The 144,179-nt window shown below is 37.7% G+C and overlaps 1 protein-coding gene and 2 long non-coding RNA genes across 4 annotated transcripts; all 3 read right to left on the bottom strand.

The window, feature by feature from the left end:
• Positions 1-26,083: 26,083 nt before the first annotated feature.
• Positions 26,084-89,897, bottom strand: AHR (aryl hydrocarbon receptor). Of its 2 annotated transcripts, XM_080581493.1 has the most exons (11): positions 89,436-89,897; positions 81,755-81,942; positions 49,191-49,306; positions 45,369-45,458; positions 43,035-43,158; positions 38,057-38,187; positions 36,932-37,134; positions 36,429-36,538; positions 34,866-35,007; positions 32,824-34,093; positions 26,084-29,204 (listed from the first exon to the last, which is right to left on the bottom strand). In XM_080581493.1, exons 1-11 carry the CDS (start codon positions 89,489-89,491, stop codon positions 29,049-29,051), a joined length of 2,586 nt encoding a protein of 861 aa, XP_080437619.1. In that variant the 5' UTR covers positions 89,492-89,897; the 3' UTR covers positions 26,084-29,048. The 2 variants fall into 2 exon arrangements, with proteins under 2 accessions (XP_080437619.1, XP_080437620.1); XM_080581494.1 differs by lacking the exons at positions 81,755-81,942; positions 89,436-89,897 and adding an exon at positions 59,517-59,823.
• A 10,179-nt stretch (positions 89,898-100,076) lies between these two features.
• Positions 100,077-112,730, bottom strand: LOC308189538. The gene is made up of 2 exons (XR_013946428.1): positions 112,593-112,730; positions 100,077-102,263 (listed from the first exon to the last, which is right to left on the bottom strand). It is a non-coding gene; the product is annotated as an uncharacterized lncRNA (long non-coding RNA).
• Positions 112,731-117,295: 4,565 nt separating this feature from the next.
• On the bottom strand, positions 117,296-139,830 carry LOC308189876. The gene is made up of 3 exons (XR_013946694.1): positions 120,520-139,830; positions 119,713-119,780; positions 117,296-118,784 (listed from the first exon to the last, which is right to left on the bottom strand). It is a non-coding gene; the product is annotated as an uncharacterized lncRNA (long non-coding RNA).
• Positions 139,831-144,179: the final 4,349 nt, after the last annotated feature.

The following is a 144,179-nucleotide window of genomic DNA, read 5'->3' as shown; positions in this document are numbered from 1 at the left end:
CCTTGCACAAGAATGTTCATCTGCAATGTGTTTCCTTGAGCTGGGGTTGGTTCATCTGTACATCCTCCAGTTGCTCCTCTTCAGCAACACCAGTCATTATTAGCTGGTCACAGAGCCTTCATGACATATCTGCCATGTGGAAAATAATTAAGAGATTTTTTCAGAAAGTATTATGTTGCCCAGAAGTTTCCATAAGGCAAATATTTAATCTCCTTGAAAGCATGGAAAAAACTCTTCTCTAGTAACCTTCAGTCAACAACTGCCTCTAGGAAATAATAGTTTGTAGGAATATGTAAAACTGGCACATGGTACTTCCCACACAGTATAAAGACCTGTTCCAAAAGCACATTATCTGTTAGAAATGATGTTTCATTTCAGTCTGCATGGAGTTTTACCATTTGTTATGTTTATGCTTGATTAAGGGGGGGTTCTAGTAGATGAACTTTAAGGTCCCTTCAAACCCAAATCATTCTATGATTCTGTTGTATTATCTTTGATGACTCTGAAAGTAAATCTCAAATGAGAAGCATTCAAGAATACCCATGCTCTCTGTATTTAAAGTATACTTCTTCCTATACTAGCCTTTCTACAGGCAGAACCAATAACGGTTGCAAAATATTCACAGCACTTCACAGAATGCGTACACCAAGGCATACGCTTAAATCCTATTGATCCAAGGGGGGCTTAAGCACTCTAAGTTAAACACACACTTAAATTCTTTGCAAAACAGTGCCTTAAATACTTGCTTAAAGCCTACCTCTTTCATACCAGAGGATCAAAATAGTTTGGCGTTAGTGATGCCACTTCTGAGTACTTTGATCTGTGCAGCAAACTCTTCCTTGCTGTCTGCTGCACATCTGTTTATCTCCTCACCTCAGTTGCACTCCATGAGAGTGTGCAGGCTCTCTGAAGTCCTACTGATTTGGGTATGGTGCAGCAGAAATGCAGTGCTGACCCATCAGAAAGGCTAAAAGCATTGACGCTCTTGAGTCGGGATTTGGAAAGTGTACCAAATACGAAACTGCTTACCAGCTAGTCATAGAAAACTCATTGCAGCAGTAGAAAATCCCACAAACCTCAGGAACAGAAAAAAATCTCCTAACCCATGGTATCTTTACAATCTTTCTCCAAACCAAACCTCTAGTGCTTTTAATGCCAAGCTAGAATGCTTCTTTTGTGTGTATCAGTCTTTGCAATTTTGTTTCCACAATCCCAAACCTCTAAAATATATAAGTAAATAAATAAGCAGTGACTGTGACCTCTCCCTGACTTTGTTCTGTTTTCAATAGAAATGTGGTACACGTTGATGCTTGGGCAGAATTCATAGTAATTTTAATCCTCTTGAAACAAATGTTTCACTGTCTTTGAACACTGTCTTTTATCCTGGAGCCTGAGGATAATTCTAGCAATAGAAATATGTTGTCTATATTTGTTTGCATTGTTTTCAAGATCTTTATGCCTCTGTTCTTATTTGCAGATGGTATATTTTCCTCTACCAAAAAGAGAAGATTGGAGTACCTGGGAAGTCATAGTTATCTGTGGTATATCATTAATTTGTGCTTCAGAAATTTTATTATTATTATTTTCTTTTTGTTTGTTTGTTTTCATGGAGTCGAAATCCGTCAGCAGATCACCTTCAGCATCTTCCTGAACAGAAAAGGCAACACTATTCACTAGTGTTCGATAGCGTCACTATTTCTCAATCACTGTTTTTTCCTTTGTCTTTGAAGTGTCATCATATGGAAGCACATACAAACAATAGATATTTTCTTAACTTCCTGATCCTTTTATGTCAGCAATTCTCCATCCTTTCTGTTCATATCAATTCTCTTACATCAGCAGTTCCAGGATAAGAAAATCTGCCTAGTCTGCTGAAGATATGTGAAACTGCCACATCCAGAGAAGAGTACCTTTTTCACATCAGTGAAGCCTTTGTCACATAGACACTGTGTAGACGATGTGAAAGAAGGTTGGCATTTATACCCAGAGCCCACCAAAACTGCAACCAAGCACAGGACTATGAATATTTTTCTTCCACAGCATTCGAAACTCTATTCTAAATGCAGTAGGTAACTAGCTTTGGACACTTTGCCAGGTGTTTTCCCAAGGAACTTACAGATCTGCCTGGACGAAGAGAGCTGGATTGCCAGAATACATCAATTAGTGCACACTGAAAAGCAATGTTTGGCTACATTGTGAGCGTGTGCTTGCTGGTTCCATTGTAAGGTAATGGAAGGCCAGGTCTCAGCTTGTCCAGCTGGCAAATGTCAACATTTACACTTCCTTGTCTGTGCTAGGAATTCATACCACATTAATTTAGAGCACATTAATATAGGTGCCTAATGCTTACAAATTCTTTGGGCCTACTAGCAATTTTTTGTTGTCTTTTTTTTTTTTTTTTAAATCAGAAGAAATGATTAAAGAAATAAGAAAGAATTAATAGACTTGGAATTTTCCCATACTTTAAAGTTGAAGAAAGAGTTTTAAATGTGTAGTTGTTTTTAGGACTTGTAATACCAAGTCTGAGATCAAGCAATTTGAAGGAACAAAAAATTTATTGGAACCATGTTTAGCTTGTTCTTAAAAAACAACATTTTGACTTATAAACTCAGATAATTTTCATGGGAAATTAAAGTCTACTGCTAATAACTGGATTCAATGTCTGAGAAATTACACTAAAAACAATCTTCTGACAAACGGTTAAAGATCACTTGTGAGTTTATCACATGGTCCAGATTCAAATTTGATCAGGCTCCCTAGTGTCTTAGCATTAGTGAGAGCTAATTCTGGAACTAAGGGTCTTAGCTGTGAAATTTTTGAAGGACATAGATGGTGTTGATTATCACATGAACAAAGCCTGGGATTTTTGAAGAATTTATGGAAATTAAAGACACAGCTTGTTTTGGAATGTAGACACCTAAAGCTCATAAAACTTATTTATATTATGACTAAGAGATGTTTTGTTACAGAGCTATGTCATTCCAGAAACATCACAATAATTACTAGTTAAGTTTTGGTCAGAAAAAATAAATAAATTGTAGGCAAGAAAAATTAGATGTACATGACCCATATGTAGCACTGTCTTTCTGGGATCTGCAGCCACATTCCATTAAGAAAAATGCCATCTGTGGTGGCATAAAGCTGTAACCCGTGCCAGGGAAAGACTCCTTATTTCACATCATGCTGTCTTAATAGATCGTGAATATGAGCAGAACAGGGACAGCTGAGAAGATGCAAACTCAAGGTGATGGTTAGTGGGTGTACGTGCCAGCTTCTGCCGCCACAGTCATAGTGTAGTGGACTCCAAGTCTGCTGATGGGAGAAGAGAGCATGAGATGAGTTTTCCCACTGCTGTATCATCCAACAATCTTTTTGATGTGTATGAGCTTTGCAATGCATTGTTTATGGCATTATTTTTATGTGTGAGGTTTATTAGGATGTCACGTGTAAAGTAATGGGATTATTCAACAGACATTTTTCCATAAAAGGGAACTTTTTTAGCCATAACAAAAAATTGCAGAATGTTAACTTGGAGTTCCGATCCGGATCTCAAAGAGATGATTAATATAACGTTCACCAGATGAGGGCAAGTGAGCACCCATCTCCACTCAGTTACAGGCAATGGTCAGAAATTCTCAGACACATCAGTGTCATTATGTCCAGGGTGTGAATATAGGACTGGGAATAAATGCCACAGTCAAGTTGACTGGTTATTTTATATGTGTCAGCTCAGGCCAGGTTGCTGTGCCAAACATCAGGGTATATTTTCTCTTGACTCAGGTTGCTAGCAGTAGCATCTTAAGATACTGTTGTGTTCTGTCTTACTGACTGCAAGAAAGAATAGGCAGAACTAATGTTTTAGACATGTTTTAGATCATGCTTTACAAAACCTGAAATGGTTAACATACACAGTCTCACTTCAGGTTATGTTTCAAATTGAACTGATAACTCTCTTTTTTTTTTTTTTCATTTTTCTTTAAACACAAGTAATAAATCATTGAGGTGCCTCAAATGAGCAGCTGGCTAGCTCTATTATTTTTCTTCGGATGAAGAAAAACCACAAAACAAAATTTAATAGCCAAAACAGAACTAGTTTAGTTGCAATACAATAGACTAAATTTTTGGCTATAAACCCCATTTGTGGTGTACTGTAGAGTTAGTAATTCTTGTACCCTGTGGATAAGACAAGAATGAATACGTTTGTTCTAATGCATATACATTAAAAACAAAACAAAACAAAACAAAAAAACTTACTCAGTTTGGATATGTTTGTGCTTATCTAACCATAATGGTTAAAACTATTTTGGCAGTGTAGCAACGTATTATATAGTTTATTGGGGTTTGTTTTGGAAAATGAAAGCTGCTAAGATATTGTGGTTTGGAAGCTGTCTGCAGAGCAAGTACAGTGTTTCTTGCAAGCATACACTTTCACTGGATTTTTGTCTTGTTTACAATGGATTACAGGCATCTCTGTTAGACTTTCATGTACATTTTAAATCCCCTTAAAAATTGTAGGTAGACTCTCAGCTGGTTTAATTTGTCTCACTCCTACAATATCAAGGGAATTATACATTATATGATAATAAAATTAATAATAATGCACTATACCACCCCATGATCTGTTGTTTTTTATGCATTATTATTGCAATTTGGGATTCCTTACTTAATAATTATATCTGTATTCCTCTCGGCTTTCCTTAAATGTTTCCTTTCCATAAAAAGATAACCCTTCCTGAGATTTGCTGAATAAATGGAGGAGGATGAAATAGCAATTTTTTATTATTTTTTTTTCTAAATTGTGTATACTGTCTGATGCCAAGACACATGCAGAAGCAGTGAAGGAAGAGAGGGGTAAATAGATCAAAGGCACTTAATGACCTTTGTGTGGTGGGGGTGATTCTGTTGGGGTTGTTACCGCGACAACAAATCCTAGTTTTATAATGAGGAAGGATTGAAATGCCCATGGCAAATGGCTCAGGTTGTTTTTATAGGACATCGAATATAAAGAGAGATTTGATGAGGGCTATTGTCAAGACAGAGCTGTAAGTTACGACTTATTGGGGGTTAGGAAGGCTATGCACATATGGATGCTGGGGCCATCAGAGTTGTACCAGAATCCTGCTCAGCCTGGAGACCTGGAAGGTGCTAAGGTACCAATGAGGTGCAGGTGGGTCATATATACTTTTCTCACTGGTACTTTCAGCTCTTTCAATCCGTTTCTAATTACTTCCAGAGTCCTTAAATCACTATCTGTCTTACACTCTGCATACTGGGTGCTGGTGCTGAGATTCCTTGTCTCTTTTGCTCAAAATGAATCCAGTTGTGGTGAAATTCCAAGGATCATTGGGGGGAAAAAAAATATAGCCTATTTTTATCTAGCCTATAATAGCCTTTTCCTGCCACAGCTACATCCAGCAGGCAGCTTGTGCCTGGCAGTGTGCTCCTCCCTGGGCACACTGGGGCAGCTGCCCTGAGGTATGGACTTGGGTTGTGCCTGAGGTCGTGGCTGTGGGTGCTCCAAGGGATATTGTGGAGGTGTGAAAGCTGTCAGGTGTCCACAGGCCTGACCCCATCTTTTCCCCATGTCATCCTAGTGGCAATCCCCAATTTGGGATGCATGAATTTAATCTGAGAAATGTTTCACAGATTTCTCTGTTTCCTTTCTACACAAATAAAATGGTAAGCTCTCATTTAAGCCCAGCTCAGTGCCTTTGCCATCCTTTTTTTTCCTCCCACCCATTTAATGCTACCGATGGAACAGTAGCCTGGGCAAGAAACAACTGGCAGCTTTTAAAAGGCACAAAAATGTTCTTTGTTCGCTTTTATCTCAGGACAGAAAGACTGGTGAAAGTACAACAAGGAAATAAATGACTAACTTATTAAAGTGCTTGTCAGAGAGAACGGGCTGCCATCCCACACACTCCCAACACGTGAAAGTCGAAAGGAAGCGGGAAACTATTTTTCCAGTGGAAAAATACTATCTCCAAGACAGTCATCGAAGTGAGCAGCGGCCAGCAGTGCCCAGATGCCAGTCTTTTCCTGCCACGGCCGTGTCCAGCAGGCAGCCCGTGCCTGGCAGCGAGCTCCTCCCTGGGCACACCTGGGGCGGCCGCCCTGCGGTACGGGCTTGGGGTGTGCCTGGGGTTGTGGCTGTGGGCATGCAGGGAGAGAAGGCTGGCCACAGAGAAAGCCTATTTTGAGCCTCATCGGGACACCATCAGAAGTCCAGAGCTTGAGGTGTCACTGTTTTGAGTGAGGACACAGCTTTTCAAGACTGCGACGCATGGGGGTTGCAGACTAAATTTTGTGTGTGGCTAAGTAAAGCATGTATGTAATAAGGTAATCAATTGGCTGTCGCAGTGACTGTACACAGTGATTGTGATAACACTACTTCCTCGTTGTTGCTTTCTGTTGCTGTAGCCATGCATTGACATATGATCAAGATATATGACTGTAATAAATATTAGGGTGTGGTCATCTGCAGTATGCCACCCAAGGGGGCTAAAATCAATAAAGAAGAGATTAAAAAAAGGAAATGAGTCTTAGAAGGTGAAGCTATAAATCAGCATTGTGTAAAGTGCCTGTTGTGTTTATTTGGTACTTTTTCTACAAAAATAAATAGCAATAGTAATTGGCTTGCATGGAACTTAATCATACCTTTCCCTCCACTGCCAGCATCTGTCCCTGTCAAGATAACTGTGCTCTGACACTTAGTAAAGGTCCCTTTTTCTGACACTGCTGTAGCTGCTACTACCCCCACATGGCTCCCTGGCACAGCCAGGCAAGGTGTGCTTTGCAGATGCCTCCCAGCTCATGTCCCACAGGGGATGCAGGCCAAGAAATGCTTCTCCTCAGGACACTGTGTGGCAAAGGGGCGAGCCCAGCACCCAGCTGCATGGCCTTGTCAGAAACAGGCTTGCCACAGGAGCGTGCTGAGATGTGATGCCTGGTGGTGGGGAAATGCTGCAGAGAAGGAGGAAAGCATATCTGATGTCTAGGTGCCTGTGGAGTTACGTGCCAGTTGTGCGGTAGTATTCAGTGTCTTTATTTTGCATTCACCACCCAAATTCTGCTTGGGACCCCTAGCTTGAATGCAGGGTGCGGTTGCTGTGACTTAAAGTACATTAACTGGTCCACAGAACCAACCCTGCCCTCTCTGAAATGGCTTTTCTCCCCTCTGTCAGCTTATATTCCTTTATTTCACCGCTTGTTAACTCCATCCCTTTGCCCCCTAACCTCCTCTTTTGACCTGTTCCCACCCTCGCAGGTCCCAGTCCTCTCCGAGAGGCCCTTGTCCAGACCTGGCCTTTCCTCCCAGTTTCAGGCCATGCACCACACCTGTGGCTGATCTGCCTCAAATTATTACCCAAATATGTCCTAATCTTCTCCAAGGCTTCAGTTAGGACCCCTCCATGACCTCCCAGGCCTGGTGACGTTTTCTGTACTTCCCCAGAGCTGTGGAGGAAGCCTTGGTTCCCAGAGGAAAGGGCTGATTCTACGTGGGAACTGCAGGTTTTGGGGTGGGTTTTTCTGTGAGATGTTTCCTGCCCCAAAGTCTTTCTTTGTGAAGGGATCACAGGTAATGCTTTATGGTGTATTGTGTAACTTCTTGCGATTTTGTGTCTGTGCTGGTAAACAAACGGTGTAGAACCCAGCCAGTTCCCAGATTTCATACTTTTCCCCAAATGTTTTCACAGGAGAGAATTCACATTTCACTTCCTCTGTTGTTGCAAAGGTTCAAAGCATTCATACTTAGCATATGGTTTTGTTTTATTTTAATTTTTATTTATCCATGTATTCCCCAAATATAGAAGCCACCATATCTAAGCTGTACTGTAATTCAAATACATGTTTAACTGCATAGTAAAGCAATGAAAAGCAATTTTAAACAAAAAGTAAATGAACTCAACACTAAACCACAGCATATTTCCAAATGAAACCATTACTGCCCCACAGAATCATTACATTTCCTGCTGGGTGGGATAAAATGAAAATTACCTCCATGAACATTTTTCTGCAAAATGACAATGGATATTATATGTGTACTATATATTCATATGTATATGTACATACATATGGGCTAATGTCACTTGAATTTCTCTGTATAATATCCTTGATTACACAGCTCTTACCTTTCATTTATTTCAATACAAGTGAACGAAGGATCATGCTGTACCACTTACAGGCAGTAATGCCATCAGGTCCTCAAATGTAAGCTCTGTAATGAGTGTGTTTTCCATGACTTTCTATTTCTTCTCATATTGGGATGTGTACTTTTTTTTTTTTTTAGCTCTGTTGTGATTTTTTTCTTCTTAAAAACAAAAAAAGAAAAAAAAAAGATTCCTTTGTAAGAGGGAGGATTGAACTAAGTTGAACAGCAGTTGAAATTTTCAAAAGTAGAAACAGCATTTTTTTTCTTCCATTTTCTAGCATAGGTTCATAATAAACAGATTTTTTTTTTCTTTCTAAAATTTGTATTTTTGAATTGCTTGGAAGCAAACTATATGTTGCACAAAAGACAGACAAGATTTGAATACATAATCCTAACATTTTATTCCACCCAAGATTCTAAAAAATCCTCTTTCTGTGAAGAAGTGAATTTCCTATATTAGGAAGATAATACATTTCTAGCTAAAATAGCTTTTGACATGGGATTTATTAGCACAGGGAGATGTCAGTCACTTGGCCTATTTGTTATTACCCCTTTGAAACAAAGTCAGTGTAGGTTAGTAGAATTCCTGTCAGTCACAATAGAACACTGTTCCATCTGAAGAAGAAAATGTTGGCAAAAACATGGGAGAGTCATAGTTAATCTCACAGAGAACAATGAGTTCTTCAATAAAAAAAGGGAGTTTCTAAAGTGCAGTAATTTTATATCCCCCATTTAAAGTGAAATGATGATCAAACAACTTGGTGTACAGATGCATTCTCATTGCATTAATTGTGGTGGGGTGAACAAGTTCTAACAATACAGTGCTTAAAATGATCATATTTCAATCCAGACTGGAAAGTTTCAATAGGTAAGTATTGTGAGACAGCATCTTTCATCTTTCTATAGCTAGCTTAAAGCAACCTAGGTCAGTGGTAACCAAATGTTTTTATTGTCCTCGATAAAGATCTTCTGAAGTCTGTTTTCTGACTAAGTGCAACGAAGCAGCGGTTTCAGTTCCACAAACCAGTAAATCTCTTACTGTCAGCAGGGGCTTTGTGGACCAGGAGTCTGGCACTTGGGACTGAGTACTTACTTCACACCTCTAGAAATATTCCCCTGGAGAGCAGGTCTGGGGAAGCTCGCTGTGGGAATGTCTGAAGGACAAACAACATTGAAGTCACCCGTGCTAAATTACCTTGTAATACCTTCTAATTACCTTGTATAAATTGTTTCAAGTCTATATAGCTTTTTATGTGACCTTTGCTGAAGACCTGCGACAGACCTGCTGACCATCTGTAGAGACTGCAGGAAATGCACTGCCACTCACATGCTGCATGATCTTCACATGAAACCTGAGGGTGTAGGGAGGCTCTTTGCTTTGTTTTGCCTTCTGCTCTGTTTCTGTTGGCTGTTCTTTTATAACTGGGTTATATTAGCACTCAGTGAGCAACTTACATTGTGTATTTCTGAATTTGAACCAGTCAGCAAGAAGGCAGTATTACATTTAGAGAGAAAGCTTTGCCTTCTTTCTTTATTAGTATAAATGATTTTGTGATGAGTCAATATAAACCTCAGAGCTGCAAGACTTACGGGAAATGATAAGTAGGCCTCCGCTTTGCATGTAGGAGAAATAGGCAGGAGGGAAACCCCCAATGATTTATTTGTATGAATGATTGTATTTTCTCTTTTACCATGTTGTAGAGTGCTTGAGGTAGTCCTGTTGAGGAGCTTATGTTTTGATTGTGAAAATGACATCCTGTACTAAATCTAGTATTTTAGAATCCAAACAGAACTCAAAAAAGTTTTGAAAAACAAATATATTTAAGAAATTAAGCTATATAAGTGCATAAATATTTTTGAAAGTTGATGCATGTGCTACCAAGAAAGCTGAGAAAATCAGAGTCACTTTGCACAGATGAAAGTGTCACTTCCTAGTTTGATATTGTCTGAAGAGTTTTCACTCTGAAGACAGGAGCCAGAAAACACTTTTCTGTGGTGCCTGCAAATCAATTTAAGCTTGGAGAAGAATGAATTTGACTGTAAGAAAGCTGACTAAAAGGCAATCAAGGAAATGAAAAGGACACACACCAGAAGTGTTCATTCTGCAAATGAACCACATTTTGAACTTTAATGGATTCTGTTTTGGCTGTAGTGTGTGCAAGCTTGATTTGTAATGTTTTATGTACATGTAATGGTAGGTTAAAGTTACATGTTTATTAAAAGAAAAGCTACAGGGCTTAGCTAATATATGATCATCCTAGATAAAAGCTGATTCATTTTGGCCCAAAGGCAGAATCACTGAAATAAATCCTGGTAAGCGCTAAAATCAGAGAGAATCAAAGCTACAAGTCTGGCATGCAAGAGCTTTAATCTAGAAGCACTATATACATTGTATTATAGTTCAGATTTTAATGTAGTCATTGCTTGAGGAAAAACCATCTGCTTTATATTATGCCTGCAGTGCAGAGTACATTGATTTCATCACATCTCTGTACAGAATAACAATAAATGGACTGTGAACCACTCTTCAAATAACTTCTTTAAGAATATAACAACTGGTATAATATTTCAAGGTATGAAAACATAAAGAGAATGAAATAGAATAACTGTAAAAATGCACTTGAATACATGTTTCAGAACTGTCTCAGTCATCTTCCATTTATTTTATCCTACATTTTGACAGTTGGCTGTCTACAGGAGTCACTGAAGAAATTGATTCAAAACTTTCACTTTGTTCCTATTTCAGGGATATTGTATTACATCAGGAAGAGCTGTTGATCTTCTGCAACCCGAAAGCTGCAGGACATGTCCTCTAGTGGTTTTGTTATTCTTTGTATTACTTGTTTTTGTTTGCTTGTTTGTTTGTTTTGCAAGAAAGATACTACTTACAACATGAAAGAATAATTTAGCAAAATTTCAGATTTTCAAGAATAGATTAAGGCAAAAAATATTTGCTAAGTTTTAAAAACATCTGTGTTTGGAAAAAGTGGACGTCAGGTTGCTTCTGGAACAGGACTTCCTGAACAAAACAAAAAGCAAAGCACAATACTTGCAGATGCTTTTCAAGATAATTAACATGTTTTGACACAGAAGCAAATCTAATTACCTGGAACTTTCAGGAAAGGCAGAATAGACATGACGATGGGGATAATATTACACAAGTCGTATATCACTGGGCTGTATCATCTACAGTCTGCAGTGACATTCATGGTTATTATGGTCACCAGCCAGCACAAAGAAAGTTCAAACAATGAGGTAAAGCAGTGAAAGAAAACACAGTCACCACCACAATTTTCCACTGCTTAGATGAAGAATGCATGGTTCCTCTATGCAGTGCAAGGCAACGGTATTACAGCAGGAAACTCATCCAGAAAAAAATGTCAGCTCATAGCCTGAAACTTCTGCAGTAGTCAAAACAGTACTGAGCTGGACATAAGTAACTCAAGAGAAGCATGGTGTGAGGGGAAATCACACAGGTCTTGCTGTTCTGTCTCTGCATGGTCTGAGTTCTCCTGTCTTGGAGGATAAATAATCATTGATCAGCCAGGATTAGGCCAGAAATCAGAAAATTCTTCCTAGCTAGAAAAATTCAGTGATGCTTGATAACTTGCTATGACCAGACTCCTTCAATACTGAAGGGTTAGCCTCAGTGACTCAGAAAGCCTCCCCAGGTGGAACTGGAGAGCCCTTCTGTTCACCAGAGCAGACTCCAGCCTGAATCACTCTCCAGGCTTCACTAACTGCAGACCAAGATCTTTCCTGATGGCAATAATTGTGTTACTGACACCAATCTCACATGCAGATTTCTAAAATTAGTTGTCTTTGTCTGGTGCTGACTCCCCACCCTTTCACTTTGCTCTTGTTCATGTTGCCCTTTTTGCATAGTATGAGTCAAGACAGCACTGAGTTATGACCACGCTGACTAGCTGGCACGGCTTATTCTGATTCATCCATGAATCTGTAAATCAAAAGAAGTTTCAAATGCTCAGTAAAATAGTCTCAGATGCTGAGCTCTGCACACAGAGAATATGAAAACAATTTATTTTTTGACTCCACCTTAATTAAAATAAAGGGCCTCATATTTACGTGGGGAGCTGGAGAGTAGTTACATGCTATCACTGGGGTAATCTCCAGTGCTTTAGGTCAGCCCCATTACATGACTTAGTGTTTCACAGGAGAGCAACCAGGACTGCAGGTTCCTCATTTCCATCAACTGAATCGTAATTATGGGGGGAGGTGAACTGCTCACTTTGGAATGAAATTTGCTGGCGTAAACGCAATAGAAGAAAAATACAAGCAACTTTTTCCATGGGAGCCCACTCGTTCTCCCTGCTCAGACCAGAAAGGTACAGCTCTAGCAGTTGTATGGGGTGGCTCAGTGCCTTTGCCATTTCATGTTGGTAGCACTGGCATTTCATCCTGCCTGGTTTCATGAGGTGGCATTAACAATATCTACCTAGGCAGTCCTGAAAAACAGAAAGTTTAGAAATAAGCAAGCAATTTTGACTCCACAAATGATACACTATAGCTGGTCTGTGCTGACTTCTTTGCAGGAGAAAACAGGTGATGGGAATAGGCAAGAATGAGGGAATGACACCTGCACACCTGAGCAAACATAGGGATTTTTCTCCCATTTTCTTCTAGTCCTCTCTTACCGCAACTGCTCAAGACCTAATCTTACTCTGGCACCCCAGCACTGCTTCTCCAGTCCTGCTGTGTATGTCTTTATAACCATCATCTCAGGTGCTTGGAAACTCAAAATTATGCCTCAATTTTGGAAGCTCTGTTGTTGCCCCATGTGTCGCAGCCCCATGCGTGCTGGCCCATGACTGTCTGTCGTTGCTGCCCAGCAGCTTCTCAGGCTGTCTGAGTCCGGCTCTGGCAAAAAAAGGACCAGAGTACTTTTGGGAACACATCAAAATGGGCTGCATTCCTCTGAATCTATTTCAAAATATTTGTGAAGAGAGAAAAAAACAGGAAAAGTCTAGTAAAAAATGAAATATAGGAAATAGGACCCCAAACTAGTCCTGCTTTCCATTTTACTATTAGCTTGGGACTGAAAATGAGGTTGATGCAGGAGATGTTATGCCCTAGTCCCTCATTTTCCCATTTTGTGGACAAAACATACTTCTTCTATTGCAACAGGTGGAGGAAGTGGCCATGCATTTTTAGTTCCTGTTTTGGTACCTAAAAGAAGACTATGGAACTCAATGAAACTATGCTAACACTTTACCTGATGTGCCATTGTATATACTCTTTTCTTCCTCAAGGCATGCCAGTGGTCCTCAGCTGATATCTGAATCCAAATAAATATGATAAAACATGATAAACATGGATTTAAATAGAGAAGGGAATTTTTACAATGGTAATTCAGGGGATGGGGAAAGACTACTAGAGTGAGTCGAGGGGATGAAAACAAAATATTATGCAATCGTTATACTAAATGCAAAGGAGTCTGAAGGCCCAACCCTATCTAGCATTTGTTGGGACCCAACTGTCAGAACATACTGGTGATGTTGACAGTCTGGCACATGTGATCAGTGGCTGCATGACTTCAAAGAACAATCATTCTGTGTGTAGGACCTCAAGGAAAATGTCATAGAAAAACCTAAAATTTCAGGTTTTGTCGTACAAAAACCTAAAATTTACTAAAACATAACATTTCAGGAATACATATCGTTGGTATTTTGGGTAAATCAGACTACGTTGAAAAAAAAAAAAGTGGTAAAGCCTTAATGAATGCCTCTGCATTTGGCACAAAGCCAAGGAAAAATGCTGTACCACTACTTTTGAGAGAAAGTGAAGTTATTATTGATGGGTGTGGGATAATTATTACACACTTCTTTGAAGCACAAATTTTTCAAAGATAATTTAAAGCTTCAGGTAAATTACATATCTTTAAAAAAATAAAATACCTCTTATTGACAATAAAAACATTTGATCAGGAGGAAATCTATAAAAGGTATTGGTATACTGTCAGAAGTGACGGGAATGTTTTCTAAAAATCAGGAGTCTTTAAAACACTGTATGTTTTTTTGTGACTGCATCTATTTCAGCAACCTGATTTCAGTGGGAATTTGGTTCCTGCGTGTGCATGTGTGTTTTGTAAACATGTATAAAAAAAGTGCCTGATTCCCCTGTGAGACCAGACCTGAGAGGGGTAGGTGTTTCCAAGCTCTTTCCCCTAATGGGGGTGATGCAGATTCTCAGTATGCTTCCTGGAACCTCTCTGCACATACTTTTATTTTATTTAGAGTATAATGTTCTCTTGGATAGATAGCCTGCATGATTTAATCACTTACAACAGGTTATACGAGAGGTTACATTGTGCATATGTCCCAGGTGAACCTTTCCACAGAGTCCTCTGAGTTTTTTGAGTCACCGATCAGCCAGAATGTAAAAAGGTGCATAATTGTTCACAGAATTTTTGGCCTGGTCAGCAAGCTTGTCTTTGGCCCATTACATCAGCTGTAAATAGAAAGACTTTTCAGAATGATAAATAGGAGATAAGAGGGGAGCAGTTATGGCAGAGCTTCTATTGGAGAAGTGGATGTATCATCTTATGGAAAACGTCCAGCACTGTTCCAGCTTGCTGATGCTACCCAGATACATGCAGAGCGTATGCTTGAGGGATCACAGCCGGGTTTAAAACACTTCGCTTCGAAAATATGTCTTCAGAAATTGCCTTACTCCCTCACCAGGCCAGAGACCTAAAGGAAGAAGAATTAACATAGAAAACTGAGCTGGGTGCCAGCAGTTCCAGCAGAGCTGAAGTGCTGGGCTTGCTCTATGTGGATTTTGCGTATGCCCAAGGCATCTTGGAACAATTGCTGCAACACCCAGTGGTACTGGCAAATGGTCTGCCCCACGTAACAGCAACAGCTTTCTGGCTGGTGCTCTCATTACCCATCACAGAGAGGGGAATAAGTTCCCAAGACAGGTCTTTTGGTCACAGGACACTTACAAGCAGCATGATACCTAGCTAACTGTGTCAGACAAATATCAAAATGGTTTTATATTGAAGGCTGAGCAATGGAGGTAAGAACTGATGTGCTGTCATGTGGTCACATTTGGACAAAAGTGTCACAACTCTCTTTCGTAAAATGAGATTGGCAGATTAACATTTGCACATAAAAAGGTAAGTTGCTTCCAACTGCTTTGGTTACAAAATTAACTTAGTCACACTAAAACTTTAAAAAATTTTATAAATGCAAGTCCAACATTCACCAGATATAGCAAAAATAAAGGACTATGACCTAGCGATGAATTGGAAAAAAAAAAAAAAAGATATTACTAAATTCAGTTTTGCCCTCCTAATTTCCAGGTCCGTGAGATGGTAGGTAATTCAAACTGCTGGCCTATTTACATGCTAAGCATGTTGATCGTGCCAGAATGTAAAAGGCACGTAATTCTTTATTACTTTTTTCCTCCTAAGTGTTCTTCAACAATGTGAGGATGCCACAATGTGGCAGTGATTCATTTGCCTGGCTTAGGCATCTGTCTGCTCTGGCCTACCAGCTGCTGCTCTAAAAGTCTGTGAAATGCTTATGTAGATATCTTGGCTAGCCTAAAGCTTCTAAAATGGCACTAGACGCCTGTGCTTAGGTCTCTGAATATCTTCCAGTGTGTCATTCATTAATGTGGGTAGGGAGATTGAATTTACAAGTTCAGAATTTCAAGATTTATTTGTGTAACCACTAGCTATGTATACCCTGAGTAATGAAATGGTTGATCTTGATCTTATACCTTAGTCACACTTTTGATATTCTGTAAAATACAGAAGAAAGCTTCATCTAACATTACATATAGTAACAGATCCTTCCCTTTGCAACAATGAATTATTTCAAATAGTCACTCTTCATTCCTCAGAGTAAAGAGTAAAATGGATGACGACATTATCGCTGAGCAAGAAAGGATGCATGCCAGTAAGACTGTGTCAGTAGGCTGCTAATACAGCAAAGTTTTCAGTTTCTCAGCGAAGAGCAGGGACTCTGTTCTTTGAAACTTTACAGATGCTGAGTGGCTGAGAGGGAACAAAAAAAGAGAGTGAAAAGGAAAAACATAAAAGCTGATTTCTCCTTCTGTAGGAAAGATAATCTTCTAAAGGTGTTTAGAGAATGATGTACATAGTTCTTTCTATTGCATCAGCCACTTCAAGTAGTATATAATCATTGATGAGAAATATCCGTGTAATGAGACAAGTGGTGGCAGGACTGAAATGTGGAAAGAACCTTATTTTTGTTCTAATGTAATATTTTCTATCTTCTCTGCTTTGGTGACAAAAAGGTTATAGCATAGAACAGAAAATTGGAGAGGAGAGGAGAGGAGAGGAGAGGAGAGGAGAGGAGAGGAGAGGAGAGGAGAGGAGAGGAGAGGAGAGGAGAGGAGAGGAGAGGAGAGGAGAGGAGAGGAGAGGAGAGGAGAGGAGAGGAGAGGAGAGGAGAGGAGAGGAGAGGAGAGGAGAGGAGAGGAGAGGAGAGGAGAGGAGAGGAGAGGAGAGGAGAGGAGAGGAGAGGAGAGGAAGAAGGGAAGGGGGAAGGGAAGGGGGAAGGGAAGGGGGAAGGGAAGGGGGAAGGGAAGGGGGAAGGGAAGGGGGAAGGGAAGGGGGAAGGGAAGGGGGAAGGGAAGGGAAGGGGGAAGGGAAGGGGGAAGGGAAGGGAAGGGAAGGGAAGGGAAGGGAAGGGAAGGGAAGGGAAGGGAAGGGAAGGGAAGGGAAGGGAAGGGAAGGGAAGGGAAGGGAAGGGAAGGGAAGGGAAGGGAAGGGAAGGGAAGGGAAGGGAAGGGAAGGGAAGGGAAGGGAAGGGAAGGGAAGGGAAGGGAAGGGAAGGGAAGGGAAGGGAAGGGAAGGGAAGGGAAGGGAAGGGAAGGGAAGGGAAGGGAAGGGAAGGGAAGGGAAGGGAAGGGAAGGGAAGGGAAGGGAAGGGAAGGGAAGGGAAGGGAAGGGAAGGGAAGGGAAGGGAAGGGAAGGGAAGGGAAGGGAAGGAAAGGAAAGGAAAGGAAAGGAAAGGAAAGGAAAGGAAAGGAAAGGAAAGGAAAGGAAAGGAAAGGAAAGGAAAGGAAAGGAAAGGAAAGGAAAGGAAAGGAAAGGAAAGGAAAGGAAAGGAAAGGAAAGGAAAGGAAATCAGTATGTTTTCCAAGCTTATTCCATATTTATATATAAAATAGGCATGAGAGCTTTTCTCTGTTTTATAAGCATGACAACTGTCTTCAGCTTCAAAGGCAGCAACCATTACTGTTGGAATGGGAGCAAAATTAGGAGACCCAGAGGTAAAATTCAGAGCCAGGAACAGCCAGAGCTGTTTTAGGTGCATGTGGAGACTGCAGTTATTTTTAAAAAATTGTCTGCATTTTTCTACATGGGTAGGCAGAATTGATCTTTTTCCTGAGGCATATTGTTCCTAAGTAAGGTAGGTTACTTTTAAACTCACCTGTCACCTTTAAACAAGCTAATTTTCTTACTTTGCAGGCTGAACTAAATCCACTGTGACTGGGCCTCTGGCTGAGGAGGAACAGTCGCTAATTTTCTTACTTTGCAGGCTGAACTAAATCCACTGTGACTGGGCCTCTGGCTGAGGAGGAACAGTCAGGGTAAGGACACTGGCAGGAATAGAGGGGAAGACAGAGCCTGTGGGTAATTCTCTTCTGTGTGCTGTGTTTTATTTTTCCCCGTAGACAAAAAGGATTCCACAAAATGTTGCCAGAAATATTTAGAAGCAGCAAATATAGGATTTACACGCAATTTTTGTAAAGATTCTCAGAAAACTTATGCTGCAGTTTGTCAAGTTCTATGAGATTAAACAATATCACGAGTAAAGGGAGATGTGTGTTCAGCTGCTATGAGAGCATCTCGATGATAGCTGTGAACACCCACTGCAGGCTGAGATATGACGCACATGGTCTGTCAGCTACAGGGTGAACACCTCCCCTTTCCAATAGTTCTGGATTGATTTTGAAACATTTTGGTGAGTTGCTTCCAAAGGTTTTGTATGATTTTCATAAATGCACAAAACCAAAAAGAAAAAGCAATTCAGCAGGCAACTAGGAGCCATTTTAAAAAGCAGACAGGCAAGTATCCACTCCTGGGCTGTACACATATGCTTTTCCCATGGAATGAAAGACCCAAGTCATGGACTAAACAGTCATGAATTAAAGATGGGAGAAATCCATTAAGTCCTATAGATTGTTCCCAGAGTACAAGCTAGCTCATTCAAGGTCTGAGTGCCCAACACAACGGTACCTCCAATTGACCCCCAAGGGACCATCCCTGGATCTCCTAGTATTCCCCCAACATCCCTTAATATTTTGGTCTTTCTTCCTCAATTTTATCTGTAAACTCCCTGCTGCATTCTCTTCAGAATGCAGAACAGTTCTCCTTTCTTTTGTGTGTGTGTGTGTGTGTGTGTGTATTGTTTGGGAAACACAGGCTGTCAGCTCTTTTAGCAATCACTTACCTAAGTTTCTCTGAGTGAGCTTTCATACTCGCAAAATATGAAGAAAACAATTCTCAGTGATGGAAGGAGAGACACTGGAGAGTACATTTGACATGAGTTTGCAATGTAATGTTCAGCACAACCAAACCAACACAAATCTGGCACGCAAAAGAAATTTCCTTATATAAAGAAATGAGATTTTCCCATGTATGTATGTCTCTAATATGATGAACAATTAATTCAAGTAATGTCTCTTTGTCCAGCACTGATGTAATGGACTATATTCAGTTTCAGAGAAAAAAGAGAGAAAGAGAGAGAGAAAGAAAAAGGAAGGAAGGAAGGAAGGAAGGAAGGAAGGAAGGAAGGAAGGAAGAAGGAAGGAAGGAAGGAAGGAAGGAAGGAAGGGAGGGAGGGAGGGAGGGAGGGAGGGAGGGAGGGAGGGAAGGAGGAGACAAAAAAACCCTCTTGATAAAATTAAAGTACTTTGGATGCACAATAATAAAAATGGGGTTGTGTTACAAGGGAAAGGATTGAAGACTTTCCTAAGGAAGGTGCTTGCTTTCTTTTCAAGAAAGAAAAAAAAAAAAAAAAAAAAAAAAAAGGCAGATGTTTACTTGCCTCTTCTGCTGTATAGGTAGGTCTATTTCTTTTAACTTGTCTCTTCATACTAGCAGTTTTATTGCATGTACTATGGAAATACCAGTCACTCAGTCACTGAATACATATTGTCCAGCTACAAAATGACTGAGGGTGATAGTCAATAAATATTTTGTTGTGTGCCATGAGGTATGAATGTAAGGAGACTTGTAGGAAAAATGAAGAGCAGAAGAGAGGATGAATGGAAGGAAATCATTTTTTCCATGGAGAGCTTGTATAGGCTGTCTGCTCTAATCAGTGAAGAGGATTTACCAGAGTTGCCGTAGTCGGACAGATGAAGCTTTTGGACAAGAGTGAGGGATCCTGTTCTGTCAGCAAGGGAGAGATGATGTAAGAGGTCTTTGCATCACTCTGTGACTCACTAGTAGTATTTCTGTTTACTGATACAGTTGATTAAATTGAATCAGGTGATATACTCAAGGCCTTACTGTGAAATAGCAATTGTGAAGGTCCACAACTGATAAAGAGAGCTTACGCAGTCTTATCACAAACTATAGAAAGCCAGAGGTCATAGCTTGTTTATGCAGCTCACCAGGAAATACTCTAGCAGAATGGTGACATGGCTACATGATTGGGGTAATGAGCATGCTGTAGTTGCAATTCACAAGGCTTGACTATTTTTAGATTCTAATGTGCCTGAAAAGCAGGCTTTGAGATATTAAGAATCAGTAAAATCAGAACAGGATGCAATTCATCCTGCAAGGCCCAAAATGTTGGCCTTAAGATCTCTTTAATGTGATCTTAATGGCACTGTACTGACATTCATCTGATATGAATGATTTTATTTAGGCAGACTAACAAAAAAATATCTTAAAAGCCACAGAGCCTGCACTGTGGTTACAAATGAGCATGATCCCAGAAACAGATAAGTAGCTGATTTGCTCCCAAATGTGCAGGACCTTGAAATACGCTCATGGTGGGTGAGACTTTTTCAATCTCCAGCCAAGAGTTACTATTTTTTCTCCTTCTGCTACTAGGTAAAATGCGCCTGGACATTTTACAGTGTGTCATAAATTAAAGAACACCAAAGGGACCTTTCCTCTTTATTATAGCAATCTACACCAAAACCACAGTCTGATTTTATACTGTAAATAAAACAACTTCTCTGGTTTCTAATTCCAGCAAGCTGAGCAGCTAGTTGTTAATGTGGCTCTGAAAAAGCATTTCATGCATGATTTCAGAAGCTGAGTGTAGGTAATTGTATCTGAAATTATACTACTAAAAATACAGGATGGTGAAGGAAAGGTCAAAGACTGGCTCTTGAGGGATGGAAGGAGGCCCTCCATCATTTGTTGCATGCTATTTTTAGAGCAGTGTTTCTCAAATTTTGGGTTACAACTATGAAGTTATAAAAGGCTTCAGAGAGGTGATGGGTGGAAGCAGTATGTAGAAGCTCCACTCCTCTGAGGCAGCGGGGAACGTGAGAGGGCTGCAGCAGCCGGCTGGGTATGTTTGTCTCAGCAGGGAACCGCTGCCTACCTCATTGCTGGCTGGGGCTCGGCTCCTCCCAGGCAGAAGAACTGACTGAGGGCTGCATGAAGGCTGCAGCTGAGACAGGCTGCTCTAAGGGAAGATGTGACTCAAAAGCAGCTGCCAAGCAGTGCTGAGCTGTCGCCTTGAGGCTGGCTCTAGGACGAGGTCCCCGTTCCTACCACACAGGCGGCAGAGGAGGAGCAGTGATGGCAGGGGACAGACCCAAGAGAAGCGCCCCACGTGCCAGCTCAGCTACAAGGCTGACAGCCCAGGCCTAAAGAAAAAGCAATCCACTGAACTGAATACAGAACTACTGTGCAGAAATTTCCTATATGCTGCGAAGTAGGAAAAGCTGTTTAAGCTCCCCCACGTCAATCCATACATTAGATGCCTGTTATTTGTGTGCTACCAGAGTTGCAGTAGCAGCAAACACTCGACGAAGTGCTAAAGTGCAGTGGCAGCGAAGTGTGGCAGAGCACGAAAAAGCAGGTAACAAACACAGCAGCTGTGCAAATCGGTCACGTTACCAATGGCTTGATGAATTGGGGCTGCTACTGAAGTGATACTGCTAAGTGGACAAGAGCTGCCCCAACAGTTGCTTCATCGGAGGAAAACAGACTCTAAAATAGATTGGTATTTGCTTTAGGCATTTGGTGTTATAAATCATCCTGTTTACCCAACTTGCTGGAATTTTCCCTGCCCACCCCCCAATAAAACAACTGTTAACTGATCTGTGTTTGCAGGGAGGGAAGTCAGCTCATTTTGAGCATCGAGAAATTTCGTTACCCCGCGTTCCTGGGTGGGAGCTCAACCGGTGTGCCTGCTGCTCGGCATCTGCACTCAGTCCTCGCTGCCAGCCAGGCCCCGGCAGGAAGGCTGTACCACAGCTACAAGGCTGTTGTGTAAAAGGAGTCACCAGCTTCTCCTCAGTTCTCTCAGCCAAGCCTGGTCTCAGAGCCTGTAGCCAGCTCCGGGCTCTGCGGTGAGAGTCGCACTCCGCGATACTGATCTCCCTGCAGTGCCTGTTAAGGGGTTAAAAGCCTTGGCAGCACTTCTGAGCCCTATCTGTCCATCCCATTTCAGCTGGTGTGCAGCATCTCGGCAGGAGTCTGGTTACCTTGTTCCCCAAGGAAACGAGCAACTGCTCCAGCCACGAAGCAGCTCCTCTCGCTGCGCAGACTCCCACAGGCTATCGAAACTCCTTGCCTGCCTCTGCCATGCGGGAGCAACCTGCCAAGGCGATTTGAGCACACTCCTACAATACTTTGGCCCTTCCTGCAGAAGTCACTCAGCTGTTTTAATTAGGAAGCAGCAGAGGCTATGAACAACACTCAGAGCATCTAAATGATATGCTTAAATTGTTCTTATTCTGTTAGCATCTGATAGACCAGGTTCTATGCAAGGGTTACGTGACTCCTGAGAGTAAGCAGACACGAGTGACCATTAATACACGAATACTCTGCATCCTAAAAATAAACAAACAAATAAAAGCCCTGAAAAACATTTCTGGGGTGCATCCACTCAGATCTGGGTCTTTTGCCACGTGATTCAGTTTGGCCCAAATTTTATTATTAGAGAGCAACTGGCACACTGGCTTTAAACCACTTTGAACTTCCAGAGATTTGAAGTCACAGCTGAATCAGAAAATCTGCATCTTTATCACCTTTAGCAAGGAACATTTTAAATGCTGGTTTTAGATGTTCCCAAAACAGGGAGGGAATGGAACCAAGTTGATGAACAAAAAACCCATGACTTTAGAAGCATGTTAATGAAGTTTTTCCACATTTTTTTAACTGATCATTTCCATATTTCTGCTGCTTAACAGTAATATTCTTGGTCTGAAGTCCTTGCCATTGTTATTTTACCTAGTAATACTAAAATTGAAGTATTAAGTTAGCAAAAGTTTTCTTTGCTTGAGATTTTTTAATTTTTTTTTAAAAGAACTATTGAGAGACTGAAAGTAGATGTGAGCCATAAAGCTATGTACATAAAAGTTTATGTACTAATTGTAAGTCCAGGTCTGAAGCCTAACGTGGATACTTTTTTGCATTGAATGAGGTGTCACAGGCTCATATTATCTTTTCAAGGTTTAATTAGAAGCCAGTGTAATTAAAACATTCTCTAGCACAAGATCACGTGCCTTCATGCTTTGTGTATGCGTGTGTGCATATTACACAGCAATGCTACTTCCACCCACTACGGACTGCAATTTGCAGCTTTTGTAGAAACAAGTCTGACGCTGATGATTACAATGTTGATGAGAACTTGGAAAACATGCTTTAAAAAACATATACACAAGCATGGATAGCTAAAATCAAAGGGAATAACCTCTGATAAGATCACCTCTAGCATATTTCAGCTACTGCAGATGTAAAACTAAGTATGAGGTCAGGTCTTTTTTATTATTATTATTTATTTTACATTTAAATCTCCATCAAGAATTGATGACACCTCTCCCCTCAAGAGAAGGAAGATGATGATCCTGGTGAAGAGCAAAATGAGTGCCCTAATTGCTGGTCCACAGACTGTCCCAGGCACTCAGCACCTTCTGAAGAATCCTGTTGTCCCAAGCGACTGTCCTAGCATTAAACTGAAGGATACATCTCTTGCCCTCTTTCTCTCTCTCGGTTATTTGTGAACTATTTGTTTAAAGTGGAACATTTTTCACTTGAGAGTTTGTTTTATTTCAGGATATCCTATGAACCATTTTAGAGATCTTGATTTCATTCATATCCTAACTCCAAACAAGGTAGAGGAGGGAGCTGACTTGTGTGTTTTGCTTGCCAATTAGTTCATTTTGACAGAAGACTTTCTTTCTGGCTGCTTTCTTTTGGATAAATTTGTTCAGTATGTTCTGAAATCACTTACTGCTTTGGGCCCCACAGAGATGCAGGAAACACCTGGTGTGCAACTTCTCAAGGGCTTGATAGCCAAGGAGTTCAGTGCTGCCAGGATCTGAATGGTTATAGAAGAACTGAGGTAGTTGGCAGCTGAGCAGAGACTTTGGAGGTTTAAATTTTGCTCTCAAGAAATGTGTGGCTCTCTCCACATGATTCAGAAACTAGAAAAGAATATAAATACCCTCAGATGTCTTTCAACTACATTACAGGTGGGGCCCTCCTTTTGCTTCCTGCATTTCCCTCTCTCTTTAACCCTCGCTGACTAGTGTCACAAAGTAAATTCAATAGTTTCTTCTAATTCAGCTCTTAATTTTACCAGCAAGGAGCCAAGGTCCTCTGGCTGATGCCACCTACCAGGGAACAGGTGCAAGACCAAGATGGAAGACTTTATGTCCATAGCCAGTGAACAGGGAAAAATGCAAACAAAAATGTTTTTCTTCTGTCTTTCCATAAATACAGGAGGAATTGTTATATTAAATATTATTATTATGCAGGACGAAGGACTCAATTACTCCCAATATCCCTCAGGCTTCCTCTTCTGATTTTTACATGAAAACTCATCTCATGGACTTGTTTGGATGGATCTTAGACATCTAGACAGTCATGAGCACGCAGAACCTTGGTGTAGAAAATCTGTTTAAGTTAGTGATTTCTGAATACTGCTTGTACTTCTGCTTGCAGCTCAGCTGGATTCAAGAGAAATAAGAACCTGTTGGCTTCAGCCTAAGCTATAACCATCACAGCAACTTTAGTGTTGAGGAACTTCTGTCTTCCTCAGAGACCGGCTACTTCAGAAATTAAGTTTTTTATAGCTTTGCCTAATGCCTGCCAGACCTTGATTAGAAAGTTTGTTATAAAAGATGAATCGTTTCATTATACCATAGACTGATCAAATCTTCAATTTCACATCATACGTTGAATCTTTTGATGCCTCACTGTAGCAGTCCTTCTCTACTTATCAGGAAAGTCAACTCTGAGAGAGAAAAGGATTTATTAAATGTAGGTTTACCACTAAATCAATAATGTATCAGAGCATGCTTGAAAGAGAGAATGGGTACTTTTTTATTTTATTTTTTTATTTTTTTAAATTTTTATTTCTGGAGAGTTGGCCCAGATTCCCTGGTAAGCAATCAAAGTGAATAGTGTTCACTGGAGCATCAGAAGTGAAAGGGGAAAAGTGGACACTGGCCCATGCTCAAAATCATTTAATGTTCAGATAAAGAGGATTGTACAATGGGTAGAATTTCATGATTCAAAGGCAACTTGTATTCTGAATGTCTAAAGCTCTTTTGATCTAATGTTACTTATTTAGCACTAGTTTTCAGGAAGGACTCCTAGGACAGCAGGAAGACAGCAGGAATACAAGCTGTCAATTTAATCAGCTGACAGAACAATGTTATTAAAAGTCAAATCAGGTTTTTATTCTAGAAGGTAACTTTAACCTAATTTAATAAGCCAGCCGAGAGACCTTTCATAGGTGAACAAAGGCATCTATGAATAAAATAGCTTTTGCTTTAAATGTGTGAGTGGGAAACACGGTTCCTCACTAGGAAAATCCATCTCCAAAAGAGCTACCTGGGAAAACCTCCCTGTGACAGAGCCTCAGCTAAGGCAATGACTTTCGTCAACAAACTGCTTGGGCTTTGATGCAGGCTACTGCAGGTTATGAACCACTAAGAACTTTCACCTCAAATTAAAAATAGAAGTGGAATTCCGTAAATCAAAAAAAATGGCTTAGTACGGAAGAAAACTCCCTCTTGCAAAGAAAACTGAACAATGCATTTCTGGGAACAGGTTGACATGTGGCTTGAAGATACCCCTTTAACAAACACAACAGACTATAAAAAGGATGGCCTGTGTTGCTCATATTATTACCTGATTACTTCCAGATGTTACTTAATAGATTTGCAGCCTTGTTGAATTACTCTTGTATTTTAGCTTGTATTTTGTGCTGTTCAAGGAGAGCAAGCAAGAGGACTTACATGCAGAGTTTATAGCCTAGTACTCATTCTGAATAAGGCAGCATGTGTACATATACATTATAAGATAATAGCATATTTGAAGCCAATTAACTTCTAGTCCATCATGTCACTAAACCGAAGAACTATTTCAAGTTTGCTAAACTGCATGGGGAATTATGAAGCATCTGATTCATTATGAATTATGAAGCATCTGCTTTAGTACTGTAACTGATTTTAAAAGACTATTATCACACAAAGTCAATATACCCTACAGTAAACAGTAACATCAATAATTAGAAAAAAAATTGTTTTTGTAACTTAAAATCAGTATTAACTAAATAGCAATGAACAGCAAATAGGTCACCAATAGCGAGCCACAGATCTCAAAGCAGAAAATGCTTACCTTATTTTTAGCAGCATCTATGCAGAGATCTATTCCTGCCTCAGTACAGCTGAATTACAAATTTACTGTTCACAAGGCAACAAATACAGAAGCCTTTCAACTGCTAGTTGTGGCTCACTGTTTACAATGTTTATTAACAAACTCATTTTCATGCGATTATCAAAGGAAAATACTAATTCCATGGGCAAATACACACTTGTTCACCACTCTAAACTATACACATTGTATTTGCATCTTATATTCAGAGAAGTGCAAAGTCCACAGTGACATAAATAACAATAGTTTTGTAAACTATCATATGACCAGTTCTCAAAAAATATTAGTAACTGTATAATAACGTATCTTTTTGTATACTGCTGAAATCAAACGTTTTGCAGTAAAAGAACATGCATTTCAGCTACATTCAAGTGATTATTTTATTACCATATATTATGTCTTACAAACTTTATTGAAGATCAGCAACAGCGCTACAAAACCATACCTTAACGCAAAAGATGTACTGCATGGTATGTGCAGGCATAGCAAATGAAAGATAAGAACTGGAAAGTAAAACAAGCTAAGAAAACTTGTACAAAAATGGATAGTAATACTGTCTAACATGGGGTTAATATCTTACTTATAACAGACCTGAAGGGCTAATGGAGATCCAATTTAGAAACATCTGTGCACTGTAGGTACAATTTGGTGCAGATCAAGAGTGCACTAATGCAGTCAATGTTGTACACATAAGATAATGCAAAAAAAATAAGCTGATATGCATATAAACAACTACTTTGTTTACAGTAAATAAGGCAGCACAATTGTAGTACTGCATCCTTGGCACTTAGTGATAGGACATGTATTTGGTTTAACTAAATTCATAAACAGAATGGTTTGTAAGATGTAAAACATACATTATCCCTTTGAACCTTCTGGTTTTACAGCATTATTTTTCTTTCCTAATTTTCAAGTTCAAATTCAAACATACACTAACTACATATGGAAGACGTTTCAGATATTGGCTTAAAACAAGACCTTACATAAAAAAATGACAGGATGACCAATTAATTCAAAAGACATTAACTGAAGCTTAGTGATGTCTTGTGTTGAAAACAAAATCTGAAACGTTTATAAAATAATAATAAAAAAGCAACCTCATATTACAACCCACAATCTCTTTATGAGCTTTTCCTGAATAGTAATTGCTTCCTTAATGTCCCTTTCAAATAATTTCACTTAGAAAAACTGAAGTCAGTCATCTGAATTGTTGTAACTGAATTAAGTTTGGCCTAGCATATTATATCACAGAATCGAAGACATGTTCTTCCTCAAAGCAAACATGTTACATCTAAGAATGAAGAATTCCAATTTGAAGTGATTGTCCTTGTATTAAACAATATTAACAACTAATTGGAGGGAGCCGATTTACTTTTGCCTGCTTTAAACTGGCTACATTGCCATTTTATATTATATATAACAAATATAATAAAATTGTTCTTAACATGTAATGATGTAACACTTTAAAATTAACTGGTTTAAAATATGTTACAAAGACATTTTATTATATATGAACTATACAACACGCAAGAGTACAGAAATATTTTGAACATATACACATTTCTGTATTTTCATGTAGACTATTATTTTGCACCAAACATTGGTGTCTACAGTTCTAACAATCCTCTCAGATAAAAAGAAAAACAAAAACCAGAATGATGTTTTGCCTGTGTTTTTTTTTTTTCTCCTGAAAATAAAGCTTATTACAAGCAGAATTTCTCTAATGACTTTTTGTTTCTTTTTCCAATTTTGTATTTTGCACAAAGCTTTTAAAATGGATTCACGTACATTAAAAGAATAACCTCTCGGTCCTTTGCAGTGCAATTTGCTAGGGATAAAGTTTAAATCAAAACTGACCCCTTCCCACTACGAACATTGAAAACTGCAGTCAAAGTGTCAATACCACTTGCTATTGAGACTCTTTTCCCCCTTATTTAAAATGCAAACCTTTTCAATATCCATTTTAGTGAAAGTATTTGCATAGAGCAGCCTTGTATTATTTCTAAAGAACATTATGAGTGTTTTAACACAAGATAAGGCACATGTTTTTCAGCATTAATAATCTAAAACTAATCCTGAGGAACTGCTCCTCCCCCTCAGCAAAATCTGCTTTTTAATATACCCTGTATTACCTGAAGAAAGCAGAAAAGCAGTATAGAATAAACCAAAACTCTTTAGCTGAACTAAGTTCAGAACATTTAATAGCTCCAGATAATAGTGTAACAAATCCACAGATAAAGAATTAAGACATACTCTAAACAAATTATCTTTAGGGAAGAAAAAAAAAGATACAGCCAGTAGCACTGTAGATGTTAGATAAAAGTTCACATAATAAAGATGACATTTATAGTGAGTTTTGCTAAAATAAGCTCCTGTCAGAAACAAGGTAGCTAACCTGTGAGGCACTTAAGGTTGACGAGAAAAGGAGGAATGCAAGGGATCTGTTTCATAGAAAACCTGAAGTTGCATATCATATCCTTGTATTAAGCCTTCTATTAAAGTGCTAGAAATGGAGACTTAAAACAAAAGGTTTTAAATATAAAATAAGTGATTAAAGAGCATAGTATGCATTAAATTAAGTGCTTTTGATTTTCATGAATTCAGAGCGTTTTAATATATATATATTTTTAAATAAAGTTTGGAAATAATCCAAGTGTGAAATCATCTTCCTTGTGCCATTGATGCTATTTGTAAAGTGCCCAATTAATTTTCTAAACAACAAAACCATTTGCCTTATCTTATGTTGTATAGCATGACATAGTCTTTAATACATATGTAATCCATACTGGAACGACACAGTCAATCTGATGGAAAACAGCACATGCATACTTTTAGTCAAGAGTTTTAATTCCACCTGTCACCCTAAGAAGTAAGGGCCTTGGATTACATAGCCACCAGCATATAGTGCAACCAACCTCAAATTTTCAAAATGTAATTTAGCTGTTGAAGTCCTGTGTTCAAAGATAGATTTATCGAGCTTTTCCTCAGAGCAGCCTGATGCCCAGACAAAGTCACAGATGGAGCTCTAGATCTGAATTACATAAATCCACTAGATGCCAAATCTGAGAAGGATCTGGGTTCTGTTGGATGATGAAGAGGCTGAAGATGTGTGGCAGTTTGTGCATTACTGATCACATCTAACTGAGATGGATATGCTTCATTTACATTTCCTCCATTGAAACCGTTTTGAAACTGGTGGGAAAAAAAGACAATATAAATGGTTAATATGGGAAACTAATTCAGTTGTGTGTGTTTTGTTGTGTTTTTTTTTTTTTTTTTTAAATCTGCCTAAATGCACAGCTTTGATAAGATAATCTTTAAATATAATGAGTATCTTCAATTTATTTATTTATTTATATATATATTTTTTTTGGGGGGGGGGTGGCTGATGAATGACGAAAACTTAATTTGTATTAAAGTAGGGTCTGAATCACCAGTGAAACCAGCCTTGCTGAAGTCAGTGAGAGTCCCACTTCAGGCCAAGGGAAAGAAACCCCACCATTATCTAAAGCATAATACAGTTTCCATTTGTCGAAAGTACAGTCTGAGTACTCTTAAGTTCCACATCCAGCTGTCACATTTTAGAAGCAACCTATTTACATATTTTCATGTCTGCAATGGGATCCAGACTTTACAGCTCTTCCAGGAATGTACATTCAGTCCTATTTGTAAGTGTACTGCATTCAATCCATGAGCTGAGCTATCCTAGGGTGGGCTTTTTTAACAAATGGTCTTCATATTGACAACACCAAATAAGAGCAATGAATGGCTTTCATCAGTCTTGACATAAATTGTTCATAGGATTATTTTAACCATCTGATGTAATGCTTACTGTCATGCTCTGGAAAACTAATTTTATCTACAAAATACTCCATTCATGCAAAGAAAATAAAAACAAAATATTTTAAACATTTCCATCATCTCTTTGGGAGTAGCTTATATTGGAAGTATTCATTCATTCAAGGTTTGTCCTTAAAACATATATTATATATTCACTCATTCATCTATCAAGATATGCTGATTTTGTGGAAACATTTTTTTTTCCTGCTAGGCAAACACTGAAATTTGACAAACCATGCAGTTGTTGTTCTAAAATTCCTAATCACTACGCTACAATCATGTGAATTTGGCTTTAAATCAAAGATGCCATACTAACAACAATGGATACACGAACAAACTAGGATAAATTCTGGAAGAAGATTATTTCATTATTTTTTATAAGATGAGTGAAACGTTTTTAGTGATGGAGACTACAGTGGTTACTATCCTACCACGAATACATGAGTTCAAAGAAAGAGTTAATTTTGGTAAAACAGATTAATTACAAGTTAGGCAGAAGGTCAAGGCAGATGATCACAACAGACCCTTCTGGCTTTCTAATCCTGCTGTCCTTTTGTGTAGAAACCGATGGGAGGTAGGAGGCTGCGGAAAGGACAGAAATCCCTGCTGGCGTAGCAGACGTCCGTCGTCTCTCCAGCCCCTGGCTGATGTCAGCACGCCAAATCCAGCCACGCAGAACGCCCTGCTTTGGTTTGGCTGTGCGACTGCAGCTCCAACAGTAACACCCAGTATCAGCTTACTCGCAGCGTTACTGAAGTTACCAGCAGCCAATAAAGTCAAACCTTAATAACTTTATTACCGTAATAGTGACACCTTCTCTCTACTTACAATAAATAAACACGTTTTATTTGCCATCATGGCTTTGGCACAGATATTTTAAAAGACTACAACTTAAGTGCAGTAGTTATACTTCTGAATTACTAATTTCTACGAGTTCACATATTTTAAAGTTCTCTTAACTACTCTGTATCTCTGCAATACAAGTATACATCATAAACACTGGGTTATCTTCCCTCCAGCAATGACATTTCTAGGCAAAATGAAAAAGTTTCTTTATATCAAAACAGTTCTCAACACAGCATCTTTACTTACATAGATAGAGCCTTACTTTGCCCTCAGTCCCTAAATATGTTAATTGGCAGGTGTGAATAGAGATCAAAAGTGATTACAGTCTGATACAAGAGGCCTTTGGTTGGTTGGTTGTGTTTTGTTCTTGTTTCAATGTGAACAGTATGCAGTAGTACAGGCTGCAAAAAGACACTGCTACTTGGTTTAGGAGCAAGCAGTCTCTTCCTCCCAGCCACCAACACTTGTTGGCAAAGTAAGTTGTGGACCCGCTAGGACTCGGAGATGGCTTTCAGCTATCTCTGATCACTTTTACAAAAAGGGAAGGGGCAATAAGCCTTCCTTATCAAGCAGTGTGTTGCTCTTTTAAGCTAATTTGGATAAATGTTCAGCACTTCTCTTCAGATGTAAACAGGAGCTGACAAGGAGCTAAATGATGTTACAACTGCAGTTCTGCATTACGCTTCTGCTTATGCAATGCCATCCAGATCCATTCAGCATGGGTATACCATAGCAAAAGGGCCTGAACTTGCCTCTGAACAACTTAAGTAAGGTTACATTTTCACACAGTAGCCTTTGTTCATGTTTTTATGACAACCAAGCTAAAAGCAATGTTACTATGGTAGCACAGCATTCTCGTAAATACAGAGCAAAAGAAATTCATTTATTGCATTTAGAGATGCTGTCTTAGTCATTAGTCAAACTTTTTTACAGATATAGAAGATAAAGTAATCAAGAAAAGAACAAAAAGGGGGCATAACAAAAATGATTAAGGCAGCATAACAAAATAATCAACCGAATAAATATATTTTAAACCAACCATTAGAAAGTAGGAAATGGAATTGCTTAGGTGCTGGCTGTTCAAAACCAATGGGCCACACCAGTATAGCTTTTGGGAAAAGGACATTTCTATCCTATTACAGGAATGAACTTTGATGATTTTGGAAATGCTTTGCATTCCTGTTATCAAGCACTATGCAGGATTACTAACACTGACCACAGCCATGCAACGAACAGCCAAGTGCTGTGCAAGCCTGTGCCTGCAGTTTGCCAAAGTAACATCATGCTATTTCAGCCCTTGGACACTTGCTGAACTGTTTTAGCTCAATTTCTGTAATTCTGCAATTATATTTTTCTACTAGCAAAACAGTTTAAAAAGATGTTTTGTACTTGTACTAAGCATACCAAAAAACTGGGTATGTTCTACTCGCATTCCTCACCTCCGGCTTGTGTAGGTTAAAATGCCAATTAATACTTTAATTCTGTGAATGCTTATGCACATGCACAAGCATTTACAGCTGGATCAGTACTTTAGAACACAAACTCACTGAAGTCCAAAAAGAATTGTGGCTCTGTGTTTGAGCATCATTAGCAGAAATAAATGGTACAATTTAAAAGACTTCAACAAAGGTTATTCAAAATCAGGAACTGCCTTAATAACTGATTTATTTTTTATTTTTAAGTTAATTTTACCTATGAAGAACTGTGCTTAAAATTGTAATCTGTGCTAGAGAAAGGCTCCCTTTTTCTACTGATATCATCCTTTTCCCCTAAAAATGTATATAAGCCAATTCCAAGCTTATGACCTAATCTGTTGTGTTTTTTGTTTTGTTTTGTTTTTTTGCTCCCACTGGGAAAATTACTGGTAGGTACAATTGCCTAGTTCACTCACTCCTGCTTTAATACTGCCGAAGAGAACTACCAGGATGTGGATATATGTACACAAAAACTTGACCAAACGCAACCCTGTTCAGTCTAATGAACAAATAAAGCAAAGACATTCACTCACTGCTAACACACCAGTTTCAAACTCAGTGATTCAAGTATGGCAAACACTGCATCCCAGTAGCCATCCAAACCCAATAAAAATGTGATTCAAGCAATATAACAATGCTGTTTACCATACCTTGTTCAACAATGTTTGTTGACTTGCCATCATAGGATCATATTGCATTTGATCCATGCAGCTGGGCTGTGCTTCTTGTGTGCACTGGTACATAGAAACAGCACCTGCATAGCACGTTTGAGGAGTTAGCATAACCGACTCAGAGTTTATCCCACAATCATGATTTTCAGGGACCTGCTGCAAACAACCGAGAAAATCCTCCAAGTTGGAAGAAGCAGGGTACGTTGATCTCTCAAAACCTGCTACAGGGAAATCCATTTGGGAAAAATCAGAAAGCTGCGGCATCATTGCTGTGGGTTGCTTGTAAGGAACAAACTCTTGCCTACATGCATAAGGTGAAGTGTTTACTTCTGATTTGTAAGAAAACTCAGGAGCTGTGGCATGCATGCCAGAGAATACATATTGCTGGGGCTGCTGCTGTGAGCAGCTAAGAGGCATGCTGGTGCCACAGTTCCAATTTGTTAGCATCCCGTTGACTTGCATATGTTTCATCTTCTGACAGAGCTGCTGCTGCTGCTGTTGCTGCTGCTGCTCCATGAGCTGCTTCTGATGCTCATGAATTTGATGCTGATCTAATTCTTGCTGTACCAAGCAATTGGCATTCTGGACCACGGGCTGCTGCTGATTACAGCCTGAATATAAGAAGTCAGACTTATTTAAGGAATCCTGAACATAAGTCAGGATTTCATCAGTTATGTCTATGTCCCCAATATCATCCATACCAGATAATTCAGTTTTAAAAAATTCCTCATCCTGCTGAATGTACTTTAGATCTTCAAAGTCAATACCAAGATTTTTCATGATGCTGTACAAATCACTGTTTTTGTTATCTTGAAAGAGTGCCGCACTGTCTTCAGGAAGCGGCACACTACTGTCCTGGGAACACTCAGTTAGTTCCTGTTTGAGGATGCTGTGATTTCCAGCAGGCAGGAAACTATCCGTCCAGTCACTGCTTACAACACTGCCCAGTTCATCCCTGCTGTCTGTGAAGAAGTTCCTTTCGAAGGAAAGTTTATGTGATGCTGGAGGGCAGAGATACACAGACTCGTCTTGCCTTAACATGGCACCTAGAATGGAGTTTGGATCCACAGAATCACCGTGTAGCGTAGTTTTACCTCCTTTTGCTGTTGTGGCTTTATTCCTCGGTTGAGAGGCATCCATAAGGCTCGACATCGGGAAAGTTACCTCATATAAAACAGCCTCACCCGTGGCAAACATGAAGGGCAGTTTCATGTTACGCTTCCGTAGATGTTCTGCCCCTTCTTCGTCTCTGAAAATAAATCAATATATAGCACAATACTGCAGTACTCAACACAGTTACAGTAATCTTTTTGTCTCCTGGAATTAATAAATAAATATTGAAGGCATTTTTCAAATTCCTAGCTATTTCAGCTCAACTTGGCTGACTTAAACCGAGAGGCAGATTATGAAATAAAGAGCTTATAACTGTAATATGAACTTTACATACTACATCTGTAATTAAATCTAGATAGCATACACCATTTGCTGTGCATTAGGGGCTGAAATGAACATAAATGGGCTTTGTTCCATATGTTATGCTTTTCTTGACATGGCAAGTAATCATTTTACAAACTCTTCGGGAAAATTCATTTAACCTGTAAAATAATGCTAAATTCCATATTATATGGAACTCAGTTAAGCATCATAAATTACAAAATATATAAATTCTTTATGTTTTTGTTGTTTCCTCTATACAACTGCAGCTGGATTTCTTAATTTTTGCTAATCGGGATACTGAATTAAAAATGCATTGGATGGAATAATTTGGTGCTTGTACTCTACTCTTTATATGAAATAAAATGTCTAAAATTTCACACATAAACAAGGACTACACTAAATAAGTACCAAAATGTCAAAATGCTTTCCAATGTTTGTTAGCGAATTGAAAGAGGTTTTCTTCTTGGAGTTCAGGAGTTAAAGGGGGTTTATTTAAAAACAAAGAATTCCTTTCTGAAGGGAAACAAGAGTGATCAAAAATGCTCAATTTCTGGAGAATACTGCTTTATACAATGATGACTCACGTAAGAGGTCTTTGCGTAGCAATGATGTAATCTGGTCTTCCATTTTTGTACACAAGTCGCGCATTTGCCTGTACCCAGGCCCACCGATTTTCTTTGGTTAGAAGCCTGAAGACAGTCATTCCACTTTCACCTGTCTTCATCACTAGAGTTGAAGAGCAAACATACCATTTACTGTCAAGTGAACAAAAATAGGAAAACCTGGCTTGTCATGAGAATAATCCCATCTGTAGAGCAATTTACAATTTCATGTCCTCGTTTACCTATTTCTGTACAGCACTGATGTATTCCTAGTGCAACGGGATGATTGATCACTTTTCAAGGTATCTTTTACCGGTAAAATAAAAGCCAAAATTACAAGTAATTGTAAGATATCCACTACAGACAAGCAACATCCTATATAGAGCCTCATCTACTATTTCTGCAATAATAGAGACTATTAAATGTGTAGATGACAAAAGCCTAAATCTCTTTTACAGCTGAAAAGTGACTACTGTTTTATAAATTAGAAAACTTTGAGTTAGCCCTGTATTAGGGCTATGCTAGCCTCTCTTATATGTTAGCTCTGAATCCAATTCTTTCACATTTTGACTGGTTAATACTTCAAAATCCATTTTTCACTCCTGTTTTCACTTTACTAGCAATGCTTCATAAACATACTATTGTTTTCGTTATACATTGCTGAAACTACTGCCTTTGTAGGCAGAAAAATCAAATAAAAATAGAAAAGTTCACAAATCCTAACCAAAAATATTCTTTGGTAAAAGACTACTCTTTATGTATTTATTTTTAAACTTAGCATCAGATATTGAGAAAAAACATTTCTAAGACAAAGTTTCCAAACTAAGTTTCCAACCAATCTTTGTTTTAAGGAATAAAAAATTTCCAAACAAACAAAACAAGTGAAAGGCAACAGTGACTGAGCTATCCCTGAAATACAAAATCTGCTTAATAGAGGTTAAGAATTAACCTCCTGAGGGGATTTAATTAATTGTATACATGGGGACTAAAGAAATAAAACAGTTTTCCAAGAGAAGACAGTAGAAGAGAAGCACCAAAATCTCTTGAAGATGTTTCTGTAATTTTGAAAGAGAATTATGTTACACCTAATAAAAAAGGAAAGAAAGAAGTCTACCAAATAGTTACTTATCAGTCACCTACTTCTCTCCTCATACTGTTATTTATATCAAATCAAGCTACCAGGGCTCAATAACAGAATATTTTTATCTTTAAAATCTTACATTTCTAATGAAAGTTATCTTTGAAATAGTCCCTTTGCCCAAATGAAGTTGTTGAAATAGCAGAAGTCAGGCTGAGCACAGAAGGAAGTGAGAGAGCAAGATGTGACAGAAACTGGAATACACAACCAAAAAGGCTCTAGATAGGAATATTAAATATTTCCTTATCCAGTATAAATTCTTATAGGAAGGGAAAGATCACATAAGATGAATAGTATTCTTTTTTGTTAATAACCGCAGAAGTTTAAGAGTCTTGCATAATATTTTTCAGTGTAAATATAATCTAAGCATTGATTTTTAACAGCCTTTCTTAGGGAATGGAGCTTACTTCGGACATGATTTTCAGCACAATAAAGCATATCAGCTGCATGAACAAACTGGTACCCCGTTCCTCTCATACACAGCTCTGCTTCAGTGTATCCCAGGACAATCTTTCCTCTGGAAGGTTAAAAAAAAAAAAAATTTGCAACATCGCTGATGAACCATCTCACAGAAGGAATGCCAAGCAAGTTAATTACAGCTAGAACATTTCATATGTAAATGCTAACTACATTATTTTGCAATATCAGTCATTTGTTGAAACATGAGATTTCTAATAAAAAAACACAGTTAACAAATCATAAAACTTATACTAGTCCCCCAAGTTGGCTTCAGTTACTAGAAACCATTTCCCTGAACGTACTAGCAGGGCTGAAGAGAAAAACAATAACGGATCCTAAACAATCATCAGTATTGACTGAAACAGTACCTCGCTTTAGATTTTAAATCCATGTTTGAAATGTTCCTCATCAGCATATGGATAGAGTGCTATGCAGAATAATTTATACTTACTTTGCATCACAGCCCGTAGGTGTGAAATCCAGCTTGTGTTTTGTTCTGAAGATGAAGTTTTTGGTTCGTATCTCAAGGATAGATGGTGGCTGCAGGGGAGTAGCTACTGCAAACAAAGCTAGCTGAGGAGACAAAGTAGTGCCATCCTTCCCTTTCTTGTTTTGTCCATGGAGAAACTTTAACCGTCCTTGAAAATTCATTGCCTTAAGATGATGAAAAAACTAAGTGTTAGTAACTGTTACATGTTGGAGGTATTTAAGAGTCAGATATTTTTGTTATGAAGTAAAATATACCCTTTGTTTTAAAACTGATTAGATTCAAGCTTTGTACCACGCCATACACAAAAGTTAGCTAACAAGTACTGAGTTATAACCAGTTATAACTTGTTAGAACCCTGAACATATAACCTAGAGATCTAATAAGTAGTAAACTCTCTAAAAAAGAACTAATGAGAAAGCTGCTTTGTGAAATAAATATATGTAAAAGCAAATGCCAATTGGATCTTATAATATTCTAATGAACATATCATTATACATATATGCAATTAACATAACTTCTCATGAATTTCTCTCAGTCATTAGCATAAAGCGTGTAATTGTGTACAATTTGCAAAATCTTATGTAAACAATCCTGTTTGTAAGAAGTCACTTAGAGGACCATAAACACATATTATTTCTTTTAAAACCCACAACACTGCAAACAAAAAGTATATATATATATATATATATATATAAAAAAAAAAAAGTCAAGAACAGACTTTCCCAAGTAAGGGAAAACTATAGTTCTGTTAATTACTGTAACTTACTTCAAGAAACCCAACAGAAAATAATCTTTTTAGTGTTTTTTAATCCACAAATCATACAGTACTCCACAAGGGCTTATTCATATTTCACAGAGTAAACTGAGCCATGAGAAATGAGAGAACTTGCCCCTAGTTCTAACAACACGTCAAATGGGAATCCAAGAATACAGTCCCTACTTGTCATTTAGTATCGCTAACTGAAATATGCTGGTTCAAGCACTCAGATATCAATAGAAAGTTAAATAAAGTACGTTGCTGTACATATTGTAAGCATAATGTAGATTACAGCATGTGTGGAAGTTTTTACGTAACTCCATACTCACCAGGAACCCAGATGAATTATCCAGGAGGCATCGTAACCTGCAGATGAAATTCCTTTCCATAAAGGAAGAATTCTCTGGAGGAAGTTGGTCTGGGTTATAATAGGTTGCTGGCTGTGAAAAGCCATTATCTCCTACAGGAAAGGATTATTTATAAGGATTATTTTTAGAAGAACACCTAGTGAAGGCTATCTATAACAAATCATCTTCCGCCTCATAAACAAAGCCTTAGGTCGTGACCTGAGAAAAAACAATGTAAACTGGAAACGTTCTCAGAACTTCTACCAGTTACAATGCTAGGTTAAGCATCAGTTCTTCTAATGAGATTATGTTTTACAGGTTACGGTATTTTAAAACTGCATGAAACTTTTTAAAAAATAATAATAATTATTTTAGTCAATAATCTAGATTCCGAATCAGTTGCAGAAAGCAGAACGACCAGAGAGTACAGTCCCAATGCTGCAATGGCAGGATCTTCAAAAGTGAAAAGTAGGCATTTTCAGCCATAATAACTAAGAATTGAGTATTCAAAAGGTCAGTAAGATGGTATCAAAGATGGTATATGAAACCGTTGTTGTCCAGACACCTAGGTGAAAGCCATCAGTAGCAATAAATAAAGAGAAGCATCTTTAGAGAATCTCTACAATAAATCAATCTGAGAAACTTTTTCAGTAGATGCCAAAAAATACCCCAAAAAAGCTAATATTTTACTACTAAACAGTGAAAATACTTCTTCTGAGCTGTCGATCATGAAAATGATGTAGGCTCTCTAGAGCCTCCACAACCTGGAGTACTTATGTTTAAGAAAAAAAAAAAAAAAAAAGACCCAAACTCACGACTAACAACTAGGATAGCAACCTGACAGTCTTCTACCACTTTAGAATAAGCACGTGCTGCTAAGTGGGATTTCGGAAATAGACTTAAGCATTTAGAATATAAAGTAAAAACAGGAGGTAGATCAATAAACTGCTGATAGAATACATATGTTCTGCATGGGATCACATATACAGAGATACTAAAGCATGTCTACTTAAAGCAAATTTAGCAAAGTAATCTTGTTTACAACACATATTAAAAAACACAAAATGCTCTTTCCTAATTCATACACACAGAAATTAAGAAAAAGCAACAGTGTAAAAACATTGTTTTAGTGTGTTAAAACTCTGTAAATTTTAAAATAGTCTATATACTGTAAGAGAATTACCATGTATGTACAAAAGACCACCACAGAAATAATCCAAATTGACCTTCTTGAGTTGGAGGTAGCATGCCACTTGCTTACCAGCCACATTATGTTCTCTGAAATACAATTCTGTCTTTTGGACAGCTGGAAAAACTTATGGATAGGCTAGCTGCTTTGCACAATGACAGATCAACCCCAAAGGAAAACAAATCATGACTAACTGCCAGTTCAGTTTACTCTGCTATTAATTCAACGGACTGAATTGGAGTCAAATGAGATCACTGATGGCTCATCAAGAGGACATATAAATCCAACAAGAAAGCTGAGTCACCCAGCTCTTCAGACAATGGAATCAGGAGATTCCTTTTTTTCTGCTACACAAGGTCAATTTTTGATGAACAGACCTCCAGCCATGGAGAAAAAAAAAAAAAAAAAAGGCGCCGTAGCTAATAGTGAGTATGAAAAGCGATGTGCTGAAATTACAGCCATCTGCAGAACTGCATGATAGCCAAGGCCACCATTTTGAGCTGATCCAACAGATAAAGAAATTCACATTCAGGCTGGTTGCCACCTATCCTTGATATCAGAAAACAACAAATTCCCTTGTCATATGGGTGGTTCTCAGCAGACAAAAGCAAACTTATTTTTTATTATTTAGTTTTTATTTTTTTTTAATTGATTTGCCTAATTGCTGGAGAGGATTTTCAACACTTCTGTCTCTGAGGTGGTGCTTCTCCAAGAGACGCTGAAATGGGTTAGAAGCTTTCTGAAGAGGCAAGGATTATGAAGAAAGAGCAAAGAAGCAGCTTGCAAATTCCAGTTCCTTTTTCAAAAATGCAAACTCCAACACTGCTGAGAATCCCTGCAAACCCATTAGTGGAGGTCTCCTTGAAATAGTTAACACGCTGTAGATACCAATATTCACTTTCCACAAGTATTAGCACCAAGGAACCCCCTAAAATACCTTTTCTTCCAAGTATTCCCAATATTTGCATCTCTTTGCTATTGCCAGGACTTTACTCCTGCAGGGCCAGCTACAACTGAGAAAGATTCCAGCTAGTGAGGCAGAAAGCCTACAATCCCTGTGAGAAACTACTATTAACAGTTGGCTACTGTCTATGTAAGAGCTGCCTGGAAGATCTAGTGGCCAGGCAGGGGCATGTTGAGAACACTGAGTAGTTTAGGGTGTCTTAAAGGCTTTGTGTTTGTTCAGCAGATTCTTTCATGGAGATTAAGGGCAACTTCTTGAAGGGGATGTAAGGAAAGACTTAAATCATCAACAGCAGGCTCCTCAAAGGGCTCTGGTAAGTCCTCTGGCTCAGAGAAATCTTCTGGCTGAGGATTGCCTACTGAGAGGAACTCTTGAATCCAAAATGCTGTGCAAGGCTTTCCATGGGAAACCTCGGCACTGCATAGGCATTTCTGCTACAGAAGCAACTCAGTGTTACTCGTTTGGTAAGTACATGGCTAGCATTTGAATGCTGATATCTCATGTGAGTTCTCTCGAGTGTCTGTCAACTCCTTCAGTACAACAGGCAGTTCCCAAGAGGGAACAAGACTTTAGTGGAAGAAGCAACTGTAGCTTGGGAGAAGAGGGGGAAGGCACTCAAAGTAGGAGTTTCTGATCCTTGTGGCAGGGAAAAGGCTTTAAGCCCAAGCCTCCTACATTTGTGAATGGAATACTGTTGCACATTTCCAGGCAGACCTGAGGCAGGGATGTCTTAGTGCCAGGATCTTGGAGAACTGATTTGCCGCAAGAAAGCGAAGAGTCTTACAGATCATTGCTTGGCAACTGGACTTTAAAAGCTAATCCAAACTTGATGCCCTGAAGGGGATATTTGGGACTGAAAAATCATAATCTTAGGATTATTATTATTATTATCATAGGAACAGCTGAGGAAACCAGTGGTCTTGAGGCATACCAGAGCACTGAGTGGGAAGCAACCAGTCCAGGCTAAGTGAAGCACAGCCACTTCCCAGACTGAGACTGGAATCTGTGATTAAGCCTGAGTACAATTATAATATATCTATAAATAACTACGTAATGCTTGCTGGATACATTACAAAGGAAATGGATTAAATTAACAAAAACAGGGGGGAGGGGGAACAGGGGAAGTTCCTTGTGATCATAGCGTTATCCTCAGTTACAAATCTGAATTCAGTTTAAAAATCCTCAACAGCCTAACATTTTACACTACTGGAGGCATGAAAATAATTTAGCAGCTTTTAGTAAGCTAGTAACACAAAACAAACATTTGTTTGTAGTGCTGCTCAGCATTTGGAATACTCCCATCACTCAGTAAAAAACGAGGCCTAGTCGGCCTAGTATTGTACTTTTCAAACACAACCTTCTGTAAATTCACATACACTTGCTTAATCTCCGGGAGCCACAGAACACTATTTCACTCCGAGGTAAACAATAAGCCACCACATAAAAACAGGAATCCTAAGTGCCAACAGTTGTTTTCTAGACTGAATTTTAGTATTAATTGTGTAGCGTGTTTTCCCCTGGCTCGTGTAGATTGACCTACAGATAGCTTAAGTGTTGTCCGCTAAATGAGAAACTGAAACGCGCTGAGCTGTGAGCCAAACAAGTAATATTAGCCGGTTTCTATGATTTTTTTCTGTTAAATCACAGTGTTTGTGATTTACTACTATAAAATGTTTAATGGGAAATTGTTACGGTTTTAAATCAAGTTGCTTTATAAATGGTAAATTAAAAAATAATATGGACTTTTTTTTTTCTGGACTATAAAACAACCTACAATCAAGTAACTTACAGTAACACAGACCTTTACCTACATATTTAAAGAGCTGTTGTGTGAAATTAAGCATTACAGTTGTCTCAACAGTTTTGTCATTATTATCAGGCAGATTTACGCTTATGTTATTGCATGTAGCCATCTATAACAAGAGATCTCTCTTCCGATATTTAGGTAACATATTTCTCCTCGATAGTTTCTCAATATAGCAGGTCACATAAGCATCAGTCATGATAACTTGTGACAACGTGAAACTCTAGCCAGCATAATACTTGGTCTTAAAGGCTCATCTGTTTCATCTTTTATTCCCAGGAGAAGTAGGGGTCTGTGCAGCAGCTTACTTAGCATACTAGCAGATGTGGAGGAGTATGTGTCTTCCACAACCAGGAATGCACTATTCCATATTAACATAATACTTTAACTAATATTCTTGGAATATATCTACCAGCCTGAAGAGTTTCATACCCAGTTGTCTGCTGGTCTTCCTAAGCTAATAAATGTGGTGTCGTGATCAGGAACAACAGATTTTAGAAATCTTTCTTTTTTAAAAAAAAAAAAGAAAAAAAAAAAGAAAGCACTTTCTCATTCATACATTAATTAAAGATGAGGTATAACTGAAGATGAACACAGGAAAAACAAAACAAAACACATCTTCCTCCTTTATTATATCACCAAAAGAGACCGTCCACTTCTTACTGCCCTGTTTGCCACACAAACATGCAGGTTGCTATTTACCACAGTACATAGATCAAACATGCATAACTTTCAGTTTTTTATGCCCCAAATTAAAGTCTTCCACTTCAGAGTAAAATTAGTATGTTTATGATGCTGTCCTATGAATAGCAGTGCAACTTAAAGTGCACAAATAGCATTTCCCATTGCTGGCTAAACACATCCATTACATTTAAATAAATTTAAAATATATTATTCATTCCTTTGTTCATATAAAAGGATCTACACATTTTTTTGTTTGTTTATGTAGACTCATTAAAAAAATAATTGGACAGGCAAACATAAAAGTTAGCAGCATTCTCACCTTGTACACTTGGTCCAGAATCTGCAGACTGAGCAGGATTTAACGCCCAATGTAGCTGACGTTGAAACTCAGGTCTGTCTTCTGTGTGAATCAGTTCAAATACACTCTGGTGTATAATATCAGACTACATACATAAAGGAAAAAAGAGGGAAAGAAAGAAGAATATAAAACTTTTCTGAGACTATGATGAGAGTTGTCTGGTTGATAGTATTGCTATTGCCATAGCAATAAAAAACATATATAGCATAAAAACATAATTTGCATGCACATGGGAAGCTTCCTGAAACAATTTTTAGCAGCACAGAGAAAGAATCAGTCACATCCATGACTGCAAACACAAAAAATAATAATAGAAAATATAGATATTACCTTCCAACCTCTCCCCCCTTTTTTAATTTTTAAAACCACTTCTTATCTAAGCAAGCCTAGAACTATTATGCTTATGTTTTGTTTAAATCATTTCATTTTACATACTTGTAAATAAAATACTTTCCAGCTGGTACTTTGACCTGACCTATTCCAGGTGCTGCAGGAATACAAAAGAAGTCAAAGTCCCCGAACAACAGAACTTTCAAAACTAAGCCAGACAGATTTTGAATATTGGTTTTGTTTGCCTAAAAGCCTTATCACTCCTGAAGAACGTATTAAAATCAGTAATTACTAAGCTTTCATATCATCACCACTTCCATGGTTAGGAATGTGATCTGAACGACAAAGTTACAACACCCAGGATTAAAAAAAAAACAACAACAACACACATAATTAAGGGGGAAAAAACACCCACAATATTCAAGAAAAGCATCAGTCAACTGAGAGGAATTAAAATGTTTACTTTCTACATAAATCTAAAACCCAATCAAAAAAATATACACAAAATATTTTTAAATAAAACACAGTTCTAAAGAAATTAAGATGAGCTAGCAAAAGCAGAAGCCTAGCTCAGATTTTGCTTTGATGAAATTCATAAAAGAATCAATGTTTTCCAGAAAAAAAAAATGCAAGAAATGCTAATTTTTGGACCTGTAAGATTTCACTTCTGTATCATGTACTTGATTTACTGGCATTGCTATAGAATTTCTATGCACGTTTCTTTTCCATGCTTTTTTCTTCATTTCCCAACACCAAAAGAATCTGTAACTTAAGGAATAATGTTTTGTTTGGAATATTTTCTTTTACATAAACATTCCCCAACTAACTCTTATCAGTTACCTAAAATTGCAGACCAAGCAGAGTTTCTCCCTATTTTTAGACAGCATCTGAATCTATCATCATGCAGTACCCAACAAACGAAGAAACAGTTATAAATTGATAACTACAGATGTTTCTGTACAGATATTTCACCACAGAAGTGCAGTAAACAAATGTATCTTGTGGAGATGTAGCCCACAGGTGAATGTAGAGGTCATTTGTAATTTGACACTGATGTCATAGCATAAAGTACTCAGTTTATGTATTTATCATTAAACCAAATTTCACTTTGTCATCTATGCAATGCCCAGTAATTCAAGCGCAACTTCCATCTCAGTTCTACACCATACCACCCAGAGAAGGGTTGTACTGGGAAGGAGGCCCTTGGCTAGCAGAATTTCTGCATGCAGGAAGAAAAAAGTGTCAGAGGTTGCCCAAGCCAGCATCACTGGGCCATCCTTGACTCAATCTCTTTAACCAACTTTGCTCTATCTCCCATGCAGAGGTAAGAACCACCACAGTTTGTATCAACTTAACATAAACTAATCCTGGGAGTTGCATCCCCTAGGGAACATGTGTCCTCTGGATCTTGGTCTTTGCTTTTTTGATACATGGTTTGCAAAGCCATATGTGATCTGCACCATAAATTGTAAATAACATACTTGTTTTAAAATAATAAATAAATGAGGGGGACAGGAGAGAGAACACACTAAAAAAAATCTAAAGTTACTAAAAATCTCTGACTACATTCTTAAAAAAACCTCAAGGCATATGGACTTAATTTTGTATGAAAGGTTTCCATTAAAATAATTACCTTCCCATTGAATTACGTCTAATTCAGCACCATAAACTGGGTAACACCACAGTATAAATTTCAAACAGTTGTTCCAGTAAAGACTAATTAAGTGTGAGAATTTCCTATCTTGCCTAACTCAGCTTTGGAAATCATATTCCTGTTGTGCTTGGCTTGAGATCCCATTTTGGCTACGTAAGCTGTTAGAAAAGTAATACAGTTTCAAAGTAATCCAACTCAAAATATCTGACTGCGAATTTTATTACACAATCAGATCCTAATATGAGTACTGATGCCCTCAGAAACTATCCAAAACTTATGTGAAAAAAAAAAAAAGGAAAAAATAAACTTACTTGTTGGAACCCCAGGTAGTCTTGGATAGTAGAAGAGACGTAAAAAACCAGAGCGTCTGCTGTCACAACTAATACAAAACCATTTAATGCCTGGGGAGGAAACACACCAATCTGTCAGCCTCGGAGACAAAATACCAGATAATTATTGTGGCTCTAAGTCTACCTATGCCCTAGTCTCACATAACGTGAAGCACGCAAAAACATATCTTTATCTAACTGTAAACAGAAGGATTCATCATCATCTCTCCCTACAGTATGCATGATACAATAAAGAAAATTGCATCTAAAGAAGAAAAATGTTTGTTTGGAAAATTCCAAGGAAGTAGTCAGGGGAGAAGCCAAAGCCTTTTGATGACTTATTTACTCTTCATCATAGGAGACGAGGGGCAGCGTTACGAAGATCTATAGATTTACCTAGTATCAACCACAATTCACAATGCTTGCGTAGCTAAAGCCTTCAGGATGTTCAAACATCTGCGGTATTAAAGGGAACAGCATCACAAACTGATTCCCAAAATCTCTTCTATTCATAGTGCAGACAGGCCTAAGTGGACAGGAAATCAAGCGATCCAGAGCCCCAAATGGTCCAACAAACATTTTATAGCTTACTTAAAATAGAAGACCTCTGCACAAGCCGACTACTGCAAGTAAACAATGTTTTCGAAGAGATTTCCCCCTCCATGAAGAAGCAGACTAAGTGGCTCCTTGTTCAAAGTCACGCAAAGGGCATTTATCTGAACTCCAAATCAATATGGTTCATGGCGATTGTTGTGATAGCAAACAGAACATTTGTGACTTGGCAGCTCATCTGAAAGGTGCTGATTTACTTCTATGGATTTCAGTCAAGATTTAACAAAAGGCTGTCTCAAGGGACGGAATTAAGTATGTTGTGCCACTTAATTTCCTCAGCTACATTCAAAGTTGAATTTGGCCAGCATGATCAAAAAACATTTTTAAAACTCTTCGTTACGCAAAATTATCGTAACTAGGAGAAAACATAAAGCAAGTGAAGGATATCCTATTTGTTACTGTAATATAATAGAAATATATTTTTTTATTGGGAAACAGCATCATTCTTCCAAAAACATTAACCCCCATAACTATGGGAACCACCATAGCTGCTTTTCCATATTTAGCCGGGATATGGTTTTACTATTTCTTGTTCTTTTATGATTATCGTCTAATTGAGACAACTTAACTATCTGATTAAACTGGTTTTAAAATTCTGTCAATTGTTCCTATTTCATTTGTAGATATTTCTTACTCTATTCTCATTTATATTTGCAAGCTCTTGAAAAACCTCCATATATTAGTTTAATGAAATCTATCTGAAAACAGTATGAGCTTAAATAAAATCTGAAACAGTGTAGTCAAACCAAGAGATCTTGAGGTTCAGAGCTGTGTCTCAACAGTTACATAAAATCCTTGGTTTTGATAAAGTTCATACAAATCCCAAGAGAGTAGGAAATCTGCAATGGCAGGTGCTTGTGTCCTCTGCTGACCTACTTTGCAGTGAATTTCACATCAAATGTTTGATATAAAACTTCTGTGAACTGTACACTGTGTAATTCTGCACCACATGTTAAAATTAGTTATTCTGCTCTGTTTCATGCAAAGCCATGGAAAGATTCTTCCTTGTCCAATCTGTGACAAAGGCAAACAGCTCCTGTACCTGGAACTCAGTCACATTTTACAGTGGCTCTGCTAGGCAGTTCATTTTGAAATGGAACTGTTACTGCAGAAATTAGATACCTTCTGTAAGCCAAAAAATCTGTAAAAGACAAGATTGTTTTTGTCTAGAAATCTAAGACAAAACATTGCTAGAAGTCCCTTAAAATATGCAGGTATCCAGGATATGCCAATAAATGGGATGTTGGTTACAATCCAGGTTTTGACAAAATCTAATCCTAAAATAATCATCTTTAAAGGTATAATGAAATTTGATAATGACTACTATTTTAGAGCATTGGGCATAATATTTTTGTTTATACAAAAGTACTCTTAATATTCCTAACACAAGGGCAATTATAAAATTGTTACTAGCAAGAACGAAGGTGTTTTAAAAATGACTCTGAGGATGTAAATTCCATTTGCATATTTTATCATAAACTTGCTTAGACTACTACAGACTATGCATCTAAATTAAGACTCTGAAATAATTCAAGTAATTTTAAGGGAGATAAATCTTAATTTTAAGGAAGGCACAGCAATGCATTTGATCTCTACTTCTGCCATATGTTGAATTGTTAAGACAATTAGTTTTTATTTTTTTGAAACTAAAGACATCTGAATTTTGTTTGTTCTGAAATGAAAAAAAAAAGCTGATGAGTAAATACAAACAAATGAACAATACGGTATATTTTCACACCACCTTTACAAAAAAATAGAGAATAATAAGGAAATGTTCATCATCAGCTGTAGCTTATGGAAACCTGGATAACTTAAAAGACTTCTGGGTTTAGGCACAAGGCAAGATGGGTACTGCTATTTACATCTTAATGTTATTTAATATGTTCTAGATAATTCCCATTTTCATCATTTATCTTTTTACATTCCCTGAGAAAAGTCTACCTGTTTATATATTTTCATAAATTAGTTTCTTTTAATATTTTTCTTTTACAAATGAAGAAATTCCATTAATTTTCCTCGCTTCTCAAGGGGCTAGAATTTACAGTAATAAATATGCAATCTATTTTGTTTTCATATTGGAAAGCCATTTGCTACAGCAGTTTCATCATAGATAGAACTTGGTAATCAAGTAAAGTAACTGAATTTCATATCAAACAATTAGATGTCTCCAATACAAACACATACTGTACCTTTTAAAATAATTTCCATTTAAAAGAAGGCTGCTTATCTCTAACAACCCTGTTACAGTTCTGTCATACTTTATTGAGGTTAGAAAAGTACACTCGTGTCCTAGTTTTTTCAGTTGGTTGGGAAACAATTTTCCACTAGCATTAATTTACAGTAATTGTTTTGTGGGATTCTTAGAAGCTGTTTTCATTTCTGCCCTTTGAACAGTCAAATTTATTTTGTTCTAAGCAAAGCACTGCCTCTGACTGACCTAATAATTTGACACTTCTGGTATGTCAGTTTGAAGAATGCACATATAAAATAGATTATGAACGTATTTCAAACGGAGTTGAAGGTCACAGTGAAATATATTTCATGAAACTAATTAGAACGTTGGAATGCTTATATTAGTCATTTCTTGAATTTAATCTGGACCTAATATTGTATCATATTTCATATGTTTTGACATTCTAGGATATTAAAATAAACTAAATAATTTTTAAAAATACTATTTTTCATTAATTCTTTCCAGTAGCTCATATTGCTAAGTTAATGGAAATGCTTTAACATTTCTCCTGAACCTACGCAACAAACTCTAGGTTCTTTCAAACCACTAAGAACTCAAAATATCCCAGCAAGCTTAAGGTCTTTTAAAGAGATTTTTTTTTCTAGACAGTCATCAGACTTGCAGTACATGACTAACCTATCTACCAATATTTGTAATAAAGGTCAATAAAGATATATTTAAAAAAAAAAAAAAGATGCAAAGAGATGGAAAAATACAACACTAAGACTTGACTTAAAGCAAGAGTTAATAGATCCCTGCAGTCTAACAACCACTCTTCAAAGTCGTTAGGACCTTCAGCAAAAAGTGCAAGAAAGACGTAATATTAACCTAAAGAAAATGACTAAGTAATTTGACAACAGGAAAACTTCCTTTTTTAAACTCATCACTGCATAACTAGTATGTCTCTTATTATTACTTGAATTTAAATGGTCATATAACAGATTCACTTCAAAACATACCTGCAGTAAGAGTTCCCCTTCGAGGATCTGCATCCCCTCTCCAAGTTTTGCTGTTCTACAGTTTTCCTGAATGCCATTTCTTTCTGGTCTTGTAGAGTTTGAAGATTTTAATGCAACTACAAAAAAGAAAGAAAGAAAGAAAGAAGATGAGTGATCTTTGAAAGGCTCACTAGAAACTCATGTGACATTGTGTTGCTTTGTGTAAGAAAAAATGTTTATGAAGTCAGTCAAATGGAAGATCTCAGTTTCAATGTCAGTCTTTTTTCCTTACCTTTAAAGATAACCCATCTTGTTTCTATGACACTTTCACAACAGAATCAGTATTACTGAAATCAATCCAAATCTGTTTTGTTCCTTTTCTTTACTATAAGGCACACTTTTAGCTCAACACTTTTCTTTAATAAAGGATATTTTTGTTTCCACACAACCTCATATATTATAACAATCCTGCTTTAAGGTATAACAACTACATTTATTTTTATCCCATCTACATTCAGACATCTAGGTACCTTAGATAAGAGCCTGCTCTAGAGCTAAAGCTTCCTTCAGAGAGAGCAAGGAAACACAAAGGAACTCTAAATGAGTATTATACATTAAAAAAAAACATGAAGAAAAGAAAGCCATTTCAAATAAACAGGGTTTTTTATTTTCGGCCATTTAACTATTTAAACAATTAACTTTCCAATTTCAGCTAAACTACTGTAACCATGAATGATCATTATCCACGTCACAAAAAAACAAACTCAGTGAATAAGGGATGAAGAATCACACCACACTGCTACAAAGAACCTTAAACGTATCCTATCCTATCTCTGTACTGTGTGCTCTCATAAACAGGACACTATCAAGTAAAATTAGATACTAAAAGATTGTCCATAATTCAGAATTTATCTACTTTCCATCTTCCAAAAAGAAAAAAAAATAAAAGAAAAAGAAAAACTGTTTTCAAATCTGAAATTATTCTGACTGGATCTGTAATGTGCAAATAACTTAAAATTACATGAGTAATTTCACACGCCTTAAGCCTTTACCGTAAAGTTAAAGGAAAAATATACATGAAAAAAAAAAATCTGTAAGTTGCAAGACATAGGAAATCTATAAAAGCAACAATGCTGCTGTAAAATACCAACAGTTTAGCTCAAAGATGAGATATTTACCCTAAACTCAGAACGATTTCTCAGTCTGTTTAAAGCCTTCATTTTCAGCTGCTCAGAACTTTAGTCAAGAATCCTAAGGACCTCTCGTTCACTCGCTTTTCAACTATGTTAAATGATATTCTACACTAAGTATGTTAACTGAAGGATAAATTATGCCTTTCATTTATTTTTTTAAGCTTTCACCACAGCTAACAACTTTCAAGCCAGACAGTTTTCATTAAAATAATTAAAATATCCCTCAAAGGCACCGCAGAGGAAAAATATGTTCTAAAAATAAAAACTAAAAATTAACTGATTAACGAGTCAGGAATTTATATTTCAAATTAAAACCTTAATGCTCTTCTTCCTTCCAGATAGTCAAAAAGTCCTGTAATAGGTCACATGGAGCTACAATCGCTAATTCATTTTCAATTCAAGTAGCTGGAAGATACAGTAATATTTTTTCCTATGCATTATTTTAAAAGGAAATCTAGAACATTTACTAAAAAAACCCAAAGTTCCCTGGCAGGAGGAGAAAACCTATTATCCTTTTAATTTCTATTGTATACTTATTGAGAAGACCCATATTCAGCTTTCAAAGTTGCAAATAAATATACATAATCATGAGCGCCATTCTGAAAAACACCATACAGTTCTGTATATATATTTTATATTGTGCAAATAATAAATGAGGGGGAGGAATTATACAAGGTTGTCTACTAAATGATGTTCTGTTCTTCATCCATCAATTCACAGAGCTATAGAGCCTATATGCAACACATCCTACACACTGGTATGGCTATATTCCTCACTACTGGCAAAGCATGCACAGGTAGCTACACATGAACTTACATGCTTTGCTGAACTAAAACCTACGGCTTTTGAAGAAATCAGAAGATGGATGAAAGCAAGCTGTTGTAATTTAAGATGGATGGAAAACTGCTGACAATCCGGGATGGAAAAAAGAAGATAGAGTGGAAAATGTATAGATCATCAGTAGTGCATATCTCCTGATAAACCCCATCCCTTTACCTTGCTTTGACAGATGAAGGGTGAAGACACTGCATTACAGCGAACTTCACCTTTTGAGACTTTGAAGATATATCACTAAGCTACTGCTCTAAAACACCCACACTTTCAAAGACTAAGTCTGAAGAAGGTTAACTCATGTATGGAAAGTTTTTATCATCCTGATCTAAATTAATAAAGGGTCATCAAAACTGAAGTGCAAGTGTTGCATAGGAAGGAGTACTCTTCACTTGTTTTCATTACTTTAATGCCTATAGTATAAAAACTAATGCCATTTACTGGAAGAAAAAAAAAAAGTTTAGCTGGTACTAGAAAAAAGCCACTTTCAGAAAAAATAAAAAATAAAAGCAAAGCCAGCTAGGAGAAACAAAAATCTGAATGACAGGTAGTATCCATTCACTTTCACTATTTCGCAAAACAACAACAAAAAAACAACCCCCAACATTTTAAAATTGAAAAAGAAACATTCCTGAAAAAAAATAAATATCTAGATTAGAAAAGAACGAAGGCAAACAAAGCAGGACAGACTATCAAACTTTACCCCTAGCAGGGATTTAGAAATGCCAAAATCCCCAAGATGACACTCATCACAATTCCTCTATCTAGAATAATGCAGCAAAAGCTGCATTCTATACCAAGACTTCTTCCTTCTTTACACAACCTGTAGCCATGTGTAAGTGTAAGATGTATACTTCTGAAGTTATTACTTACTGATGACTAATTTTTTTAATAGAAATAGTCCATAATAATAACTAATTAGGAATATTTAATACAAATTAGGAATAGTTTTTTTTTTTTAAAAAAAAAAAAAAAAGAGCCAAAGCTCTCATGTCCGTCAGGAGAAGAATGAAGAAAGTCTGAGGAGAACACCGGAAAGAAAAGAAACACCAGCAACCCTAGAACTGGTTTCTTCTTCGGTGGAAATTATAAAAATATAAATTATATAGAAAAAACAGGAAAGATGACTGTGTATTTCTATTCAATACTTTTGAAAATAACAAGTGAGATGCTTGCTTCTGTGACAAAAGCCCTTTTACTCCAACAGAGCTACACAGAGGTGACCGAATATGGGTATTTTAGATCAAAAAGACTTGATAAATTTTAGTCAGTATTTCAAAAACAGCTTGTTGAATTTCCTCCTGAGGAGACAAGACAACAGAGTGGATGATACAGAACTCCAAATAACAAATATTTAAAAGAAGGTAGCATCCAAAAAAAAAGTATTCACAGGAAGTGCACATTTCAAAGTAAATATAAAAATTATTTTAATTTTTTTTTGAATGACTTCATAAATGTGTCTTGTAAAGGACATGATACTTGTATAATTAAGATAATTACCAGCCATCCGTGATTAAACTTTTTAATCAATAATCTTTACGCAAACACACAACAAATCTAGCAATATTTCAAGCTGCCATAAATACTATGACAGTAATGAACAGAAACAAGAGGGCTCCCTGACACTGAGCAACCCAGGCTACCTGGATGCAAACCTCCAATGTGGGGCTCCAAACAAACTGAAGTCTCCACAATGTGCAAGTCTAAGGCCACAACCCTGGCCTTACAGTACGGGGGAGGCTCTCCTGAAAAGCAGTAATTCTGAAAAGGCTCAAGGGCCACAGCAGACAATGCTGTAGCCTCAAACACATCGACTAGAGATCTAGTAACAGACAATACTAGATAGGGACAACTAAAAATATTTCAAGTCATCAGTCATTAAGCGGCCATATTGCATGCTGGCAGATAAGAGAGAGATGCTGGATCAATGAAGTTGTATGTGTAATCGTGTGAACGATTAAAACATGCCATATAATGGAAAAACAAACAAACACCCTTCCATTTAAACTGAGAGAAAACTTGCGTTCTCACAGGAATCCAGGCCATAATATTTAAAAATTCATTTGACAAACATGTAACAAGATTCACTAGCTCAATGAGTGCATTTGTAAAGTAGCAGAGCAGTGAGGATAGCAAACATGTAAGGTAACTTATCCAAAGGTAACATTACAGTGAACATAATCTACCAGTTATTTTAATCCAGATCAAGTACAACATCCTTGAAACCTATCCCCTCTAATTTTCAGCCTCAGGAAACTTAAACATGAATACTCCCATAGAGTAAATAGAAAATACTGTAGATCATAATATCTCTGTATATACTCTCAAAGACATGAAAGAGTGGGTTACTTCCTTGAATTTCACATTAATAACTTTAAAACAACAAAAAATAAAGCACAGCTGTTTATACCTGTAAAAACAAATTATTTTTTGCTACACGTTTTTAGCAAGAGGGCTAAACTGTAAGCTTCAAGCTTTTCACATAGGTTAATGATTGTCACTTAATCCAGCGTCCATATAGAAGCATCATTTCCATTGCCTGGACTTTTCTGATTTAAAGTGAAAACTAAATCCCAGAGATAAACCTAGAGAGTGGCCTAATTGGCTTTCTAGCCACAGAACAGCGGTATGGTTTCTTTTACATTTGTTTTACAGTTGTGAAATGCTTTAGCATTCAAAACAGAAAATGTACAAGATCCTAAGTCAGTCTTACATTGTCTCTAGAAAGACAAATAACAATGGTAACATCAGTGTTTACCAGCTTCTTATCTCTGGTTCTAACTGTTGAACTCAAGTGGTGAGAGACTTGTACAGAGCTTTAGAGTACTTTATTAGACAGACAATGTCTGGAAAAGCAAATTCTCTGCCACAACTGCTTCTTCAGGTCTGAAACAGAATTCAAGCAACTCAGTTTTAACTACTGCCAAAAGCCGTCTTTCATTTTAAAAACACCTAATTATTTAAGAGGAGCAAATATTAAGCAGTCTTCCTTCTTTCCAGAAGAATAACATCCAGCAGAGAAACTGCTTTGGGACATATCCTACAGTGCGTGAGTTATAAGGAGTGTGCTGAATCAACTGGTAATTTATGACAGAAGGATGAATTTCCAGATCCGTTGAGAGATTCAGAAATTAATCTCTTTGTTACGATGCAGACAACCAGCATGCTTTTAAGCTTCTAGAATTTTAGAAATAACAACACATCTAGGTCCTAACTGGTCTTTTAAATTGCATTTCCCTCAGTGTGAGCCCTTTCACTTTCACCTTTCCTGGGAAAAAAAAAAACAACTCTCAGTGTTCTTCTCTGCAAACCAGGCCCTTGAACTAAGACACATTTAACATCAGCTGTGTTTACTCAATGGATCCATTTGGAAACAATACCTTCGAGTCCCCAGTAGCTGTGAGCAGCGACCAACAAATTAACAGAGAATTTTATGCAATACAACAATCTTAACTCCTAGCAACAGGAGCATAGTAAAGAACATGAGACCGATGATTAAAAAAAAAAAAAAAAGTTTATCTACAACCTCAATTCATCTCGATGCTGTCCATTCTTCAACAGAGGCCTTTTCATCTTTTTCTAGTGCTTTTTTTCTGCCTTTAAACACTTGATCTCTAGGGTTTCTATGTGGCAGATAAAATTCCCCAAAGTGCAACCCACAACTGGTATCCTCTTCCTTTCGGGCTGCCACTCCTGTTCTCAGAGAGAACCTTTGCTGTTACTTCCTCGCTTGAGAGCCAGCTGCTTTGAAGTCCCATCTCCAGTATTATACTGAGTTCAGTTTAGAAAAACCAAAGACCATGCAGTCCTCTGTAGCCAATACCCCCATACGTGAGCAACTTCAGCAGGAATCCTAGAAATAGTGACTCCTTACTCTGTTCACACAAAGTTACAACAGCAGATTGAAGTTTTGTCACAGAGCAAGTGCAAATACATCCTATGGACATACTTAACGCAGCACTACCCGTACCAACAACACCGTCTGACAGAATACTCTGTTGTCTGGCTGTGGATTGAGAGATGAGGATCCCCAGCAATGTGTATCATAGCACTGGAAACACTAAATTCAGCCAGACCATGAGCTATTTCACTATTTTCCTCAAATCTTGAAAATACTCAATTTAAAAAAAGGTGTTTTTTTGCAAAGCGTCAAAAAGAAAAATAGACAATACTAGTTTGTTTTGTTTTGTTTTTAAAAAAGGTAATTATTTCTGTGTTGAGTGAATAAAGAAGGTTTTCTTGATATAAATGATAAAAGTACATCGCTCTTACCAGTGCTCAGCTGTGGAGTCTGCAGAGATTATCTCAACTGAAACCTGAGTATTTCCATACCCAATGTCTATTACTATTATTAAATCAGTGAAGAAATGTATGACTACACAGACTCCAACTCAAAATTTGCCTGAACCAGCCATGTCTTATAAGAGTGCTGAAACAAACTGATTCAGTGATTGCTGGCTGAAAAGCTTCGTGGCAATCACAGAAAGCTACTTTGCTACCTTTTCATTCCCAAAGAAAAGGCAGAGCAAAAAGCTGTTGAAGAGCCAGGCTAGCTCATTGCAGGGAGGTGCAAAGACAGGGATACTGAGACATGAAATTTTAACTGGGCCTTCTGAAACCACATTGAGATGCAATCACTTAAATCCGAGCGGCTATCATTTTACTTTTAGGTGAATGATCTGTTCAAGCCTAAAACTGTATCGAAGGAACACTTGCCTAATATCACAAGTATACCATTAGTACATCAGTTATGCAGTCCTGGAATTTAATCTTAAAGAGCTTCCCAGAACTGCTTTATATCAAATTTTGGCACCATTCCCACAATTCGGCCAAACAGGTCAAAGTTTACAGTCAGAGCCAATTTAGACTGTTTCATAACCTCTTCAGTAGAATTATAAATTCAACTAGTCTGTTCTAGATTACTTTAACAAACAACAGTTCTCATGAAGGGGGTGGTCTTACTTGTGTCAGTCACAAATACTAACCCCCAGCACAAAGTTCACCAACCAAAACAAGACATTTCTAAAGGCCAGGAGAGCACTATTGAGAAAACCAAGTTTAATTATTAAACTCCTGCCTAAATCATTAACATATGCTAAACTGCTTATACTGGCAGAAGATCCATTTTAAGTGGAAGAAAATATTCTATATCCATGTATCTGTACACAATCTTAGCTATATCCATTACTTAAGATTATATGGAATATTTTGTATCCACTATCTCTGAGACTCTAAAGGGAAAAATGTTTACAGGTTATTAAGCAACCCAATTAAAAAAATATACGTAACTAAGATATTCTTTTTTGAAAGATATATAAAACGTGCGCTGACTGTGTAATTTGTACACAGGTACACTTGTACTAGAAAGTATAAACTGCAGATTACTAAAACTAATGCATTAAGGATTGCTCTGTACTTATAAATCCAAGAGAAAAACACAATTCAGAATTATCATACTTGCATCCCTGAAGTTTTAGTTATGTTACGCAAAGAGGCAGAATTGACTTCTGTGTAGGCTGCAGACACAAGTAAACTTTAGAAGATACATGTTATTTAGAAGAAAAAAAGTTTTCAGTATATTGCATACTTAAATTTTGTACTTCCTATCTGTTAATTTATAAATTCTGAGTAATTTTCAAGCTAGCTTTATAGTGTTTATTTATATCCTGCTAACAGCTGACCAGGTATTTAACTCATAGAACTGAAAAAAGAAAAAAATGGCAACATATGGTAGACAATTTCTCTTACTTTGTTCACAGAAATTCTGATAAGTGTCAATTAAATTTATAATTATTCTACAAATTTAGCAAAATTGTGTCATTTATTTGGTAAGCTAGCTCTTGCTCTGTACAATGAGTTTCCAAACAATCAGTTTTTTACACAGCATCCTTGTTTAGAATATTTCCAAATACTGAGTATTGAAGAAATCCAGACTTCCATTTCCAATTCCAATATCTTGGCCTCCAATTATTCTTTTATCTATTAAAAATGAAAGTTTTGATGTGTATCATGATTTTCATTTCTTATATGTCTGAAGAGGAAACAATTTAAGGGCAGTCTTCCTTGTAAGTTGCGTTACAATACACAGTCCAGCATGTAAATTACATTAAACTGTGGATGGATGTATAACAACATCTATTTCCCATTAGCAACGAAACAGTAATACATGAATACATTAATAAAAACGTAAAAGAAAAATATAAAATAAAATCATTATTTTGACACAAGCAAGGCCAGTACATGCAGGAAACAATTTATAAAAGTAGCCATGAAAGCTGAATGACCAAATTTTGTAAACATAACCAAAATGAGGGTGAAATTGCACATTTGGTAATAAATGGTGACAAAGGACTTCTTTTTCTTCTTAAGCATGGGAATGACTAAATGTGTCAGATTATGACAATAATGGGCTCACTTTTTAAAGACTATATCTTAAAACAGGAACATACCAATAAAGGATATTCAGGATCTGTAATTTTGGATATTTCCAAAAAGTCCAAATTAAGGTTAAAAAATTGGTGACAGACAATTCTCAAATTCAGAGGACGTCGCTTTGATTCCTGAGCTTATTTTAAGCTGATGTTAAGACATATAAAGATGTCTACACTTTTAGACTAAGCAATTGAAAGAACCTATGAGCCATGGGAGACAGGTGTTTCTTCACTTGGCCTCCAGGAAATTATTCCTGGTTCAAGAGAGAGGAAACACCATGAGGCAGCTGTCACAAGACTATAAACCATATCACCGTGAATACTTTCAAGGAAGCATTACTAGGCTACAGCTGGTGAAGGAAAAGAGACTGAAGGATACTAACACTTGTACCAGAACAAGTTTTAACAAGAGAGATGGGGAAAAAAAGCCTGAAAAAGTATTTCCACTAATAATAAAAAAAAAAAAAAGAGAAAAGAACAAGGGCAAAAAGTAAGTGGCCAGACTGAGAATTTCCTGTGTCTTTGAGAGTTTACAATTTAACTGCTGTACAGACTTCCTACTGATGCATACAAATCTCTAGAAATCAGCAATTTCTAGCTTGCAATTTAGATTTTGTGCTGGTGACTCACACTGGGGTTCCTCGGTGCCACAGGCCAGCTGTTAAAATGATGCCAGTTCTACACGTGCACTCCTGAATTTTCAGTCATCAAGAGCTTTCTAGTTTAACCCAAATCCAAACCAAAAATTTTAGAGAACACAGATGAAAACAAACACAGAAAACAAAAATTAAACAGTAAATATTTTGCCAATATTGCACTGAAATTACTCAAGGTACAACTACAGAACTAATCAAAGGTCCACTGTACTTAGACTTCAGACACTTTCATGCACATTTTACACTCAACAATAGAAAAGAGAAAAAGCAGTACACATTACATCAATTGCTGCAGGAGTCTAAAATATTCTCTTTATCATAAGCAATATATAATCAATATATACGAAGAATAAAAACAGCATCTAACATTTTTTTCAAGACCAAGTATTATGGTTGTCAGGCATGTGATAGTTCAGATTTACCTAACAAAACCCATCTACTTTTAAAATGACCTTAGGTTCCCCATGTTATAAAAGCAAAGATCCAAAATGCAAAATACTATTTTCCATGTATGATCTTAAATCATTTATCACAAAAGCTATTTTCAACGTAAGGAAGTCTGTTGCTTGCCCTTTCAAAATTGACAAGTCTGCGAGCTCAGACCAGTGCTACTAGGTTACCAGGACTATTACAAAGATACATTTCTAATGTTCAGAGCTATAAATCATAAGGCAGACAAAAACTTGGCAGGATTATCTTTTTTTTTTTTTCTGTCTAAATTTAAATCAAATTTCACTGTCCAAAACTCAAAGGGGGCCATGAATTTCCCAGAAATTACAGTTCTGAATCATGAGATTATTTATGAGACAGTGAGTTTCCTGTTTTACTACTGTGTATATATATATATATATATAATATCTAAATCTAATATTGATGCTTGATAAAATTTTCCAACACAAACAACAAACAAAAGCAGAAGAACTTTTCTAAGGGTTTAAAAAACCTGTACACCCTTTGGTGATAAACCTTCTTATCCTGGAATAACGTTACATTATAATTTTATTTCCCCTTTTTTAGTCTTGTTTTGATATGTTGTACTTGAATACAGTATGCACTCTAATGTATATCTTATGTAAAGAAGATTTTCATTTAAATGTGTTATTTTTTATTGCATTACATATCTGTAGAAAGAATTCATACAAATGCTTAACAAAATTTTAAATAAAAGGTCAAAATTGCAGAAGATGAACCAACAAGTCAGTAACTTATTTGCTGTTTTACTGCAAGTTAACTTACATGTTTAATGAACCACAATTTCAACCATAAAACTCATTTAAAATAGTAGTAGATCTGTTTTAATAGTTGGTTGCACTGAGAAGGCATTGTTCTGCCAAGTGCATAACTGCATAGGTAAACACTAAACAGGAAGAACAAAACAATAAACCCCTGCTTTCTAACACCTGAAATACAGGCAAACCTCTATTGAAAAGCTTCTGCTCTCCCTGGTGTTCTTTTTTTACCTGCAGAAAGCCTATTAGAAGTGAACTTTAACCTCCCTCTCCTACAGAAAGCTGAACAGGTAATGGCAGGCAGCTGGGGCAGGAAGCATACCTTACCTAACGAGTGCATTTGGGATGAGTTAAACATATCGCAGCTTCCCAAACTAGAATGATGATGACAAGATGCTGGATTTCCACTGCTACACCAGAGAAACACCACGGACTTTAGAAGATATCTCCCTTTATCTAACTGCAATAGAAAGGTGCGGTCTCCAAAACTGACAGCTGTCTTTTCCAACCTTATGACAGCATTTCAAGACAGCATAAGTATGTATCCAAAAATGAAAAAGGCAATAAACAGTAGAAAAATGTATTGCTTTATACAGGTTTTCATCTTTGGTACATTTTTCTCATAACACACGCTGTTATACTGTAGGATTATTATGCTATAATTCTGTATAATAGGATTATAAACTACACTACATCATATACATGGGGCTGGTGTGTGTGTGAGTGAGACAGAGAGGCCGAAGACAAAGCAGAAGTTAACAAAAGTACATATAAAATTTGAGAGGATGGATGGTTTTGTGGTTCTGACAGAGTCTTCCTGTGCAATGTGGTGGAAGGCGCCGTATGCTTCATTTCCTTAACTATCAAACAGGAATCACCTCCAACTCCAGCAGCACTGCAAGGATTAATGCAGGAAAGACCCAGAAGGTCAGATTCTATAACTGGGAACCTTGGAGAGAGATTTTAGTGCCTCACATGAAAATTATATTCGATAACACATAGTTTGAAGCTTGTGGTTTCATGGTATTTCAGTATCATCTTTCCTGGTAACTTTGGTTTGTTAAACTGAACAGTAAAGTCATCAGATTAAAGATCTAAGAACGCTTACAGTCCAAACCTAACAAACAAGGTAAAGACTGCAATAGCTTTCTACATACAGAGATGAAAAATGGAAAAAAGAAAAGGCTAGACTGAATTTCAGCCCTTGCACTTTACTGAGGACGCTGCTTAGGAGTTTTCGCAGGACAGAAGCCTGCATTTTTTGATCAAGCACTACAGAGCTTGTTAAGGGTTAGACTGTGATGCAGCAGAAAACTATATCCTATTCATCACAGAAGAGGGAAGGAGAAAGAGGTGAGGAGCCCTTTGAGGAAGGACACCTGGAACAAACAGGCCAAACTACAGAAGGAGGAGCTGAGGGAAATGGGAACCTTCATCTCCTGTCACCTCATCCCCACAGGGATGCGGGGCCTGCCTTGGGTTGTCCAAGAGTGGATCGGTGAACATCTCAGTTCTCAGGCAGAAGTGTTCTGATAAAAGAAAAACCACAGCCAAACCACAGCTAAGAGTTTTGCAAAGCTTCTTCATAAATTCTAACACCAGAGGTTGTTGTGTGCAGCTTTTGTTATTTTACTAAATATTAAAATATACCTTAGAAGTATCATACTTTGAGTATTAACACACACTTACTGCCATACAACTCATTTACCAGTCTTTCAGAAAAGTAATTGGTGAATTGAGCAGGAAGTGTGTAAATACAGCCACAGTAAAGATAAAGCAAAAGTTTGATTGGTGAATTACCAGACACTTGTCTAGTTCCAACAGAAAGAACCCTTTTTTGCCTTTATAATATTTTAAAAACATTTTTACCCACTGAGTCACATAAGCAAAGCTCCTGCCTTAGTAAATTGCCTTGAAGGGCAACCACACAAAAACCAAGGATGAGAGACAGCATCTCAGACTTCTAAAATAGGATTTCAGTTTCTTGTCTTAGTTTCACTCTTTGTAAGAGCTATATAACTTGCGTGGACTTGCAGAGGGGTTTGTTTTATTTTGTTTTAAACAAACTATTTAGCAATACAACCTACTGTGAGAATCTGACAGCACAACAGACATTTCTAGAATTGCACCTCGCCATGGAGATAAGGTACCTGCGCTGTACTGCTGCAGCATATTGCATACCTGGAGCTGTCAGCTCTGTGTTTCAAATTAGAAGGCATTTCCATCCACTTCCACAAAACTTTATTCCATAGACTTACAGAATATATGGGCATTTGCTCACATATGATGAAATAAATTTCCAATTTCATTGTCTATTCATTTCAAGCATAATCTTAAGAACCATTAGTTCCTCCTCTTTTTTTTCTGAGATTATAGTAAGGCTTATTTCCCTATTAAGAACCTTCAAATTATCAACAAAAATTTTATCATGCCCAGCTTATTCCTGTGCCTTCCTGTGACTACCTTTGCTTATTAAGTATTTCTGCTCGCTCCTCAGTGTTATCCTACCTGGTATGTTCACAGACAGCAATCATAGCCCCCCAACCTTCATTTTGCCAAGTGAAACATGAGACACTGAGCCACCTCTTGTAATATCCACTCTCCAGGACTTCTCTGCACCTGTTCCAACTATATTCATAAGACCCTAATTTGATTTTATGAACTGAATTTTCTCAGATCATCTAGATTCTCAGTTTTAAACTGAATTTGATCATTTGATCACTGGAGTAACCATGCAACTTTTTTTTTTTTTTTTGCTTTTTTTTAAAATATATGTACATGTGTGGAGAAAGTTATGTAGCCCATTTTTACAGTATTAATATAAGCTAGACCCAAGTTTCATATCCTCTTCTACTACAGATGATTCCCAACCCCTTCTTTCACTTCAGTGAAAATATGTCAAAGCTGGGGGCAGAGGTAACACCCATCCTTCCCATTGAGTTTTCTGTCACACTGAAGAATAAAAAAAGGTTTCCTAAACCTGAAAGTTGAAAATCAGGAGGCGAGTTCCCAGCTGGGACACTAACCACAGAGGACAAGACCAGGCGCAGATCCAGTCCCCACTGAAAGAGCCATTCAACTATGTTATGGAATGGCTGTTTTATGCGAAACACATAAGCTAAATGAGAGAACTCAGTTTTGAAAGGACTCCAGATTCAGTAAGCTAATTAAGAGAAATCAGAAGTCATTTAACAGGGAACACAGTGAATTAAATTTGACAGCACATTTCTTACACTGTAAGAAGTGTTCTTTATAAGGTTACAACATCGGTAAGGATTTATATCCACTGAGTAGAGACTGTAACGGAGAATTAGCATTCGCTGATTTGGGCCTCCACAAAGAAAAGAAAAACAGAAACAAGGTAAGAGCCAAAATTTCATGGCAGCTTTATTTTATTACAAATGTAATAATGTGCATACATTTGTTTGTGAACACCTGCATGATATTAAATTTGTTTTTACAGTTACATAGATTGTCCAGGATCTTACTAAGATAAATGTATTTTGGTTTCTTTACTTTAAATTTTCAGTTAGAAGTTCGTGCCATGCCTTTATCAACAATATTACAATATTTAGATTCTTATAAGAGTAAGCACAAATCAACTCATATTTTAATGGTGCCATCTGTCTTTTTTTTTTTTTGTAATCTTTTGCCAATAGAGCAAAAGATCAAATGAAATAAAATCTAAACATGAGGTTTCACTTATGCTGCCACAAGGAATAGTGTTCAAGGTGGCAAAGACAGATCTGTTTGATAATTATGTATTTTCTGCTAAATTGTTCCATATGCTTGGATTGTTTGGGATTTAGCCAGAAAGAAAAGCAAAAACAATTCTGGTAGTTTCTCCCCCAAATGTGCATCAAGATATCTTTTAGGAATTGCTCCTTAGGTAAAAAGATTTGGACTAACTATTTCTGTCTACTATGTTGGACAGGAAAAAAAGAAATGCAATTCAAGAAATGTAGGCATTTAGATTTAACAATTTAAAATACAGAGATAATAAAACATGCAAAAACACTGAAATATTCTGTTGACAATCTCATGGTTTCGTCTGCTTTATAAGGGTTTTTGAATACATTTATAAATATATTCTTTTAAGAACTGTCATTAATGAGAAAATATATTTTGTATGAAAGTTACAAGTATTCACTTTGTTTAATCTGTTAATAGGAAATAAGTTTTACTCCCATGTTTAAAATTTAAGACTTTTCTTTGTGTTCTAAAATTAATGTATCTAACTAAGGATTAGTTTTGATAAAACAGCGTGACAAGCTATTATTAGTCTTAATATGTTAGTGAGGAAAATGCTCAGATGACAGAGTACAAGATGATGCTGAGCTCTCAGGGGCTCAGAGGCTGAGCATTAATGATAACAACACCACTTCCTTCCTGCATTCCAGGCCTTTGTTCAGCAGGATTCCAAACTCATCAAGACTGTTTTAATAAGTGGTTATAACCTACATCATATTCTGATAATACTACCTCCCCCCCCAACATCCTGCTGCTATGAGGTGTTTTGTAGAAGTTCGTACCAGCTGATTCTGAGCACAGCAAATGCTGCAGCTTTACGTTATCACCCTGTCCTTACAGTACAGTCCAAGCAAGGACCAGCCATGTGAGACTTTTCAGAGAGAGCTATACACCTCTCCCTTGCTGTCTCTTACATCACCATTTTGGAAGAAAAAAAAAGACAAAAAAAGACAACAATGACAATCAAAATTCAAGGAATGAATTTTACTTTTTCAGTTAATACCTCATCTAAGTTTACAGAAGGAAATAGAAGAATGTATCTATTTCACCAACAGAGACGAAATTGTTCTTTGAAGAGTTTGGTAACATTTACATACAAATAGATTTCTTATGTAGTTTAATAAGTCTGCAGCAGTGTTATATATATATGTATATATATATATATATGTATGTTCAAGAGCTCTAAGAATTAAAAAAAACTTTTTTTTTTTTTCGTCTGCACATGTGACATGGTACCTTTGTATAACAGCCTGCCATTAGGGACAATGTTGGTATATAACACTAAAGGAAACAAATCTTGTATTCTATTACCTTTACTAAGCTTACTCTAAGATTTTTACAAATCATTTTCATATGCTTGAATTCATTTATTCTGTTCACATGTTGTCTTTGCTAAAATAGGAAAAAAAATGTATCTAAAAGAAATGGAATGTTTTATAATTCCAACTTCTACCGCTGATGTAGAATACGGTATTAGAAAGCAAGAATAAGCCTTAGAAATACAGCCCAATTAAACACTGAAAATGATTACAGTTTGATTTATCTGCATTCCAAATCCATACAAAGTTAAGTAAATCTCATTCTTTTAGTATAGTGACACAAGAAATAAGGGAAGAATAAATGCAACGGCCCAAAGGACTGAAAGGTTTGACTTGTGAAGATAAGAAAGCCCTCAAACACTACCCTCAGCTTTCTTTCCCACCTGGAAGTGGATATTACTAGCTCTGCAGCCCGGGTAGCTTTAGTGAGAGACGTATTTGCCTTTAAGCTATGATAGTTCATAGCATATGGTGTTCATGTAAAGCAAAAACAATAGCACTTCCTTAATATTGTCAGCAGTAGACTTCTGCAACTCGACATTCACAGCCACCCAAGCTTCAGCCATTTTTGCAAAGCTCAACTGCTAATGCAAGCCAGAAGCCTGAATAAAGTTTAGTAGAACATATTTAGCAATATAACTGCAGTCTCCCAGTTTTGCAAGCCCTCCTCTGTGTACGTTAAATGATTGTTGCAAATTTGATGGCCAAATATTAAATATCCCTGCATTCAACATTTATCAAAAAGATAACTACTATTTTTTCCGTACAAAATCTTAATATTTCATACACAGCTCAATTTTTTTTTTTTACCCTCTATGATGCAAACATTCAATTTTTAAAAAATAGGCTCTGTAAAGCAGTGAGAAAAGTTGGTGATTCATATGATTTTACCAATTTAGGAAAGGTGAAAATGATTATCGTCTCCAGTTTTGTGGTACATATATGTATCAACTATCCAGTCAGCTGAAAAAAAAATTGCCCTGCTGAAGTTATGACTTTCGAATGCTCTCCCAGGTAAGTTGTTCAAGTGCAAAAGTTCAAATGTAAAAGGGAAGTAAAAAGGCATATTGCTGATGATGACTATATAAATGTGTGAGCAGAGAAAGGTACTGACCTGTACAAACCAAAAACAGCAGATGGGATAACCATGGTCTATTTTTCACAAAGCATATCCAGAATGTTCAAGATGGAAAAAATATTATTCAGTCTCATTTTAAAAAAATAATAATAAATTTCCAGGCATTCCTTTTTCAGGAGAGCTTGGTTTTCTACGGCAGATTAAGAAAGGTTACTATATTGCTATGAACTTTCTTTGCATGCTTCTAGCTTTAGCAACAAAAGAAGTTATTAAAAGTAGTGTCTATAATATCAGATTTGTTTTCCCACTCTTCATGGATGAAAGGTTGTGAAAAAAACAATACTTGCTTCTCCTCAAACATAACACTATTTAACTTAACTTGGCAATTTAACTTGGATTAATCTAAGGGTGAATTATAAACAAATTAGATAGAGTTCAATAATGTATTTCTTTAAGAATCAGAATGGAACTATGGGTGTTTAGTCAGGTTAGTACTGTAGTAATTTACAACTTTTTGCTTTTATGTGCCAAACGGTACTTCTATCCTTAGATCCTACTGCCAAAAAAACTATTATTACATTCCAAACATTTAGGAGTAGTACACCAACTATGAATACATAAATACAAAGCTGCCAGCTTTGCAGAATATATTCAAGTGACAAAATTCTTGACATCCTGGAAGCACCTTACCCTGCAAGCAGCACAGTAAAAAGTTTCTACTATAAACAATTCATCCTGTTCATAAAACTAAAAAACCTTGGGTATAACACTGGATTACCATTATTATTATTTCAGGACATAAAAATAATTTAAAAATCAGATTTTATAATATTTATTTTTTGCATCTGCTAGGTACACTTATCTTATGTAATTTGTCCCTACAGAGTGTTTAAGTGGGATACCATTTAAATTCATTTTTTTAATTAAATCCATAGTACACAGTCCATTATCACATTTTTAGAAAGGAGACAATGACATTTAATTTTGGAGAAATGTATGTGCAAGGTGATAGTGTAGCAGTGCTATTTTCAAAGTTACTGCCCTGGCTGATAATTTACCAGGTTTTGAGAATTGGTTTTGAATTACTGGAAAACAAGCAAATATAAATTAAGAGTAAATACGTTATGAATGTTATAAATGTCCTTAGAGGAAAAGGGTTCACTTTGTGGCCTTAGTATGTATCTAAACATAGTAAATACCCCTTACAAAATATATTTTATTTTTCTTGGTTGATTTTTGATAAAAAAGTAGCATTTGGTGAAGTGTCATTATAGTTTTAGTGCTTTGGTTACTACTGATTACAATAATGAAATCACAAACAAAATCATAAAGCTATTAAAATATGGAACAAGTAATTCCCTAGACATCTCACAGATGCTGTCAAATGAGCTACACCCTGTGTTAAGCATTAAGTTTCTAATTAAGGGAGATGTAATCCTCCTGTGTCATTTCATGGTGGTTAACATTGAAAGTGATAATCTTGACTGCTTATCTTCCCAAAGAACCTTCCATGTATCGGTAGGTCTGAAGGATGCCCACAAACACCGTGATATAATCTACATCTTAAGTCTCTCAGAGCTGGCGTTCAAATTCTCGTTGCTAGGAAAGGTCCTCACAGCATTTACCGAGTCCTTCCATTGGAGAAAGTAAACAAGGAGAAATTCTGGTCATGAGATTTGAAGTCAGTAAACACCTCTGTACAGACTGGAATTCCCTCCAGGGGAAAATCATGAAGCCCTAGAAGGATGCCTGTTAGGCAGGTCATAAAGCACAGTAGTAACAGGCATATCTTGGAGGAGGAAGGGAAAAAAAAAGAATTTAAGGCAATTCCTCAAAAAGTCTCTTGAACCTTCTGTTTAGTTTAATATGGCTCTAGTTTGAGGTTTAATATGGCTGTGGGCATGGCATTGGCTAATGCTGCCAAAGAATCTTCTGAATACTTGAGAGATACCTCAAGTATGGAAATATTTATATACAGTGTAAATTCCCATGTTTTATTTTCATCCTGAAAGGAATGTGACCCACTTTACGAAAGATAGCAACTGTAGGCTTGGGGGTCGTTACCAAATTAGAGGGAGACAGATCCTTTCCCAAATGATTTCACGCAGAGGACATGCAGTAAAGTCTCCTGCAGCACATGACTTTATACAACACTGAAAGAATCTGAAAAGGCCATTTTCTCTGAAATGTGTTTAAAGCAGTAACAATTTCTGAACGATTCAACCTAATTATGTTTTTCTTGAAACTATCAACTGGTATATCACTTGAATCTGCCTCCTTTCACCTCCTCTACCTGCTACCTGTTCATTTCCATTTATGACCCTTAACCAGACAAGTCCTCTCTGGGAGATAATTTACAGATGTGTTCACCGGGAGAGAAGAGGTAAAAATCAACACGACTATATTCCCTCTGAGCTTAGAGTGGGAAGGTAAGGTGAAAGGCTAAATATGAGGGAGTCTCAGCTCTTTATCACCAGGCTGGCTGGTGACCGTCAGGTACCTGACCTCAGCCAGAGGAAGGCACAAAACTGGCATCCAGCAGACATCAGATAATCTGTCCCCGCTCTTGTACATCAGATAGGGTCTCTATTAAAAGACAGAATAAAGCTACAGATAAAATGTAATGGCCTTCCCAAAACCACATCTGCATATATAGATATAGCAGCCTCGTCTGAGCCACCCTGTTCCAGAGTCGAGATGCATTTCACAACGTGAGCCACTCCTCAGCACTGCTGCTACAACTGACGAATGCAAATCTAAGTACATGGCAGCACCAGAAACACATCACCTCCTTTGCACTTAGCACATGGGGACTAGAATGCATGTTGCAGGTGACATAAAATGAAATGACAGCAAAGTAATTTGAAGTTGGGAGGTGTGGAATAGAAACTCTTGTTAATCTTCCCCTCTAACACAGCTATGTTACCCCGTATGCTTCCCTGTTTTTTTTTTTTTTTTTTTTTAAATTCTCTTTTGATATATTGAGATGGACTCAATTCCTGCAAGAAAGGAGTTTATAAGAATCCTTAAGTGTTCTGGAACACAAGGCAGGTAGAATCTGATAAGGCTATTTTTACAAGTTTGCTTGTTCAAGCACTTCTGTCATTATTATCTGCTAATGCTTTCTTCCCATAAGCTAGAGAAGTTAGGTGTGACACTTGCTACATTTGGCACATTATTTGTAATCCAACTCTTTGCTCTAATTCATTTTTCCTACATCGTTTATAATACTCACTACACTATTTCACCATTCCATCTTTTCCCAGGGTATTGTTTAATATAAAACGTTCTTCTTTGCTAGTCTATGCTTTTAAAATTCTCATTTGTATACACAGATTTTTATAGCTTTCTCTCTCTCCCTCTCACCAGGTGTCTTTCCTACTTGATTCTCTAACCAAGAACTCAAATGATTTTGCAGAAATGTCCTCTGCTTTTATCAAGTCTTGGCTCTATTTCAGTGGTTTATGTTATTTTTTTTCTCCAGTCTATATTTTACTGGACAAGCATCTGCTAAAAAAGTCAGAAATAAAACGACTACTTTGCACATTAAACACTTCTTAAAACCTTGCTCTAACTTTTCATGCTGAACATACACTAAGTCACATTTTATGAACAGGCAGCTCAGATACATTTGATGAAAGATGTTCTACTTGCTCATGTGTGCACACACTTTCTCCCTAATTTTATTTTCTTTACAAAAGAGGCTTTTTATTACTTAAAAAAAAATACCCATTAGTTACCCTGTACAGCAAAGTAAGATTTATTTTTTTAATTTTATTTTTTTAAGCCTGTTCTACCACGAGCACTTTCAATTAATCAAGCAGAAGTTGTCTGAGAAGGAAACCACCTTGCATGACAGTACTAAAAAGTCCAAGCAATCTGCCAAGCAATTAGCCACAGCTTTTTTTTTTTCTTTTAAAAATAAATAAAAATCAGTGCTTCTTGCTGTATCATTAATACAAAATGTTAAAAGCAACAACGGAAACATGACAACTTATCACAAACTGAAACTGCCTAATAAACTTTTATTCTGCTGTTCTTTGAGAGAAGCAAGTGTCTATTTTGCTCTTTAGATCTGAAGTGAGTTCAATATTTAAGTGCTGCTTTTAAAATATTTTCAAATTATACAAATCAGACTAAATACAAGTGGAAAGCATATTGACACATTATGACCAAAAGTAATGATTTTTTTCCTTCAGATTTGTAGGACTAATTCCATTTTTACTACCTTGCATAATATTCTGTTCCTCTATTTGAGGCATTGAAAAAGGGACAGTGAATCAAGTTAGCTTCCATCTGCCTTTTACATGGCAGATGATGTTAATCAACCCAGCTGGCTTATACAAAGATGCCTGCTGTGGCCATAGAGCAAAATGCTTTGCAAAATGTAACTTGCAGAGTAATTGCATTACTTTTCCGTACAATGTCACGGCCACATAGAGTAAATGTTTCTTTTAAAAGCATTAACAGTAGCTTTGCATTCTTAAACACGGCTGAAGTTTCAACATTGAAGAAACACGTTTTCTGATCTTAAAAGCACTTTACAGCATGGTGACTATAGATTTTACAAGACTTTCCTAAGAAATATACCATAAAGATATTAAAAGCCGTTTTAAAACACTCCCATAACCCATGAACTTGAAGTTTAACCTGATTCTCTATGTAATTTTCCTCAACTTTCTTAGGATTCTTTCTTCCATAGCATTCTCAAAATGGAGTTCAGAAAGCCAAGAACTGTTGAAGATGGGGTTTTCCTCTTTAAACTGCTACAAAGTATAAAAAATAAAATAATAATAAAAACTCTGTCAAGGATCTGAAAAAAACAGTATTGTATGGCAGCAAATTGCTCACAACATTGAGTATAACCAGCTCAAACTCTCCTACATGGGACTGCTATTTTTTTTTTAAATATTCCTGTTTTTCTATGTTGCTTTTTAAAGAATGAGCAACCATATTATTCAACGTGGAATGTTAAGTGTTTATGCAGAAGTCTCCCTTACAAGGCGAGGACGTATTTTCAGTTGCCACAAAGTGGTACTTAACACACTGCTATGTTTTCTTAAGTAGGAGGAAAAACCAACAACGAAGTTGTATATTTTTTTTCTTAAGTGACTAACTGAGTGATGCTGAACTTAGTTCATAGAGTGCTAATTAATCACTCCAGAAACATCACACTAAGTCAACACGTGTCTACCTCCAAAAATGAGAGTTCAGTAATTGCTTTTGGAAGACTTAGTCTTTGTTCACAAAAACAATTGCACTATCTAAAGCTAACATTCCCAAACTATGGTATGCAAGGCACTTCAAAGTTATTTTACGTGTGTGGTAGGCATCAGTAGCAACAGATCCTGATCTGGGCAAAAAAGCCAGGAGCTGCTGCAACTACCACACGGTAAAATCTTATCACCTTAAAGCCTATAAGCATGTGCGCGCTTCTCACTCAGAATACCTACATCACGCTCCCAAACTGGGATACAGAATGAGATTTAAATGAGAGATGAAAGGCAAGCAGCCGTTTCTGAGGAGCAGTAAGAAGGTAGAGAGGTTACAGTACCATGAAGTGTAGGATTAGGGATAAATTATTACAGTCTTTGTCCAAGAGGGTAATTGGTATCTAAATGTTGGCTGGGAATTTCTAAGCCTCTCATGAATCAGCAGTCAACTTAAATTAGAGCCTGAGCAAATGAAGGAGCTAAGAAACCAAAACAAAACAAAACAACAACAAAAAACTTTCAAGAATGTCTACAAAAGATATTTCCATTAAGCAGCAGAACAGTGATTAGTGTCCAGTGCTTTTATGGCTAGCCAATTGCACCTGGTCACCCGATGTCAGACTTTTAGTCTGACTTTTTCTGGGTGTTTATTAAAAAACATCAACTGGGAATAGAACTTTCAACTTTTGCTTTTATCATTTACTTTAAAACAGAACAGTACATTGCAGGAAACATGCAGTTGTTCAAATCTGTCAACTCTCACTTGGGCTTTGGAGCAACTTAACCACATACCAAACCGTACACTGCTTGTGGTTTCAAGACTTGGAGGCAATGAACTCTTGTTCCATAACTATCACAAAGAAGAGAGTCACCTGCTGAATCACCAAAACCATATCCTGGTACACACACATTTCTTCTGAGGTATTTCCCATTCAACATCTCCTCTGTACATCTTCCACGTCTATAGAGAAAAAAAGCCAGCTAGAGTTGCAATATGCCCACAAATTGTAACTTACCATCAGACCTATTAATATGACGCTGGTTTAGACAAAAAAAAGGAAAACAAAAGAATCATCGGATCATTCAGGCTGGAAAAGACCTCTAAGATAATGTAGTCCAACCTTTAGCCTAGTAAGAAGTTAGATAAATAAAGAAGTTAGCTAAAAAGATAAAAAAAAAAAGAAGTTAGCTAAACTGTTAGATGTGAGTAATGAAGAATCAACAAAGAAAACGCAGTAATTTACTTCCTTCTGGAATGAGATGTAAGTTCAGCCTAGATGCCCAGAGGTACCTGTCTATCATGTTTTTGTGGTTTTTTGTTTGTTTATTTGTTTTTTTTTCACCCTTAAATCTTAACACAGAGTTTCTTTTTCCTATCAATTAATTCTTACACAGTTTGGAGCAATACAGAGTTTATAACCATAAAGCTAATCAGGCATTATATTGTGTTTAAAAATCATCATCCATTTGTTATATTTTTGATATCTTACTTCTAAGTAGAAAATGACCATTAGCAGCACAGATTTATTTATTTTTAATAAATTCTGAAACAAATGCTTGAAGCCTTGGCTAAAGAAGTCTTTTTGAAGTACTACTTTCTCAGTTTTGTACACTAATAATCGTTTTTCATTATAAGGCTGAGGAATCTGAAATGATTTTCAAATTTCACTTACAGTTCACAGTTATTTTATCGTCTATTGATTTCAGAGACAAACTAATCTCACTCAGACTTGAACCGGGCACTCAATGTTTAACTCAAATCCATATTTTTATTTTTTAACTATTAAATATAAAAAGAATGCCTTAACTTTGGCTTCACACAATTAATGGCTCAATAGAAACCTCACAGACTTTTGCCTGGGGAATTTCTGTATGCTTTCAACTGAACAAAAGGAAATGGTCAATTACATTTCATATCATAGTACGTAACCAGACAGCTCAATTATTCTACTAACAAAATATGATGTTGAATTTTGCCACGATTGTAGTCAGAAGGGTGTGGAGATAAATCTGGGAGGTTGTTTTACAAGACCATTCAAGTCCAACCCTTGCTTTACATGGATGTTAGTGATTAAGCAATTTCTAACGGCAATACCTCATTTAAATTGAAGCAAAAACATAATTTCATCTCTTTTGGTGGAATGTATGTTTTTGTGCCAATTCAAAACTCTTCAGCAACTTAACAGAGCACCTTCTGGAATTCTTGAAGCACGGCAGGGAAGTCAAGTGAGCTTCTGGAAGTGTGCTTCCCTTCCAGACCAAGATTGTCTTCTACTTGGGATATGGGACTTATTCCCTGCTTATATCACTGTCAAGGCCCAAGGACCTATTCTGTTAAGGAGGACATTCACAGTGCTGGCTGCAATACTGAACCCTGAGGAACACTGCAAGTAACAGGCCACCAGCTGGACTTTATACTGCTACTCACAACCCTTTAAGCCTGCTGTTCCAGGCAGGTTTCCATTGCCACTGGAGTCCATCTACCCAAACCATAACTCACCGGTTTGGCAATAATAAAAGAATGAGAGATGATACTGAAGACCTTGCTAAAGTTGAGGTGAACATTATCCACTGCTCTCCCTTGTTCACAGAACCAGGCATTCCTCTTAAAAGGTAGTCAGGTCCACCATGCTTGATTCAACCTTAGTTTACAGATTAATGAGACCACCATTCTCACATTATAAAAATTGAGGATGAACTACTTAAGCCAGTAGCCATTTCAGAGTAGTAGATCCACACAGAAAGAAACACTGAGGACCTCGGGGCAGCTGACCCTCGTAAGTACTGAGGTAAGCAGTTGAAAGTGTTCCAGCAGAGGGTCCACAGCCAGCTAACAAAGACAGCATGGGGCTCGCAGAGGAAAGGGGGACACCTGAGAAGTACAGAGGCTGATGCATTCCTAAAAACTCTTATAGCCGTGGGGCTCAGACTTCTTGCAGAAGGGCACAATCATTGCACTCTACCTTCAAAAGCTGATGGGTTGCACAAGAATGAGCATTTTTTTCCTTCCACAATACTAGGTATAACACATTAACATTTACGCCATCTGTTTAGCATACTGAATGAGAATTCCTGTTTGCATTGTTATCCTTTTCAAGAATCAGACACACATACACACACACACAAAAAAACACAACATATAATCGGTTCTACCTATCTACAAAGTTTCCCACTTAATAGGTCAAGAAAGACTATCCAAAAAAAGTATCAGACCAGTATCAGTGGTCTAGATACATGTCCTATCATTGTCTGATAAAGCACACCGAACAACAGATGGTATAGCAAGAAGTAGATGGGGAGATACCATTATCTTTTCCTCTAAATATAAACAAATATTTATGTGGCACATTTTAAATCAATATAGGAAAGGCGTCATCCTTCAGCTGGCAACTCAAATGCAGACATCGAGAAGCAAAAAATAATTCAGAGACTGAATATTTCAGCATGAAAAGTTCATACCTTGTGTTTGCCCACGGGAATCATAACACTGAACACATGACAACGGAGTCTGATGGTGGAAGTCAAGAATGTTTGACCAGTCAGACCACGGACTTACTCCAGTAAATTCCTGCTTTGTGCAATCAGCTAGAATTTGTCTTAAGGGCCCATACATGCACAACTTTCAGCTTAGTATACGTCATAGGATGCCATGCGTAAAGTGTGCAATACAGAGCAATTCAAATGGCACATGGGTTGAATTTCAAGCGGAATTATTCTGTGGAAAAAAATGAGCATCTCTGTTCAATTAAAAACAGAGTTCAGCATGCACCACCAAAGGTGACCAATTCCTATTTGTGTGTACCCTTTAATGTCCACAGCAGGCAAATGGCAAAACTACATTTTCTTAAAGTAGTTTCAGATAAGTGGTCTGGTTCTTACAGTTTACTTCATTTAAGTTTCTAGAATAACTACAATCAGTTTTATCATTAATATAATATCTTGTTAAAATATACAGCTTTGACAGTCCACCATTGCAGAGGTACAAGAAATCCTATGAGGTTTTCCCCAGGAAACATTTTTCAGTACTTCATCTGAAGCTCTCAAAAGCACTTGAAATTGGCTATTTCTCTTACCATTTTTATATCCTCTTAAAGAGAAGTTATAAATTAATCCATTACAACAAGCTCTGGTAACTAGAATGAACTTCTAGTTATGTAGTTAGATTTCCAAAACAATTCACAAAGCAATCATTCATTAACTATTAATTTATCAAACCATTTACGGAGCCAAAACTGTTTTAACGTAGCTAAAGTTTTTCATTTACTTAAGAAAAATAAACTGTTATAACTGGCTAGAACTGTACAAGTCTACAGAGCTCAATCATACAAGCAAGTCTTATTTCCTTATCAGAATACAGATAAAGTCAAACAGGAAAAGCTAGGGCATTTCTCCTATCAACAAGCACACACAGGAGTAAAACTGCTGAGTCATAAAGGCACACAGCATTAAAAGCTGTTTTGGAGTTCATAGATTATTTGTACGCTTTTTTTTAAAGAGTATTTGTACTGAAGTGTTAAATTACCAGGACATAAGGTCACAGTCAAACAAATAGTACTCATGCAAAATCAAACTGGTGAATTGTGAAGCCCATGGAACACAGATGTTGAAAGCCTGATGCTACCTCTAATTACACTTCCTTAATTACACTTTCACCTTTAGAGGATGGATCAACTTTTACTGTAGTTTGTACAACAAAACTCCAGATCTTATCATCTTCATGTGCTTGAGTACAGTAATAAAAATATTAGCAAAAATCACAAGATTTGGAATATATAGATTCAGAGAAGTCGTAGTACCTCCTGAGGTTGACGCACTTGGTATCCTGCTACCCACTCTGGTTCTGAATGTCAGACTAACCATCATATCAATCTCAAGAACATTTATACAGTTTGCACTGAACAGATTTTAGGCTCTGATCTTGCAAACAATGCAGAATATTCACTGCAATAGCCAGAACAAAGCACAGAACAGTATACGTAAAACTAATCTCCCTATTTAAAAGGGCTACAGAGTAAAGCCAAATACTATTCATACTGAAACTGGGTTTTCAAGAACTGTTACAACAGCTTGGTGGAACGTAAGAGGCTCCTACACAGACTTTCCATGTATTTTTGATCAAGTAATAAACATAGCACAGAGATGAAGAGATAACCTTTTATTCTTCCCTGCAACGGGAGCTCTAACAATGACTAACATCAACCACTGAAATAATACACTGCAACAGTCCTGGAAAAGAAAAAAATGAAGATGAGATTAACTATCATTATTTGCACACAATTCTCCTTTTTACCCTACAAACATATTGATAGGGTAAGCTTTTCCCTTCTGATAAGAAAAGAATTTGCAGTTTTATATGTTCTGTATGAGGTATATTCAATGTAAGTTGTATCAGTCCGTAGCAGTATAGGTCTGTGCAGCTGCATTACTTGCCTAGTGACACAGCACTCCTAAAAATAAAACGTTTCTGGTCAAGTTAAGAATAAGAACGAGCATGTAACAATGAAAACATACACAATTGGAGATTTAAGGTGATGTCACAGCTACATGGCTCCAATCAGCATTTGTGAGGATCAGAATTTAGGACTTCAAAGCCTAAATCCCTACTTATGTTCTGTTATGTAAAATACAGGCTAAAATAGCCTGTAGCAGACAAGCCACAAATGCTTAGTCTAACTCTGGGCTGGGAAGGGGAGGGGTGAATAAAAAAAGACAAGTATGGCAGCACGGATTAGGAAATAACTTGAACGGTACGACAGGCTGATACTTCAATACCAAGGTACACATTCTGTAATGACTCTGGATGGGGTGGGGGAGAAAACATTATGAGAGGAAATAAAAGAATTTTTTCCCTTTTTCCTCCAAACCTCCAACAGAATGTAAAACAGCCCATTCAAAAATTTAAATATGAATTGATACCTATGGTAGAAATACAGAATGCAGAAAAGCCATCTGATTAGACAGAGAACTGTGTAACTTCTAAGGCCAGAAACCAAACAAACTGGAATCTGAATAATATTTTAACAGAAGGATACAACTGCTAGAAGCAAGACGTGGTGGATTCTCCATTTAACTTCGTCACGTCAAAATCAGATGGCACTCCACCAAAACCACACTCAAACAGTCTCTCTCAAACTATGGGGTGTTTTTCCACCTTGGGAGTACAAAAATGCCTCATAATGCAATGATGAATTAAGTAAGATGAGTCAAACCCACAAGAAGCTGCTGGCATCAACATAAACACCTGCAAGCAGTAACTGCAGCCTGACTGCACCGCTCTGTCCTGGAGGGCTTTAGCTTCTCCTGGCTTGGGAGGCGAGTGTCTAAGTGTAGAGCAGGAAGAGCAGGGAAAGAGGGCAAACACGAAAAGGAAGTTGCCCATTTGAAAATACATGAGGAAAGCTGCTTTAGACAAACAAGCCAGGTAAATACAATCACCTGAAATAAAAGTGAGTCAGGCCGTATTATCCTGGCCTTAGAAGGCTGAGCTTTAATCGGTTGTTTTGTAAATAGGTTTCTGTTTCACAGCAAAATTTAAAACTTGGCTAAAAAAAAAAAAAAAAAACACATTATTTGTATCTGCTAGATTGTAGGTATATTGTAACCATTCTTAATGAGACAGAATAAACACACTGTCTCCCATTTTACCTGTCTTTACCATCTGTACTGTACGTCTTATCCTAAGCTGCACTCCTCAGAGCAGAAACCTCATGCAGTCTGTTCTCTCGAACATGCAGTACAATAGAACAGCAGGCATCACAAGAAAAACACATTATATCAAAGAATATATTTTACGTGATGACAATGGATGCATTGCAAATTTAAGCTATGTTATGCCAAAGAATGCGTGTTAATTATATTACAAAGTAAAATTAGGCAATGCAAACTTACTGGAAAAAATTCTTAATTATTCTGTTATTGCTGTGCTTGCCAGAATCACTTGCATACAACATAAGAAACCAATTCTGAACTAATTTTGAACAGAAACTTTCTTCTGTAATTGCAGAACTGTCCAATAAGCAAGAGAAAAAAATATATACTTTAAACCACAGGAATTCTTAGCGAAATGGATAAAAGAATAATTAATAAGCAACACATTCAATTTTGTTTCTAATGTATTGATACACATACACAGCACAGCTACCTCATTTCAGTTTCTGCAAACCTCTCCTTAATTCTAAGTATACCTTAGAAAAAAACCATGCCTGGACATGTTAAAAAAAGTTATCATGCTAATTCTGTTTTTATTCCCATTTATCCCTTTAATCCAACTGCTTCACCAAAACCCTGAGAAGACTCATTATAAGTGTTCTTTCTTGCTGTGGTATTTAAATAGTTGTCAATTTGTCACATAAGGACCAGAGCTAGAGGCAAAAGGACTTTTTCATTTTAGCATGCACAGGGAACACAGGCTATGCCTAAACGACTGTCCAGTTGTGCTCCAGATGCTGAACTCACACTAACCTGCATCCACACAAAGAACTGTTGTCCCATACCCTACTTCTATACACTTTTCACCGCTGAATGCACACATGTATTGGCACTTCACATCAAAACAGAGTGAAATAATACAAAGAGAACATACCAAGTCATTCTTTACCGTCAGCAGACACCTGCCTGATTTATCCCAGTCTCTTAAAAATAACAAGCTTGCCTTAAGCCACTTTCAGAAAGTATCTTACACACACAAACCAAATACTCCAGCGGTGATTTAAACTCACCTGCTTGACTTTGAGGACTGCTGATCTATGTCAGTACATGCAGGTATCAGCACACAGCTGAAAAGCAACACTACCTCAAATCATTTCTTAGCTTTGACTGACCACACGAGAACTTTGGCTTCATAACAAAGCAGACTCAAGAGACATTATTTTAAGCCACTACTGAAACGTCTTTCTTGACTACAGAACTTCACGTTCCAATTCTAGCATATACAAGAACACGCCAGAGTGCCTGACGTGGATACGGAAAGCCTTCTGCCACCGTGCTGACTTGAGTAACCTGACCACACAGACAGCTACGGCATCACTGACTCGCGTAGCTGAAGGGCAGCCATACAGGATTGCTTAACAGCAGCCACTGGGGAACTTCAACAACAAACTACAACAATCAAAAGCAAGTGCTCAACACACTATAATCAGTTACGGACAGAGAAAAGGAAGATGTTTAAAGGTTATGGAAAAGAAAAAGACGTACAACAATTTCCCAGAATCTGGACTGTGTTAAGTGTGTTAAAGCCTACTGCATTTCTAACTTGACACTATGGAAAAACTCATCTGTCTTTAACTCTAGGGAAAATTCAGTACCGTCTTAATGATTTGGGAGGGAAGACTTTTTTTTTTTTTAATACTTAGCTTTTAAAGTAGCAACTAGACATCTAAGTGAGGAACATTTATTTAAATGGACACAACTTCTTGAGATGTCTTTCATAAAACAGTTCTTCCCCGCCCCTCCCAGACTTCCGCCTTCAGAAAACAGACATCCACTCTGGATTATTTAAACTTGGAAAAATGCAAGTGTTTTCTTTGAAAAAATATCTATTGTTACAGCAAAAACTTGGGTTTCCTTTCAAGCAAGATCATATGATTACGCGTTTATATTTTACTTTCCGCAGGAATTTACACACCCCCCATTTGCATCCTGTTATTCATTTAGCGTTTCCCTTTACTTCAGCATGCTGTGTTAATAACATGGACCTGCTGGCTCAGGCCAGGCACTCAAGGTGACAATCGATGATCACTCTTGCGTTTATCAGATTAGTTCTACAGGGCTTTCCTCATTATTTAACTACAGAAAACATTCCTTCAAAAATCAGTTCCGTGAGAAGCACTGTATGGGCAGATCATGAAACCAACTAACCTAGGGTGGTGGGGTTCTTTATTTCTGTTGCTGTTGGTATTTATTCGCTTACTAGGTACTTTAAAGCACTTATTTCTCCTTTGGAGGGTCAGTTTCAACTGAAATACATTTCATGCTATTTAAGTACATTAAAATAGCAAAAATAATTTTCCTCTTTGCAATACTGGATCTACCATAGTCTTAGATTGCGTTATCTTGTTTATCTTTAATCACCTACGTTTGCTCTTAAACACCTTCAGATTGATATTGATTACTAACCTGATTTGTAGTCCTACCTCTAAAGAAATAGCAAGAAGCCTCTTTCCAGGAAAAAAAAGACCAGATAGCTTCTATGAAGGTAAATGTTACACTTGCTTTATCTTAAATAATATGATGTTATTTTGACTTTTTGAACAATGTATCTTTTCACATACACCAGGCTATTTTATTTTATAGAAATTAAAGGAAAAATATTCTGTTGTAATGTACCCAGTATATACACTCACTCATTGTTTGAAAAATACTTTACAGTTCCTTTCAGGCAAATTAAAACTCTGCTACTTAATTCATTATGACACAATAACCGGTATTCCACAGCTCTGGTCCAGTATTATAGCCATAGTAGCTGCATGTATCTGTATGATGTGGATACCATTGGAACAGTACGTTGTTACTGAGTTGCAACACAGTTTAAGTGTGCTTCAACAGTATTTAAATTGCATCTTGAGATGGATATACAACTTCCTTGCTGCTGAATGGCTGAAAGCTACCTTCGTGTTCAAATTAGAAACAAGCAACTGATGTAAATTTTGGTGTAGAGTGATTATAGGCTTTTCCATCCTCTTTTACATCACAAAACTGGGTGAAGCCATGATTTTTTTTTCCTATACAGAAATAATAGCACTAACCCCTTTATTGCAAAACCTTCAAGTGCAAGTTGTCAGAACAAAATAAAACAAAAATCAAGCACTTCCACTGCATGAGAAATCGAGATCAGTCCATATGAACTGAAACACTAAATTTTTAGCTGGTAAGGACAGAGGCTATTTTTGTGTCCAAACAACTCTGTCAAAAAAAAAAAAAAAGAGACTGATCAGCTGCAGATGCTGAGGAATGCAATTCTATCTCTTCGGTATAGTGTCATAAAACTTCTGATTGATAAAAAAAAAAGTACAATTTTATTTAAATACCAGCTCTTTGCTTTATTCCAGCAATGTAAAGGACCAGACTATTTCTGCCTTTGAAGAAACTGGCATGCAGACAACCACCACATTTCACCCTACAGAACAACTCAGGTAACGAAGGAGAGGGGTCAAACTCCTTTGCTACCCTGACACAGTACGGGAGGACACGTGCTGCTGGCCTAATTACTACTCTGAGCACTGCTGTGTTACCTTCTCCCAGGCTGGGGTCAGCGAATACCTGCCCACACAATTGGAAAACCTCAGCTGTCATCTTAATGCCTCATACGCTGCTTTAATCAGGGCTTGAAGACAGGAAAGACGTTGCCTCTATTTCTTTAGAAGTCACCTTCATGATAAACTATAGGAAGGAGTACTAACAGTTACCCTATGTAAGTCTTTTAACCTATATGAAGTCCTAACCTATTTAAAGTCTTAAACCCTATATGAAGTCTTTTCCATGCATCATTAAGCAAAACATACAGCTGATGGGAACTCATATGACATGTATTGAACTGTAATGGCTTTAGGAAGGCTATTTTCAGAGGAGGAAAAAATAAATCTCATCTCTTCTCCTCTTTGAAAGTCTAAGAAAAAGGACTGGAAGACTCATAAAGGGTGATATTATTTCCAAATGCAAAGCTTTGAAAGACTGGTGATTTAAGTGAAATATAAGTAGTTACATTTGGTTTTCAAGAAACTGGAAAGCTTACTTTATACAGTTACATTGTACATATCCATGCAACTGGATGTTCCATTAAAATACAGATAAATTTAACAAGTTTAAGTACTTAAACAGCTGAAATCAGTCTACAGTATGAACAGAATTTTACAAGCAGGCCAAAAACAAATAAATTCCCAATCCTTACCGTCAAAAAAACTTTTGGCTCTCAGGTAACTGACGCTAAGCCTAAGCACAGACAACTTATCCAATTTGGCGATAACATCTTGAGGGAAAGGCAGAAGGCTAGCCAAGCGATCCAGCTCCGCATTCAGACGATCCCTGTGTCTCTTGGATGGATTGGACTTGACTCCTTCAGCTGGGGATGGCTTTACTCTGTGGCAAAGAAACAAACAAAATATAAACAAAAGTTCCTTCCCAAAATGAAGGTAAGTATTTGCCAAACCTAACATTACAAATAGCCTTTTAAACTGTAACATGCAAAATGTTTTTCCCAAGTGACTTCTGTTTCCCACGGAAAAAAAATAGAATTAATCTAAGATCATTTAACTCCCCCCCAATACACCCACTATTAAATGAAGCAGTAAGAGCTGCGATGGCTATCTGACGACGTAATGAACATTTGAAACCTTAAGAGATTTAGCATTTATTAAAACCCTCCTATGGTTTCACTTAAATGTCACTTCAGTTCTTCCAAACACTTGTATTAAGAATAATTCAGTTAATATTTATTAATATTTGTGCACAAATTATTTGATAGCCTACTTTTAACTCAAATTACAGTTTTTCCACAGGTGTCCTTCATTCTTCATCAATGTTTGGAACAGGTTATTGTCAAGTGAACACAACAAAAGGCTTAGGAACTTGCTAGAAAACAAGGCATTCAAAACTGCACAAGAAAAGAGATACAGCTCAGTCAGCAAGTAAAATCTCCCTCGCTCACACTATTGAACTTCTCCTGTAAATCAGCTCTTAGCTGATGGCATTCCACTTGAGTATGGCATGACAAAGGCATGCCTTTGTAGCTCACATAGTACAATGTAAAAAGCTTTCTGTTATGAAGTAGATAATAAACTTTCTGTAAACCTGCTGTTTTCTATTCATATTTGCCCTGAGCTGCAACTCCAGATACCTGAATATGAATACTCATACCTTTTCATACATGCAGTAGTCTAAAAACAGATTTACAACCCCCTACTCACTTGAATTATATTTAGCCATTCCAAGTCAACACTAAAACCAATTAACTTATCTGTGCGAGCCATAATACATTTTAGAACATGTATCACAGTTTCCTAACTAAAAAGTGATTAATTCTCACTTTTCCCACATCGCAGTTGTATTTGAGAGCTGCAGCCATTACTGATTTCTTACAATTTGGCTGCTTTCATAGGGATGTTGGCTCTGCAAGGTGTATCGTTTGTGAAAATAATGAACATAAAGACTTCAGCAGTTAAGTTCTTCAGTATTTTGTTTAGTCTGCTTCCAAGTTTTGTCTCTAAATCATTTTTAAGATGAGAAACTGCAAAAGCTCCAACAGTCATTTTTGCCACTGCTCAAAGTGACCCATACTGAAAAACAATCTCATCTTGTGCTTCCAGTCAAAAAGGTAGTGATAGAGTGGACATTCATTTTCTTAGCTCGTTGTTCTTCTTTCTCCCCCTCCTTTTTTGTTTCAATTACACTTGTTGGTTTAAATTCAAACCATTCTTTTTACAGGCATTGTTTATTTTTGAAACTTGTCAAAAACTTGCGCTTACACCTGGCTCCATGGCCACTGGCTCTGCAGCTGCCCTTCTGTACATTAAAGAGGGGCATGCTTTTTATGTAGAGCCTGGTAACTTGAAGGTGCCATAATATAAAATGTTAGTGAACGGATAAAATACATTAGCAGCAACAACTTACTCCTTAAGTTAACCTTGCAACAGACTAAGCACTGCCTAGGACACAGTTCTAGCACAACTCTATACTACAAACATTGGAAAAGTGGGAAAAAGAGATGAATCAAGAGGGTAAATGAAAATTATTCTTCTTAAAATAAAATACTATCTTAAAATAATTTAGTAAAGCTTTCTACGCATTCTCTTATTCTGGCAGGATATTCACTTGAACAAGATTAACACAACTTAAATATAACCCTAACAAAATAAGGTTCAATAACACCAAACATCACCAGCAACATTCAAAGTTGCTTCATAAATATTTTTGTGTATTAAACAGCCATAAATAAAAGCACAGAATAATAAATACCAAACCTTTAGCAGGTAACAGCTGCATAACAACCGGTGAAGAGCTCACTACTATCAAATCAAATGTGCTTGTAAAAAGCAAAGGTCCCCATGAAAACAGTTCACCATATGCCATCTTTTCCAAAAAAAAATAAAAGCACTAAATGCTACCTTCCTATTTTCACAGCTGTCCTCCTGCCTTGCTTAAAACTTCTATAAGCAGTTTAGCAAGTTATGTTGAAACTATATGCAACTGTGCAGTCACCTTGTCAAATTGCTCGTTGGATCTAATTGTTTTTGCTTTACTTTCAAGTAATTTTTCTTTCTTACTTCTAAGTAGTCCAAAGCATAAGGATTTCGTAAACATAGTATTCATTTCTGAATACCAGGTTAGCAGTATTTGCAATATAAATCTTACCATCTCCTCTCCTTCCAAAGGAACCACTGATTTTCCCTACATTTATTCTCTATGACCCAACTAAAATCCATGATATAGACAGAACAACTATCTTCAGTGACAAAAGAAATTAGGGTGTAAACGAAGGGGGAATAAGTAGTGACTTGAACCATTTTCCATTCACTTACGTAAACCCTTGATGCTAAGGGCAGCCCTAGCAGCGTTGCAGAAAGTTATCTTCAAGGAAAATGGAATGCTACATCAAGATTAAATCCATGCATATTTTATTTATAAAGGAAAAAAAAAAGAAAAAAAGACTAAAGAAGGGAACAGATTTTAAGCTGACCTTTTGGTTCTTGATCTTTTACCTTACTTACAGGAAGTTTGAATTCTGTAATCAATCAAAGGCCAGAGGTCTTTGTGCACTCAGTATCTCTTAACTGAACTAAGTCCTTATCGCCCAACAGCTGCAAAACAAGCAAGGACAGCTAATTCTAGTTTTAACGTTAGAAGAGATTTGCCATCATAACATTAGTTGACTACTATTTTCAGAGGTCTGTTACAAACAACTTAAACAGAACTTTTAATTACACGTTTACCACGTGTGCACTCACAGACATTAATAACACTACGTTATTAAAAAGTGCATGAGTATCTGAGTCTTCTTATTAAGAGGCCAAAATAAATCTCAGTATTTATATGCTAAGTTGTATTTTTAAAGGGAAATTCATGCAGTTCTTTTCTTTGAGAAAATGAAAACTACACACAGATTTATTTTGTTCAACAAAGAATTATTTTGTTCAACAACCAATTCTTTAAAACAGACAAATGCATAAGCACTGAAAAGCATGATACCTTATTCACAAGACCAAAGTGTGAAATGAACTCAGGAAATAAAATGATGTGCAAGAATAGCATTAAAGAAACAGAAAATTATGTTTAAAAACTAATTAAGAAGTTCATCAGAATGGCTTTATCACTTAGAAAAAACGGCATGAAAGAGAATACACGTCATCTAACTGACGGATTTAATCTTTTCAGCTGTATGTATTTTTCATCTCATCTTTAAGATTTCATGAAATAACATTCTTCTGTATGTTATTCAACTAACTGCAGCTCAGGTATATGAAACACATCAGTTACCACTAAGCATGTGCTACATAGGTGACATCTCCCCAAATTCTCTGTTTACTTTAAAAACTGAAAAAGACTCCTATGCATGTACGCTCATTTCCCACTCCGAATTTACCATCAATGAATGATCAGGGGATGATTCCTTTGGAAGCAAGAGATACAAGACAAACTACTTCTTTGATCAAAAGCTGTTGTTAACCTACCCTGAAGGGGCAAGATACACTTTCCAACGGTTCCTTCAGCAGGCAATGAAGCCAACAAAGGTTTAGGAATAAGGTTGTTTTTACAAAAAAAAAAAAAAAAAGAAAAACCACACTCCAACCAGCGGTGTGCTGCTCATCGGATGCTCTACTGTTTGTCCTGCAGGACCAAACAGTCTCAGTTTGCTCAGGTTGTCTTGGTGTCGGAACAACCCTGGCAGAGCGATGGAGACAGCCGAACACCAGCCAGGAGCGAAAGCTTCTTGCTCAGTTCTAACATACTGCAATACTGTTTCAGATCACAAGCCAGGCCTATTCAGAAAGAGAAAAAAAAGCATGCTCTTCACTGCTGGCCATAGTATCTACGTTTGACTACATTCATTTGTGGCAGATTTTCTTTCCAAAAAGTATATTTTTGCAAGACGCATTGCCAAAAAAAATAAATAAATAAAACACAACAAAAACAAACAAAGAAACCACCACCACCAAAAAATCAAAGAACAAAACCCACACCAACCAAACCTTAGAAACAGTCACTTTCAAGTAGCAATCTACATGTAACATACAGGTACACCAAGACTGGCAGGGTTATCATTTCTAAGTTTATTCTACTTATGACAAACAGCTTTAATGTCTCCCTTTCAGATGAAAGGTGTAAACTGTTGTATGTATGATACTGCTTTAAACAAAGCAATATTTTAACGATTATTTTTCTTTACTGACGAAGTTGCATTTTGAAGGCTTGTTCTGGCGCTTCTCGTTTGTTTGTCTTGAAAGAAAACATAAACAGTCATGTGTTTTTTTTTTTTTTTTAAATTAAAAGTATCTCTGCACTGCTTTCAGACATTATTGTCTTAATTTGTAGTCTTAATTAAGGATCAACCAGTCAAACATTTTTCTCTGGAATATTTAGTATCATGAATACTTTTAAACTAACTCAGAACAAAAGCGTATCATTTCTTATTTAGTCTGCTCTTTCAAGAAACACGCTGTTACACTTTTTGTGTCTGCACAGTATGAAACATTTAGATCCCCCCACCCCATTCCTTGTCTATTACATTCATTTAGTTACAAAAAACAATTCCTATCCAAATACTAAAAAAAAAAAAAAAAGGGCAAATCACAGTTAGATAGAGGCAGAAAAATATCGAAATAGAAGAACTGCAAGGTGGAGCGATAGTAATAGATCCTAACATGATCTGAAAGACGTTATATCTCCAGTAAACCCCACCTCAATAAAACTTTGCATTTTATCCTCCTAGCACGCAAAGTCAGCGGTTCAGCTACCAATCGCTTGAGAAAAGGAATACAAAGCCTTCAAAAATAAGCAAAGGAAGAAGGAAAAAGCAGGGGCCATGCCCTGCTCGCCAAGCCCCCGGGCACGCAGCACCGCCACGGGCTGCGGCCACCAGGGGGACCCGCCCGGCTCCGACGGGAGGAACCCGGCGGAGGGCTCCGAGGCTCCCAGCGAGTGGTTTCTGCAGCACATTACATTTTACTGGAATGCAGATTGTTTACTAGGCGCTTTTTTTTTTTTTCCCCTTTCTTCAGATGACAAGATAACAAGATGAAGTGCAGGAGCAGTTGCCATTGTTGCTTTTCTTTTCCAGCCGCAGTACTGTAGCTCCCTGCTGAATCCGAGAAGCGCTTTTCAACGCTTGGCACTGTCGGGCAGCTCCCTGCCAGGTTCAGTCCTTTACACGGCACATAAAGACAGGGTGGTTGCAGGAGAAGCTTCCTCAATCGGTTTTGAGTTATCATCATGACTTTAATGAGTTATCTGCACCTGGAGCAAGACATATTTCTTCTTCATTTTTTCCCTATGTACGGTAAGGCACTGTGTGAATACCTTCTTCCAGTTCTGTAAACTAGCTGCCTATTGTTGCAGGTTAACAATTATCAGGATCCTTTTAAAGGTATATATATGGCAAATGAAACATTTAAAGAACTATCTACTGAAGCAATCTTTATAAAAGGTACTACTCCCAGCAATACATCACTTCTTTAATTTTGCAACTTTTTTGGAACAACTCTGAGCTCTGCTGGGGACACGAAATATCAAGTTCAAAGAAACTTGGATCACGGCAGCATCAAACCGTAGCGCAAGGAAACAGCGTTGGGACTATTCTCCCCTCCTTCCCCCCAGTCAGTTGCAAAAGCTTACAGCATCTCCCTGTGGTTTTTGGCCCAAGGGTACGTTCTGTAATAGGTGACATGAGAAATCAGAGCTCTCTGACCCACCAGCAGTGATCCGTAAGGTTGGTCTAACAGCACAAGGAACCAAAATGCATAGCTGTTAGGAGAAGAAAAAGCGATGCATGCCAGATAAATTCATCTTGCACACAAATAATTTCTGGTAACCCAAACAAGGTAGGTTAATAGTCATGCCTCCTCTTCTACGGACAGGTGAGCATACAACTTTAATATCAATACCTTTACTTTAAGAGGAAACACTTACTTCTCCCTTTGGTTTTAGAGGGCAAAATTCCTCAACAGAGATATGATTCCCATTAGGAATAAAAGAAGCTTCAAGTTCAACTAATAAGACAAGCGCGGCCAAATTATATAAAGAGAGTATCTATGCAGAAAGAGATGATTTACATAGCTACTGTGGTAACACACACACAAAAAAAAAAAAAAAGGAGTTTCACATCCTCTAATCCAGCCTAAGAATTTAATAGTAAGCCAGACATAAACCAATCTTACCAAAAAGGCAGCACACCTCACCCTTTCGCAATCAGAACGTAAGAATTATTTGCCTTCAGCAACTAATAGTTGACAAACACTACCAATGCCTTTTTACTTCTTCATGAAAAAGCAACACTAATTTCACTCTTGAAATCCAGATCTATAGAGCAAGTCTAATTCAGCACCTCTGTTTGGAAATGAGTGATCAAAAGAAAAAAAGCAAACACTGCTGTTCACATTATGACTGTACCTTCCACCAAGGGCTTTAAAAAAAGCCATGTTTAGACTTCTTGTCTAATTTGTAGACCGAGAATCTGGATATGTGTACGTATTCACTCTAACAGCTCCAACCGTAAAGACGCAAGCACCCCAGTTAATTCCCCTCCCCCGAGACAGTTGTCTGCTCTAAGTCTAAAACCATACCACTTACATGAGAATTTCATTAAATATTTGTCCTTCTCTTCTTTAACGCTTTTGGAGTTTCGGCAATTACCTTCCACAGGAGCGCTCCTCCAAAATACAGAGGGCATTTTTTTGAGCTTTGTATCACGGTTATCTTCGCTGCAGCCCAGTAGTTCAGCTTTACTACTTTTTACGACCTATAGGTACTCGACTTCCAGTCGAAAGTGCAAGTTCAACATCTCCTGTGTCCTGCTCACCGCCGGCCAGCCGCTCAGCGCAGCGCCCGGTCCTGCGGCAGGTGCACAACGTGCCACTGCCCAGGTGGCTAGCCGTCCCTCCCCGAAGTTTAAAAATAAAAACCGCGGCCAGACTTCTTTTTTCTGGCCCCTTTCGACCTTAAAAGAGACCCGCAGGGGTGCCGGAGGCGGGCTGTGACCGCTGCGGTGGGGCGGCGAGGCCGGGCCAGCGCCGGGAAGGGGCCGAGCGCCCGGCGCTGTCACCTCAGGTGCCTCCCGAGCCGGGGCGGCCGCGCTCCCTGCTGCCGCCTCCGCCTGCCTGGTGGCGGGGGACGCTCGCTTCTTTAATTATTATTAATCGAGCGAAATGAAACGAGATCACCGGCCCCAGGACACGGCGTGGGGCGGGCACGGCTCGGTACAGCAGCCACCTTCCCTCTCCCTCCCCGGGAAGAGGGGCGAGGGCAGGGCCGCGCAGCCGGCGGGCAGCCCCCCGCCGCGGTGCCCCGGCGGGACGGGGCAGGGAAGCCGCTTCCCCGTCCCCCCCCGTCCCCTTCTTCCCAGCCCGCCGAGAGCCGCTTACATTTTCTGCACAGGTTTCCGCCGCTTGCGACTGGCGTAGGTGACATTGGCGTTCATCCTGCCGCCGCTCCAGGGCCGCCGCCCTCCTGCCCGCCTCGCTCCGGCTGCCGGGAGGGGGCGAGCCCCAGCGGCGCCGCAGCCCCGGCCTCGCCCGCGGGCCCCGGCCCTGCCGCCCAGCCCGCAGCGCGCTCGGCTCCCCCGGCGCGGCGAGCTCGGGAGGCGGAGGCGCCACGGGGCGGGGATCCCAGGTGATCGGCGGCGGCGGCGGCGACACCCACTGGCCGCCCCCGCGGGGCACAGGTGTGGGGGCGGCCGGGGCTTTCCAGCGCCGCGTCCCCCCCCCCCACCCCGCGCCGAGGCGACACCGAGCACCCGGCCGGTCCCGCGGTCTCCGCGCCCCGGCGCGGCCGCCGTCTGCTGGCCGAGCGCCTGTCAGTGTGCGCGGCGCCGGGCCGGGCCGCGCCTCCCCGCCCAGCCCAGCCCAGCCCAGCCCGGCCCGGCCCGGCCCTGCCCCGCGCCCGCTCCTCCCGCACGGCGCTGCCGGGTCCCGGTCCCGCCCCGCCCGGCTGACAGCGCCGCCGCCCCCTCGCCCCCCGGGGGAGGCCCCTCGCGGCGGCCGCGCTGAGGGAGGAGGGGGCGGCCGCGCCGCCATGTTGGGAAGGGCGGGCGAGGGGAGAGGAGGGCGGCCGGGGGGGTCGGGGTTGGGGGGGAAGGTGGGCTGCGGGCACCGGCAACGTGAAAATAAAATAATAAAATAATAAATGAAATAAAGTCACGGTTGCGAAAGGAAGCCGAGCCCGCCTCGGTTGCAAGATGAGGCTTGTGTCGGTCACCTGCCGGCACCGAGGCCTGCAGCCTCCTCAGCTTCCCGCTTCCCCGAGGCTGAAAAAAACCGCCCAGGCCGCGGGTCACCCAGTAAACAAGCCCAAAATAAGGCGCTACCACCAAAACGAGGGGCTGGGAGGGAGCCCCAGGTAGGAGTGCTCATGGGTGGACAAGTGGAAATGCGCGGGGCTCCTCCGCAGACAAGGACGAGAGGACGCTTGGGGGAAGTCGCCTGGGGCAACGCTGCAACTTCCTAAGCACCAGAAGGACCGAAGGGGGTTATTAGCCCAGGATGTGGTTAATATCTCATTAGGGGGTAAATCCGTGAGTTATTATGCTGACATTTTAAACTAAACACTTATTTTAAAGGAAAGCAGTAGCATCACAAAAAAGTAAAAGGTGCTGCCAAACTGCTGACAAATAAAACCGTTTAAGAAGCCTCCTAATGCATTTGTGACCCGCCACTGCTTCGTCTTCCTGTATTCTTCCTCTGTTTCCTCTCACAAGAGCAGAGCTCTTCACCCGGAATAAAGACAATAAATTTTGTCTCTGCACTAAACTTGGGAGACGGGGAGTCGCCCTGTGTAAACACAGGCTATACACAACTGTGACTGCGACAAGAGCCTGGCTGACCCATGCTGAGAATGAGGAAGAGCTCCCTTCTGCTCCCATTGAAGCCCACAAAACTCCGGCCGCTTCCCGAAGCAGACGGCTGAGTCCAGCCCAAGCGATGCACCCACAGCCTTGGCCCCTCTGCTGCTCAAAACTCAGGCTGCTGCCTTTAGCACAGGTCCTTGCCTTTTGCCTTCTCCTGGTTCTCCCTGCCTGGCTGCGAGGAGGCTGAGGCAGTGTCCTTGGTGCTGGCTTGCATCTGCCTGCAGAAGCTGGCCAGGCTGCAGGAATTAAAACAGCAGCTAAGAGCACTTTCACATTCCCTCTCTGGCTGTTGAAACCAATACTGTGGTTATGCAAGTACTCCTGCTCCGGTATGCTGACAGAGGTTATTAGCTGTGGCCCAGGTATTACCATATGGCAGCTGCTGGGAAAATAGAGCACCGCGGTTGTGCAAACCCCAGCACAGCCAGTCTCCTGGCTCAGGGGCAGCTGCGCCGTGCCGAAATGCAGCAGCTTTGCTGAGGAGTCCCGGCTGCAGCCATGCTCTGGTTCCAGCATCCTGTGCATCCCGCGGTGGCATGGGCCTCGTCCTCAGAAGCTCACAGCGTGAATTAGACAGCATAACACACGCTTGTTTACCAGCTTAATTGCTCGAGTTTAATTGCCTGGGAAGCTATCCCAGATGCAAAGTATGCTGAAGCCACAATATTCGGATTAAATTAATTTAACTAAATCTTAAAAACGCTAGCGTGCAAGTAATTGATCAAATACTGTTTTGAAAAGTATATCTTCAGCAAAGAAAAATTATTGAAATCCATTGAAAAAAACATATAGCAAAGGAACTGTACTCATTAAAAGGTCGGTGCATTGCATTTGCATTCCTGCCACATTCCTGGCCAAACACCTTGGCAGAGGATGTCAGCTATTTGCTGCTATCTGTCGCTCTGCAGTCCCTTTTCTCTTTATTGTCTTCTCTCTTCACTAGATGTTGCCAGCATCCAGATAGGCAGTAACGTGTGCCATATCCTACTTCCTTCTCTTCTCCAGACCCTTTTTTTGATTTTAGAACTAAAACTGCAAATTAATGCCATTTACTCTCTCCAAATCCATCCATCTAGCCAAACAGTCTATTTCTTCCCGCTTAAACTTCCCAGTCCCTTTCACTACTCTTTTCACCCCTAACCTCTTCCTGCTCACTGGTTTCTTCCTCTGTCAACACAAGTGTGCTGTGATCACTCCATACACAATACAAATTGCTGCTCTGCTTTCATTCTTCTCTTTAACTACATTACCTTTGTGTTGAAAACCTACAGACATTGTTTAAAGCTCCTCTTCTTCCAATTTTTGATCATTTTCAGAGTTTCCTCACTGCGACTGAACAAAGTCTGCAGCAACTTCTTATTCTCTAATGAAAATCCACTGAGATCTCTCTCCACTGAGAGATCCTCGAGATCTCAACGTGTTTCTTGACCTTTTGTGCTGCTTAGATACTGTCAGACACACCCATACTTTGCAGAATCACAGCATGGTTGAGGTTGGAAGGGACCTCTGGAGCCCATCTGCTCCAGCCCCCCTGCTCGAGCAGCGCCACCAAGAGCAGCTTGCCCATGACCACATCCAGACAGCTTCTAAGGATCTCCAAGGAGGGAGATTCCACTACATCTCTGGGCAACCTGTGCAAGTACTCATGCTGATTCATCTATCAGGTCCAAATGTACTGGAGGCCACATGAAGAAGGAGGTAGGCTTTAGCCTCCACTGGTAGATGTCATCTCCCAGTTAGTTCCTTTCTGGGGCCATGGGAATTTACATGGTACCAGTGGAGTTCTGTGGTTGCACTTCAACTCCCAGATTTGGAAGCAGAGAGTAAGGAAAACTTGCTGCTAGGCAGAAACTACATCTTCTGTACATCCATCCATACAGAGCAATCCTTTTCACTGCCTGCAATTGGAAATCGACTATTATGGGTCAGACCCTTTTTTAACAACAGATAGGACATGCCAGATGTTCAGAACACAGACAATCATAAGATGCATGGAGAATTCCTATTTGTGTCATTTAAGCTTTTTACACAGTTACCTAAAAAAAAATTAAAAAAAAAAAAAGGAAAAAAAACCACACTTGATATCAGGTTATCTACGGCTCTATGATTCTATGATTTTGCAAATCTGTCCTCTCCTGGCATTCTTGCTGTCTCTTTGCCCAACACGTCATCTCAGTATTTTCTTTTCTGATTGCTTATTTGGTTACAGTAGAGATCTTGCTTCATATTCAGTGTAAAATGGACAAAAACTATACAACTATGATTCAGCTATCTTACAGCCTCCTTTACAGCACACGGTTGCTTTGTTTGTTTGTTTCTTTAATTTTACTCTTTTTTAATGGTAATATTTGGTCAGATTTAACGTTTGGTCTTGCAAATGAAAACTGTGGCTGATGTTATGTGGACAATTAAAGGGTTTAATACCTATGCAGATCGTTTTCATGTATATAGTAGCACAACTGACCAACCTCGTATTTTATCTCTAGGCTAATACCCAGCTGACTTACTAGGTCTAAACTAAAGATCACATTGTCCCTTAATAACTTCTCTAGAACCATCAACAGTCACTTTTCTCCTCATTACTCAAATCCAGCATTTCCATCTTTAAAGTCATGAATTGTAATTCTATCCAACAATGAGATTTGTAAGAGAAGCGTGTCTGTGTATCTCATGAAACATGCCTTTCCTATCCCTAGCATGTGGTGAGGTGCCATATTAGCTAAAAGGCTCTTCCATATCTAGTATACTGCATAATTATGATCCTCTGAAGCTTCCAGAGCTCTTGCTTGTCAGCAGTCACATCTGCTGTCCTGGCTCCAAAATGAGCAATTATCTTCTGACCCAAACATCAGTTCTGCCCCGTTTCTGCTTCTCCTGCCCCGCACAGACCCCTCGCTCATTTCAAGAGGTGGGCAGCTGCTTGGAGGAGAGGACTTTTACTAAACAGACAGAAATTCCTGAGTGGGATGGAGTTTCACAGGATCACCACGAGACCAGCAAAAATCTTGTCACTTGGGAGGAATTTATAAGAATTATAAACACTGCTTGCTATCTTAGGGTCATCTCTGACTCATTTCTATCCTTTATCCTACTCTGTCTGTCTATGGCCAAAACTTTACTTCCCTCAGATAATTCTGTGTGTTGACTTGTTCTGGTTGTCTTCAGTGCAAATAACACAGAAGAAATCAGGTTTTATTATTTGTGATTTCTTTTCTGCCTCCCTGGAGATGAGAAAAGAGAACTGTGGTTTAAAATTGTAATTTGTGCAGCTTAAGTCTTGGGGATATGCAGAACTGCCACTTGTTTAGGAATTATTTGCCATTGCGCTTTTGTTCTGCTGAGAAAGGATATCTGTGGTGACTCAGATAACTCTCTTCTTACTCAATTCAGGGAACTAATCATTTAGGGAAGTTCACTTGTAACTGAATATCCTATATATTGATTCTTTAGTGACTGGGAAAGTCACACAAATGGTTTATTGTGAGGAACCAGGTTTATTGAAGAAAATTCTTCCTTGCCTTTTTGGAACTTAAATGGAAACAATTCTATCTAGAAAAATAAAAGCTCTGAAATGTGACTGACAGCACTTTATGACAATTGTTTTTTACAGAAGCCTTATTTTCAGGTACTAGTTGAACTGTAGGTAGTTTTGATGAGAATTAGATTAACAAGAAGCTTTTTTCCTGCTATTTGTATTTGTGTCAATATGGGAAAGAATCAGTGCATTCCTTTTTTCTTCCTCCCTACTTCCATTACTTCTGTGGGAGCTTCTGATATGCCAGTGTTTAAAATTACACCCAGTTTTCCATTAGGTATTCAACCTGAGGAGCATTTCTAGAAGCTGAAGAGTCATACAAAGCACAAAAGATTTGAAACATAATTAATATTTGGGCAAGTTGCCTCTGATCCTGATAAAACTGTTCATGCTGAAACATTTTGGTTAATAATAGTATTTTAATTACTTTAAATTAATTGAATTGCACTAATCCAATGAAATCTATAATCTCAATTGTCAAGACAGAGGCCACAAAAAATCCTGAGTAGAACAGAAACACAATTAGAGACAGCATTCAAGACTATTCCACTTCCAGAAAACTTGAGAAATTAATAAGCATCATCTGTGAGACTGTATCATGATTCTCCCCAGATCGTATAATGTGGAAAACAAGAACCATGTTTCACCCATAAGTACAAGAAAATTAAGGAGTAAAGGAACAATATTATTACATAGTAAGTGTAAAAATCAGCACACTGCTTACTTTTCTCACATTTTCTCTGATATACAGAAATGAGCAGACTGGAACAAGTTTATAAAGAAACAGCCTTACAGTTAAAGAGAACGGGTGCTGACATGATGGAGAGCAGCTCTGCAGAGAGGACCTGGGAGCCCTGGTGGACAGCAGGCTGTGACCATGAGCCAGCAATGTGCCCTTGTGGCCAAGAAGGCCAACGGTATCCGGGGCCGCATTCGGAAGAGTGTTGCCAACAGGCCAGGGGAGGTGATCCTGCCCCTCTACTCAGCCCTGGTGAGGCCACACCTGGAGTATTGTGTCCAGCTCTGGGCTCCCCAGTAGAAGAGGGACATGGAGCTACTGGAGCAACTCCAGAGGAGGGCTACAAAGATGATGAGAGGACTGGAGCACCTGTCATGTGAGGACAGGCTGAGAGAGCTGGGCCTGCTTAGCCTGTAAAAGAGAAGACAGAAGGGAGACCTCATCAGTGTGTGTAAATATCTGAGGGGAGGGTGTCAAGAGGATGGAGCCAGTCTCTTTTCAGTTGTTCCCAGTGACAGGACAAGAGGCAACAGGCACAAACTGAAGCATAGGAGGCTCTGGCTGAATATGAGCGGGCACTTCTTTACTGTCAGGGTGATAGAGCACTGGCACAGGCTGCCCAGAGGGGCTGTGGAGTCTCCTTCTCTGGAGATATTCAAAACCTGACTGGATACAATCCTGCACAATGTGCTGTAGGTGATCCTGCTCAGCATGGTGCTTGGACTGGGTGATCTTCAGAGGTCCCTTCCAACCTCAGCCATTCTGTGATTCTGTAACTACTTTTTTTTTTTTTTTCCAACCCTCTTCTCCTACAAGCATTACAAATACATTTTATTATATGGTTAGAATAGTTTTTATGTTGTCATTCCAAATGAAATTCATGTTTTTGCCATGGAAAGCAGAGAGCCACCCTTTATTTTAATCCAGGCTAATCCACTCCCAATCAGGTACTGAGAGCCATAACAGCAGTAACAGGTCAGCCCTTCCCATGGTCAAATAGATGGACCTAACAGAGCCCACCCTCCTAACCAAGACTCCAGCAGCTGGCTGCCTGTATGACCTCCACTTCTTCCTTCTCCCCTCCCTGTCAGTGGAGTGAGTTTATGTTTGTTATGTCCATAAACAAGGAGTTGTCTGTAACTACAAAACCCATTTAAAGAAAAATGCCATTTCTACATACATTGTACAACGTTCATCTTTCTGACAGTCAGATTTTTGGGATCAACAAATACCTTCTGTTCCTTTCTGGCCGCTAAGGCTCACTGGCACAGAGTGTAACAGACACATACTATTATATTTTCTTGGTTTCCCTGCTACGGTGGCTGCATACAAAATGCAAATTGCAAATGTTCACAGGCATGTGTTAACCCCTAAACTGTTCCTGGGAATTATGTGAGAACACACTAAAGCCATGTAAAGGACCATTCTAACAATTTTGAACTACCAATGATTTTTAATGTCTAGGACGTTGTCATGGTGCTGGCAAGTTCACTAGTACAGGTATAACTCTAGAGTGTATTTCTGATGTTTTTGGCCATACAGTTAAACAAATAGCTTACACTTATTGTAAGCTATTTGTATGCAGAGGCAGGAAAGTTTGGGTCACAACAGTAAATCACCATGACAATCAGCAAATGTGGGCAACACATGATCCAGCTGCACCAGCGTATGATCTTGCTGCACCAAGACGTTCTGTGCTGTTACACTCAGAACAAATACATGAAGAGCTGCCCTTTTTTACTTCTGCTTTAAAATGCTGTTGAACTATATTTATTAACAGCGCTTTGCCACTAAATTGGCTTATAATATTAACAAAATCTGTGGCTTGGGAGGGCCCGAAACAAGCTTAAAATGATGATGTCTAACTCAGTAGGCTGCAAGTTCTCTTTCTGCTCTCATTAAGAGGAAAGGGTATACACAAAGTAAGACTAATGAGTAAAAAAAAATGATCTAAATTAGAAGCGACAATACAGTTACTGTGCCAGAGCTCAATTTCTCTACCAACAAACCTGAGCTAATTTTAACAAGTATAGCTAGTTGTCATAAATTTTAATTGAGCCTTATAAAACCTTTCTGTGACTAAGACAAGCTACAGGTATTGCATTAATGGCTTTGTATTCTCTCTTTTTATTGGGATTTCCTATCAATTCTAGAAGGTATACATAGAGAAGAATATGAAAAAATAAACAGATATGCCAATATCTGAATGCCAAAGGTCAAGACTAAAACCAATTTGTAATTTGTGGAAATTTCTCACGTAGAGAGCTCTCCATGAACATACTGCATAATTAATAACAAAAAAAGAACAAGCAAAGAAGAAAGCCAAAACACAGTGTTTTTAATACCTACTCAGGAAATAGCCTGCCTGAGAAAAAATGTGGCATGTGTTTGTTCTTTTCAAACTATTTTCACGAACACGATAGAAAATACATTCACTCATTGAGTCCCTGGTTCTCAAGAATGAGCTGAGCCTGTGTCCTGACAGCTGATTGCCCTGCCCATCCCTTAGAGCTTTCTGTCACAGGGAGGCTACAGCCATGCTAGGTGACCTGTCCAGGGCTTACTGAGACACTGTCTCAGTAAGTGATTGCAGTTTTGTGTAGGTTTTGTAATTTAGACCCATACCATCTTTTTTTCTATCCGGCGTGACTACAACTTCCCCTCATTTCAGCAGGGTTTTCTTTGATTTCAGCTCTGACTGAGGCAGCCAAGGAAGTTGAGAGAGGAGAGGGGACAGTGAGTCTGTTAGGACAGGAACACAGGGAAACAACTGTCTCTGGAGAATGAGTGCCAGCACAAATCCAGAGAGCGACCGCATTGCACAGAGCAAACAGCATTGCAGAGAAGGCAACAGGGGCAGGTATCTGTGCTAGGGAAGCACTTTAAGACTTTTATTCTGCAGAGAGTAGTCCTGGCATGTTTTTTCTGCTCAGCACTACAGAAGAACATGCATGCACTGAAAACTGCCCGCAAGCCAGTTGATATATTGTTTGCTTTATCCCCTCTTTTTTTTTCCACATTTATCCTGTTAAGTGTCCCAACCAGACTGTGTTTACATGTATCCCTAAGCAAGCCACAACTGTTGCTAGCTACATATCATCTTTATAGTCCCATTATCTCCGGTTCTCTTAATTCAGTCTGGCCTGCAGAGTAACTTATACTATTTAACACTTGCTAGTAACGAATGTTCTGAAAACCTTCTTATTAGTGTGCCCTGCATGCAAGAGAGGTGTTTAGCTCTTTGGTTGTAGTGACTTACCTGTTAATTTTCAGTACCAGTTATGTAGCACCAGCTTGAACATAGAGCCTGAGGTACTATCTGAAAAGTAGTGTTTTAAGTCCTAGCTATGCAGAAGTTTTCTCTTAAAAGTTAACATACTATGTACTCAGACAGGAAGGTTCAGAATGTTCTTTAAATATTTTTCCATTTGCACTAATATCATTGAAGATGCTGAATTGGAAAACTGTCTTGTAAGAACAACTACACTTTTGCTTCTTCTAAAGGAAGTTTCCTTAATTATAATTTGTATTCTATTATGTATAAATAACTTTGTAAGGTCCCTAATGAATAAAATACTAAAGTGGAAAAACCTATCTTAGGCATATGTTGTATAAAAGATCTTTCCAAAATAAGTGCATAGTTTTAGTGCATTATTATTTAATCTTCTAGAAAACATTAGGAAAAACAGCTTCAAAACCTACACAGTGCCAGTTTTTATGACCACAAGTGTCAATTAGCAGTTCCAGTGATATCAGCACAATAGTGTTCACTAGAACTCTTTCCCCTGTGCTTCACACAATTATTCTTGCTACGTCCCTATAGCTAAAACACATTCCATCACCAAGATACCACAAAGCTTTAGCAGTTTATCATTTCCCCTAAATAGTCAATAGAGCTGCTAGCTAGTCTATCTGCTAGATATTAAAAGTTGTTCATTTTAGATGTATAAAATATCTCTTTTTTTCTGAGGGCATATATTTGGAGCCACTTCACAGTTTCTTTCATAAGGGAGGCTTACTGAAAGAGATATCCTAGAGGCAGCAAGACTCCAGAAAACATGAGTTTTTGATCCAGGATTTCTCTTGTAAGAATTCCCTGACTCTATACTTGGTAAGTTTGGATTTGGACTCTTTCAGGTTATAAAATTAAGGGTGATGTTTCTATAGTAATTGGCAGTCTGAAAGATGGCCCTTCAAAAGTAGTTCAAGGAACTTCAAGGAACACAGGATAATACTTTGAAATAGAATTGGATTTGAAAAGAAAATGAACATTGAACACAGGAATTGAGTGAGGTGGACTCATCCATGTTAAGTAGCAACAAATGTCTGTGAGCTGGTCTGTCTGAACTTTTCAGCTGACCTTCAAGCTTGGCTTAAGGTGACCCGTGGTCTACATAATGGCCCAAGACTAATGGGATTTTTTAATTTTATTTTTTTTTTCCAAAGTGGGAAGAAATCATTGGTGATCTTGTTTCTACCTAAACCATTTACAATTCTGAAGTTACAGCTGAAGGCTACCTTATTGGATGGAATGCAATAACTCTTACTTTTTTTTTGTTTTATAGTAAATATTCCCAATATTCCTACTAAAAGTATAGTATAGCACTCATATGATACTCTTCCTAGGAGTACATTGCTACAGAATTGATCAGGTAGATAAAACTGGAGAAAAGGAAAGAGAATAAGCAGAGTAGACGAGGAAATTCAGAAAGAATAATGAGCCAGTAGTTAAAAGATATGGTTATTGAAGAGAAAATTGTAAGTGGCTAAGGAGAAACTTGTTCCCAGTAAAACGATGGTAAAAAAAAGTCTGAAAAAAAAGCCACAGTTACAGTAGTAGCTCATTTAATCATGGAAGCTATTGATTCTTAATTCATTGAGGAAAGTGACTGTAGGATCTATTGGTCATATGTTGTTCCATTAAGAAAACCTTTTGCAGAGTTGTTCATGACAGTAGTTACTGTGGCAGAGAGCCATATGATGAATCCTAGAAATTTAACTTTGTACGTATGGCTGAGATGCAGCGTCTGGGTACTTGCCAGCTTCTAGGGACTGTAGACATAATCCTTATACAGTCATGTTCTAGATTGTCTGAAAAATGGACAAAGAAAGGGAAAGACACAGGAGCAATGTTCAGCTTGTTTGCTTAAAAAATAGTCTCTTGGCTCTATTATTTACAATGATTCCTTCTCAGTGAAGGCTTCAGGGAAAGGCATACACAGGGAAACCTCTGCCTCCCCCTACACCACACACTCCTGCAGTAAACTGAAGAAAAAAAAGAAAGAAAAAGAAAGCCTTTCTAAAAATGGAGACCTGAAAACAAACTGACTATGGGATATTCGTCTTCCTGTAGGAACCTCTCCCCAGCCACAATTGTTTCAGCAGTCCATGTTCCAGAATGTTATGGCTAGGTAATGTTTGTTCAAGATGTATTGCTACTCTTGTATAAAATATTCTGGTCATTCCCATAACATTCTCAATATGTAGCAAGTATGTATTTCATGGTCTCCATTGTTTAAAACCAAAGCTTGAACTAACGTCATGACAACATTTATAGTGGACACAATGAGGTAGTTATCTTCATTAAGGCATAACCTGGTAGTTACCTTCTGCGTGTTTTCCCCTTGCTTTCCTTCCTTTTGTAGTTACATCAATAGAATAAACAGAGCTTGGTGTTTTCTACCCTTCATCTCAACCTTTTCTATTACAGGCAGGACAGAATAAATAAAAATTCCAGTACAACTTTTGTCCTAAAATGTTACAGTCCTCGGTAAGACCTTAATATCATAGCTATGGACCACTGGAACAACTGCTTTTATTAGATTAAAATGCCATTAAGCAGAAGAATTTCATCATTATTCTGTTCTTGCTATGGATATCGATGCTCTGATGTTGCTGAGTTTGTTCCTTCAGCATCTAAGCTCTTCAGCATCTAGCTCTAAGCAGCTGAATATTTGCTACAGTAACAATTTCACATAGACATGACTAATTACATTAAGCTTGGTGATACTGTCAATTTCTTAGGCTTGTGGTGGCTGGACCAACCTACTGTAATCCTCTCCAAGTTTATTACAACTGCTTTCCATAAGCAGTGCAAACTCAGTGATATACATGCATCAAACTACCCTACAAAAATTTATATATGCCTAACATTCAGTCAGAAGAAAAGATAATTTCAAACATAAAACTGTACTCAGACTTAGAATAGAATTTTCTACAATGAACAAGCACTTATGGTATATGCTGCAATGCTTCAGGAGGTAGGGAAGGAAAGAATATAATGTACTTCTTGCTGTTAATTTACAAACAGTAGGCTTTTTCTTGACATTCATATGCTAAAAGAACTGCCAATATTGGTAATATTTGATATATTGTGCTCATTCAGTTGACTCTCTTCCACAATAACAGCATATTTGCATGCATCCAAACAGAGGTACTCCGTATTTTCAGAAACACTTGATAAAAATGATGTAACTTATAGAATAAGGTTTGAACAGTACTCCTTATTCTAATTCATTTTTGTCTTTATGAAATAAAACATTGTTTTTGAGTAGCTAGGTCATTTCCATCTATAAAAAGCATAGAAATCACTGTTTAGTCTCGTATTTCCCAATCCCTTCAATCCATTTAGCTTAGCAGATGTACAGAGGCACACAGATGGAAACAAATCATTCCTTTTCAAGCTTGTTGTTTAAGAAAATAATCAGGACAGCAAGCTGATGGCACTGTTCCTGTCTTCTTTGAACTCCAACCATTGCAAAGGAGATATGGGGATAAAAAGCACATTAATTTCTAGAAAACCATGATTTCCATGCATCTTGCCTAATTTCCAGTCTATCTTGTTGCCCTAAGTCAGTCCTGTTTAAGTGACTTTCCTCATTGACTCTGAGCAGCATGCTGCATTGCAAGGGCTTCTGTTGAAATTAATTGTTCACCCAAACTAGGGGTGCTGTTAGCATCTGAGTGTGGGTACACATGCTGTCTTCTTCCTATGATGGGATGGGACAAGATGAGCTGCAGTTGTACATCATTTTCTCTCTTCCTTTTCCTTCATTTCCTATACGTAGCTTCCACTGGAGAATCAAAACATCAGTAGGAAAGTCAGCGTGCCCTGTGCATCAGGTTAGCTGAACTGCAGGATTAATTGCAGACTACTCCATCGCTGTAGTTTAAATGCAATCAAGGAAGAGATATTGCTGAATATCAGGTTAGCAGAAGCTAACCTATTACACATACTTCTGCAATTGCATCATACTATTCTATGTTCTTGGTGATAGGATTCAGAAAAAAGCCACAGTGGTGCTCAATGCTTTGATGAGCAGCCACCTGTACTACAAGATGTACAGATGCTCAGGCTTTTATGTCTTTAAAGTCAGTATTCTGCAAGCCAGTCACTCAGACCAGCAATTGGGTAACAGTCTCAAACAGCAATCATGGCTCACTCAGGAATTTCAAGTGATATTTGGACCCTACAGGACTTTCCTTGTGGGAACTTGTCATGACAAGTTTGCCCTGACAGAGGGCTTTAAAAAAGAAGAGAAATATATATTACTTCATGCAAGGCAAAAAGCATTTAGGAGAAGTTTAAAACAATTCTATACACAAGGGTTCAACCTGCATTTTTGAAAATTCAACTTTGTAGGCAAATCCCACCACTGAAAAGAAAACAATCACCTTGTTTTAAGCAGATAAAAGTGGCACACTTTTGATGGCTTCTCCTTTCTTTTCAAACTTCCTCCTATTTGACAGATTCTTGAGATTTTCTGTTTCCTTTGATCCCAGGATTACTGACTTTTGTACATTGTATTCCTCCCAAGCATTCTTATACCAATACAGCCAACATACAAGCATTTTTCTCTGGAGCTTTGAAGAGGTATGTACAGGTTGTACCATTGTTTTGCCTTTTTTCTTTTTAAAAAACTCTTCCTTTACTGCTTTCTTTTATCTAATTCTTAGCTTTTGAGCAGGCAAACAACAATACAAAGCTAAACCCATTAGTCATTGAAAGTACCTACATCACCCATCATCAGAATGTGTTTTGTTTCTTCTGCAGCTGCACACCGCACAAAAACACATTCATGTAACCCCACACAAATGGGGATGTTTTGAAGGCACAGTGAAAACAAAGAAAAAGAGCAAAAGAAGCAAAAAAGTTGAGTAGAAATATCTTTAATTGCTTTCTTACTGAAATTAAACTGTATTCTTCAAGGTATCTAAGGTATAAGTTAACATATGGAAAGTACTATTAGACATGATTACAAAATACACTTCTATTTTAGGATAGTTCTTAAGACAATGCTTACATGCAGTTTCACTTAGTGTGACTCTTACTGTATTAGTAAACAGAGGCTGAAATTGGAAGACAACAGTAACAGTGAATTGGAAGTGTAGTGGAAAATTACAGGTGTAGTATGCAAGTTGAAAGCTGTTCTTATAATTCAGACTCAAGTGTTTATATTTCTAGAGAAAAATAAGTACCTAAGTTGCATATAGGGTCGGGGGGGGGGAAATCAGAAAAGTGATTTATTTGGGTTGAGCAGAAACAGCAATAATTCAGACTTGCCACAAAAGTCAATACTATGTCCAAATTTCTTTTCCAGAAGAGAAATCCTTCATTTAGGCTTGGGTTAATATTTCCAGCCTCTGAAGCAAACACTTTAAGAAGCACTACAATGCCTTTTTTTTTTTTTTAATGTCATAATAAGGTCAGGATTAATGCTCATTGGATTTGCTGAAATAAATGAAGCTCATCTGCATCATAAATGAACTACATATATCCATCTCTGTTCAAAATGAATGCAGATTTGCCTTTTGTTATGGGTTTATACATTACCTTGCATAATGAATTCAACAAAATACAGGCTCAAATTTCACACACACACTCAGACACTTTCCATGTATTACCTATTCCATGTGAAGCTATGAAACAGGAGTAAATAAGCAGTTTGTATTCTGTAAAATAATTAATAGATTTGAATTATAAGCCATCTTGAAGAGTCAGAATTAAATTGAACATTCAGCTTGAAATCTAGCAAATACAGAATAAACTTAGTTTCCTAGAATACCACATTACAAATACAAATAAAACAATTAACACACAATACAGATAACAACCAAAAGAGCAAACCCCAGTAGCAACATATTGAAGTCCAGGTGCCAAATTGCTGCTGAAGAGCTGTTGTTACTAGGTGGGTTACAATGCAAAGCATGAGAAGAGTTCCCATGGAAATGTTGCTTTTAAGGAATTATTACTTTTATGTGGTTTTGCTGCAAGCAAGCATATGGATAATACTACTAATTTAAGTAACTAATAAATAGTTCCTAAAGAATAAACATACTGTACACACCCTTACTAGGCAAAATGCTGTCATGCCCATTAGCTTTTATTCCATATTTTCACCTCTGAGTGAAACAAAGTCAATCTCCTCTGTCAGTTCTCCCCATAGGGCCTCCAATAACCAGTGTTTAAAGGCTTTGGAGGGCCAGAGGCAGTGAGAAGGCATGGAATTTTAGGGGCTGTCATAAGGAACTTCAGATGGCAGCAGGAAATCCAAATCCTTCCCATCAGCCACTTTGGCAAACATTTCCAAAGCTCTGTAGGAGTGAGCTGGGATTCATTAATCCATACATCCCTGGGCTTCAGGTGTAGTTCAGGAGGCTCAGATTTTTAGCATAAATAATGCAATCAGCGTTATTGTTAACAGGTGGTTGTTGGCCTCATTTTGTGAAGAAAGATTATTATTAATATCAGCATAAACTTGTGTTATGTGTACTAAACAACTAGGTAGTTGTAAAAATTACAAAAACAAAGATTGAATATAGCACTGACACATAATCCTCATGGAACAAGGCTATGCAGTAGGAATAGGCCAATAGCTAATAATACAAAATCATAGTAACAAGTAAACATATATTGTATCATGACAATAAAAAGGAAAGAGTAGCCAGGAAACAAACTATTTCCAAAATCAAACAGAACTGACCTAAGGCTTGGAAGCAATGGAGTAGAAGAGAGGTTAATCTGATCATGCAGCAATCTTTATGACCCCTTTATGTTGATAGGATCATTCCTCTTAAGAGGTATTAAAACCTTTGGAGGAATAAATATGCTAAATTATGCTGAGATAAAAATGCTCATCAAGTTTTATATTGCTAGTCTTCAGTAAGCTGCAGATATCCATACTGTGAAGTCTGCCCATGGTACCTCAACTGCCTCTGTATCTGAAGGCAAGGTGCTGATTTTGATTAACCTGTTTCTGCAGGAATTTATTGATTTGTCCCATGTGTTCCCTCACTGCTTCAGTAGTCTTCTCACTTCAGCATTTAGAAGACAATTAGGTTTTCCATTTGCTTCAAATAAAAATAATGCTAGTGAAATATAAACAGTCATGAATGAAACCTGCTTTTAATTAAATTTAAATTAAGATGCCTATAATTTAAACTTTTGGAAGAAATTGAAAAATCCAGAATTTCTTATACATATTGTGAACACAGGAACATGAGTATAAACACTGAAATAAGACTGAAAAATCAATCAACTTGGATGCTTTGAACCATCTGGAAGTCAAACAACATTGCATGAGAAAAGCAAAAGGACCATACAAAAGGGAAAATATTTAATGAAAATAATTAAGCAAATGTTTTCCTTTAATTATGATGTATTACTGTTAACGATGTTCACTTCCCACTTTTAGCTCCTACAATTGTCTTCCTTTGTAACATCTAATCACAAAACACAAACTGCCTCAGCATAATTTAATTCTTTTGGGTGTAATAAGCTTAATGCTTTATATAGCAGTGCTAAAACTAACAACTGTATGTGGTCCTGGACATGTGAGGTGTAACTCATCATATAAACCACAATGTATAAATACCCCAAAGTAGACAAAGCTATAAAATACTCTGAGTGCATTTCAGAAGTGTCAGCAAATTGTGTAACACAAGTATTTGTCCAGGAGAACTTTCTAGGCACTAAAAATATATTTACAAAGCATGAATGAAATTTTCCTTTCTCAAGAATCTACAGCATAGGAGGACCATACATACTATACTCTATAAACCCTAAATAATCAGATGCAGTTTCAAAAATATTTGAATTAAACTAAGTTATCAATGATTTTCAAATAATAAATAATTAAAAAATAAAATAAAACCCCAGTTCCTTGATTTTTTCCTATCTGCCAGAAAAATCCCAGTAAAAGTAATAATGCTTTCAAGGGGGAGGGGAAAGACAGCTCAAGTCAAACTGTCAGTAGGTCTGTTTGCCTTTTTTAAGGCCAAAGCAACTTCTGGGTGTACTATCAAATCCCCCATGAAAAAGCAGCAAGCCTTTAGTTTAAAGGAGAAATTTTCTGTGTATAAACGTGTGCTATAACCTTGTAGACTCATAAGGATCAATATTTGCATTAATATCAACAGTTAAATTATCCCTTTACCCCTGCCCCCTTTTTTTCTTTTGAAATATTACATGTATTAAAATAATTTCACAATATCTTTTGAATCTGATTTTTTCATGAAAAAGTTCACTTAAGTTTACTTAAATGAGTCCCATGTCCTTTCCTATTATAAAAGATCAGTTTCAGTATGACTATTTCAAGTGTCAGTAACAAAATTTCCTGCCTATCCATAGTACTTCAGGTTATTAGAAATGAGGCATATTTCATATTCCAGTGCACCTTCTGAATTTGCTGTATTTACTTTTTTTTGCATGATCTGTTTCCTTTGCCTTGTGCAATAAAAAAAATACTAGAGCTATCAACAGACCTGAGCAATTCAGCATTTGTGTCATGATGTAGTTGTGTAGGGTTTTTTGTGTGCAAATAATTCTGTGGGAAAGTGAAACCCATGTGTATGGTTTTTACAGCTATGCAACTTGATGAACTGACATTTGCAAAAACACATCTGAGTCATAGGGCTTCCTATTTTGGGGAAAACTTCTGGAGCCTCACAGTTCACAAAAGAAACCTATGCAGACCTTTTGAGTTGACTGGGTGGTGAGACCAAATTCAACCACTTCCCATCTCCAAACGGGACACCAGTTGTTTCTCCTTTCACTGACATTGTAGCAACAGGCATAAAGTCTAATATCCGGGGAAGTACTGGACTTAAAGGTTATTCCAGACAGAAGCAGAAAGATTTTTTTTTGCATTGAACAGTTGGGAAAATATTGAACGAAGGCGTGAAACAGTAGTCTTAAGGCCAATGGGAGGGTGTAAGGATAATGCCATGGGAGTCTCTCGAGTGTTAAAGCAAAAGAAGCAGATGCTGGGGAATTACCTCCTCTCCAAAATGAAAATTTTGCTTGTCCCATTTCAGCATCTATCATAAAACTTCTGTATTTCATCTATAGTGATTGTAATGCCAAATTGATGCCAAATGCTGCTAATTGTTTTAAGACTTCATTACAAAGTAAAGCAGTTAAGAGAACTGGAGAGTGGAAAAAAACAGGGGTGTGACTATAAATAGTCATTCCTTCACTCAACTTGATACATTTGCTCATTTTATTATTTGCACTGAAACAAGGGAAATCAAGCAAAGAAAAAAAAAGAGGAAGAATAGTGAGGTTTCCTGGACTTTGTCGGACTTCTTTATTCTCAGAATTTCCTTGTCTTTTTTCACACAGCATACACACAGAAATACACTGACAGGTCTGCTCAGTTCAGGTTTACTTCCCTTTTTGCTTTACTATAAGAGCAATGATAACAATAATTAAGATATACCAGTCAGCTGATTTCACAAGAAAATCAACAAATTGCTATGGCTGGTGTGCAAAATAGTGACATTAGACAGTCTCCTGTTTTTAAACAACTTTAAAAAAAACTGATGTTTAGAGACAAAATGAGTGATACACTTCTAAATTACAGGCAGTCTTCTCCTAACTTTGAAAAGATTTCTATCCTAGTTTAAGTGTTAATTGGTTCACAGAAAAGGCCTTCTCCCATTTTTCTAAATAGTGGTTTCCAAAAAGAAGAAAGACTGAGATCCAAACCTGCTATTCAAACACCCTCAGCACCTGTGCACATTGAAATCCAGGTGTGAAAAGCCCTGGAAGTCTAGTGACACTGCAGACACTGCCCCAAAAGAAGCTGGTATGCAAAACAAAAGTGGATGGCTAAGGCCTATCTGTATTTAATGATATTTTAGTTTTGAGAATCTAAAACATTAATCTTTTTCCCCCTCGCAGGAGACCCTTCTAAATTTCTGAATGCAGACAGCACCTCTACCCAGGAAGACTGATAATACACTCATTTGCCTTTGGGAAAAAATATAAATAAAACCACATACATTTAGACCTATAGTTTTCTAAACAGAGATTGATCTCAAATTCTCAGGAATTTCACCAACAAATGCAATGTCTTGATCATTAGCTTGTCATGACAACGCAAGTGCAAAACAAACATTTCTTTAACCACCTCCCAAGTCTTCTGTCTTTTGATAAGAAACAATGCAAAGAGGAGGCTGAGTTCTCTTCCTCCCCCTCCTCCCCATCCATATCCAGAAAGGTTGGAAGCAATCTTACAGGCCTTGCAGCAAGAAGATTCAACAGCTGTAGCCTTTCCATTAGCATCTAGGAAGCCAGGCCTTAAAACAGAATAACCAGCATATAGTCTAAAGAAACTTCATTTAATTCTAAGAGTTAGAAACAGGAAGGGCTGATCATATATTAGAGAACCCAACACTATGCTAAGGTACAGTGTAGTCACCAGAGAGAGTTTTTGAAAGATACAAAAAGAATATCTAAGATAACCTAAAATATATTTAATATGGGAAGAATATCTCCTGTAATACGACTTAAAATGCAGAAGTGAAAATGAACAATGTTTGTATTCAGCAACCTGTACTTTGATCCTCATATTAGCAATTATTCAATGATTTACCCAACGCAGGTGTACATGTAAATCCCCTATGGGGCTTTCGTGTGCTCTTTTTGCTATTTGAACGTTGTCAAATATGACATTCTGGCCTTTACCTCATGCTTCCATGTGGTTCCTGACTGAAGCAGCAAGAGAGACAGCAGACTCCCCAGCACCACGCTGTGACCAGCACTCCTCCAGAGAAAGCTCCCTGTGCAGAGGTACACTCTCCTCTCAGGTGGCTTCCCATGAAATCCTTCAGAAGGAAAGCTTATAGTAAGCTTTTAAAGGGATCAGATTGTGCTCCTGGGGAGGAGTTGCTTTTATGTTCTGTTTTCTCTGAGAAAAGGATCAGCAAAACATCTGCTGTAGGATATGAGGTAGTTAGTAAAAGAGGCTTTTGATCAGCCTAGAGAAGAATCCTAGAAAATACATAGGTAGCATTACCATGCTGCTTGAACATATTTTTTTCTAATTTACCAAAGATAATTTTGTTTTTGCATGTAGTAATGATAGATGACAAAGTTTAGCTTACTCTAAGCAAGAAACTCAATTCTGGGACATACAGTAGTCTGAGAAACCTTAAGTCCTGCTGTAATTATTAAGAGCTAAGAGTGAAAACAGAGTGCTATGGAGTAAGACAGCATGAGGTCATGTAATTAAATGCAGTATTGTAGTATGCACATACCAATGTAGGCTAATGCTACTGGTATCTCTTCCTGCATGATACAGCTCCTCTTTATGAGATATCATGTAACATTTTACACTAAGCAGGCCTATCTACACATTGCACTCTTATAACTCCCAAAATGTACTATAGCCCTCACTCTGTCAGCTGTGGACACCTCAGCTACAGAGCAACCTTACAACAGTGATGCAGTTTTAGGTCTGTTTTCATCTCCTGAGAAAGCATGCCAAGAAGCCTAATAAAGTGGGCAAGCAAAATCAATCCTCAGAGAATATGCCTACATAGTCATATACATTTAAAGTCTGGAAAAACAATACTAAATGAATATTATTTAGGATGTAAAGCCAATTGTTGAAACATAGCTGTAGTAGACTCTGAAAGTGACACTTCAGCTCTGAATCAATTTCTAGGCCCTACACTGTTACCTATTTGCACTGAGGTTTGGTTGTTCACCCTTAAAAATTCCAGGAAAGATAGATGAGAAAGGATACATCGAGTCTTTTTCAAAATTTTGTGACAGTACTCACTGACATCTGGGATTGTTTCCAGTAACAACTGCCCTGAGGAAACAGCACAATCAGCAGCTATGGAGTCCAAAAATTAGAAATTAGTTTGGCATAGATATTAGTAATCCTGAGGAAAGAAGCCAACTGAAGAGCACTTTATGCATCTGGCATCTGGTGAATAGCTGCTCTGTATGGCATGGAATGATACTGTGGGCAAAGATTTGAAACACACTGGAAACAAGTGGCTTAAAACCAAGCCTTCTAGGGACTGAGAAAGATTCTGTGTTGATAACAATATGGAAAAGCTAAAATATGAGGCTCCTGGGAAAAGGGGGAACCACAAGAGAGGCATCACTAGAAATATGACTGAACAGAATTAAGTATTATTTTCCAAAACCTTAACATGCAGATAAACTAAAAATGTATCCATCTTAGTGAAGACAAAAACTGAGATTGTTAATGCAGTATTATTTATATGACAAGTAGAAAAAAGTTTTAAGATATATTTCTAGAAAATTAAAAAAAAAAAAGCTATTTTCAGCGTGAGTGAGAAACATGGACTTGGGATCTACAATATTAAAGAGACTCTGAATAACACTTCGATACAGGGTTTTGTTTTGTGTTAGATGAAAGAAGGCTGTGAATAAATTAATGTTCTTTAAATCCTAATGGGGTTAAGGCAGCAACATGATACAATTTGATTAATCTTTCCAGTAAGGAGTTGAACGCATTTGGTTTGCACTGCCATAAAACAATCACTCTTTTCTAAGTGTTTTTTTATTTTGATGGGGTATCCAATATAACATGATGTGGATTGGTTTAAAGACAGTTGTGTTTGATTATTTTCCTCTTTGTTTATTATGTTCCTACTGTTATTTTAAATAAAAGTATCTTTGCAATGCTGATGAGGACAGATTCAAAAGCTCTAATTAACAAACTCTAGACATGGGCGACTCTAAATGTATACAAATATAGAAGAAGTCTCGAGCCAAATCTGAACATGATGAGTAAATTATTCTAAGAACCATTACTTAAGTATCATCAGCAATGCCAAACAGCAAGGAACAAATTGTAAATTGAAAACATGACCTTATGTTTTCCTTAATTGCAGACACTGAAAATTTAGAGAGCCTGACCCACTAATAATTTTGAGCTCCTAAATCTCTGTTATAGAATCTTTGACATGGGGCACTGGAATAGGCCTGCAATTTCCTTTTGTAACTCCTCTGGCCACTGTTTTTTGGATTCATTTTCTTCATCCACTGTACAGGGAGATACACAGAACTATAACCCTACAAATAAGCCTACAAGGCTCCTTTAGCTTTTAGCAAGAGCAAGTTCTCTAACTTCTTGCACTCCAGCCCATTCCTCAGTTCAACCTCTAATGTAGTTGCCTCTTAAGCAAAGAAGGAATCATGTTTTGTCTGGTGAGCTTTTCATGGAAACATCTACCACCTCCATCAGCAGGCACAGAACATTCGCCTACATGTTTGTATTGAATAGGTATTAAAAGACTATTTTTCTCAGAAGTCAACCCTGCTGAGCAAAAAGAGAGGGCAATATTTCTATTTTGTCAGACTACATGCAATCAGCAGCTTCACATACACAAGGAAGAAAAAATCAAAACAAAAGGCAAGTATGTGGAGAGAGCCTTCTTCAGCTGATCTCCAAATCCACATCTGAAGCCCTCAAGCTACCTCTAAAATTAAAAGTATTTACTGATAGCTAAAAATAGTTATTTTTTGCTTTAGGATATCTCAGAGTATAAGAGCCAGGAGCAAGGCCATTCACTACTTTATAATTGTCAAAGTTAGCTTGCACCACTATAGTTGCTGGTGTTAAGAGGCTATTTGTGCCTAACAGAGAGAAACTACCCTCAGCTGATCCTTGAGGGAAGTTTCTTGCAGCCTAACCTTCCTAGCACAGATGCCTGGTTCACCTTTCCGAACACACAGGCAAGCTCCCTCTGCTGGGGACTTGATGCGCTTCATAAGGGAGAAATGCAGGCCTTGTTTTGTAAGGCAGAGCCCTCCTTCAACATTGAGGGAACTCCTTGCTCATTTCTCGACAGAGCCAGGGATCAGGAATAACTCCTATTACTCACAGTATAGCCAGACTTAGAAAGAAAGAGAAGCATTTGTTTATAAAATTTCCTTCTGGTTGTTGTTTGTTTAAGATGTATATTTCAGTAGATGTATAGTGAGCTGAAGAAATTAGTCTTTTAAGGCAGATTTATAGCCAGCACCACCACACTGACATTGAGTTCTGCTACATTTCAGCAAAACATATTTGTTTTGGTGTTAGCATTTCAATTTAGCATTCTCTAGACTCTGTTTAGAAAAAAAAAAAACTCACCTGTGGCTTAGTAAAGAACCAGCTTCCTCATAAGCCCATTGAGAATACTGAAATCTGCTGTCACTGATAAAGGCAGAGTTTTCTTGAGCATCTATCCTCTCCTGGCAGGCTACAGCCTCATGAGCTAGGCATTACCCTTCTCACTAAATATAGTAGAACTGTCAGCTTAGGCTTTTATATGCCAGCTGATATTTTTCTTGGTGTCCAGCTGAGCCCAATTATAGGAAAAAAGCACGAGGATACTACTCAGATGCCTGCAGTGCCAGGTTAATAGCCTTGCCCTTCCTGACACCTTTCCACCAATAAGAAAGCAAGTTAATTAGTTTAACTATTAACTGCTACTCTATGAGTCAGGATGAATCCCCTGAATAACAGTCCAATATCCTTTATTTCTTATCCAGGTCAGAAGATGCTATTAGACTGGCAGTTCATGCCTCTCATTCTCCAGCTGTGTGCTGATGATTTAAATGTCTGTCTTTGAAGAACCTTTTCTTTGAGAAAGGAAAGGTTGTCTCTAAAAAGGTGGCTGATACCCCCCTCTACACTCTTCCCTTTTAAAAAATCACTGCCATTGCACAGTGTGCACTTGCCTGGATGTATTTCAGACCAAAGCAGCCTAGTAATGTTTTACGGCTTACTCTCTTGATCCATTCATTTGTCTAACTAAAACATCTAATTTACCGTTTCTGGCAGAGTGAATGCTAAGGCATATCAGCTTTGAAGTAAAAACTGAAAATTCTGCCATTTCTTGACATTTATACCACAGAGATGTTCAACCACTTGATAGACAAGACGTTACTATATTTGTTAATCAGATAAAATGACGGAAATCCAACCACGACTGAAAAATTGTGTTTGCGTTCTAATACTGAGTTCTCACTGATACAGCCGAATAGAGAAATATAGATCTGAAACTAAACCCATTGCTTCAGAAGCTGACAAAATCTTCAGTGCAATTTCTCCTCCCACTATATCTTTCTGTGCTTTTGTGGCTTTTTAAATCCATAGGCTCACACGCCCACACAGAGCAACTAAATGAATCATTTTCCTCTGCGACTTCCCCCATGTCTACCAAGATTTATATATTTTTTTTAATCTTTTAAAATTGAATAACCAAAGACTGTTAGCAGTTGTATGTATATAAATTAAGAGAAACAACCAAGGAAATACAACTTCTAAAAATGCCACCGATGGCGTAAGTTCCATAAAGGGCTTCAAATGAGGTCACACTTGCATTTAAAGACAGTGTGTGTTATGCTGATCAGACCACCAGTTCCCTTTCCAAGGGAGGTTCCCTGTTAAGAATATCTGATCACTTCCATATACGAGAGCAATCCCACTGAGGTAACAGGCATATATGATTGTAAAGTTTGGTTCAGCCTACTGAAATATCTGAGAACAGGGAAACACCCATTTTACTCCACAGCTGCTTTCTTCGAGCATCTCAATTCAAAAGTGTTCTAGTACTGCTGGCTAATACCAAGAAAACGTACGTGATACTCCTACAAACTCCATGAAAGTGTACTCCATTCCATACTATAAAAAAGAAAGAAGTCAAAGAAAAATAGCTAGAGAAAATCGTGACACAATGTTGGGGAAAGCTGTAACCTATGATGAAATAAAGTCTCTTAGGATCATAGCTGAATACATCAGTCTGACCAGCAAGCTGCTTACCAAACAGAATCCACATTTCTCTTTTCAGTAGTAGGAAGTAGCCAAAAAAACAAACAAAAAAAACACACCCAAACCACCAGGATATGTGAGCATATATATTATGTCTCATATTCTCTAAAATCTAGAATGTAGTTTGCATTTACATTTTTATAATTAAGAAACAAAGTTGAGATTTCCTGTGGACAAGATATCATACCATGTGTTACCTATATGTGTAACACTAATTTTAAAATACTATTTAAATATGAGTAAAGTGCCACTTTCAAACACAATTTTTTCTCTCTTTTCTTTTGAAAGAGGTATAATTTTTTCCTGTGTTGAAAAAAAAATCATGATTTGTGGGCAAAATTTATTTTCAACTGTATTTTGTATGGTACGTAGAGCAAGGACAGCACGTGCATCTGACTGTTTTTGTTTGTTTGTTGTTTTGTTGCTGTTTGATAGGAGGAGCTGTGACATTTGTGTTAAATGAGTAAGGCTGAAGAAACAGAAAAAGAGACAGCTACATATGTGTGTACATTGATAGGATGAATACCCAGTTACCTAGAGCGAAGTCTGCTGCAAACATTGCAGCATTACCTGTCCCTTCTAGACAATTGCAGTGCAATTGCTTGGGATAGCTAACAAAACAGACAGAATGCTAGCCATAATGACTACCGAGGAATGCTTATAAACAGTGAAATTTGTAACTGTGCTAGGAGCTAACACACTATTTTCTTCTGAGAATTCACTCAGGGTAGATCACGTGAAGAATTTGAAGGGAGCCATTTAAAATACAAAGATGGATTTCATGGAGATTTGCCTTTGTGTTGTTTAGACTTAGAAAATGCATAGACATTGAAGAGGGCTTTATTTCTACAGTGCTTACTATTACTGACCGGAACTACCACAGTCTCCTGTAAATAGCTCATCTTTCTGCTGTTTTTTTCAAGGTGCAGAGATTTTACCTTTAGAGATGGTTAGGAAATGGCTAAACATCTCCCAGCTCATTTTCTAACTAAGAATTTGTAGCAGGAAAATAGTGGTCTGTAAATACAAATTTTCACTGTTCCTCTCCCTTTCTTTTCACTTTCACTATGCAAGAAGCAAATTTCTTATTCATTATAAGCTTTTTGATTAATTAGGTAAACAAATTAGCTAATACAGTTTAAATAGCTATAACAAATAGAGGTATATGATACCAGAAAATGTTGTCAAGTTTCTGCTGACTGTAATCACTGCAGTGAAGCGTACCTCTCCTTCCCTTCATTATCAGTCTGGGTGCCCGGTGCTTTCCCTAACGCAGTTAAACATATCATTGCAACCACAACACTCAGGTTTCACTGGAACAAATGATAATCTTAAAGCAATTCATTACGATTTCTACCCTTTCAGGTGACAGCCAGGCAACTGGTTTATATCTGTGCCATTTAAATAAAGTATCGAGTAATTTGGAGGAAACAATGTACATACCCAAAAACTAAATGTGTGCATAGAAGAAGAAATCTTTGGTTTGAAGTATTTTGTAAGGGGTTTCTAGTTTTCTCTCTGCCCAGATTAAGAACTGTCTTCAGCACGACTGCAAACAGGCTTTCTGACAGGTGGGAGTACGAGCCAACAGTGGAGTCTTTACAATGGTGAACTTGGGGGCTTCTCTTTTTCTGCAAAACAGGTGTTACACAGCAAGCAGCAATACAAGCTCCTACATGATGATCTGCTTCCAGTTTGGTGGGTGAAAGTTTAGCTCATTCTTCCCTGTTCTTCCACATTTGCTGGCTGACATGACAGCTAAAAAACCTTGGAGGGATCATTTTCTCTTTAGTTCTGTCAGTGATGTACTATGCTGTTTATACACTGGAAACAGGACTGAAATATAACCAATTTCTTATGTGATAGCAATTGTCAGGCAAGAATGTTCTGGTAACTCAAAATCAGGACTGAAGAAAAATATAAAAATATTTTGACAGTATTTCTTATTCATCCAAAAACGTGGAAAGCCCTTAACTGAGCAAGTAACAGCAGCTATCTGGGGAGATAATGATGCCTACCACGAAAACAAAACAAAGCCAAAAAAGCTTTCTTTAAATATTTTTCTTTTATGAATACCAAAAATGCTAGAAAACATTGTATTAATACTTTTAGAACCTTTGTTTGCATTAAATACAAACATGTTGAAGTTGCTGGGAAGATACGAGCATATAGCGATCCAACTAAGGCAGCCTGAATTTCAAAATCATCACAAGTGAAAGGTTTGCCTGTCCGTAGCAAAATAGTAGTTTTTCATGTGAAAATTCTCACACCAAAACTTTGTGGATGTTTCCTTCCATGTCACAAAGCAAATTTACAACATTGTCTCAGCCCCAGATTGATTCCAGGAAGCCCACCTGAATCCACCACTATGTAGCGCAAACAATAATACCATTTCTCCAGGAACATTGGTGTTCTGCTAGTAGTGAACAAAACAAATTTTACATGTGTACGGAGTGAGAAACAGCTGTTTCCATCTCCTCTCCACACAGTGCAGGTGTATTTCTAGGCAGCTTGCTGGTGGTCCTGTACCTCTCACTCAGAACACCGGTGCAGGGCTGGGCTGCTTTGAAGTTAGAAATATGAGGTGAGGCTGCAATTTGGTGAGAAAAGAGTTCAATTTCTTATTTAACTGAATTCCCCAAGCTATCAAGGATTGGGGAGGATAAGGTGAATATTTTGTGGACATCAAAGAACATCTAGCAGAAAAGATGGAAATCTTCTGCTCTTTCTAGAATTCATCCTCATTTGAGAAAGGGTGTAGAGAAGCATAGGGACTCAAAAACATGGATTTCTGGCCTAGCTATGTGAATGATATTTGGAAACTTCTGCCAGTGAGTACTCTTGTTGTAACATTATGCAGTTCCCATTACAGCCCAATAAACTGCATTTCAATAAGAAAAACCCTCTGCTCTTAAGACTTGAACCTGGACTTCCAGCTGAACAAGTGCTTCTTGCTATAGTAAAGAGCCTTTGTTTTGTGTAATAGAAACGATTATATTTTATGGAATAATAGTTGTGATTATATCATTTTAAATTACAGGAATAGTTTATCCTGCAAAAAGAGTAACGTATACATGTACAACCTGGAAATGATGCAAATCATACACGTATAAATATCCCATGAAAGCTTTATTTATAAATAGAAAAAAAAAAGTTAGATCTTACATTAGTGGGTGATGTGTCTACTCAAGTGCTAATTGTGAAAAATGTTGTCACATGCCTTGTGATGTGTCTACTCATACTGGAGAAGGCTATAATATACATATTTAATCCACACACCACAAACTATCTACATTTCAGCAGATGTTTTCTCACAGCTGAAATTTTGGAAACAAAAGCCATTTTTTTTAACCACAAGATATGAATCACACTGCAGTAGCATGGAAACCAAGGTTTTAATATGTTACACACTACGAAATAACAAATATAGAACAAAGATAGCAGTCTAACATGATAACTATAATTCCTGAGAATTTGTACAGGAAATCTTGTTTGTTCTATGAACAAATTAAACTTTATAGTTTACCTATGAATGAGGCTGATTATATTCTTCCTTCTCTGAGTAAAAGGGGTTTAATCCAGTAATTATTCTTTATTTTTTTTTAGATAGTTCTAGTTTATCTTAGTCTCATTTCAAACTATGCATCATTGACTTTTCAAAAACTGAGACATTACTTGCACTTCAATGTTAAAATTGAAGTATTTGGAATTTACAAGATTTACAAAGTTATTTCCACATTCTAAACTTTTTTTTTTTTTTTAAAATCCTTCCTTTATTTCTGACATGCCATTTGCTAGATTGTTGTCCTTCGCTTCTTGGAGCACTACAGTTTCATCATTCCAGGACTGAGGAATCACAGCCAGTTTCTATTCTGACAATTTGATGCCTTTGGATTAAAATAATATTCATAAAAAATAAATCTATATAGTTTCTACATAGTTTTCTATAATACATGCAGCTTACGCAGAATGAAATAACTGAGCCAATGGCATGTGAAATCTCTATTACCAAGGCTTGGGTAAAGCTTTAAAGTGATACATTCTATTATGAATACCTTTCCAATATCTCTACATCACAAGTAGCATGGAGAGTTTTTTGTATGGGATCTCCTTTGCAGTAGCATAAGCCCCTACATAAACTTTTCTTGGCATCATTTGGAAAGCATAATTAGAAAGAATTGAAGCAATATTATTTACCTTTGCTCTTGAATTGTATTATGTTAATTGGCTACATACATCAGGAAGACGACATCTTATTTTGTCACAGAAATCAGCAGTATAGAATAACAGTGCATGTTTAGACAAGAAAGTCCAGGCACAGTAGGTCAAATAGTTGCCATTGATTGCTCCTGTAGAAATGGCTGGACATGAAATTTCCCAGAGTTTGCTTCTTCTGTAGGTACTCACTGGTGATGGGAGTCCAGAGAAGATTTTTCTTTGTGGAGCCTCACCAGTGATGCATCAGTAGGTCAGGGCCTAGCCACAGGTAGCAAATAAAAGGCGATGTCCCTACGAAAGCCAAAGAGAGTGTTAACTAGAGCAAGAAGGTCAATCTGCATGCTAAGAATGCATCAAAGTGTTATTTCGGTTTTGAAATTTTTTTTTGAAGATTGGGCCTTCATCACTGGAGACATCAAGCTAATGGCTGTCTCAACAATGTATTTTTATGTTATTTTATTTTACTTCATTTTATTTTATTTTATTTGGGTCATGGGGTCCTTTTCTGAAGTGAAATCTTTTAGAAAACTCTAGAAAAAAAAAAAAAAACCAAAAAAAAACTTCTTGACTGCTTTCCATTGAAGGCTGCTGTTCAGCCCATCAGGTTTCAGTATTGACACGAAAGTCACTAAATAACACCCCATAAAAAAAACTTTCACTTCAGAAATTCTTACTCTCAAGAATTTACACTTCCCCTATGCCTGAGACATCTTTGCTTTTAAATAAGTTTTGTAGCATCCAGGCTGCTAATCCTGCAAATGGCTATGGGATTAAAGTAACCTTGCAGGGAGGTCTCTAACCCAGGCCGTGTGCGTTGTGCTCTGTGCCACAACACAGATACCAAAGGCAGCATCAGCATCAGCACAGCATGGTGTGCTGGAGAGCTGCTGGGTTGGCCAGTGCCATGCTGTGGTGTGTTGCTTTCCCTGCACACCTAGATCTGGCTTCAGTGCAGTGGTCTTTCTGGGGCACCGCACTTCATTTCAAGATTTCTTCCCTTCCTCTGTACTTGCATTGTGCTCAACATTTCCCTTTCTCACTTCACTGATACCCTCATCCCGTTGCCCTTCTCCAATAACACTATTTTTTCTCAGCACTAGTGTTAGTTACTCAATATTAGCATTTCATTATTTCATCATGCAGTCTGTGTTGTAACTGGGGCATAGAAGGGATAAGGTGCACACCCAGCTGCTGTACGAGATCTTTGTGTCTTGCCTACCTGACCCATTTGTGGGCTATCATTTCACCTCCCACAGACATCCGAAGTCTGACACGTGTCTGAGCATCCTACAGACATTGGTTTGAAGGTTAGAAAAGACAGATCAGTGTGTTGCAGATCGTAAAAGACATAGAAGTAAAAAAAAAAAAAAAAAAAACTTAACCCAAGTGTTGACTAATAGATTTTTTTTTGTTAGCCTCCAGCAGAGATGCACCAAAATAAAATTCATTCACCCTATCAAAATTATTAGAAAAAGATGTTCTAATTCTGTAGTTTGGTCAACACAAATTGTGCGATTTTGGCCTGTGGAATATGAGGAGGTTTGACAGAATAAATATAAATGTTTACACCTCTTACCAGCTCTTGCTAAACAAATAGGATCTATCCTGCCTTTAGCAATTAAGAATGATATAATAAGCATGTATGCATTTAACAAAATGTTAATTTAAATAAAAGCATGAAGTTAATACTCATATCCTATATTGTTCTTATGTACTGCAGGGTAGAAACTAAGCAAATAAGTAAATCTGAATGCAACAGACTTCTGCCTTCAGTTAAAGTTGGGATTCTTAACGTATGCAGACAGGTCAAATACTGTTGTGGTTTCACATCAGTTTCTTCTGTTTTACTTCCATATTTTTGAGAGCTTCCCTTAGGTAAGGAACACATCTGTTTGTGTCTGAAAACAATAGATATGCTCAGGGTGGAATGTGGAGGAGGTTTCTCTTCACAAAACAAGCACAGCACTGTCCTAGCAGGCTTGCCAGAGGGCACAACATAACTAAGAGTATGAACTGCTCCACTTACCATCTCTATACAAACACAAGATTTTTCTCCAGACGTGCCCTTGATGATACCAGGAGAATGTATCTGAAGCTAACACTGGAATTTTCCCATTTACTTCCTGACAGCGGGATCCATCCAACTCACAAAAGCAGATTACTTCCAGTGTAGAGTATTACAGTTACTTCCAGTTCAGAATATCTCAGTGCAAAAATAAATAAATAAATAATGATTTTTAATAATAATAATAATAATGTGTCATATTGGCTTTAAACTTATGCCTTAACAGAGCAAAATGCTGGCCACCCTACAGTCAGAAAGAGTCATTGACCTCATTTTTAATGAAATTAGTATTTAACCTTAAATGATTACAATTATTTATGTAACTAAAGTTGCAGTGTATTTAAAATGAAATTAGATCCACGTTAACATTTAAAAAACACCATTTGGCCAGGCTTTAAAGATTCAATCATGAACAGGTTACATGTACACTACTAGTACGAGATCAGTGTTAGAGATAGTGACTTGGCAATGATGTTTCCTTCAAGCTATGGGGAGAAGAGAAAAACACATTTTTAGTGCAGTCATTAAGTTAACATCTTTCATAATTAATAAAGAGTTATGAGTCACTTTCTGGGAACAGCATTAAAGAAACTTCAGGACACAGTATTTGAAGACAGAGACTTTGGGAAGTTCTGTGACATTGTGGAAATGTATTTCTTGATAATTCAGGCATATGAGCTTAAACAACTTTGGAGGGGTATTGATTTCTTTTAGTAAAAATGAATCACGGAAGTAAGGGATGATGACAGTCAAAATGAAGCTTCATTGTCTAATACAAGTAACTAGCAATATAGTTCTGAGATATAAGCAAACCATGGATTTCTGGCAAGTGTTTTATCAAAAAAATAAAAATAAAAATTGAGTAGCTACAGCAATATAAAGTACAAAGGGGCTAGATTGTCTCCTGTTTTATTCAGTGAAACTTTAATATTTTTTTACAATGGATACTTGTTAAAAAAAAAACAACAACAATACTTTGATATAAATATATTTTTATATATATATTTGCATGCATTTATAACAAGTTTTTTTAAGATTTCAAATAACCAGTTGTTAAGAAACCAGCAGTGATGGAAATTATTCTGTCTAATTCAAATGCTTATTTTAGGCTTAGGATCTACAAGAGGTTGGGTCTGTAGCCCTCCTTCCAGGACTGATTTTGATTTTATTCAGTGATTCAGTTTATGCATTTAACATAAATGCATACCTAACCCTGGCCCTGGCACTGCAGTTGTGTCCCGTAGCAGTGAACATTGGCTGCTAGACTGGGATCTTTTTTTACCTGCTTTTCTTTTTACCTCATGACACTTGTGTTCTCAGAAGCACAGATATACCATCTCCAACCACCAGAATGGTGTCTCACTCAGGCTACTACTCGGCCTTGTGGTTAGTACACAGATACTGGACCTCACATACAATTCTGTTTAGTTTGAAATGCCCAGAGCTACCCACATACCACAGCAGTATCAGCCTCCATCAGACTGAACTGTGTACTTGAGCATATCAAATTTCTTGTTGTTTTCTGCAAGGCTTTGATGAAGCAGGCTTCCACCGTAGGAATGCCGAAGAGAACATCAGTGTCTACCTCTCTCCAGGACAGGCACTATGACCAAATGTTCTGAAATTCTAAAAATTTTGAAAAACCAAACCGAAACAAAACTTAAAATCCTGAAACGTTCTTAAACGAATTGCAAATAAACATTTAGGCTAAGAAAAGCATAATTGAGGTCTGGTGGTCCCTGAAATGGATAAATAAAATTAAAGTTCCCAGATCCTCTTTTGGGTGTGATTCTGCTTTATAATCAAATTCCTGCTTATAATCAAATTCCTTTTATAATCATGTCTGATAAGAAAGCTAATTCTGCTTGTGTGAAGGAAGAGGAACTATATCCAGTCTCATTTCACACTTCACTTATTTACTTGAGCTTCCTAACAGTGCTTCAAGAGAAAGGAAAAATCTGTTAGTAAGTTCCCATCTCTCTTCTTAAGCCAAAGTAGAATTCTCCCCTAATTCTTGCTTATCCATTACAATGTTGATAGTATCATTAGCACGTTTAGTAAATGTACATTTCATAAATTGTGTATTTTATTGAATAAAAACTGATGAATATTTAAAGGTAGGGGAGAAATTTAAAGGTAAATGTAACAGAAAGTATAATTTATCTTTTCGTCTTCCTTTTCTCTTCTGTTGCTTTGAAGGTCTTTTTTCCTGAAATTGTTATCTTTGCCTCACATTTCAACATCGTTACCGAAACACTCTTACTAGGCCTTTTTTTCCTCTAATAATTTTTTCCCTCTAGCAGAAGGATGAAAAGCTGGTAATTTGTCAGCAGAGTCTCCAGAATTATGAGAAGCAGTACATTCTGTGCACATAGGAAGTTGTGCACGCATAGTACTGAAAAAAAACATTTACTTTTAGAAAGCTGAACACATCCAAATACTGCTTTACTAGGCCTATTACAAAGTTTGAGGTGTATGTTGTAGTAGACACATCTGTGCCTTGTCTTTTGATGGAATTTCAGCCCAAAGTGTGGAAATAACTGAAGTCAGATTATTCGTGCAGGTGAAGTAAATAGGTCTGACATGAGCAACAGAAACAGACAAAGCAAATTAGTTTCAAGAATATAGTCTTTTATCTAAAATAAGCAGTCCACCTACTTTTTTGTTTCTGTTGTTTTAAGCCTGACTCATCCCTGGAAGAGAAGTTTTTCTCCCTGAAGGTGAAATATAAAGAATAAGAACTGATAACAAAAGACAACAAGTTTTACAAATGTACCCAAGGGACATAAGTGCACAGTACCTCAGGGGAAAATGAACGAAAAAGAGTAAATTATTTCCAGATATTTCTAAATTGTCATCAATCTCCCAGCAAGAGGTGAAATTGATTTAACTCCCAACAAACCCCTCTGAGTTAAAGAAAAATCTTTCCAGTTCCTCTGTTTTCTTTCACATCTCAAAAGGGAACTTGAAGTATAACTTATCAGGTAGGTAAAGAGAAAACTAGCAGGAACAAATAGTTACCATTTCACTATGCAAACCCATCTGAGACTTTCAGTGAATCTCATGATGAAGCCAAGTGCATGCCTTGGACAGGTCCAGCTGCTGCTTGCCTTGTTTTCTTTTTTTGCTCTTTCACGCCATTCAGTGCAGGTAATTCAATTCATATTGAAATAACTCAGATTCAAGCATGGTCTAAACAAATGTGCTTATTCTGTCTCGTAGAACTAAGGAAATACCATTAGTCCTCTTTTTCTTCTTCTTTTTTTTTTTTTTCCCCGTAATTTCTTTTAATTTTAGCATGCCAGGCAACATCTGCACAGTACAATCTACAGGTGATTTCTCACAGATCATCTCCACCACTTTCCCTGCTTCCAGCTCCTATTCCAGCCACTTCTCTTTCCCTGGTCTCTCTTCTTACACTCTTACTTCTTGTTCCTGGCAGCATGCTCTACATTTTTTAAAGGTTCACTGTAGTATTGAAGTAACAGTAAGTGTATTTCAAGGGCTACATTTACTGTGCAAAACTAATCCTTATTAACCTTTAACTGTCTACCTGATAAGACCTGTGGCAGATATGTGAAACACAATTGTCTCAGACAACTGAGTTGATTGATTACAGTCACAACTTTTCAAAATGTAAACATATTTTTAAAAGTGTTGGCCTTTTTTTTTCCTTCTTTTTCTTCAGTGGATTTTCTTATTTTCATTTTTTCTTCAGTGAATAATGTTAAAAAGTGCAGATAAGGCAGATGAACCATTCTTTGCCTTATTAGATGAGTCATCTGGAACAGTCTTCCAAAAAGATCAATCTTTTGTCATCAAGAATTTAAAATATGAGAGTATATACTTGTAAATGCAATATAATATTGACAAAACTACATCAGATTGTTTTCTCTTTGTGTCACAGGCTAAATGATCTCCTGCAAAGACTTACCTTGCTTCTGCTACTGTGCAGTACTTTGACATGCTGGTGTAATTGTACTCTGTGCCTGACTTCCATTTGGACATTACCTGGACAAAACAGCTTCAAAATGAGGGTTTAAAGGTCAGACTGTAAACCATGTAACACCATGGTTTCAGGTGAATAATCTTAGCTTACAAGTTTGCGTGTTGGTCTAACAGGAAAAGAGAAAGTAGAAAGATGAATGAAGCTCAACTTGCAGGTGAGTTTCCCTGTCATCAAAGTATAGCTCTCAATTTTAAGATATATTATGATACAGTTTGATTGTGCCTGAGGGCCATCAAAGCAGGGCTTCATTCTGCCTAGCATCTATACAAATACACAGAAATAGGTTTCCTGTAAAGCTTATCAAACAAATAGAAAGGGAAGACCCAAGGTAGAGGTAGAGGAAGTGGTAAAATAATTATGTTTGTGCTGTGTGAAGGCAGCACTTTCATGTTCATTTCCTTATTGACTAGAAAGGACTAAACTAAACGGAAAAAAAAAAGTATGGAAGGGTGTTGAAGGGAACAGGTAAGAAAGGAAGTGTGAAATAAAGCTAAGGAAAAAAAAGTGTGTGAAAAGCCAGTCATCACAGAACAGAGTAAGTGTAGCCGAATCTGGGAATGATATCTGAACGGCTGAAAGTACCTGATTTGGTTCTTAGAGATATGCCCGAAAGCTGGACTTTCTGCTAGACACTCCTCTGTGTTTTTCCCTAAAGTTCCAAGCACAGAGAAGAAAGGTGTCTTGCATATCTCGGTGGCTCCAGAGCTGGGGCCTCTTCTGCACTGGATTGCTCTCTGGTGATGCTGAGTGTGGAGGCCATGCTCACGTCTATGGAACCCTTCTGAGTACAGGTGGTTCCAGATATCAAGAAAATAAAAACAAGTGATGAAGTCAAACACACAGTAGGTATACATCCTGTAACTACAAACAAATACATTTAGAAAGTAAAGATATGACAGAGCCTGTTTAAAATGAATTTAAACTCTTTCCTGTTGTGTATAGAAGCCCTTCTTTTTGTTTTCTCATACCATTTTATTGATGTTGTTCTTTCAGCCCAGAAGGATTATCTGAATGTAATATTTCAATAAGAAAAAGAGAGTGCACAGCCAACAAGTTAACACCCTGCATACAGTTGCCTGAAAATTCGTTCAGTGAGATGATCACATACATCATAACATGTTGCTGACTCACTGCTGGTACAAGAGAAAATAACTTTCCCTCAGGGACAATAATAGCTTATCTGTTACCTCTCATCTGCAAAGAGAAAGAATAATAACCTTGAAGTCATAGCAAATGATCTCCACCTGTGACACTGATGAAATACTGAAGCGAAGCTGTCCAGGTGAAACTATAGAGGATGCAACTGTAAAATAATATCTGTCTGGAAAAGGCTCTATATTCATACTTAGGGCTTTGTTTGAAGAGTATAAACAAAGGACAATGTTCAGTTAGTTCCTGTACTGGAAAATAATGAATCAAATATTCAGCTATGTTGTAGCCAAAAAAAAAAAAAAAGACAAAAAAAAAAGAGATGTCTTCTGTCTGTTTGGCATCTATGAGAAACAAGAAGTTCCTCTTCTGAATAAGTTTCTCTTCTTAATAACTTCCTAATCTCCCAAGGTATTGCTTTTTATTTTGCTCCTTAACTAAGGAAGTAGAAGCAAAAAAAAATCAAAAAAATATTGCACAATATCACAAACGAATGACTGTCTGCTTTAGAGATGGATGAGTCTGTAAAAACAGAAACTTTGTACTTGTGAAATTTAAATGTCAGGATAAGCACTTACTATATTTGTCAACATTTAAATGCTGAATACAAATGTTTGGGTTTGTTCACCAAAATTTATGGATTTTTTTTCTTGACATAGATGCAGAATCAGTGAAACTTTGCTTTGGTACAGGTTGGGGCAATCTGGTACTTTACTGCTAGCTTTGTTCAGAACTGGACTACCAGCGTGGTGAGACAGATGGTGCCAACCACTCCCGCTAACTTTGGCAGCTTCAGCAATCACCCCGTCAAGGTGAAATCTGTTGTCCTAGGGCCTGATCATTAGGACAGGCTTCTGAAATGTGAGGTCAGTCCTTCCTAGGCTACGATAAAGCCTGGAACCAATGTTGTTTCATCAGTGACTGCTACAATTCCAGACTATTGCACAAGCAGTAGCCCAGGTACTAAACCCACACTATTAGCTGTAGGTTGAACACATCTGTCTTTTCAGGCTGATGGATAGCATTTGGATCTGGAGGCCTATCCATCCAAAACCAAAAGTTGTACATCCGTGTCATTTTAAGTTTTTGAAGAATTAGCTTTTTGACAGTCATAGCTGAATTCTGTTGCTCTCTGGAATGTAAATGTATTCTAAAATATTTATTCAGTTTAGACAAGGCTAAATCTGTTTTCCAGTGTAACTCAGCCAACACGAAACAGTTCTTAAATACATGTGCAGTTCTTAAGCAGTTGTGGGAAAATAGTACCAAGGATACTGTTACTGATAGAAACAGCAATGGGGGCTGCTGTATAAACAGACATTCACTTTTTTTTTTTTTTTTTTTTTATTTCATCAGAGCCCCGCTCTGTGAAGACTTAGTTGATAACTGTAAGACATGGAGGAGTTATCTGAATTTGGGAGAATGGATCTCAGCAGTCCATGAGACGCACCTGATGAAGCTTCACTGGTGTAATTTCCAGTGTGGGTGAATCCCATGATGTACAAAAAAGCTATGCTGAGTGGCTTGTGGTTTATATTAGGAATCAGCAAAAATGTAGTCTGCTGACCATAATCAGCCCTCCTTGCTCAACCCTTGAGTCAACGTCACTGCACCCATACCCGCCAATTTGAAGTGCAGGGAAATTTGGGGCTTTATCAGTGGAAAATTATAAGCATCAGTTTTCTTTATGGTTATGGAGACCTTATTCCAAACTGGGCCAATAGTTTTTCATGCTATCATGGTTAAGATTCACAGATTTCTACTCAGCATCAGGAACTGGCATGATGTGGATTACATTATGCTTCTGACTGCACAATCTTCAGTTGTGCAAATAAATTCAAGTATGTCTTTACAGGTGGGAAAAGTTTTGGAAGCATTTGGCTTCAATTTTCACTTCTGAATCTGCAGAAAGATTCATTCACCACCATTCAGTGTAACGGATATGGAAGAAGAAGCAACTCTACTCCAGTAAAAACATCAACAATCTCTCTTTTTCTTAGCAACATTGATTTCCAAGTTGGCAGGACGTATGTATGATTTCATAAGACAAAAAGAGAGCACTAGTTAAGAACAACGTGTCCTTGCTTTGAAAGCTTTTGCTGGAAGCAAACTTTTACAATCAAATTCAACTCAGAAAGCAAAGGGTATGGAATGACCCAACAAGATCTTTCACAGTCAAATGTGCTTCTATAATTTAAAACATGCACCAGAAAAGTCAAAAGTCAAGAAAAGCAGTGGTGGTGGTGTTCCCAAGATAATAACCTACGTATTAGTTTAAACCTACTCCTTATTGTGCCATGGGATGGCAGCCAGAATCAGTTTTGAATTCGTTAATTTTCTTTTAACCAGAGTTAAACAATTCACAAAGGAGTTATTTGATATTAGACGATAAAAAAGATAAATCCAACTGACATGAAACATGGTGCTTCCCTTCTGTGAAAATTCCTGTCAGAAGAAATGCAAGTGTTAATACAGAGAATATAAAATTGTGAGTCTATAAGATACACTTCATTTTCATCATAGTCATTACACTGTTGCTATGTCATAGTCCTAAAAAATCCTAAAGCATTTCTCTATCAGTATCATCTGCTCATTGTAACTCAACTGTTCTGTACACTCAGCAGTGCTGTAAAGTGCACGTGACCACTATCGCAGAGGGCTAGAGAGATTATGGTTCTAAGCTATGACTAATTTAATGCAATCAGTCAATAACAGAAAAGAGTTCTAAAGCCAATACAGATTTTGGAAATAAATATCCCAAAGTTGTTGTTAATATTCACATCTATAAATGCCCAGATGAAAAACCAGCAGAATTAATTTCTTCACTTGCTGTAGTAAAACTTTCCCAGGCTTTTTCTGGTCCTGCCTACTCAGTGAGTGCTGTTGGTCACATATGACAAAAAGGACAAAATCACTGGAGAGTTGATAGGGTTCACTGAAATGCAGTGGTGGATCTGGTTGCTGTCTGATTCCACTTGCCAGGGCAACAGAGCCTAGACCTCTAGCTGGTCTGAGTACTATTGAATGAACTACTACAGAAATGTGAATGAACTCCCACAGGAATTAAGAATCAATGCAGAATAAACTTTATACAAATCTTTATAGTAAATATTTAAATATTTAGGTAATTAAGCACATTGAAAAGTGATAGTTTGAACTTTTGTAATTTATGTTTAAAACAGTTTCAACACTAATGGTCATGTTAATGACCATACATGTACATAATGAACCTATGTATTTACATGTACATACACACATAAAGAGATAACCTTATTATTCCCTTAACAGCCTAATATTTCTTACTTTCACTTATGGCATCGTGTCTTAAATTTGAGGGAGCTCCCAGTTGTTCACATTAGGGTATGCTATTACATTCACACTTTCATTTTTTTTTTCACAGTGAAAGACAGAGTAGTACATTCTCCTGCACGTGCTTGCAGGGTGTGAATTCCTATAAATTCCTAAAAAATATATTCCTATAAACTTTTTGAGTCAAATCCAGACCAAGCTGAACTGTGCTTAACTTAGTGGTTCTGCTCTTGGCCACTCAGAGTTCATATTTTTACCGTCATCCTCTCTGTTTTTCTACAAAGAACCTGGACACTCTTTAATACTAAATGAAGTTAACAAAAAGAAGCAGTAAAAAAAAATTAAAGTTTCCTGTTTTCATGGTATTAAGAAGGCTAATAACAATTTTGTTATTAACACACACTTGTGAATGCTGTGAAATGTTCACCTTCATTGATCATCTCAAAACTATTGTAATTTTAGAATCTGGAAATAAAAGCCAAAAATCAGAAGCAGAACTCAGTTAATGATTCATCGGTGATTCAGAGTGTGTCATTTATCCTCCATTTGTTGCCAAGGAAACTTGACACCCACTTCCTACCACATCATCGCTACAACCAAAACAGTGTCAAGCCACAATATTGCTTTGCTGCTGTTTATGACTGCTAAATGACAACTTCTTGTGAAAAATAAATGTGAAAAATAGGTTTTCCTGACATCATCATTAAATTCTATGGTTTAGAGTTATCAGTGGCCAGCTAGAGTCACACCAGAAAACAATTAAGTGATCTGCAATTTCCAATCTGTCTTCTGCAAAATTGTTAAATAGTTTCTGCTAAGTGACTTGAACTGCAGTGCACTCTCCATCTTGAATTGGGTAAGGGGGTTGATGTGTTTTTACTTGACTGTTGAAACCATTACAACAAGAAACAGGCTAAGAGTAGAGTCACTTGAAAGTGGTTTTCTGGTTTGTAAAATATGTTGTTTTGTTTTGGGTTTGTTTGTTTTGTTTTGAGTTGGTTTGGTTGGATTTTGTATTTTTAATGTGGTTTACATCCCAACTAGATTAAATCAATCTCTTTCAACATTTTCGATGAACTGCAATTTTCCGTTATTTTATCCACTGGCATTCTTGTCAGCAGATGTACCTGCTCTGAAGTGAGGGACCTGAAGTGTCACCCAGTATACTATAGTTGAATTTTTGTAGACCACCATCTCCAAAGAAAACTTGTTGAAAAATTTCTAGCTTGGTATGATAAAGATATTTCAGACTGGTCCTATACTTGCTGACTTCAAAATCAATTTCACTGAAATTATTTCAAAATCTTTAGAAAGTCCCACATATACTTCAGACTGATATATAGAATCACTCAGTGATCTCCTTCCTCTTCTTCAGATAGGTCTGCTGTGACCATAAAAGAAGAAGGAAGATTGAAGAATAACAGTTTCTTAATAATTAATAAAATAAATTTGTTTTACAAACCATGCTCTTCTGAATATTTACCTTACAACAGTACCCCAAGCTTCATTGTGTGATTTGTTTATTTGAGAATCTGTTCTCACTGAGGGCTGAGCTTTTCAAATTACTGGATAGATCTTCACTAGGAACAATTCTTTGTCACACAGAAAACGTGTCCTGAAATCTCTTTTTGTGTCAGCACAGAATAAATTCAAGAAAAATATGTGAGGGGGAGCTACTCAGAAAACTCAGCACCCTGCTGGGACAGGCTCTTATTGCGAACTTGATGTTAAGAAATTCTATGCTAAAAGCCCACACTTTTAAAATTCAGAGTGTGGTGAGACAAAGTCTTTGCTTGAAGCCAATGTTTAAACCCCTGTCTTCTACCAGCAGAGTAAAACCCACTCCCTAGGCTAAACTATGCTAAGTGACATGTTTTCACTAGAAATTCTACTTATTCTCATCATTTTTAATTTCTCTTTGCCAAACCAAAACTGTTTTGGTTTCTACGAATTTGCATTTTGGCAGAAAGAAATGTTGGCAAACCTGGTACAGTGCTAAATATGGTGGCTTTGGTCCAGCAAAGCACTTATATTCTTAACTCTAAGCAAAGACTTAGCTCCCATTGTTCCAAATACTTGAAATTATGTAGAATGTTCCTTTAACATTGGTGCTGTAACAAGATGAGAACTTAATGAGAATATTCTCTGAGGCAAACAGTCTGCTATGGTTCAAAACGACCATGAGTAACATGTTCTAGGAATTCATTAATGTTACAATGCTTTGGTTTAATTTGTCAAAAACAATTAGAAAATGCCTGGGAAAATATTTTTGGAACTTTTTGTTTATATTTTGCCTCATTCATCAAGAATTTAAAAATACAGGTATTTATAAAAGCTAATTGCATTTTAATGAGAAGCAGTACACATTCGTAACATTTAAATATATGTAAACATAAATATGAGGGCCATGTTAAGGCCAGCAATATTTATTCCTGTCTTCCCATAACTCTGTGAATAAATTTTCTTTTAATCTTATATATATGCATATATATGTGCATATACACATAAATACCTGGTGAGAGATTTCCACAAAAGGTTTCAGTGCCTACTTTTGGATTTAGCATTTTTAATCTGAGAAAATGTGTATCTCTTGCCTTTTTTTTTTTTTGAATCTAAGTCCACTTGAGATAAAAGGCATGGTAAATAATAATAAACAATAGCAGATACGTAGAAAATAAAAAAGAATAAATAGAATAGATACTCCAGAGTATGACAAAAAGTTACAAGATCAGGTGATATTTTTCAGGGCACAATAAAGTCTCACACTGGTGCCAGAAAAGATCTTTTTAGTGACTCTTTAATTGCACTGCATAGTTGACCAGGTAAGAGCTATTGACTGAAACTGGAGTTCTCTTTCAAGGTGCTGAGGCAGAACATTTTTCTCCCCACAACTCGTGGGTTTCTCCCAAGGCAAAGAGAAATTATTTGCCCAACTCCAGAGTAGATTAAGAAGAACCAGTGTTAAAGAGAAACAGTGGCTTTCAGCCACATTTTGGCTGCCATGTTCAGGGCCTTGGGGGCTCTGCTATATGGGTGCTGACTGCCACAGAACGAGAATGTGCAGCACACCAGTGACAGCCCTGTGAGAGAGACCTGGAGGCAAGGTTGGAATAGAGCCCTATGTCTTTAGTGAGTTGGAGAGAGATGCTGAGAGGAAATATAGACTTCAAAGACCCAGTACATTGCCAAATGAGCAAAAAGGAACTGCGAGTGTGGCCAGCAGGGTCAGTGGTCCAGCTGGAAGCCAAGCTCTGTTTGCTTCACGTTCAAGTTACCTCAAGGCTCCCCTGTGTCAAATGTTAAGCATATTTTAGATGGTAAATATTTCTGAAAACAAATTTAAGTTTTGACTAGTTCGCCTGAAATCAACCAGATTCAGGGAGACCAGGACTTTATTGTAATCCAGGACTTGAGAACATTTTTACATTAGATAAACACTCCATTTGATTTTAGGTTACTCATCTATTTTCTCTCTCTCTCTCTTTTATTTATTTTTTTTTTCCAAAGTAAGAAATTTGCACCCATAAAAATAAGGATTATACTGGATTTAGTACTTCCGAGTGAATAGACTGTACTCTTCTGAGTCTTCTCGACAACATTTTCATGCCCAAAAGGGAAGGTGAACAGCACACCCCAGTTGTGAAACTTTTGTTTGGTTACCACTAGAAGGAATGCCTCTTTTTTTGTTGTTGTTGTTGTGGTAGTGGTGTGTTTTTGTTTGTTTGGTTGGTTTGGTTTGGTTTGTTTTTTTTTTTCCAAGCATCAAGCATTGTAAACTAAACTTTATATATATATATATATATATATATGTATATTATATATATGTATTTCTTGTAGAGTTCCGGACAACACAACGTTAACGATGTGACATTTGTCTCAACAATCTAAGTAGTTTATACATTTAAGAGATTTTAAGCAGAGTAGCCCAGATGAAATGGACAGCTGTGCATCTGCATTGGTGCCTGTATGGGTGGATAGCCATCAATCTCAGTGTGGAAGCATGTAATATAAGTGTTGAAGGCATTCACGTTGCTACCTGCTACAAATCTTCACTTTTATGTGCATTAGAAATGTTTGCTCACTTTGAAATATTTCAGAAGATTGTGAATAACACCATTTTCTGTCCCCGCTCCATTTTCACGCCAAAAGGAAAAGAAAAAACAAAACGATAGCCAAACATTTTCAAGGTTTCACAAGCAAAAGGTAAGTTGTATTATGCATCGCTATGTAATCATGGTTGAAATTATTTTTTTTTCCTTGGGTTACTAAATCTGTGCTTTGAACTCCGAGTGTTGGTATGCATTAAAGTCAGAAGAATATCAAAAGTTCAATGCTTGTAGGCATGTCTCCCTTTTTAGGCAGTGCTTAGGTCTTGAACTTTGGAAGAAAAACACTGTATTTTTCTAATACTGCTATGACTACATCTGCAGCCGTCAGGAGATCTATATCCAATAGCCCAAAAGGCATTTAGAAAAGACTTAGATTCAATTTTTAATGTGAAAGAAATAGCTTAGTCCATTTTATTTATTCCGTTTAACCTCCGTACACATTCATCTTTTCTCTTATACTCTTCTAAAAAGGTTGTCACTATCTTTGATATCATTTCTGACACAGTGTATGCATTATTGTTACAGAATTGTATGTGGAATATGTATTTCCTTTATTCTTCTTTGAATTCTTATGTCAGAACTCACTAAAGTGGTTCAAGAACACCCACTAAGGCAAAACACATTGGAAAAAAGAGAGATTTAGGGGCTGCTTTACTGAGTGCTAAATGATAGAAAATGTTAAATAAGTAAATAAATAATCAGTAGCTATAAGTCATTTAATGGTTTAATCCAAACAGTAATTTTTCCTGGATGTGGCTGAGATCCCCGCTTCTATAAAATGTGCCATGTATTGTGTATGCAACTTTTTTTTTTTTTTTTTTTCCCTAAGCTGCTCCTAGTCATTATAGAAGACAGCTAGAGCTAGCCACTGTTTTGGTTTAAAATAATTTTTTCCAAATAAACTTTTTTTTTTTTTTTAAACCATGGAAATCTCTTTTAGGAAGCTGGCTGTTTTTTGCTTTTGTTTTTTTCCCTCTCATTTTCTGCTATTCTAATAAAAAATAATAAAAAATACATGTTATCAAAGATCTTCAGTTATCACGAGTGATGAGTTTTATAGCTTATCTGAAAAATGTTTCCTCCAAGAATGTAAAGATTCTTAGCACTATAATACTGAGGGGGTTAAGTCATTCTTAGAGTAAAGTGCTGTTTGCAGAGAGTGATTATCAAACATTTTGCAGACATTTATTTTTTCCTGATGTCACCCTTCTTTATACTAAAGTAGCAAAATGCTTATTTGGTGATGATACATGATCTCAGCATAACATAGTTGGATATAGACCAGCTGCTCTCAATACTTACACTTGTCATGTGAACGTGGCATGGCTATGTGCAGTTGTTGCTTGAATGGTTGTATACTCTGATGGTGTGGACACTATATCTGATTGACCCTTTTTGAGTGAAAACTACCTGAAAAAATGAGAGTTTGACAGCAGTCAAAATTTTCACCAAGAAGCATTAGATTTTTATTTTGTATTTTATTTTGATGCAATATTTTTGAGTCCAATGTAAACTTTCATTTCACTTTTAACAATAGGAGAAAATATGGCTTGAGTTGTATCTTAAATTTTGATTACCTTTGCAAAACCCAAACATTCGTCTAGCAGAAATAAAGTACAGAAGTGAAGAGATTTAGTCCACACTGAGCTGCAGTAAAAAATAAATGGGAACTTTATCACCAGCCATTGCAAAAGAGGCACTGCACTAATTTTTGTGATTAAATGGGTCTGGATTGAATCACGGGGCAAGGAGAAAAAGAAAGGTTGTTAAGGCATGATGATGATGAAAGGGTCCAAGAGAAAAGTATTGTCAAGTGGTAGCTTTAAATCATCCCTCATGCAAGAAAACCTAACAAAATAAATATTTCAGCTAATTCTGTAGTTAAAATAAATTTTTCAAGTAATAGGTCAGAACTTTAAAGAAATCTCACAGAAGTGTGAGGGAATTTCCTTTTGACCATTGGTTTTTATTTTGGCCATTGGTCTTGGAGTTTGCTATCTGCTGATGGCTCGACTCAAGCTGCACCCACCATGCAGCTCAGCATCCAGAAACCACACCCTACTGATGATTTCTGATATTTTGTGTTATGTTTTCAAGAACATGTTGATGATGTGGAATAGCCATTGTAGTTCCTTCCCAACTGACTGACCATTTTTACCATTTTATCTATATTATGAATGAATAATTTTTGTTCTTATAAAACTGGCTTCAAAAAAAAAAAAAAGGTGACTGAGCAAATTGTGCTGCACCAACTGCTCTACATAAGGAAATATAAATAAGATCTTTTAACTTCAAAGACCTAAAGTCTATTTAAATTAGTATGCTGAATAAATTAGATTTATATGTATCTCATGTTCCTCAGGCTTCTAATTGAATTAGTAAATGAGAACAATCTTCCCATTTCATCCAAGTGAAATCTTGGGTAACATCGTGCTAGTGTATAGCCGTATTTAGGTTAGGTAGTGGCTGAATATTTTTTCATGGTAACTAGACCCTTTAGCCAGCAGACATTACTGTGGGATTTAGGAAAGATTAAACTTCTAGGATCCTGCCAAAAGCAATAATTAAAATAACTATGATCTGTTTATGTAAACAACTGTCGTTTTATTTTAACTAGGACTTTTGCTTTTTACTAGTGTCAAACAGAATAAGCTTCCAAGAGAACGAACTTTCAAGAGGTTCCCTCTAGTAACTGTGTCTTTTCTGAAATGTTAACACATCATTTGCATATTCTATGATAAGGCAAAAGTATAAACTCTTGGGAATTAATTACTGAATGATAAACTAAATTTTAAACAGAAAGACTTGAAATGATGGAGCACAAGATTTTTAATGTAATAAATAGATCAGAAACATAAGAAAAAATAATAAAAGAAATAGCTATAATGAGAAAGAAAATAAACAACTAGGGAAGAAGAAGAAGCAGCAGCAAGCCTACATTGTGCCTGAGCTGCTGGGCCCTGAGTGCTCAGGACACCCAAATTCTTACCCTGTAAGTAGGTAGAAGTCATCTGGTTGTGGTTGTTAATGAACCTTGCAGACCTGTGAGACACACACGCCTTTTTCTAGGATGAAGCCCAGGATGTGGGCAGATTGGGGAGCAAAAGGGTTGGGTCATGCTGGGAATAGTAACGTCTATACATGAACAGCAAAGTGAACTACTTTGTACGCATTCCCTTTCTTCTTCTTCCCTCGATCTCACCACAACCACCACCACACAAACACCTGCACAAATACACACACACTGGCTGGACCTACACCAAGCCAGCCCTGAATGTCCCTCAGCAGGAAAATGAGGGGGGAGCTGGGGAAAAGGTCCCCATCCTTCACTCAGACTATAGACAGTGGAGACAGTGGGACAAGACTCCCAAAACTCAGTGTGCTCAGTGTGTGTATCCAGCCAATGGAGGCTCCTCTTAAAAATAAATAAATAAATAAATAAAAAAGGACAGACAAGACAAAAACCTCCTTCTTGGGCTTCTGTAGGGACCCGTATAACAGCTTCTTTGGTGGTGGGCCTCCTGTGCTCATTTTTCCTGAATCTGGAGCCCCAAACCCTGTATGTGACTTTCGATAGACTACAGTGAGCTCCTATCCAAGTGCTCCATGGCTACAGCTCCCAGTTTTATGAAGTTATTGGGTACTAATAGGAACTCTAGGATGTGGCCCATGACCTGTTACTTTTAGCATGTGTTTCATTTATGTTTCTACTTTTCATTGCATTATGTTGGCAGGAAAAGAAGGAAAATCTTGTGTCAAGCCGCTGAAAATCCATTCTTAGCCACTGGCAAAGCCAGCACTTATTTTTCATCCTTCTCTAAGTCCTTCTTGGAGGACAATGGTTTAAACTCCATTTTCCTATCCTTTAAGCAAATTAAAAACATTGTATTAAAAACAATGCCAGCAATGTTTTCTCTAATAGACAGATAGACATACAGAGTTTATTGGCATAATTAAAGGCAGACTGGTCTTTAAAAGCTAACAATTTCCATAGAGTCTGAGAGTCTGTCATTGAATTAAGGGGAAGCAGAAGATGTATTTCATGATTTCTTTTTTGAGAAAAAGAAATCTTGGCCCTCAAAACTGAGTGCCAAGTCCCTAGGTAAGCCCTAAACTTCTCTATGACTCTCAGTGGACATTATGCCAAGCCACTGTAAATCTGACTGAATTAAAGTTCTGCCTGGTGAAAATCATGCTCTGAGGAACTAGAAGAGAAAGGTGTACAGGAAAAACTGCTATCAGAAGGGTGTAAAAAATTTTAAGTTAAAGAGACCACCAACTACTTTTACACAGATTATTTTCTGGCTTCTTGTCAGTTAAATTAGCAGCATCTTAGATACCCTTATAACCCGTGCTTGTATGTCTTTTTATAGAGCTAATTACACTTTCTTTATAATCAATTATGTATGTAACAGTTGCTGATAATTGACATGAGATGTGCATGTCTAATACTCATGAATACCATCCCTCCTCACTTAACCTCTGTCCAATCTGACCCTAGCGTATCCTCCTGTCAGAGATGGAGACTTGAAGGCTGGTCTCTCAACAGAGAGCGTATGTGAGAGTTGAGCTGTTCTTTAAGTTTTGTTGGTGCTGGCATCCAGTGACTCCATCTGTCTATAACCAGTTTGCACAGCTATTCAAGTATACAGAAGTGGGTAAAGCAGGTAATTTAATATGAGATGTGTAGGCATTTCTGTGTGCTAGGCTGACAACTCTGCAATATTGTTGCATCATAGAGTTAACGGGACTTGCATCTCTCTCTCTCCTTCCAGTATTTCTGTCTACCTACAGTTTCTAACTCCACTATTCCCAGACTTATTCTTCTGTGCTCCAAAAGCTTCTATCACTAAGCTCAATGTTTACTCTTATTTTTTCCACACAGACCATCCCAGATAGCCTGTGCACAGTTGCTCTTGCTATGTGTTGCTCAAACTGATCTTCTAGTAATTAAATAGCTACGGAAAAATGAGTGATCAAAATCAGCATGTAGTCGGCTGTTGATAACCTATAGCTACCAGGATCAATATGCTGAGCTATACGTGACAGCGAGAACCTTGAGAGGTTTTCTGAAGAAAAGCAGGAATAGTGAATGCACCCTCGACTGATAAATTGTTTCTACCATATTTGTAGCCAGGCATAAGGGAAGAAGGATTACAAACAGGGAAGAATTTGTTGGGTTACAGCCAGTACTGTTACTGTAACAGAGAATTTTGTTGTTCCCCAGGGCATTTTTAGTTTCTTTTAAAAACAGAGGACAAATGGTGCATTTCCATAGCTCATTGCCCCCATCTTCTTTTGAAAATAATGAAGAAAAAAAAGAAAGTTTTAAACATGCATACACTGGCTACCTCCTTAAATCTGCCTTTGCACATTTAAAGACAACTGAATAACCACAGGCCTTGGAAGCATAAGCAGATATTTCCAAAATTTTTCTTTTGGTAAAGGAATTACACCACATACTATTGTTCACTTAGCCTTCACTAGAAAGCAAAGCATGAGAAATTGGTCATTTCTTCAGTGCCCAGGTGCTATAGGTGCTAGTGGTTGTCACTAACCATCAGCCTTTGTCATGCTCAGCCTTCCTGATGGAGAGCCTCTGAGCAGAAGGGAGATAAAACACCGCCTAACAAAAGTGCTATCAACCTGCTTTACTCCAGGCCTGCATGGCTTCAAGTATATGTCAGCACTGGGGCAATCAGCACACATGACTGTGGTCGTACTGCTTTCATCCCACCGTTGTGCAGTCACACTGCCTCTGTGGCCTCATTTAATAGTTTTAATAATTGCATTGTGCAAATTAAGCATGCACATCTTATCCATTTAATTTTATAGATGGCAATGAATTTTCAGAGCAAGTGGGATTTCTCATGATGATAGATTAAAACCTCCTACCTTTGGACCCAGCTAAGAAATATCCTACAATATTTGTCTAAAAAATGTAAGAGTAAGCTGGAAAGTGTTAGCTTGTAGCTTGCTATCTATCAGCACAAAAAGTTGTAAAAACACAACAAAATATTGGGATGGCAGGAGGTGGGTTCGCCTAGGTCAAGTTCAGCAAGGTGTTGCTGTAGTCTGTATGTGAAATAAGTGCTTATACCAATTATGGAAAAGAAATGGTCAAATATCTATCCATCCCCTCTTTCAGGAATGTCTACACAACATAAATGGTCTTTAAATATAAATGATCTTTATAGATTAGGCCTCTGTCTTAAAACCTGACTCTGTCTAGAAACCAAGAGTGAGAGCAGTCTTCCTTGCTGACATGTGGAAATGACCACTGTTATACTCAGAATCTCAAAGAAAAAATTCAAACCATGACATGTCATTGCAACACTAAGCGTTAGGTATGGGTGATCACACCATTACAGGAATGTTAAAAGAACTTCAACAGACAAGCAAAATAACACAACTTCAGGATTTAACAAATACTTCTGGGAATGAGAAGAATCATCCAAACAGTGGTTCACTGACCCGAGAATTTTGTGGCCAAACAGCACATCAGCCTCACTCCAAAAGGCTTATGAAATTCTGTTGTTTTAGCTTCAGTAGGTAAACATTTACTTATGTATTCCCTGAAGTTGGAGGAATCACATCGCCAAAGGACACTCATCATCTGATTTATGAAAACACAAAGTTATCATATAATGATAAGAGTGAAGCTATACTGATACCAGGGCATTCAGTTAGCACAGTCCTCACCCTCCCTTTCAGGGAGCACACAGACTGATAGCAGCAGTCATTTGTCAGATGACTAAGCTGAGCAGAGCTGTGAAATAAAGACATCAGTGTATACATAACACCAAGTCAAGTAATTGAGATAGGGGAGGGGCATGTTACTACAATAAAAAGCACCATAGAAACCTATCTCCACTTTGCATTGAACAGCCTTTATATAAGAAACTCATGGTATTTCTTCATTCAGAAGATCTTATAATTGTGGACAATGTTGACTTAGCTTTAAGTAGGTTTTAGGTAGTTTGATGCCAGTCTTACTAACTTCTAGTAGGATATGCTGGGGGTCTTGTGTCATGGGTGTATGATCAATCTCTTATGCTTTTTACTGTTTTGGTTGCAGAATTCTTCAAGTACAGGTAGAATATTACTAATAAGACTGAGCTGTCACCTAACATACCTATCTCTACACTTTAAAAAAAGCTGGCTGGGAACCAGCTGGGAACCAGCTTGTCCATTTAATTGGCAAACTCTTCTCTTTTGTGACTTTCTGAAAGAGAACATAATGTGCTGTAATGTCCCATAGAAAGAAAAAAAAAAAAAAAGAAAAAAAAAGAGTAACATTTGTTTAAAAAAATTAAAGCACCATGTTCCAATTTTGAACAATTTAAATGTTTCCATACTCAATATTAAAAGATGTTGAGTGTTCTTAGTTTCATATATATACTATATATGTGTTTTAACGGAGAGTAGGGATCATTCAATTAAGATGTCAGAGAAGCCTTTTATTGCTATTGCCAAAAAAGGCTGTTTTGACACTTTCATATACCTGACTTACATATTTTAAAGCAAACTGGATTTTCATCTAGATCAGTACAGTTTTTCAATCTTTTGATTTTTCTTGATTACTTAGGCAGCAGTTCCCTTTGAACCACACTATACCTGTAGAAGGCAAATGGGATTGTGTATGTGCATAAATCCTGTGCACAGTAGGAAAGTTTACCTCTAAGTGACCTTCAGCATTTCACGTAATGACCACGTTGTGTATGGAAACACTTATTCTAGGTGAACTGACATAAACTAAACTTGAAATAAAGTTAAAATAATTACAGACTTAAATCACATAAGACATATACCTTGTTTATCAATGCAATTTAGAACCTGATAAGATTACAGAAATTGAATGAACAGTGTCCCCACTCACTGTCTTATGATCAACATAGAAGAAGAAATTCTGGCAAGAGAAAGCATAGAGGATTTGGTGAGAGATAGAGAGCCACAACAACAGGCTGTAGCAGTTGTCTGTATGATGGTGTCATGGGGGGAAATGAAAGCTTTTTAAGATAATCTGACTTTTTTTTTTTCCTTTTTTAACCTGGAGCTGTTTGAGTTGCATTTTGTAAGGATAGTCTGTCCTGAGTGAGTAAATATATCTCAATTTCTTTTAATATTAAAGGACAGTAATATATGCATATACTTGATGTAAAGACTATATTTTAGCATTAAGAACTCTGTTTTTGCAGCAGTGTCAGAGCACCTTTTAATAATTTGGAAGAATATTTTTAATGCTAACTATGTCTGGCACCATGAGACTGCCAGGTCTCATATTTCAAGTATTTCATGTTTGCCAAACACATGTGCAAGCTAAGGATGCCAGCAGGGAATTTAAGGTTAACTTGTCTTTTTTTTTCACATTCATATTGTTTGCTTTTACCCTCCACCTAATCCCCAAGATCCAAACATTATCATCTTTAATTTTGATATCTTATATATTTACATGAAGTTGGAATAAGTAATGCTTCCTTTTAACTGCTCAGCCTATTCTCACTAATATAGTAAGGTCCATTCTTTGTGCACAGGGAATGTACAATTTACACAATCTAGACCAGAAGTTTGCATAAATGTCATGGAAATTTATTCTCGTTTTATGAACATATGATGTAAACACTGTTTATATTGTACTTAAGGTGCTCTGAAAAGTAACCCAGTCTTTGAACCAAGAGGGAACGGAGTGCTAACAGATATAATATTTACATAAAGATATTCATAAGAAAAATTGGTTTAGAAAAAGGAGTAGTGTCAAAATACTCACAGAGGGGCAAGCACTAAGATCCTTTTTTAGTCTTAATTGGTGGGAGTAAAATGGGGACCAAGGGTGCCTTGAGCTTTCCTAAATGTGCACCACCTGCCACAAAAAGGAGTTTGTCTGAATGAAAACAGAGTGCCAAATATAGGCTGCATCAGTTTCAGTGGGAGTTTCACGAAGATTTTGCCTGTAAGAACACTCCAGCTTTGGCTCTGAAGAAAGAGCTGTAGTGGGAAAAAAATTGAAGGCAAATTAAATAACAGTAAGCTGAGTATCATGGCCTGGAAGTAATATTTAATGAAGAGGTGCAATGTGAAGATTATGAGGCATAGAAGGGAAAATGATGCCATTTAAATATCAAAACCTCAGGGATACACTAGCTATTAAATGAAGATGAACAGCTCTACATCTGTGCTGGACTTGAAACAAACCAGCATTTATAGGGATCTGTTTAAACTCTCATGTTTTACTGCTGATCCACAGCTTACTCCACAACACAGATGCCTAATGAGCAGATATCTATGTTGGACAAGAACATAACTGAACATATTTAAATCATTTGCTAAGAAAAATAAAATTTTATGAGAAAGGAGAGGTGCAGAGACAGCTGAAGGGCCAAATTCTGTTCTCAGTTACACATACGTAATTCCACTGATTTCAAATTCATGTTCTTTGCATGTAAACTGAGAGCAGATGCGGGGAAAAAAGCAGATTTGGTCTGAATTTAGCAGTCTGCCTAAGCCTGAAATAAATCTTGAGAGCTTGGCATCTAAAATTTGGTTTTATTTTTGTTTAATTGAGATCCACCTGCATATTTAAGTTAATATGAATCAGCTTATTAATGCTAGCAATTAATTTTAGCTGCATTAAGTATTACCTTTAACGCTGAATAATTCTGAATAAAATGGAGAGGGATTAAAGCATCTCTAAAACACAGTGGGTCAATTTCTGCTGTAATGTGTACTAGTAGAAATCAAAAGATTTCTCCATATGTGTACAGTATATATAGTATATCGTTAGAAGCTATGAGTTAACCAAGAAACACGTTGGCCTTATTGTCACAGACTCCAGGTGACACTTTCAACCGCATATGACTCTACTAGGATATGTCAATACCCATCTACAGAAAACAGAGACAGGACTTTGCCCTCATATGGCTACACCAGTATCTTTCATTATCTTCTAGGTAGAGAGTATTTCCATCTTTGACAACACTAGGAGCTCAAGTCTTGCAGGTGCTGCATTGCGTGGGTTATAATTCATAAACAGGAGAAATGATACTTTCTGTGTAGGAGAATGAAGACTCCTGTGGGTGACATGAAGACTTATTTATATACATTGGTCCTTAAATCAGATGCAATCCACTTAACTATAGATTTTTATGTATTCAAGCAGGAAGTTTAATCATTAGAGTAGCAAGGTAAGTAGTGTTCACATTCCCCTGCAGTATTCTGTAGCCATTGAGTTTATTAATGTTCACATCAAAATTAACTTTGCAAAGAATTGTTTCCTTCTGTTTAGGGCAAATTTACTTCTTTCCTTGGAAGAAGTACATTTTAAGCTGTTTGCTCAACAATGCTGACATCTTTTACAGCCTAGGTTATTATTTCTCAATGTGAAACAAATATAAACTTTCTGCACTTTATGCCTCCATCCATATCCAAATTCACATTATGCTTTTTATTCTTAACAACTGCCTTGAAAGGGCACAAGTTAGTTGTGGGAGAGAGTGTTATCTGTTCTTGGTTTTAAATGATTTTGGCATGGGCCAGATGTTTTAAAAGACACACATCAAAAAGATAAGACACAGAAGGGTGCACCTTCAATAAATTTACATCAACCCTGACTGTTCATTTCCTGCTCCTATTTTAATATAATGGCTGCTGGGCCAATAATCCTACAATGAGTTTAGTCTTCTATGGCATTAACATTTCTGTGGCAGGTTCAAAAATAAAGAAAAAAAAAAGAGAAAGAAAAATATCCCTATGTGTATACTCAACCTTACGATCCAATCGCCAATCACAGGTCAGATATACTTTTTTTGGTATGCAGATTTGGGATGTCATGTTACTGTTTTTCCCTTTTCAGTCTCACTCAAGATTACACAATCCAACACCATTTGGATTAGAGAGCTTTTTATATAAGCTATACTATTCAGTTTTGTTTATCACAATACTACACGTACGGTGCCCACCAGATCTCCAAATCTCATGTTTTTCTCTTTCCTATACTACTGTGTGATGGCATTTGCTATTGATCATAACTGGTAAGAGCATGCTGGACT

Source organism: Anser brachyrhynchus (assembly GCF_964034855.1).
Source record: "Anser brachyrhynchus genome assembly, chromosome: 2".
Taxonomy (NCBI): domain Eukaryota; kingdom Metazoa; phylum Chordata; class Aves; order Anseriformes; family Anatidae; genus Anser; species Anser brachyrhynchus.
The sequence above is the reverse complement of the archived record's forward strand: the minus strand, read 5'-3'. Positions and strand labels throughout refer to the sequence as shown.

Bases quoted from the DNA above. Each gene is read 5' to 3' on its own strand.
- AHR (XM_080581493.1), bottom strand. From the start codon at position 89,491: ATGAACGCCAATGTCACCTACGCCAGTCGCAAGCGGCGGAAACCTGTG. The intron at 81,943-89,435 runs GTAAGCGGCTCT...TCTTTGCCACAG, and splicing joins CGGAAACCTGTGCAGAAAAT to AGTAAAGCCATCCCCAGCTG. The intron at 35,008-36,428 runs GTAAGCTCCATT...CTTCAACTCTAG, and splicing joins TGCTGAAAATCATGTCCGAA to TGATGAAGACAGGTGAAAGT.